Consider the following 144,179-nt stretch of genomic DNA (forward strand, 5'->3'; position numbering starts at 1 on the left):
CCTCTCCTCCTCCTGCTGACCCTTTGCTCCAACACTGCTAGTTGGTCTCTAGGAAGACAAGCTTGAATAGGTCCCCATCCTGGTTCCAGCACCGTCAGCTGGTTCCGGGCAGAGCCTTTGGCTTAGGTGCCTCCTTCTGGGTATCCGAGTTCCACCAACGTCAGGTGGTCCTTGGTAGTGCTTTCAGCACGGGTACCTCCTGCTTAGTAACCGGGTTCCAGTAACGTCAGCTGGTCCTCGGTAGTTCCATTGGCTCTTGGACCTTCGGCTACCCATCCGGGTTCCAGTACCGTCAGCTGGTTCTCGGCAGTGTCTTTTGCTCTTGTACCTTCTGCTCCCCATCCTGGTTCCAGTACCGTCAGCTGGTTCCGGGCAGAGCCCTTGGCTTAGGTGCCTCCCTCTGGGTATCCGAGTTCCACCAACGTCAGGTGGTCCTTGGTAGTGCTTTCAGGCACGGGTACCTCCTGCTTAGTACCCGGGTTCCAGTAACGTCAGCTGGTCCTCGGTAGTTCCATTGGCTCTTGGACCTTCGGCTACCCATCCGGGTTCCAGCACCGTCAGCTGGTTCTCGGCAGTGTCTTTTGCTCTTGTACCTTCTGCTCCCCATCCTGGTTCCAGTACCGTCAGCTGGTTCCGGGCAGAGCCTTTGGCTTAGGTGCCTCCCTCTGGGTATCCGAGTTCCACCAACGTCAGGTGGTCCTTGGTAGTGCTTTCAGGCACGGGTACCTCCTGCTTAGTAACCGGGTTCCAGTAACGTCAGCTGGTCCTCGGTAGTTCCATTGGCTCTTGGACCTTCGGGTAGCCATCCGAGTTCCAGTTCCATCAGCTGGTTCTCGGCATTTTCTCAGCCTTCTTGTACCTTCTGCTACATTTCCAAGTTCAAGAGACTAAACACGATGACCCGGAAGACCACCCCTAAGATGACGACGACACCAGAGACGACAACCACCGTGATGACGACGACCCTGGAGACGATGACCCTGAAGACCACCCCGATGATGACGACCCCGGAGACAACGACCCTGAAGACCACCCCGATGACGACGACCCCGGAGACGATGACCCTGGAGACGACGACGACCTGGAAGACCGAGAAGCAGAAGAACAAGAGGCTGCAGAACAAAGAGCAGAAGAACATTAAGCATAAGACTAAATATCAGAGCAAAAGATATTATCTAAATTATAAGCAGAAGAAGACTTAGCAGTGTATGGGGGTGAGTCCGTTCCTCCTCGTGGTGCCCCTGGATAAAGCCTGATGCTGCAGGCCAAACTGAACGCGGACAAATGTAACTGTTTTGTGACAGGCAGAACGGAAGGTGTAATCTTCAAAGTTTTATAGATAACAACTACGGGAATGCCTGTCACAAATAAGAATATGATGAAGAAGTAGAATATGATGAAGATAATAGTAAAATAAAAAGAATATGAACAATGTAACCAAAAAAATAATAGGTAGAAGATGAAGAAGAAGATGAATAAGGTGAAGAAGTTGATGTCAAAGAAGCTGATGATGAGGATAATGAAGAAGAAAGTGTGGGAGAAGTAAAAAAGAAGGTGAAGGGCGTGGAAGTAGTGAAATATCTATATCTGACAAAATAAAAAAATAATTAACATAGAAAGATTTTGACTAACGCCGAACGTCATAAAAACAAAACAAAATCCTGCTATTCTATTACATTGGGCTAAACCTCTGTGCCTTTAATGTCTCTGCCACGTCCCCCAATACATCCTACATTATTCTTAGTTGTTTTCCTTCATGTAGAATGAACCTACAAGTTAAGAAAGGGTTTATTTTAATTCCGATATTTTCGTCCCATTGACTTGCATTGGGATTGGGGATCGGTATCGGATTAGATCCGATACTTTGACGGTATCGGCCGATACTTTCCGATACCGATACTTTCCGATATCGGAAGGTATCGCTCAACACTACTCAACACTAAATATAAACACTTTAGAGGTAAAGCAATATGGCTTCATGTGATCAAACAATTCCCTCCGCTCTTTCCTAGTCTGCGGAGCATAAATGTTTATTGTTCTATAATACATAGAATCCAATGTAAAGTCCAGCAACAGACAGCGGCCCGGACAAATCTCCAGGACTCTGTCCACCTGGACATCCATGGTATTAAAGAGGATCCCCACACCATCATTTCTCTCTAGCCTGAAGGACCAGAATGACGGACCCAGCCTCCAGTCTCTCTTGGCTGCATACACCTGGGCATTACACTTCAGATACATCTCCTGCAAGAAGAAGACATCTGATCTCTCATCAGACAAACGCTGGTAAATCGCCTGCCGCCGGCTACCAGTCCTCACACTGTTCACATTAATGGAGCTTATTCTCAGCCGCATCCTGATTACTTAGACTTTGAGGTCTTCTTCCTCCTTCCACTGCCGTCACCTGCAGTGCCCCATCTCTTTGTGGACACGGGAGGATCAGGATCCATCTCATCAGAGGCATTGTCTATGACGTATGAAGAACCTTGCTCCATTTGTGCCTCTTCTTCTTTGTCTTCTCCCAGTACATTGTAACGTCCAGGACTTATCGCCAACAATGGAGGCTCAGAGGTTTTCTGGACTGTTGTGAATTTTCTGGAAGAATCAACAATGGCATTTTTTCTTTTTATAGTCACAAAACCGTCCTCATCCACAGTGGACACTGCAGACAATTTATCTGCTTCTACAGATGTGCTGGGCTGAAGCTTGGGCAGTTTGGCAACAGGTTTCCTGGACGCCTTAAGTCTCTCTTTAGTAACTGGCATTTTATGCCTTACTTTAGTGGCTGACCAGTGCTTAGATCTTACTTTAATGGCTGATGGTGGTTTCGCTCTGGCTGGTGGTACTTTAGGTATTTCTTCAGTGGCTGGTGGTACTTTAGGTATTTCTTCAGTGGCTGGTGGTCTTAGTAGTGCAGCATTCGTTAGTAATATCTCAGTCTTTGGAGCATGTTGGCTGCTACTATGGCTTGTCACCTCATCAGTGCCAACTTCTTTGCCAACATCTGCACCTCTGGTGACATCTTTTTCTGTCATTTCCAAGGAGGTCGGGCCATAATATTTGTTATGTTCTGCATATGGGCAATCACGGAACGTATGTCCGGGTCCTGAGCACAAGTTACAGATAACGGGTCCTGTGCATGTATCCCTTGTATGCCCGGACTGTCCACACAATGAGCACGTGATACGAGAGCAGTTCATGGCGAGGTGCCTGCCCCCACATCTATGGCACAGACGTGGCTGACCGGGGTAGTAGCATATCCCCCGCTCTGAGCCCAGGTAGAAGGAGTGGGGCAGATGTCTGGTTACACCATTCTCTTGTAGAAGCTGGATTTTCACAGAATATCCTCCATTCCATATATGCTCCTCATCATAGATCTTCTCGGGATGACTTCTCACCATGCATTGCCGGCTCAGGCAGTGCTGCAGATCCGCCAGCGCCACGACCTCAGACTGGAACAGAACAGTGGCCGTTATTTCCTGCGGCTTAGACAGCTGGATTCACTGAAGATGATCCCAGATCTCATCTCCTCTGGTGTCATTATAGATGTTCCAGAACATATCTAGATCACACTGGAGCTTAAAGCTGATGTCATAGATCCTGCTGGATGGGACATGGATCAGAGCATAGACCTCAGACGCCTTAAACTTCATAAACTCTTTCAGGAGAACTTTTCCAATATAGATTCTGGATGGGATCTTCTCCTCTGGTCCTGTGTACTTTATCCTGACTGCGTTCCTCCTCTGAGGTGGAGGGTTCACTGGTCTTGTGACATTGGAGAACAGTCTCCTGAACTGATGTTGGTCAGCAGAAGGGTCAGTGCTGGAGCTTTCCCCAGCCACAGGTGGATCAGTGCTGGAGCCTTCCCCACCAACAGGTGGATCAGTGCTGGAGTCTTCCCCACCAACAGGTGGATCAGTGCTGGAGTCTTCCCCACCAACAGGTGGATCAGTGCTGGAGCTTTCCCCAGCCACACAGGTGGATCAGTGCTGGAGCCTTCCCCAGGTACAGGTGGATCAGTGCTGGAGCTTTCCCCACCAACAGGTGGATCAGTGCCGGAGCTTTCCCCAGCCACAGGTGGATCAGTGCTGGAGCTTTCCCCAGCCACAGGTGGATCAGTGCTGGAGTTTTCCCCACCAACAGGTGGATCAGTGCTGGAGCTTTCTCCAGGTACAGGTGGATCAGTGCTGGAGCTTTCTCCAGGTACAGGTGGATCAGTGCTGGAGCTTTCTCCAGGTACAGGTGGATCAGTGCTGGAGCTTTCTCCAGGTACAGGTGGATCAGTGCCGGAGCTTTCCCCAGGTACAGGTGGATCAGTGCCGGAGCTTTCCCCAGGTACAGGTGGATCAGTGCCGGAGCTTTCCCCAGGTACAGGTGGATCAGTGACGGAGCTTTCCCCAGGTACAGGTGGGTCAGTGCTGGAGCTTTCCCCACGAACAGGTGGGTCAGTGCTGGAGCTTTCCCCAGGTACAGGTGGATCAGTGCTGGAGCTTTCCCCAGGTACAGGTGGATCAGTGCTGGAGCTTTCCCCAGCCGCAGGTGGATCAGTGCTGGAGCTTTCCCCAGGTACAGGTGGATCAGTGCTGGAGCTTTCCCCAGGTACAGGTGGATCAGTGCTGGAGCTTTCCCCAGGTACAGGTGGATCAGTGCTGGAGCTTTCCCCAGGTACAGGTGGATCAGTGCTGGAGCTTTCCCCAGGTACAGGTGGATCAGTGCTGGAGCTTTCCCCAGCCGCAGGTGGATCAGTGCTGGAGCTTTCCCCAGGTACAGTTGGATCAGTGCTGGAGCTTTCCCCAGGTACAGGTGGATCAGTGCCGGAGCTTTCCCCAGGTACAGTTGGATCAGTGCTGGAGCTTTCCCCAGGTACAGTTGGATCAGTGCTGGAGCTTTCCCCAGCCACAGGTGGATCAGTGCCGGAGCTTTCCCCAGCCACAGGTGGATCAGTGCCGGAGCTTTCCCCAGGTACAGTTGGATCAGTGCTGGAGCTTTCCCCACCAACAGGTGGATCAGTGCTGGAGCTTTCCCCACCAACAGGTGGATCAGTGCTGGAGCTTTCCCCAGCCACAGGTGGATCAGTGCCGGAGCTTTCCCCAGGTACAGTTGGATCAGTGCTGGAGCTTTCCCCACCAACAGGTGGATCAGTGCTGGAGCTTTCCCCAGCCACAGGTGGATCAGTGCCGGAGCTTTCCCCAGGTACAGGTGGATCAGTGCTGGAGCTTTCCCCAGGTACAGGTGGATCAGTGCTGGAGCTTTCCCCAGGTACAGGTGGATCAGTGCTGGAGCTTTCCCCAGGTACAGGTGGATCAGTGCTGGAGCTTTCCCCAGCCGCAGGTGGATCAGTGCTGGAGCTTTCCCCAGGTACAGTTGGATCAGTGCTGGAGCTTTCCCCAGGTACAGGTGGATCAGTGCCGGAGCTTTCCCCAGGTACAGTTGGATCAGTGCTGGAGCTTTCCCCAGGTACAGTTGGATCAGTGCTGGAGCTTTCCCCAGCCACAGGTGGATCAGTGCCGGAGCTTTCCCCAGCCACAGGTGGATCAGTGCCGGAGCTTTCCCCAGGTACAGTTGGATCAGTGCTGGAGCTTTCCCCACCAACAGGTGGATCAGTGCTGGAGCTTTCCCCACCAACAGGTGGATCAGTGCTGGAGCTTTCCCCAGCCACAGGTGGATCAGTGCCGGAGCTTTCCCCAGGTACAGTTGGATCAGTGCTGGAGCTTTCCCCACCAACAGGTGGATCAGTGCTGGAGCTTTCCCCAGCCACAGGTGGATCAGTGCTGGAGCTTTCCCCAGCCACAGGTGGATCAGTGCCGGAGCTTTCCCCAGGTACAGTTGGATCAGTGCTGGAGCTTTCCCCACCAACAGGTGGATCAGTGCTGGAGCTTTCCCCAGCCACAGGTGGATCAGTGCTGGAGCTTTCCCCAGCCGCAGGTGGGTCAGTGCTGGAGCTTTCCCCAGACACAGGTGGATCAGTGCCGGAGCTTTCCCCAGGTACAGTTGGATCAGTGCTGGAGCTTTCCCCGGCCCCATGAACACTGACACCTGTTTGTGCTGCAAAACCATCCAGATCCACTACTGATTGTTGTACAATGCAGTCTCCATTCACTGACATGGAGGGTTTAGAGTCCATTACTACTGACGGCTCACAATCCATTATTACTGCAGTGTGGTCTCCATTCACTGACATGCATGACATAGACTCCATTACCGCTGACTGATGTACAACATTTTCTCCATTCACTGACATGGAGGGTTCAGACTCCATTATAATGTTTGTATCTGTTGCAGGCAGGCAAGCACCAATGAGCGGGGTCTCACACACAGCACTGAGCGGGGTCTCACACAGCACTGAGCGGGGTCTCACACACAGCACTGAGCGGGGTCTCACACAGCACTGAGCGGGGTCTCACACACAGCACTGAGCGGGGTCTCACACACAGCACTTAGCGGGGTCTCACACACAGCACTGAGCGGGGTCTCACACAGCACTGAGCGGGGTCTCACACACAGCACTGAGCGGGGTCTCACACACAGCACTGAGCGGGGTCTCACACACAGCACTGAGCGGGGTCTCACACACAGCACTGAGCGGGGTCTCACACACAGCACTGAGCGGGGTCTCACACACAGCACTGAGCGGGGTCTCACACACAGCACTGAGCGGGGTCTCACACACAGCACTGAGCGGGGTCTCACACACAGCACTGAGCGGGGTCTCACACACAGCACTGAGCGGGGTCTCACACACAGCACTGAGCGGGGTCTCACACACAGCACTTAGCGGGGTCTCACACACAGCACTGAGCGGGGTCTCACACACAGCACTGAGCGGGGTCTCACACACAGCACTGAGCGGGGTCTCACACACAGCACTGAGCGGGGTCTCACACACAGCACTGAGCGGGGTCTCACACACAGCACTGAGCGGGGTCTCACACACAGCACTGAGCGGGGTCTCACACACAGCACTGAGCGGGGTCTCACACACAGCACTGAGCGGGGTCTCACACACAGCACTGAGCGGGGTCTCACACACAGCACTGAGCGGGGTCTCACACACAGCACTGAGCGGGGTCTCACACACAGCACTGAGCGGGGTCTCACACACAGCACTGAGCGGGGTCTCACACACAGCACTGAGCGGGGTCTCACACACAGCACTGAGCGGGGTCTCACACACAGCACTGAGCGGGGTCTCACACACAGCACTGAGCGGGGTCTCACACACAGCACTGAGCGGGGTCTCACACAGAGCACTTAGCGGGGTCTCACACACAGCACTGAGCGGGGTCTCACACACAGCACTGAGCGGGGTCTCACACACAGCACTGAGCGGGGTCTCACACACAGCACTGAGCGGGGTCTCACACACAGCACTGAGCGGGGTCTCACACACAGCACTGAGCGGGGTCTCACACACAGCACTGAGCGGGGTCTCACACACAGCACTGAGCGGGGTCTCACACACAGCACTGAGCGGGGTCTCACACACAGCACTGAGCGGGGTCTCACACACAGCACTTAGCGGGGTCTCACACACAGCACTGAGCGGGGTCTCACACACAGCACTGAGCGGGGTCTCACACACAGCACTTAGCGGGGTCTCACACACAGGACTGAGCGGGGTCTCACACACAGCACTGAGCGGGGTCTCACACACAGCACTGAGCGGGGTCTCACACAGAGCACTTAGCGGGGTCTCACACACAGCACTGAGCGGGGTCTCACACACAGCACTGAGCGGGGTCTCACACACAGCACTGAGCGGGGTCTCACACACAGCACTGAGCGGGGTCTCACACACAGCACTTAGCGGGGTCTCACACACAGCACTTAGCGGGGTCTCACACACAGCACTTAGCGGGGTCTCACACACAGCACTGAGCGGGGTCTCACACACAGCACTGAGCGGGGTCTCACACACAGCACTGAGCGGGGTCTCACACACAGCACTGAGCGGGGTCTCACACACAGCACTGAGCGGGGTCTCACACAGCACTGAGCGGGGTCTCACACACAGCACTGAGCGGGGTCTCACACACAGCACTGAGCGGGGTCTCACACACAGCACTGAGCGGGGTCTCACACACAGCACTGAGCGGGGTCTCACACACAGCACTGAGCGGGGTCTCACACACAGCACTGAGCGGGGTCTCACACACAGCACTGAGCGGGGTCTCACACACAGCACTGAGCGGGGTCTCACACACAGCACTGAGCGGGGTCTCACACACAGCACTGAGCGGGGTCTCACACACAGCACTGAGCGGGGTCTCACACACAGCACTGAGCGGGGTCTCACACACAGCACTGAGCGGGGTCTCACACACAGCACTGAGCGGGGTCTCACACACAGCACTGAGCGGGGTCTCACACACAGCACTTAGCGGGGTCTCACACACAGCACTGAGCGGGGTCTCACACACAGTCAGTACAGGGGGCACTTTCTTTATCACACACAGGAGCTGTGCTCACTTCATTGCTGCATATAGAGGGCACTGCAGTTAACCCCTCGTTTGCTGACACACTTTCCTCCGCAGCGATCCCTGCACTATCTGCTGCCTCAGACCCCTCACATTGTGCGGCTGATATGGGGGCTGCATTTCTTTCTGGACTTCCTTGCTCCACACTCTGCACAGTTTTATTTTTAATGTCCTTTTTACCAATTAAACTTTTACTTTTTCTACTCTCCTTCTCAGCTCTGGATCCCCTTTTTTTCTCCTTAGCCCAAGTTACCTTTCTGGGCACAGAGTTTACATCTTTGTCCAGGTTTTCTTTCCGAATGGCCCGCTCTCGTCTGCAGTCATCCAGGCTCTCACTTTTCATCAGTTTTATCTTTGGATCAGTCTCATTGTGAATTTCATCTTTTAATTTGCAGATTTGCAATTCCAGCTTAATAATGCTTTGCCTTGTAACTTTAGCACTCATTCGGGCAACATAACGAGCAGGTTTAGAAGACTCACCAGCCACCATCTCCAGGTTTCCATTACCATCAGGTCCATGCTGCAGGCCACACTCCAGGCTGGGAGCTTCCCCTGGATCATCAGCCCAGCTTCCCTCCCCTCCACCTGGGTCAGAAGCCGAGACCTCCGCCCTGCTGGGAGCTCACAAACACACGTCTATCCTCTCCTATGTACAAGAATATGACTACTATAATACTGCCCCCTATGTACAAGAATATAACTACTATAATACTGCTCCTATGTACAAGAATATAACTATAATACTGCCCCCTATGTACAAGAATATAACTATAATACTGCCCCTATGTACAAGAATATAACTATAATACTGCCCCTATGTACAAGAATATAACTACTATAATACTGCCCCTATGTACAAGAATATAACTACTATAATACTGCTCCTATGTACAAGAATATAACTACTATAATACTGACCCCTATGTACAAGAATATAACTACTATAATACTGCTCCTATGTACACAAATATAACTACTGTAATACTGCTCCTATGTACAAGAATATAACTACTATAATACTGCTCCTATGTACAAGAATATAACTACTATAATACTGCCCCTATGTACAAGAATATAACTACTATAATACTGCCCCCTATGTACAAGAATATAACTACTATAATACTGCCCCTATGTACAAGAATATAACTACTATAATACTGCCCCTATGTACAAGAATATAACTACTATAATACTGCCCCTATGTACAAGAATATAACTACTATAATACTGCCCCTATGTACAAGAATATAACTACTATAATACTGCTCCTATATACAAGAATATAATTACTATAATACTGCTCCTATGTACAAGAATATAACTACTATAATACTGCTCCTATGTACAAGGCTATAACTACTATAATACTGCCCCTATGTACAAGACTATAACTACTATAATACTGCTCCTATGTACAAGAATATAACTACTATAATACTGCCCCTATGTACAAGAATATAACTACTATAATGCTGCTCCTATGTACAAGAATATAACTTCTATAATACTGCCCCTATGTACAAGAATATAACTACTATAATACTGCTCCTATGTACAAGAATATAACTACTATAATACTGCCCCCTATGTACAAGAATATAACTACTATAATACTGCTCCTATGTACACAAATATAACTACTGTAATACTGCTCCTATGTACAAGAATATAACTACTATAATACTGCTCCTATGTACAAGAATATAACTACTATAATACTGCTCCTATGTACAAGAATATAACTACTATAATACTGCTCCTATGTACAAGGCTATAACTACTATAATACTGCCCCTATGTACAAGACTATAACTACTATAATACTGCTCCTATGTACAAGAATATAACTACTATAATACTGCCCCTATGTACAAGAATATAACTACTATAATACTGCCTCCTATGTACAAGAATATAACTACTATAATACTGCTGCTATGTACAAGAATATAACTACTATAATACTGCCCCTATGTACAAGAATATAACTACTATAATACTGCCTCTATGTACAAGAATATAACTACTATAATACTGCTCCTATGTACAAGAATATAACTACTATAATACTGCTCCTATGTACAAGAATATAACTACTATAATACTGACCCCTATGTACAAGAATATAACTACTATAATACTGCCCCTATGTACAAGAATATAACTACTATAATACTGCTCCTATGTACAAGAATATAACTACTATAATACTGACCCCTATGTACAAGAATATAACTACTATAATACTGCCCCTATGTACAAGAATATAACTACTATAATACTGCCTCCTATGTACAAGAATATAACTACTATAATACTGCTCCTATGTACAAGAATATAACTACTATAATACTGACCCCTATGTACAAGAATATAACTACTATAATACTGCCCCTATGTACAAGAATATAACTACTATAATACTGCTCCTATGTACAAGAATATAACTACTATAATACTGCCCCTATGTACAGGAATATAACCACTATAATACTGCTCCTATGTACAAGAAAATAACCACTATAATACTGCCCCTATGTACAAGAATATAACTACTATAATACTGCCCCTATGTACAAGAATATAACTACTATAATACTGCTCCTATGTACACGAATATAACTACTATAATACTGCTCCTATGTACAAGAATATAACTACTATAATACTGCCCCTATGTAAAAAAATATAACTACTATAATACTGCCCCTATGTACAAGAATATAACTACTATAATACTGCTCCTATGGACAAGAATATAACTACTATAATACTGCTCCTATGTACAAGAATATAATTACTATAATACTGCCCCATATACAAGAATATAACTACTATATTACTGCCCCTATGTACAAGAATATAACTACTATAATACTGCCCCTATGTACAGGAATATAACCACTATAATACTGCTCCTCTGTACAAGAATATAACTACTATAATACTGCCTCTATGTACACGAATATAACTACTATAATACTGCTCCTATGTACAAGAATATAACTACTATAATACTGCTCCTATGTACACGAATATAACTACTGTAATACTGCTCCTATGTACAAGAATATAACTACTGTAATACTGCTCTATTGTACAAGAATATAACTACTATAATACTGCCCCTATGTACAAGAATATAACTACTATAATACTGCCGCTATGTACAAGAATATAACTACTATAATACTGCCCCTAAGTACAAGAATATAACTACTATAATACTGCCTCCTATGTACAAGAATATAACTACTATAATACTGCTCCTATGTACAAGAATGTAACTACTATAATACTGACCCCTATGTACAAGAATATAACTACTATAATACTGCCCCTATGTACAAGAATATAACTACTATAATACTGCCCCTATGTACAAAAATATAACTACTATAATACTGCCCATATGTACAAGAATATAACTACTATAATACTGCTCCTATGGACAAGAATATAACTACTATAATACTGCTCCTATGTACAAGAATATATTTACTATAATACTGCCCCATATACAAGAATATAACTACTATATTACTGCCCCTATGTACAAGAATATAACTACTATAATACTGCCCCTATGTACAGGAATATAACCACTATAATACTGCTCCTCTGTACAAGAATATAACTACTATAATACTGCCTCTATGTACACGAATATAACTACTATAATACTGCTCCTATGTACAAGAATATAACTACTATAATACTGCTCCTATGTACACGAATATAACTACTGTAATACTGCTCCTATGTACAAGAATATAACTACTGTAATACTGCTCTATTGTACAAGAATATAACTACTATAATACTGCCCCTATGTACAAGAATATAACTACTATAATACTGCCGCTATGTACAAGAATATAACTACTATAATACTGCCCCTATGTACAAGAATAAAACTACTATAATACTGCCTCCTATGTACAAGAATATAACTACTATAATACTGCTCCTATGTACAAGAATGTAACTACTATAATACTGACCCCTATGTACAAGAATATAACTACTATAATACTGCCCCTATGTACAAGAATATAACTACTATAATACTGCCCCTATGTACAAAAATATAACTACTATAATACTGCCCATATGTACAAGAATATAACTACTATAATACTGCTCCTATGGACAAGAATATAACTACTATAATACTGCTCCTATGTACAAGAATATAATTACTATAATACTGCCCCATATACAAGAATATAACTACTATATTACTGCCCCTATGTACAAGAATATAACTACTATAATACTGCCCCTATGTACAGGAATATAACCACTATAATACTGCTCCTCTGTACAAGAATATAACTACTATAATACTGCCTCTATGTACACGAATATAACTACTATAATACTGCTCCTATGTACAAGAATATAACTACTATAATACTGCTCCTATGTACACGAATATAACTACTGTAATACTGCTCCTATGTACAAGAATATAACTACTGTAATACTGCTCTATTGTACAAGAATATAACTACTATAATACTGCCCCTATGTACAAGAATATAACTACTATAATACTGCCGCTATGTACAAGAATATAACTACTATAATACTGCCCCTATGTACAAGAATATAACTACTATAATACTGCCTCCTATGTACAAGAATATAACTACTATAATACTGCTCCTATGTACAAGAATGTAACTACTATAATACTGACCCTATGTACAAGAATATAACTACTATAATACTGCCCCTATGTAATGTACAGGAATATAACCACTATAATACTGCTCCTATGTACAAGAATATAACCACTATAATACTGCCCCTATGTACAAGAATACAACTACTATAATACTGCCCCTATGTACAAGAATATAACTACTATAATACTGCTCCTATGTACACGAATATAACTACTATAATACTGCTCCTATGTACAAGAATATAACTACTATAATACTGCCCCTATGTACAAAAATATAACTACTATAATACTGCCCCTATGTACAAGAATATAACTACTATAATACTGCTCCTATGGACAAGAATATAACTACTATAATACTGCTCCTAAGTACAAGAATATAACTACTATAATACTGCTCCTATGTACAAGAATATAATTACTATAATACTGCCCCATATACAAGAATATAACTACTATATTACTGCCCCTATGTACAAGAATATAACTACTGTAATACTGCCCCTATGTACAGGAATATATCCACTATAATACTGCTCCTCTGTACAAGAATATAACTACTATAATACTGCCTCTATGTACACGAATATAACTACTATAATACTGCTCCTATGTACAAGAATATAACTACTATAATACTGCCCCTATGTACAGGAATATAACTACTATAATACTGCTCCTATGTACACGAATATAACTACTGTAATACTGCTCCTATGTACAAGAATATAACTACTATAATACTGCTCCTATGTACAAGAATATAACTATTATAATACTGCTCCTATGTACAAGAATATAACTATCATAATACTGCCCCTATGTACAAGAATATAACTACTATAATACTGCCCCTATGTACAGGAATATAACCACTATAATACTGCTCCTCTGTACAAGAATATAACTACTATAATACTGCTCCTATGTACACGAATATAACTACTATAATACTGCTCCTATGTACAAGCATATAACTACTATAATACTGCCCCTATGTACAAGAATATAACTACTATAATACTGCTCCTATGTACATGAATATATCTACTGTAATACTGCTCCTATGTATAAGAATATAACTACTATAATACTGATCCTATGTACAAGAATATAACTACTATAATACTGCCCCTATGTACAAGAATATAACTACTATAATACTGCTGCTATGTACAAGAATATAACTACTATAATACTGCTCCTATGTACAAGAATCTAACTACTATAATACTGCCCCTATGTACAAGAATATAACTACTATAATACTGCCCCTATATACAAGAATATAACTATTATAATACTGCACCTATGTACAAGAATGTAACTACTATAATACTGCCTCCTATGTACAAGAATATGACTACTATAATACTGCCCCCTATATACAAGAATATAACTACTATAATACTGCTCCTATGTACAAGATTACATCTATTATAATACTGCTCACTATGTACAAGAATATAACTACTATAATACTGCCCCTATGTACACGAATATAACTACTATAATACTGCTCCTATGTACAAGCATATAACTACTATAATACTGCCCCTATGTACAAGAATATAACTACTATAATACTGCTCCTATGTACACGAATATATCTACTGTAATACTGCTCCTATGTACAAGAATATAACTACTGTAATACTGCTCCTATGTACAAGAATATAACTACTATAATACTGCCCCTATGTACAAGAATATAACTATTATAATACTGCTGCTATGTACAAGATTCTAACTACTATAATACTGCCCCTATGTACAAGAATATAACTACTATAATACTGCCCCTATATACAAGAATATAACTACTATAATACTGCCCCTATGTACAAGAATATAACTATTATAATACTGCACCTATGTACAAGAATGTAACTACTATAATACTGCCTCCTATGTACAAGAATATAACTACTATAATGCTGCCCCTATGCACAAGAATACATCTATTATAATACTGCCTCCTATGTACAAGAATATAAGTACTATAATACTGCCTCTATATACAAGAATATAACTACTATAATACTGCTACTATGTACAAGAATACATCTACTATAATACTGCCTCCTATGTACAAGAATATAACTACTATAATACTGCCATGTACAAGAATATAACTACTATAATACTGCTCCTATGTACAAGAATATAACTACTATAATACTGCTACTATGTACAAGAATATAACTACTATAATACTGCTCCTATGTACAAGAATATAACTACTATAATACTGCCCCTTATATACAAGAATATAACTACTATAATACTGCTCCTATGCACAAGAATATAAATACTATAATACTGCCCCCTATGTACCAGAATATAACTACTATAATACTGCCCCTATGTGCAAGAATATAACTACTATAATACTGCTCCTATGTACAAGAATATAACTACTACAATACTGCTCCTATGTACAAGAATATAACTACCATAATACTGCCCCTATGTACAAGAATATAACTACTATAATACTGCCCCTATGTACAAGAATATAACTACTATAATACTACCCCTATGTACAGGAATATAACTACTATAATACTGCCCCTATGTACAAGAATATAACTACTATAATACTGCTCCTCTGTACAATAATATAACTACTATAATACTGCTCCTATGTACACGAATATAACTACTATAATACTGCTCCTATGTACAAGAATATAACTACTATAATACTGCCCCTATGTACAAGAATATAGCTACTATAATACTGCTCCTATGTACACGAATATAACTACTGTAATACTGCTCCTATGTACAAGAATATAACTACTATAATACTGCTCCTATGTACAAGAATATAACTACTATAATACTGCCCCTATGTACAAGAATATAACTACTATAATACTGCTGCTATGTTCAAGAATATAACTACTATAATACTGCCCCTATATACAAGAATATAACTACTGTAATACTGCCCCTATGTACAAGAATATAACTACTATAATACTGCCCCTATGTACAAGAATATAACTACTATAATACTGCTCCTATGTACAAGAATATAACTACTATAATACTGCCCTCTATGTACAAGAATATAACTACTATAATACTGCTACTATGTACAAGAATATAACTACTATAATACTGCCCTATGTACAAGAATATAACTACTATAATACTGCTCCTATGTACAAGAATATAAATACTATAATACTGCCCCCTATGTACCAGAATATAACTACTATAATACTGCCCCTATGTACAAGAATATAACTACTATAATACTGCTGCCCCTATGTACAAGAATATAACTACTATAATACTGCTCCTATGTACAAGAATATAACTACCATAATACTGCTCCTATGTACAAGAATATAACTACTATAATACTGCTCCTATGTACAAGAGTATAACTACTATAATACTGCCCCTATGTACAAGAATATAACTACTATAATACTGCCTCCTAGCTGTGAGGTTGTGTGTTTGTAGCTCTCCTGATGTCTGGAGCAAGCCCAGGGAGGGGCCACCCTGGGCGGGGAAACTCCCCAAGCAAGGTCCAGGCTTCCAGGCCTACTCTTGGAAGAAACTCCAAAGCTGTTTCTAATGAGGATACAGATTCGAAAGTGATTTCTGAGGGAAAGAAAGCTCAGAATGAAAGTAATAACAGCAGCAAGAAAGTGAGTAAAGTAATGGAACAAGGAAAAGCCATGGTTGTAGGCAAGAAAGTTCCAGTTAGGCTACGTTCACATTTGCGTTGTGCGCCGCAGCGTCGGCGCCGCAACGCACAACGCAAACAAAAACGCGGCAAAACGCATGCACAACGCTGCGTTTTGCGCCGCATGCGTCCTTTTTTCTATTGATTTTGGACGCAGCAAAAATGCAACTGGCTGCGTCCTCTGCGCCCGGACGCGTGCGCCACAGTGACGCATGCGGCGCAAAACGCAAGTGCACCGCATGTCCATGCGCCCCCATGTTAAATATAGGGGCGCATGACGCATGTGGCGCCGCTGCGGCGCCCGACGCTTCGGCGCTGACCGCAAATGTGAATGTGGCCTTAAGCAGTCGTCCACCCAAGGCAAGCAGAGTGAAGTGCGATTAGGAGAAATCCAAAAGAAATCTACTGGTGAGAAGCTGAATGGAGGAAAGCAGCCTGAAGCTCAGGAGATGCCATCACCGGCCTCAGGTGTGCAGCTCACTCCCAACAAGCAGTGGAGAACTTCACTGGAGAGACAGATACTCCAGGAGAAACATGTGGTGACCAGCATGGCGAGCTCTGGACACACAAGGTCGCAGTCGGGTGGCAGCAGTAAAAGTGCTGTGGAACCTGGAGCCAAGAAATCAGCGGTGGTAAAAATCAAGGAGACATCTGGTCCCATGAAGCTGGAGACATTGCTGATAGCAGGATCTCAGAAGAAGACACCATGTGCACCTGAGCTGCAGCTTGCAGAGGAGATCCCAGGACTGGTCCAGAAGCTCTGTGAGTTACACCAGCAGAAAAGCCTCCTGCAGAAGCAGATAGACGCTCTCCATACCTCCCAACCGTCCCGGATCCCGCGGGACTGTCCTGATTTTGACAGTCAGCCCCGGGATCCCGGGCGGGACACTAATGTCCCGCACTACGTGCCTAGGGCGGGGTCAATGCAGGGGGCGGCACCTGAGTAGCTTAGGTTTGTGGCTGTTTTTTTTTTCTTATACATGCTGGGTCTCCTCCCGACCGATACCGCCATTCCCCCTAACCCCCCCCCGCCCCCGCCCCCTGTGTGTGCAGCGCTGCCACGCTGAGGCAGAGAGCCAGCAGCGATCAAGATGAGAGGTCAGCGACTCACTACCTCCTGTGTGTGCACGGGGCTCCGGCTTCTGCTCTTAGCTGCTATCCCGGCAGAGAAGGAGAGACGGGGGAGGTGCCGGGACAGTGCAGAGCTGTGAGCAGCCGGAGAAACTGAAGAGCTGCACATGGCCAGATCAGCCGCCCCTGCAACACAGAGGAGATTGTGTGTGTGTGTGATGTGTGTGTGTGTGATGTGTGTGTGTGATGTGTGTGTGTGATATGTGTGTGTGTGTCTGATGCTGCATGTGTGTGTCATTGTGTGTGATGCTGCATTTGTGTGTGTGTCATGTGTGTATGAGGTATCTGGTGTGTGTGATGGCTGGGTGTGTGTGTGTGATGGCTGGGTGTGTGTGTGTGATGGCTGGGTGTGTGTGTGTGTGATGGCTGTGTGTGTGATGGCTGTGTGTGTGTGTGATGGCTGTGTGTGTGTGTGTGTGATGGCTGTGTGTGTGTGATGGCTGTGTGTGTGTGATGGCTGCGTGTGTGTGTGTGATGGCTGGGTGTGTGTGTGTGTGTGATGGCTGCGTGTGTGTGTGATGGCTGCGTGTGTGTGTGTGTGATGGCTGCGTGTGTGTGTGTGTGATGGCTGCGTGTGTGTGTGTGATGGCTGCGTGTGTGTGTGATGGCTGCATGTGTGTGTGTGTGTGTGATGGCTGCGTGTGTGTGATGGCTGCGTGTGTGTGTGTGTGATGGCTGCGTGTGTGTGTGTGGCTGCGTGTGTGTGTGTGTGATGGCTGCGAGTGTGTGTGTGTGATGGCTGCATGTGTGTGTGTGATGGCTGCGTGTGTGTATGTGATGGCTGCGTGTGTGTGTGTGATGGCTGCGTGTGTGTGTGTGTGATGACTGTGTGTGTGTGTGTGATGACTGCGTGTGTGTGTGATGGCTGTGTGTGTGTGTGTGATGGCTGCGTATGTGATGCATTTGTGTCAAAGCTGCATGTGTTTGTGAGCTGCGTTTGTGATGCTGCGTGTGTATGTGTGATACTGTGTGTGTGATGCTGCATGTGTGTGAGCTGCGTGCGTGTGTGAGCTGTGTGTGTGCTGCGTGTGTGTGAGCTGTGTGTGTGAGCATGTGTGTGAGCTGCGTGCCTGTATGTCATTATACAGTATGGAGAACTGTGGCCATTATACAGTATGGAGCATCATGTGCGGTCATTATACAGTATGCAGCATCATGTGCGGTCATTATACAGTATGAAGCATCATGTGCAGCCAGCATACAGTATGGAGCATCATGTGTGGTCATCATACAGTATGGAGCATCATGTGCGGTCATTATACAGTATGGAGCATCATGTGCAGTCATACAGTATGGAGCGTCATGTGCGGCCATTATACGGTATGGAGCATCATGTGCAGTCATTATACAGTATGGAGCATCATGTGCGGCCATTATACGGTATGCATGCCGTCATTATACAGTATGGAGCGTCATGTGTGTTCATTATACAGTATGGAGCGTCATGTGTGGCCATTATACAGTATGGGGCATCATGTGCGGTCATTATACAGTATGGAGCATCATGTGCGGTCATTATACAGTATGGAGCATCATGTGCAGTCATTATACAATATGGAGCATCATGTGCAGCCAGTATACAGTATGGAGCATCATGTGCGGTCATTATACAATATGGAGCATCATGTGCGGTCATTATACAGTATGGAGCATCATGTGTGGCCATTATACAGTATGGAGCATCATGTGCGGTCATTATACAGTATGGGCATCATGTGCGGTCATTATACAGTATGGAGCATCATGTGCGGTCATTATACAGTATGGAGCATCATGTGCAGTCATTATACAATATGGAGCATCATGTGCAGCCAGTATACAGAATGGAGCATCATGTGCGGTCATTATACAATATGGAGCATCATGTGTGGTCATTATACAGTATGGAGCATCATGTGCGGTCATTATACAGTATGGAGCATCATGTGCAGCCAGTATACAGTATGGAGCATCATGTGCGGTCATTATAAAATATGGAGCATCATGTGCGGTCATTATACAATATGGAGCATCATGTGCGGTCATTATACAGTATGGAGCATCATGTGCAGTCATTATACAATATGGAGCATCATGTGCAGCCAGTATACAGTATGGAGCATCATGTGCGGTCATTATACAATATGGAGCATCATGTGCGGTCATTATACAATATGGAGCATCATGTGCAGCCAGTATACAGTATGGAGCATCATGTGCGGTCATTATACAATATGGAGCATCATGTGCAGTCATTATACAATATGGAGCATCATGTGCGGTCATTGTACAGTATGGAGCATCATGTGCGGTCATTATACAGTATGGAGCATCATGTGTGGCCATTATACAGTATGGAGCATCATGTGTGGCCATTATACAGTATGGAGCATCATGTGTGGCCATTATACAGTATGGAGCATCATGTGCGGTCATTATACAATATGGAGCATCATGTGCGGTCATTATACAGTATGGAGCATCATGTGCAGTCATTATACAATATGGAGCATCATGTGCAGCCAGTATACAGTATGGAGCATCATGTGTGGTCATTATACAATATGGAGCATCATGTGTGGCCATTATACAGTATGGAGCATCATGTGTGGTCATTATACAGTATGGAGCATCATGTGTGGCCATTATACAGTATGGAGCATCATGTGTGGCCATTATACAGTATGGGGCATCGTGTGTGGTCATTATACGGTATGGAGCACTGTGTGGCCATATTTTTTTGTTTATAACTTTTGTATATGAAACAGTGTGATCAGCAGTGCTAAATGGGTGTGGTTGGGACGTGGATATGGGTGTGACTAATTATGAATGGGTGTGGTCAGAGGCGTGGCCTAAAATTTGCCGCGGCGCACTTCGCGCGCCGCAAACTTTGTCCCTCTTTCCCATCTTCAAGAGTTGGGAGGTATGCGCTCTCTATGAGGTAAAGGCTGCTAACACCGGGGATCACACCATGTGTGACCAGAGCCTGAACTCACTGGGTGTATGGCTGGCAAGAGTGGTGGGGTACATAGACTGCATCCCAAAGAGGATGGGGCCCCTGGCGGAGACTTATAGGAACCAGGAACTGTTTATGTAGCGCCCCCACTGCCGCAGGGCCGAGGGGTACCCGGTACCGGGCCTGTGAGTCTCTGCTCTGGGGTTGTCATGGTGGCTAGGCCCGGTCCGTGACCCTGCCGAGGGGCGCACAGTAAATGATGTGACGGGTGACGGCGGTGATGCTGTAGTAGTGCGGTGCAGTAAATAACGAGGACACCAGTTTGCAGTCTCTTTACCTCTTTACTGAAGATCTCTGGGTCCTCAGTCCAGAACACGGTTCACCAGGCTGCGCAAGTCCGGCCGGTCCAATGGCACCTCCAGAGTTCTCTTCACAGGTGGAAATCGGTGCCTTCCTTCTAGCGCTATGTGTTGTGGTCCTTCCCTGCTGTGCTTACGGAAAGTCCCCACAACTGTTGTGTCTGTTTCTTAAGTTCCCTCACAACTCGATTAGATGATGTTCTGCTAATCCTCCGTCCCTCCCTGATGTTCTGGTTGGAACGGCACCCGTTTGACGGGTAGGCTCGGAGCTCTTCCGGGACCCTAGAGTCGCCCCTCTCCACAAGTTGCCCCCCAAGACTGCATAGGTGATTTAAGTTAGACAGCCCGCCTTAAACTGACTGTCCTGCCGCTGTTTGGAGTATTGCTTGAAGCTGAATGTTATGATACTCCCTCGGCGTTCCGGCCACCGGTAATGCGCCTCAGTAGGGTGTTGCTTCGGTCTTACAGCACGACTCCTACTGGTATTTATCCTTTTGCGTGATCTCGTTTCTCACTCAGCACAATCTATCTCTCTTCTAATCCTTCCTTGGGCACCGCCGCTACCCGGAGCAGGCACGGTCCCGTTACGTTCGTTCAAGTTGCCAAGCCTCTGTCAGGATCCCACCCCTGACAGAGACCCTACTGTATCTTCCCCTACAACACCCTCTGCCACAAGGTGTTGCTTCGTTCAATCCAGTCAGCTTTCTTATCTAACTTCCTGCCTGACCCCCAGTTTACCCACTATGGTGGGGAGTGGCCTAGTGAATAGAACCCTTAGCTCCCCCCGGAGGCCCGACTGTGAAATGTATTGGTGTCTGTGATACCTGATCAGATGAACTCCTTCAGTGCCATCAGACGCACCATGGCTCCCCTTAGTGGCGGAGCCACAGTACTGCAATGACCAGGACTCTGGGGCGCTGCATTTATGTCACACAAGCAGAACTCTGCAGATTCCAGGTCAGACATTGTCCCAGGTGGACCCCAGAAGCAGGTACGGCCAGTGCTGCAGCCCGCAAGCTTCTGTTTCCAGAAGGGTCAAATATTGCACCAGCAGCCTGTGGCAGATACCAAGCAGCCGCCTATAGAGCAGATTCCAGCAGAGGTACCACAAGTCTCAGGATGCCCAGCGCAGCAGCCTGCTGCAGATTCAGTGCACATTTCAGCAGAGGGACTACAAGTCTCAGAATGCCAAGCACAACAGTTCGGCAGTGGACATGTGCCGATAGTTATTGATGGTGCCCAGCAGGGTTCTGATGCTGGGGATAACCGCGCTGTATCTGAGGGGTCGGGGGCTTGGGGGAGCACAGTATCTTTGGATGCCGTACAATCTGATAATGACATTAATGTTGATGATATCAGTGTGCATGATAATGTCTGTGATTTCCCCCCATTCAGTCCGAGCACACAAGGTGTGGCAGCCCCCCCTGCTGCAGAACCTCACCCTAGTGTGACCCCGCAGGTTCCCCCCAGTAATGCCTGGAGCCGTGGTGCTCCGTCCTTCACCTCTGGTGCCAACTATACCGGCCAGGCGTTTAAACGGAGAAACGTGGTGCGTTTCCGGCACAGAGGTGCCAAGGAGGACCTGCCGGACAGGAGGTTTGTGGTCAGGGAGCTCCTGTGCCGCCAGATGGGGTTCGCGCCAGTCAGCATCTTGGCAGTGATTAATCTTCCAGACAGGCAGGGCTATGACGTCAGCTTTAAGCTCATGACTGACCTGGACAGATTCTGGTCTAACTTCCCCAAGTTTAGAGACACTGAGGGCTGGAGTAAGTTCACCTTTATTCCCATCTCTAAGCCAGACACGGTTACCGTAAATGTGATCTTCTGGAATGAGTCTGTTCCCCCGCAGGACATTGTGGTGTGGCTCCGGAGGCATTGTGACCTGGTGTCTGACCTCACCAAGAGCAGAGACAGCGATGGTATCTGGATGGGAGGGTGGAGGGTCTTGGTTAAACTGCGCCAGTGTAATAATATCACTGCCCACTTACCCAACTCCTTCTTTATTGGGAGGGAGAGGGGTGTGTGTTTCTACCCCGGGCAGCCCCGTAAGTGCTTTAAATGTGGTGGGAAGGGTCACCTGGCAAATACCTGTACTGTGGTGAAGTGCAGCCTGTGCGGGGAAGTCGGCCATGTAGCTGCAGACTGCCAGAACATCAGGTGCAACCTCTGTGGGAAGATCGGCCACCCTCACAGGGACTGTCCAGACGCCTGGCATAATATCTGTAAGGACTTTCCTGATGAGGATTTGGTGGCAGGGGCAGAGATTCTGGAGGAGGCAGATTTACTGTCAGGGGAAATACTGACCGGACCAGAGGTCCACCAGGGGTCTGATCAGCTCACACCAGAGCAGCAGGGTTCAGGGGGTGCACAGGGGAGCATGGAGGTTGTGCCTCAGGAGCAGCAGTCACAGGAAGATATTACTTCAGAACTACCATCTGTGTCTGAGGGAAATAGCAATAATAAGACTAAAAGGAAGAAAAAGGACAAGACCTCTCGTAAACCTGAGAAGTATGATACTGGCCTAGAAGCCAGGAGGAGAGTCCAGAGTTCTGCAGGGGTAATGGTCGTATCCAATAGGTTTGATGTTCTGTCTGAGTCTGATGGTGATTTTGAAGATGACCTTAAAAGAATTGACACAGAGTGTGATAGGGACGTAGAGGATTGTCCTCCGCCTAAGCGGAAGCCCTTACCTGAGGGCACTCGGGAAGAGTCTGAAATGGAGACTGGTGGTGAGCGGAATAACTCCGACTCAGATCTATGATGCTGTCAACCAGATAATGTGTGAACTCAGATAGATAAAATCATTAGGAAATGGAAAGTTTTGGAAGGATGTGTTGCTGGGTTCAAATATGATGTGTTAATTTTGCAATGTTTTTTTTTTTTTCCCTCAAACCAGGAGTATGGACTCTAAGTTAATTTTACATGTGTAATCTGGAAATGTAATGAATGTTTGTACAATCCAAGTGATTTGAGTATTGTATTACTGAAGAATTTTGTTAAATTCAACTGTATTTGTTTGTTTTTACAATAAAAATTGCCCCCTATGTACAAGAATGTAACTACTATAATACTGCTCCTATGTACAAGAATATAACTACTATAATACTGCTCCTATGTACAAGAATATAACTACTATAATACTGCCCCCTATGTACAAGAATATAACTACTATAATACTGCTCTTATGTACAAGAATATAACTACTATAATACTGCCCCCTATGTACAAGAATATAACTACTATAATACTGCCCCTATGTACAAGAATATAACTACTATAATACTGCTCCTATGTACAAGAATATAACTACTATAATACTGCTCCTATGTACACGAATGTAACTACTATAATACTGCTCCTACGTACAAGAATATAACTATTATACTACTGCTCCTATGTACAAGAATGTAACTACTATAATACTGCTATGTACAAGAATATAACTACTATACTACTGCCCCTATGTACAAGAATATAACTACTATAATACTGCTCCCTATGTACAAGAATATAACTACTATAATACTGCCCCTATGTACAAGAATATAACTACTATAATACTGCTCCTATGTACAAGAATATAACTACTATACTACTGCCCCTATGTACAAGAATATAACTACTATAATACTGCTCCCTATGTACAAGAATATAACTACTATAATACTGCCCCCTATGTACAAGAATATAACTACTATAATACTGCTCCTATGAACAAGACTATAACTACTATAATACTGCCCCTATGTACAAGAATGTAACTACTATAATACTGCTCCTATGTACAAGAATATAACTACTATAATACTGCCCCTATGTACAGAATATAACTACTATAATACTGCTCCTATGTACAAGAATATACCTACTATAATACCGCTCCTATGTACAAGAATATAACTACTATAATACTGCCCCTATGTACAGAATATAACTACTATAATACTGCTCCTATGTACAAGAAGCTTTATTTAATAGTGAGTTGAGAAGTGTGATTTGAAATTTTAGTTTTTAGGTTAAAAAGATTTATTTTTCCGTAAGTTATGGTGCACCAATGTAAAATTCTTCCCACGCTTTGTTATAAAGTATCCCGCGCTGTAAAATGTTTAAGTAAGATGCTGGAGAAGCACATTATGACGGATCTTTTCATGAATCGTTCACCATCTTGCCATATTGTTTTCTTCTCTTTTCCGTTTCCCGCCTTATGTTCGTCACAATGTATAATTTCTATAATTTGGCGTTTGTCATCAGCAGCTTTCTCAGGTAATCCGCTCTTCAGCGAGTCGTGTGTGCATATAAATAGCTGCCTGAGTCCAGAACACGTCATCGAGAAAGATCTTAATGGTAACGTGCCCCACCATGAAGAAACTGGTTTACCTCTCATTAACCTGTCACATCTCGTGAGGATTCCCGTTGACTCCCTCACAATTGTCACCGAGTTTCCCAGGGAAGGAGCGCAATTCAGTTTTGTGGTGTTTGTTGTCATTCCTGGTGCCAGAGATCTGTTTCCGAGCTGCCATGTCCAGCGGCTGCCTGCTTTGCGCCCTCCTGGTGGTCCTCTTCTCTGGAGGTCAGTATCTTTGCCCTGTAGAACTATCAAAAATGCACTCAAGGTTTCTATCTAATGACATATCAGTTCAGATAGTGAAACATTTTTGGGATCTTCTCTGTCTTTTTGTAGCAGATGTATAGGAGTCTTTGGTGGTGAGTGACCACAGAGTTGAGGTTTCCTCATTTATTGCCATCTTAGAAGAAGGTGGCCATTTACAGAAGAACAAACAAAAGTAACTAACTTTTTGAGTTTTGTTATTCTTATTATTGTTTGGTTTATTTAGATTATTTCTACATGTCAAGGATGGAAGCTAAGACTAGTGGAGTCTTAGTTCTTCGAGGCTTAGGGTCTGGGTCATCTTTCCGGGGAAGAGACTCATACCAGATTCCTAGAGCTCAATTATTATTCTTCAGGTTATGTTTTAATCTTCTTGGTGGGAACATTGGTGTAACTGCAGGAGCCTCACCTTATATGCAGATGATTGCACCAAGATCACCGAAAGCCAAAACTAGTCATGTGCTGTGAGACGTAAGCTTAGTTTTTGGAGTACCTTTGTGTGGTATTATGTAAATATTCTATCCTCTGCTACACTGGAGATATATCACTCTAAGGCTGCCCACACATTAGCAGTATTTGTAAGCCAAATCCAGGAGTGGAACAATTAGAGGAAAAGTATAATAGAAACATCTGCACCACTTCTGTATTTATCACCCACTCCTGGTTTTGGCTACAAATACTGATGTAAAATTCTGACCAAATACTGCTAGTGTGATGGCAGCCTAAGGCTGCGTGCACCCCAAGTAAAGGAAAAATCTAAACTCATCAAAAAAAAAATGTTTGAAATTAATTTTTTTTCCAATGTTAATAAGATCATTTTTTGAATTTTTTTTCCACTTTTGGTTTTAAAAGCGAATTGAATTGAAGCAATTTCTGCTTGATAAACACATCATTTTCGAATGCCTCAAAAAATGCAGTTAGCCCAAAGGAAGTGAGGAGATCCCACAACAATCCTCACTGGACACCTTGACTATGAAAAACTTTTAAGTCTAGGGTTCACACTCCACCCTGTGTAACTGCATTATACAATATTTCATAAATGATACACGTGTCTCATTATGTCACCATGTGTCCAGTGATGTCCCAGTGTTTTTGGCGAAACCTCCAGTGGCAATGATGTTGCACTGTGTCCAGTGATGTTCCAATGTGTGGTGAAGCCTAAAGTGATGATGATGTTGCATTGTGTCCAGTGATGTCCCAATGTGTGGTGAAGCCTCCAGTGATGATGATGTTGCATTGTGTCCAGTGATGTCCCAGTGTTTTTGGTGAAGCCTCCAGTGATGATGATGTTGCATTGTGTCCAGTGATGTCCCAGTGTTTTTGGTGAAGCCTCCAGTGATGATGATGTTGCATTGTGTCCAGTGATGTCCCAGTGTTTTTGGTGAAGCCTTCAGTGATGTTGATATTGTATTGTGCCCAGTGAGGTCCCAATGTGTGTGATGAAGCCTCCATGTGTCAAGTGATAGTAACTTCCCCATGTGTGTGACGAAGTTTCCTTATATCAAGTGATGGTGATGTTACCTTGTGTCCAGCCTTGCCATGAAATGCTCTGCTTACATAATTTCAGCTATTTTCTGGTTAGCTCAGGAGAAAATGTTAATGAGGACAAAACAGCAGATATCAATGTGTCATGATGATGGAAGTATAAGAGCAGACTGGTGCTGTCATCATTTTGCATCAAAAGTGCTTTACAGGAAATTGCTGCTTGTCAGATTGCCCCTACATGAACCATTTATCAGCTCATCACAAAATTTATTTGATAAAGGTTCATGACACCCAAGAAAGTCCAATTACCATAGTTCCAGAAACATCTCCGAAAGAAGATTCATCTATGGGATCACTTGCTCATGAACAGTAGCAGGCAGGCATCCATGCATCTAAACACACATTTAGGCAAAGGCTTTTGGAGATGTGGCTTACTGTCAAGTAGGACAGTAAAAAAGCCACTTCTCTCGAAGAAAAACATCAAGGACAGAGCGACATTCTGCAGAAAGTCCAGGGAATAGACAGCAGGGGACAGAGGTAAAGTTTTTTCTCTGAAGCCCCTGCAGACTGCTTTGGACATCTAGAAAAATGATTGTTCAGAGAAGAGAAGGTGACATGCCATGAGTCCTGTGTCTGCCAGCAGTAAAGCCTCCTGAGACCACTCGCATGGGGTCTTCTCATCCAAGGAGGGGGTCAATCACAATGTATGGGGGGCTTCTTATCCATGGAGGGAGTCACTAACAATCTGTGGAGTCTTCACATCCATGGAGGGGATCACTCACAGTGTGTGGGGGCTTTTCATCCATGGAGGGGATCACTCACAATGTGTGGGGGCTTCTCATCCATGGAGGGGATCACTCACAATGTGTGGAGGCTTCTCATTCATGGAGGGGATCACTCACAATTAGTGTTGAGCATTCCGATACCGCAAGTATCGGGTATCGGCCGATACTTGCCGTATCGGAATTCCGATACCGAGATCCGATACTTTTGTTGTATCGGGAATCGGTATTGGGACCATATTAATGTGTAAAATAAAGAAATAAAATTAAAAATATTGATATACTCACCTCTCCGACGCAGACTGGACATCACCGCTGGTAACCGGCAGCCTGCTTTGTTTAAAATGAGCGCGTTCAGTACCTTCCATGACGTCACAGCTTCTGATTGGTCGCGTGCCGCTCATGTGACCGCCACGCGACCAATCACAAGCCGCAACGTCATCCCTCAGGTCCTAAATTCCCTTCTGGGAATTTAGGACCTGAGGGATGACGTCACGGCTTCTGATTGGCCGCGTGGCGGTCACATGAGCGGCACGCGACCAATCAGAAGCCGTGACGTCATGGAAGGTACTGCACGTGCTCATTTTAAACAGAGCAGGCTGCCGGTTACCAGCGGTGATGTCCAGGCTGCGTCGGAGAGGTGAGTATATCAATATTTTTTTATTTTAATTCTTTATTTTACACATTAATATGTTTCCCAGGGCCTGAAGGAGAGTTTCCTCTCCTTCAGACCCTGGGAACCATCAGGGATACCTTCCAATACTTGAGTCCCATTGACTTGTATTGGTATCGGGTATCGGTATCGGATTAGATCCGATACTTTGCCGGTATCGGCCGATACTTTCCGATACCGATACTTTCAAGTATCGGTCGGTATCGCTCAACACTACTCACAATGTGTGGGGGGTTCTCATCCATGGAGGGGATCACTCACAATCTGTGGAGTCTTCTCATCCATGGAGGGGATCACTCACAATGTGTGGGGGCTTCTCATCCATGAAGGGGATCACTCACAATGTGTGGGGGCTTCTCATCCATGGAGGGGGTCGCTCACAATGTGTGGAGGCTTCTCATCCATGGATGGGATCGCTCACAATGTGTGGGGGCTTCTCATCCATGGAGGGGGTCGCTCACAATGTGTGGAGGCTTCTCATCCATGGATGGGATCGCTCACAATGTGTGGGGGCTTCTCATCCATGGAGGGGATCACTCACAATGTGTGGGGGCTTCTCATCCATGAAGGGGATCACTCACAATGTGTGGGGGCTTCTCATCCATGGAGGGGGTCGCTCACAATGTGTGGAGGCTTCTCATCCATGGATGGGATCGCTCACAATGTGTGGGGGCTTCTCATCCATGGAGGGGATCACTCACAATGTGTGGGGGCTTCTCATCCATGGAGGGGGTCGCTCACAATGTGTGGGGGCTTCTCATCCATGGATGGGATCGCTCACAATGTGTGGGGGCTTCTCATCCATGGAGGGGATCGCTCACAATGTGTGGGGGCTTCGCATCCATGGAGGGGGCACTCACAATGTGTGGGGTTCTCATCCAAAGAGAGGATCACTCACAATGTGTGGGGGATTCTCATCCATAGAGGGGGTCACTCACAATGTGTGGGGGCTTCTCATCCATGGAGGGGCTCACTCACAATGTGTAGGGGCTTCTCATCCATGGAGGGGATCACTCACAATGTGTGGGGGCTTCTCATCCATGGAGGGAGTCACTCACAATGTGTGGGGGCTTCTCATCCATGGAGGGGGTCACTCACAATGTGTGGGGGCTTCTCATCCATGGAGGGGGTCACTCACAATGTGTGGGGGCTTCGCATCCATGGAGGGGGTCACTCACAATGTGTGGGGGCTTCTCATCCATGGAGGGAGTCACTCACAATGTGTGGGGGCTTCTCATCCATGGAGGGAGTCACTCACAATGTGTGGGGGCTTCTCATCCATGGAGGGGGTCACTCACAATGTGTGGAGGCTTCTCATCCATGGAGGGGATCACTCACAATGTGCGGGGGCTTCTCATCCATGGAGTGTTCTCACTCAATTACAACTATACCTAAGACCATTGTCATGATTAAAGAACGGAATATAAACTTCCTCCAAGATAAACTCCCATCAACCAGGAAAATGTGGTGATGATGTTTTATTCCCACAGGAGACCAGGTCACAAAATAAAAGTGATAAACAAGGGGCTTGGTGAATGAAACTTTGATATTTTGGGTTCACGGTCAGAAATTCCCCAGATCTTAGTCCCAGCGAGCTCATGTCGTCAATCTGCAACGAGCAACAAAACCCATAACGTGGGATAACTCTGAGCTCTAATGAGGCAAAACTGGGAGGCCATCTGTCAGGATCTGCCCTGAAGCCAATATCCAGCTGCTGGGGGAAAGGCACAAGTCTGGAGAATAAGGGGCAGTGCTGCCGGGAATATTGAGGAGTAATAGAAACTTCATGGATTTGTCAAAAGAGTAAAAAGCCCCCTGTTCTTCGCAATTCACATGAGTCTCCATATCTACAGCTATAGCTTTGTATGTATACACATACTGTATATAGATACATGTACATGTATGTAGTTACAGTTTATATCTCCAGGTCTGTGTAACCTTCTCTTCCTTCTTCCCAGGTGACTCCTTACGTTGCGTCGTCTGTAGAAACTACACTGGAGCCGATTGCACCGGGGAACCTGTGACCTGTCCACCTGACTTTGATGTTTGTTTGTCCACCTTGGTCCAGTATGATATAAGTAAGCATTCTCCATAACGAAGTACATAGAAAAAGATCAAAAATGCCTCTCAGAACAGGAGGACCTGGAGTTTGTGACTCTCAGGCCGGTTCCTCTCCCTAACTTTGCAAAAATACAGTTCTTCTTTAGAGAGAAGTCAAGCTCTGGTTCTCTTCACTCAATAGTGAAAGGGACGGGATCAACCAGGTCTGGGACCATCTCACCAGGGCTCCATTACAGCTGTATGGCCGTAATCTGTATAATGTTCTCCCTACATATGAGGGTGCAAGTGGTTCCTTCAACCCTAAGATCCCCAAAATCAGAGATGTACACTAAGCACAGATATAACTGATGATGTCCAAAGCAAATGTCTCCGACTCCTTCATGTCCAGATGTTTACTGTGCCGTGGCGTGAACCCCCAGGATTTGAATATCTTAGTGCGTGGTGTTTTGTAGTTTTGCTGATGATACTTGCTAAGTTTTCTTGTAACAAGTGCAAAATTCCTGTTGTTCCCTATACTCGATTACCAAGGGTAAAGCATAGGGTGGAATGTCCCCATCCCAGGGCACACGTCCCCCCATGTCATCTCTCAACCTGGCCTTGTCTATTTGTGCATATATTGCTGTGTTATATATCAATGCTACCATTCTGGTGCTGCCCAGTGCCTGTAGTTGTCTTCTTGCTGCTGCAGTGATGTGACCACTGCAGACAATTGCAACACCCGCTAGGGCTGTGGGGAATTTGGAACCGGGTCGCATGAGACTCTTAAAGGGGTGGTCACAGAAGCAGTGACTCGTCCTTGGCCCTGGGCGTGCAATTAAAAGGGATGAGTGATGGAAAGGAATAAAGTTTATATAGGGAAAGGGGATTATTCATGACGCCACCTGTGGTACTCGACTATAGATGGCCAACGCTGCTAAGGACTCCACTTGGGCTGATGATAGTGCAGCTGAGATGGTTCTGCTCCCCACAGGAGGAGCGGAACCAAAGAGTGTTAAATAAAGTTCTGATGGTGGTAGTGGTGGTGCAGGGCAGGTGTCGCAGGAAAGAATTGGAAGGACACAGCAAGATGAAGTATTCACGTTTTACTCACAGTTCAGGTCCTGTGCCCCAGCCAGGGTGCTCCAGGTGAGTGGTCCAGGAAGCTCTCCGGTAACTTAGGGCTTCTGTCCAGAACCCCCTTTTAATAAGCCTTTCCTGGCCTTCTCTCGACGCTGGTTTCCACTTCTCCTGCCCAGCGTCTCACCCACAATGTCCTAAGCCAGCAACCACGAACCTGGTCGGGCGACGTCCTCTCAGTCCCCTAAATTCTATACGGCTGCCTTTTTAGCCAGTTATGGGTGGTTGTAGCTGTGACTATTACAGACGCCACAGCCTCCGGGTTTCTAGTTGAGACCTGTAGTTCTTCCACTAGATCAGGGGCCGGATCCCCTTTCTGTGACCTGGCCTTGTCCCTCCACCTGACGTTGGTCAGCCTGGATGCGGGCACCACAGGTGTCTTCTGCACTTCCCGTGCCCCTGAGACCATTTCTTTCTTCTGGAAGCTTCTTTATTTTCTTTCTCCCTCCTCACTGTCAGGAGCTGCAGACCCACACGTCTGCTCAGCTCTACCTCTCCTCACAGACTCGCCAAACTCCTTCACCCTGTCTCCCCTGACAATTCCTCACTCTCCACCCACACCTTCTACCTAATCCCTCCCTGGCCTGGGGAGTTCTGGTGTTGGGTGCTAGTGGTAGGGTCCTGTATAGTGTCCCCTCCTTACCAGAGTATTCAGCCACCGATATACGTGGATGAGATGTGTCTGAGGGATGTGATCACAAATCGCTATATAAACAATGACGGACAGCGTTACTCACTAACTGTGCTCCTAGTCCTTATCAGCTATGCGTGGTGATCCGGAAGGATGATGCAGTGATTCATTTAACAGATTTATTAACAGTACCTTGGTGAGATGAGGTGAGAGCGAGGACTGTAGGTTACAGCTGTTAAAGAATCACCAGATAGAGATAACAGAAGCTCCAGGTTAGAGGTAACAAGAGAATCCTTTCTCCAGCTCTGCAGCACATGTGAGATCTAAGATGGCACAGAGTACAAAACAGGAAAAGAAGGAAGAAGATAGGAGGAGCTAAAGACAGAAAGGGTGTTGTGGGAAGGTACATAACAGATATTACAGTGTAATAGAGCAATGGCCAGTAGATGGCAGCAATGTACAACAAATACAATAAATGGTAGAACTGAGTATATTACCATTACATAAATGTCCATGTATGGCTGAAAGTCTATCTAAATAAACTGAACAGCACACTCCCCGTCTGAAATCCTTGGATTTCACTATACCATAAGTCTCGAATTGGGAGTGTTAACCAGAAGTGCATGGAGGGATACCTCAACCTGTAAGATAAAAACAATGCATGCAATGCAACAATAACATATTGTATGACAAGATAGACAAATGTCTATAACGAGTTCCTGAAGTAATCCAACGGATAACCCATCTTCGGATTGGAGAAGCCGCGCTAGGCCAAACTGTCTCCAACCCATTTGTAATCCAAAGGTTGAAGTTCCTTGAAAGAGTTCCTACTGATTGGATGGATAATCAATCCTCAACCGGTATGAGTAAGATAATCTCTGATATAGGCCTAATGAAAGATTTAGGGTCACCTTGCTTAGTAACTGTCACTTCTACCTTACGTACCTTGCCATCATCACTTGGAAAGGTTTTAGGCTACGTTCACATTTGCGGTGTGCGCCGCAGCGTCGTCGCCGCAACGCACAACGCAAACAAAAACGCAGCAAAACGCATGCACAACGCTGCGTTTTGCGCCGCATGCTTTCAACGCATGCGGCGCAAAACGCAGCGTTTTTTGTAAACGCAGTTGCGTTTTCAACAAAAAACGCAGCGTTTTGCGCCGCATGCGTTTTTTGTGCAGTGAGTCATTCTTCATCCCACCCACAAAAAAAAGTGTCTACACAATAGATAAGGACCACCAATGGCTAGAAGAGGGTTGGTGTTTATGTAATTGTGTATATATACCATGGCAGACATGAATTCCTCCCATTTTGCTGGTATTCATGATGGAGCGTCCCATGGACAGTATCGTCATGGATATGGAGATGGAATTTGCCTTGGCTCATGCCTATGCTGTCGCCTGTGCTCATCAAAGAGAAAGAGAAAAACGGAGATGGATTCATCGCCGATTTTGGATACACCCTATCTTGGAAGTCCGGGAGAGCCGTGGAGCATACCATAGCTTGTTTGGCGAACTGAATGAGAACCTGGAGAAATATTTCGAGTACACCAGGATGTCTCAGGAGAGCTTCCGGTATCTTCTGCGTCGGGTGGAAGGAGCCATTAGCAGGCAGGACACGCAGCTCCGGAGAGCTATTTCCGCAGAGGAGCGGCTTCTGGTGACTCTACGGTACGTAGCTGTTTGAATGACTGAGATATGTTCGGCTACGTTCACATCTTCCCTTTTTTTTTTTTTTTTCTTAATTTTTTTTGGGGGTGGTATGGTCAATGTACTTTTATAAATTGCAATGTACTAATGTAATTTCTTTATCTTCTTGGCAGTTTCCTGGCTACCGGAGAGACCTTGCGATCCCTTCAATTTCAGTTCCGGATTGGAGTCTCCACTCTCTCCGGAATTATTGCTGAGACCTGCCGTGCTTTGTGGGATAATCTCCGGGAAGAATTTTTACCCGTCCCTACAAGCGATATCTGGTTGGCCAACGCCGAGAAATTTGAGGAAGTGTGTTCGTTTCCAAACTGTATTGGCGCGGTGGATGGCAAGCACATTCGGATTACCAAGCCAGGGAAAAGTGGATCCCTTTTCTACAACTACAAAAAATATTTTTCCACTGTGCTGATGGCAATTGCCGGTGCGGACTGCCGTTTTCTCGCAGTCGACATTGGTGCTTTTGGCCGTTCAAATGACTCGCGCACATTCAAAGAGTCGGATATGGGCCAAAAATTATATGGCAACAATTTCAATTTCCCCCAGCCACGACCTCTTCCCCACACCGAAGGCCCTGCGATGCCATTTGTTGTGGTTGGGGATGAGGCATTCCAAATGTCTAACAACCTACTGAAACCCTACTCCAGTCGGGGCTTGGACCATACGAAAAGGGTGTTCAATTACAGACTGTCCAGGGCCAGAAGGACTGTGGAGTGCGCCTTTGGCATCCTTGTCTCCAAATGGCGGATATTAGGATCCGCCATTAATCTGAAAACTGAGACAGTGGATGAGGTGGTGAAGGCGTGTGTGGTTCTCCACAATTTTATTCTGGCCAAAGAGAGACTGAACGTTGATCTCTATGAAACCATAGCCAACCCATTGCCCAATTTCCATGATCATCCTCTGAGGACAAGTGTGGAAATTGCGCAGATGAGGGATCGTTTTGCGGCCTATTTTGTGTCAGATGTTGGCCGTCTGTCATGGCAAGATACAATGGTGTAGTAAACTGTTGGACTGTATTCTGGTGTGACTATGCTAAAAATAGTTCACCAATGTAATGTGCCTTATCTAAAAAACTTGGAACCCTTTGTTTTTAAAATGTTGTGTTTTAATAAAAAAATTTTCTTAAGTTTTCTACCCTGCTTCAAAGACAAAATTTATACCATACCATATAACATATTTATTTGTTTGTCAGATCGCCGTGTATCGTTGTGTTTGACAGCAAAATCAACGATACCAGCGATGTTTTACAATGGTAATCAGGGTAAATATCGGGTTACTAAGCGTAGGGCGGCGCATAGTAAACTGATATTTACCCTGTTTCCCAGTGTGAAAGTTTACAAAAAAAACAGTACATATACTCATCTTCGCGTTCCCCGGCGTCTGCTTCCTGCACTGACTGAGCGCCGGCCGGAAAGTGAATGCACAGCACAGCGGTGATGTGACCGATCTGCTGTTAGGGCCGTCACTCAGTCAGTGCAGGGAAGCGGACGCCGGGGGACGCAATTCTGAGTGTATGTACTGTTGTTTGATTTACAAAACACTGGTAACCAGGGTAATCATCGGAAGCGCGGCGGCCTGCGCTTAGCAACCTGATGTTTACCCTGGTTACACGGGGATCTCGGCATCGTTGGTCGCTGGAGAGCTGTCACACAGACAGCTCTCCAGCGACCAAATAGCGATGCTGCAGTGATCTGCATCATTGTATGTTTCGCTGCAGCATTGTTAAGTGTGAAGGTACCTTTACGGTATGTGTCCAGCTGATGGTACTGGAACCAGGATGGGGAGCAGAAGGTACAAGAGCAAGTGTCTGCGTGGCTTTTGCAGGACACGATGCCGGCTGCACAGCAGGGGAACAGCTGGCGGTGCTGAACCCCACTGACACATTGGCTGGTGTTTTTCTCTGTGCAGCTAGCAGTACCGGGCCCCAACTGGCGGTGTTGGAGCCCAGGGCTCTGCAGGGGGAGCAGAGTGTAGGCCGAAGCCTAATTGAACCAATTTCAAAGGTAACCTTTAACCCCCCCTCAGGGGTTACAAAGTAGAAGAGCCACAGCTTATGCAGCAGTAGTGCTGCACAAGTCAAAGGTTGCTCTTTTAATTTCGCTCCTTGCACACGCTGAAAGGAACACGTATAACATTTAGCCCTTTATACAGTCAAACTGTGTTGGAGGCGCGAGTTCCCTTTGTAATGAGACGCAGCACAGATGTCAAGAATCCCACCTTGGTGCTGGGTGCAGCCTCCTGAGCGTTGTTATTTGCTGTACAGGAGTCTGCGCTGTCGTGTTATCCCCTGGCCTAGCGCTGTTAGCGCTGCCCATGTTCTGGCATCATTTAATGTCGGCCGGTGCGTTTCGCGATGACCATGAATCCCAGCCCCGCAGTGTCTTAACATTGTTAAAACACTGCGGGGCTGGGATTCAGGGCCTGGCGCAGCACATATGTTCGCCTCTCACACTCGGGTCCTTACACCCGCTTCAGACTGTGTGGCGTCATCTGATCCCTTATCGCATGCCACGGCCATGAAGCCGCACAGTCCGAAGAAGGCGGAAGGAGAGGAGGGACAGGCGAACTGATGCACTGATCCTGCCCATCAATCACACCCTCGCAGTCCCAATAACTAAGACAACGAGGGGCGTTGTGTGGGTCAGGGCGGCCGCAGAGGCGCAGGCAGCCAAACCATGATGCCAGAAGACGGGCAGCGCTACCAAGGGGGTTGCAGCGTGTCATTACAAAGGAAAGTCACAGCACCGGGACGGTTAAATGGTCACACAGAGGACACATTTTAGACGTGTTTTCAGTTCCACATGTGCGAGGAGAATACGTTTATGAGCCACCTTGCACACATGCAGCATTACCGCTGTACAAGGTGGCCTTTAAAACGTACAAACGCCTGGGGGAGGGGGGACAGTTTCCCTTCAATTTCAGTTCTTGTGTCTGCGTGGCTTTTGCAGGACACGATGCCGGCTGCACAGCAGGGGAACAGCTGGCGGTGCTGAACCCCACTGACACATTGGCTGGTGTTTTTCTCTGTGCAGCTAGCAGTACCGGGCCCCAACTGGCGGTGTTGGAGCCCGGGGTCAGCAGGAGGAGGAGATGGAGCAGAGTGTAGGCCGAAGCCTGCACTGGCGGCAGCTTTTGGGTCTGTTGTGCCTGCGTGGCAGTTGCAGGACACGTTGCCGGCTGCACAGCAGGGGAACAGCTGGCGGTGCTGAACCCCACTGACACATTGGCTGGTGTTTTTCTCTGTGCAGCTAGCAGTACCGGGCCCCAACTGGCGGTGTTGGAGCCCAGGGTCAGCAGGAGGAGGAGAGGGAGCAGAGTGTAGGCCGAAGCCTGCACTGGAGCAAGTTGAAAGGGAAACTTTAACCCCCCCCCCCAGGCGTTTGTAGCTGAAAGAGCCATCGTGTACAGCACTAATGCTGGAAAAGGTAAACTTAGCTCTTTTAATTATGGTCCTTGCACATGCTGAACCTAACACTTATGAAAAGTGTCCCCTCCTACCGTGATACCGTTCGGTAGGTGGAACTTTCCTTTGTGATGTGACGCAGCACAGCCGTCATTCTTACCCCCTTGGCGCCATGCGCCGCCTCCTCAGCGTTGTTTGAATCAGTCCCGGAGCCTGCGCTGTTAGGTTAGCCCTTGGCCATGCACACATTTTGCGCTGCCCGTCTTCTGACATCATTTGGTGTCAGGCTGGCTGCGCCTGTGCGGCCGCGCTGGCCGAGATCCCGCCTCGTACTGTCTTCTGATTTCATCCCACTGGGGGCCTGAGATACGTGGCCATGCGCAGTGCATATCCTCGCCTCTCACTCCCCTCCCTACGGCTTCTTCAGACTGTGCGGTGTCACGGCCGTGGCATGCTATTAGGGACCAGCTGACACCGAACAGTCTGAAGAAGCCATAGGGAGATGAGTGAGAGGTGGAGGTTCAGATATGCACTGCGCATGTCCATGGATCTCAGGCCCCCAGTGGGATGAAATCAGAAGACAGTACGAGGCGGGATCTCGGCCAGCGCGGCCGCACAGGCGCAGCCAGCCTGACACCAAATGATGTCAGAAGACGGGCAGCGCAAAATGTGTGCATGGCCAAGGGCTAACCTAACAGCGCAGGCTCCGGGACTGATTCAAACAACGCTGAGGAGGCGGCGCACGGCGCCAAGGGGGTAAGAATGACGGCTGTGCTGCGTCACATCACAAAGGAAAGTTCCACCAACCGTACGGTATCACGGTAGGAGGGGGCACTTTTCATAAGTGTTAGGATCAGCATGTGCAAGGAGCACCACGAAAAGAGGCACTTTTTCCCTTTGCATCATTACTGCTGCACAAGGTGGCTCCTTCAGTAACAAACGCCTGGGGGGGGGGGCAGGTTCCCTTAAATTTAACTTGTTGTGCCTGCGTGGCGGTCGCAGTACACGTTGCCGTATACACAGCAGGGGAACAGCTGGCGGTGCTGAACCCCACTAACACATTTGCGAGGTGTTTGGCTCTGTGCGGACAGCACTTCTGGACGGCAACTGGCGGTGTTGGAGCCCAGGGACAGGTGGAGGAGGAGGAGGTTGGAGGAGGTTGGAGGAGGTAGGAGGGATTGCCACACACACAGCAGGGGAACAGCTGACGTTACTGAACCCCAATAACAGAGGAGGGACTGTCGGGACTGTGCGGACAGCACTTCTGGACGGCAACTGGCGGTGTTGGAGCCCAGGGACAGGTGGAGGAGGAGGAGGTTGGAGGAGGTAGGAGGAGGTAGGAGGGATTGCCACACACACAGCAGGGGAACAGCTGACGTTACTGAACCCCAATAACAGAGGAGGGACTGTCGGGACTGTGCGGACAGCACTTCTGGACGGCAACTGGCGGTGTTGGAGCCCAGGGACAGGTGGAGGAGGAGGAGGTTGGAGGAGGTTGGAGGAGGTAGGAGGGATTGCCACACACACAGCAGGGGAACAGCTGACGTTACTGAACCCCAATAACAGAGGAGGGACTGTCGGGACTGTGCGGACAGCACTTCTGGACGGCAACTGGCGGTGTTGGAGCCCAGGGACAGGTGGAGGAGGAGGAGGTTGGAGGAGGTTGGAGGAGGTAGGAGGGATTGCCACACACACAGCAGGGGAACAGCTGACGTTACTGAACCCCAATAACAGAGGAGGGACTGTCGGGACTGTGCGGACAGCACTTCTGGACGGCAACTGGCGGTGTTGGAGCCCAGGGACAGGTGGAGGAGGAGGAGGTTGGAGGAGGTAGGAGGAGGTAGGAGGGATTGCCACACACACAGCAGGGGAACAGCTGACGTTACTGAACCCCAATAACAGAGGAGCGACTGTTGACTGTGCGGACAGCACTTCTGGACGGCAACTGGCGGTGTTGGAGCCCAGGGACAGGTGGAGGAGGAGGAGGTTGGAGGAGGTTGGAGGAGGTAGGAGGGATTGCCACACACACAGCAGGGGAACAGCTGACGTTACTGAACCCCAATAACAGAGGAGGGACTGTCGGGACTGTGCGGACAGCACTTCTGGACGGCAACTGGCGGTGTTGGAGCCCAGGGACAGGTGGAGGAGGAGGAGGTTGGAGGAGGTTGGAGGAGGTAGGAGGGATTGCCACACACACAGCAGGGGAACAGCTGACGTTACTGAACCCCAATAACAGAGGAGGGACTGTCGGGACTGTGCGGACAGCACTTCTGGACGGCAACTGGCGGTGTTGGAGCCCAGGGACAGGTGGAGGAGGAGGAGGTTGGAGGAGGTAGGAGGAGGTAGGAGGGATTGCCACACACACAGCAGGGGAACAGCTGACGTTACTGAACCCCAATAACAGAGGAGCGACTGTTGACTGTGCGTACAGCACTTCTGGACGGCAACTGGCGGTGTTGGAGCCCAGGGACAGGTGGAAAAGCAGAGGAACACAATGTAGGCCGAAGCCTGAGAAAGTCGAAAGGGAACCTTTAACCCCCCCCCCAAGGTGTTTGTAGCTGAAAGAGCCAGCTTGTGCAGCACAAAAGATGCAAAAGGAAAAGGTGGCTCTTTTCATCATGCTCCTTGCAAACACAGAACTAAACACTTATAAAATGTGTCCCCTGCAACCGTAAAACCGTCCTGGAGGTGGGACTTTCCTTCGTAATGTGACGCAGCACAGCCGTCATTCCTACCCCCCCGGCGCCGCGCACCGGCTCCTCAGCGTTGTTTGATTCCGTCCCGGAGCCTGCGCTGTCATGTTATCCCGTGGCCAGGCACACTTAGCGCTGCCCGTCTTCTGGCATCATTTGGTGTCAGGATGGCTGCGCCTGTGCGGCCGCGCTGGCTGAGAGCCCGCCTCGCAGTGTCTTCTGATTTAATCCCACTGGGGGCCTGGGATCCATGGACATGCGCAGTGCATATCCTCGCCTCTCACTCCCCTCCCTACGGCTTCTTAAGACTGTGCGGTGTCACGGCCGTGGCATGCTATTAGGGACCAGCTGACACCGCACAGTCTGAAGAAGCCATAGGGAGATGAGTGAGAGGTGGAGGTTCAGATATGCACTGCGCATGTCCATGGATCCCAGGCCCCCAGTGGGATTAAATCAGAAGACACTGCGAGGCGGGCTCTCTGCCAGCGCGGCCGCACAGGCGCAGCCATCCTGACACCAAATGATGCCAGAAGACGGGCAGCGCTAAGTGTGCCTGGCCACGGGATAACATAACAGCGCAGGCTCCGGGACGGAATCAAACAACGCTGAGGAGCCGGTGCGCGGCGCCGGGGGGGTAGGAATGACGGCTGTGCTGCATCACATTACGAAGGAAAGTCCCACCTCCGGGACGGTGTTACGGTATCAGTGGACACATTTTATAAGTGTTAAGTTCTGCGTGTGCAAGGTGCTAAACAAAAATAGCTACCTTTTCCTTGTGCAGCATCACTGCTGCACAAGGAGGCTCTTTCAGTAACAAACGCCTTGGGGGGGGGGGGGACAGATTCCCTTACATTTCAGTTGTTGTGTCAGCGTGGCGGTCGCATGACACATTGCCGGCTACACAGCTGGGGATCAGCTGACGTTACTGAAACCCAATAACACTGGGTCGTATGTTTTGACTGTGCAGACGGCACTTCTGAGCCTCAACTGGCGGTGTTGGAGCCCAGGAATTTAAATTCAGGTGGTAGAAAGATGAACACAACAGGAGACCTGGATAACGTATACAGTGACCTAATTATTTAATCAGGAGGAGGAGTGGCAAATTCCTGCGAGATCCAGGCCTTGTTCATTTTCAGGAAAGTAAGCCGGTCAACGTTATCGGAGGATAGTCGCATGCGACGGTCAGTTAGTACACCACCTGCAGCACTAAAGACACGTTCCGATAATACACTGGCCGCAGGGCAAGACAGCACCTCCAATGCATACTGGCTTAGCTCTGGCCATGTATCCAGCTTTGAGACCCAAAACTTGAAAGGGGAAGAGCCGTCTGGGAGTACAGCAAGAGGGCAAGACATGTAGTCTGTCACCATCTGACGGAACCGTTGCCTCCTGCTGACTGGAGCCGTCTGTGATGGTGTAGACTTTTGTGGGGGGCACAGAAAACTGTGCCACAGTTGGGCCATACTGGTCTTGCCTTGGGCAGAGGCACTGCTTCTGCTCCCTCTTTGTGCAGAGCCTCCACCACTGCCTGGACGCACTGAGCTGCTTTGGAATGCACTAGCAGCACTTCTCTCAGTTGGAATGGAGAAGATGATGGAATTGACCAGTGTGTCTTGGTACTCCCGCATTTTTCGCTCCCGGTTCAACGGTGTGATGAGGCTTTCTACGTTGTCCCGGTAGCGAGGATCGAGGAGGGTGAACACCCAATAATCAGACATGTTGAGAATGTGGGCGATGCGGCGGTCGTTTCTCAGGCACTGCAGCATGTAATCCACCATGTGCTGCAGACTGCCAACTGCCCAAGAAACGCTGTCCCCTGCTGGAGGCGTGATCTCTGCCCGCTCGTCATCACCCCACCCTCGCTGTACACACTGAGTACTGGACAATTGTGTAACTCCCTCCTCTGGACGGATGTCTTCCTCCTCCATTGACTCCTCCTCATCCTCCTCACAAACTGTCCCCTGCCTACGCGTTTGTGAGGAACCACGTGGCGCTGACTGTCCAGAAGATGATGGAAATGGTGAATCCTCATCCTCCACCTCTTCCACAACATCATCCCTTAGCGCTTGCAGTGATTTTTCAAGCAGGCAGATAAGGGGGACAGTCATGCTGACTAGTGCATCATCTGCACTCGCCATCCGCGTGGAATAATCAAAGGGACGCAAAACCTGGCAGACGTCATTCATAGTGGCCCACTCTGTGGTTGTGAAGTCTGTACGGCGCTGACTGCGACTTTTTTGCGCCTGAAGCAGCTGGTACTCCATTACAGCTTGCTGCTGCTCACACAACCGCTCCAACATATGTAACGTGGAATTCCACCTGGTAGGTAGGTCACATATGATGCGATGTTCCGGCAGGCGGTGTCGGCGCTGCAGAGCCGCAATGCGCGCTTTTGCCGTGCTGGAACGCCGCAAGTGAGCACACTCTAGGCGGACCTTGTGCAGCAGTGCATCAAGATCCGGATAGTCCCTCAAAAAGCTCTGCACGACCAAATTGAGCACATGTGCCAGACATGGGATGTGAGTGAGGTTGCCGAGGCCCAGAGCTGCCACCAGATTTCGGCCATTATCACACACTACCATGCCTGGCTGGAGATTCGCTGGCACAAACCACACATCGCTCTCCTGCTTGATGGCATTCCAGAGCTCCTGCGCTGTGTGGCTACGATTCCCCAAAAAAATTAATTTCAACACGGCCTGTTGACGTTTGGCCACGGCTGTGCTCATGTCGGTCGTAACAGGTACACGTTCATCACGGGTCCATGTGGAGGTGGACTGTGACGGCTCCTGCAGCGATGATTCTGAGGAACTGGTGTAAGAGGAGGAGTCAATGCGTACAGAATGGATTCCTGCAATCCTTGGAGTGGGCAGGACACGTCCTGCGCCACTCGCACGGTCTGTACCCGGCTCAACGACATTAACCCAATGGGCAGTGAGGGAAAGGTATCGCCCCTGTCCATGTTGACTGGTCCACGCATCGGTGGTGAGGTGGACCTTGCTACTGACGGCGTTCAGTAGCGCGTGTTTTATGTGTCCCTCCACATGCTTGTGCAGGGCAGGGACGGCTTGCCTGCTGAAGTAAAAGCGGCTAGGCACATTGTACTGTGGGACTGCCAATGACATCAAGTCACGGAAGCTGTCAGTCTCCACCAGCCTGAATGACAGCATTTCCAGTGACAGAAGTTTGGCAATGCCTGCAGTCAGAGCCTGTGCTCGTGGGTGGTTTGACGAGAAAGGCCACCTTTTCTCCCATGCCTGTACTACCGATGGCTGTAGACTGGGCTGGGAGTGTGTGGATGACTGGGAAAGTGGCGCTGCGGGTGGAATTACAGCGGGTCTCTGGACAACAGGGCCAGAGGTTCTTCCACGGCGATCCTGGGAGGAAGCCGAACCAGCTGCGTGTGAGCTAGAGGAAGAGGCAACACGAGCTGAAGAGGTGGTAGCTGCCGCTGTTGGTTGGCCTACCTCTTCAGTGTGTTTTTCTAACTCCGCCGGGTGCCTGTTGCGCACATGTTTCCACATGTTGGAGGTATTGAGGTTGCTGACATTTCGACCTCTTTTGACTTTTTGATGACACACGTTGCATCTGACATAGCAAATGTCATCTGCAACTGTGTCAAAAAAGGACCAGGCACTGCAAGTCTTGGGAGCGCCCTTTTTGGCTTTTGGAAGAGACATGCTCCTAACGGGTGCCAAAGCGGAGGCTGCAGGATCCGCAGTCTTCCCCCTCCCTCTCCCTCTTTGGGCCATACGGGGAATCTCTTCCTCAGAGCTGCTCCCACCACCTTCCTGTCCCTCACGCCAAGATGGGTCGAGGACCTCATCATCTACACTACCCTCTGCCCCCAACTGCTCCTCCTGGGTAGTCTCAGCAGCAGAGCACGCACCAGTAAGTGCCACCTGAGTGTCATCATCAGCTGATGCGGCCTGCGATGTGGTGACCGGAGCCACTGGCCCACCCGCCTCTTCAGAGGAAGACAGAAAAAGCGGTTGGGCATCACTGCACCCTGCCTCTTCTTCCATTTCTCCAATGCTGCTTGGCTGGCCCCCTGTTTCCAAGCCAAGAGATTCAGAGAACAGAAGTAGAGACGGCTCCTGTCCTGGGCTCTCTGTCTGCCTGGGCAATTTGGCAGGTGGTGAAGAGACAGATGGCTGCTCTCCAGTGCTCTGTGTCTGAGAGGATGTGGCACTAATGGAAGTTGATGCATTAGCTGCCATCCATCCGACAACAGCTTCAATTTGGTCTTGACGCAGCAGCGGTGTACGGCGCTCTGACACAAAGCTGCGCATGAACGACTGTTGCCTGGTGAAAGTGGGTGCTGATGAGTCACCGGTGCCCGCAGCGGGCACAGAATCCCCACGTCCCCTCCCTGCTCCGCGCCCACGCCCACGTGCCTTACTCACTGCCTTCTTCATCTTGGTTGACTGATAAAGATAAGCAGAAAAGTACTAACGGATTTGTGTGCTTATTCCTGAGCAACTCCTCCTAACAGGTATAAGAAACACTAATTTTCTAAAGTGTGGACTAGACTTTAATATGAGCTAATGTGGCCTACACAAATGTAAAGTGGTGTAACTGGTGTGTTTGGTGAACTTTATTATTTATTTCTTTTTGGGGGGCTGAACTGACAACAGATAGAGCTGCAGTCACACGGAGACCGTGCAGACAGACGTAAACGGCGCTGCAAGGCCCAAAAACCCTCCTCTACGTTATCCTATGTAGTGTTTTTCCACAAATTAGCTGGAGACGGGTGGAAAGACACTAATAGGATTTTTTTAAATAAATTAGCAGCAGACTACACTACTTGAAAAAAAATTAAAATTGATTTGGCGGTATTACGCAGTGAACAACCCTGAGCTGGAGACAACCAGGCTACGGCTGCTCACAGACTACAGGGCGAGCTGCAGTCACACGGAGACCGTGCAGACAGCCGTAAACGGCGCTGCAAGGCCCAAAAACCCTCCTCTACTTTATCCTATGTAGTGTTTTTCCACAAATTAGCTGGAGACGGGTGGAAAGACACTAATAGGATTTTTTTAAATAAATTAGCAGCAGACTACACTACTTGAAAAAAAATTAAAATTGATTTGGCGGTATGACGCAGTGAACAACCCTGAGCTGGAGACAACCAGGCTACGGCTGCTCACAGACTACAGGGCGAGCTGCAGTCACACGGAGACCGTGCAGACAGCCGTAAACGGCGCTGCAAGGCCCAAAAACCCTCCTCTACGTTATCCTATGTAGTGTTTTTCCACAAATTAGCTGGAGACGGGTGGAAAGACACTAATAGGATTTTTTGTTAAAAATTAGCAGCAGACTACACTACTTGGAAAAAAAAAAAAAAAAGAACAGTATGAGGCAATGAACCACCCTCCCTGAACTGAATACAACCAGCTATGGATGGCCTATGTGGCTGCACTCAGACTAGAGAGTGGGCTGCACTCACACACACACACACACAGACCTTGCAGATCGCTGTGAAAACAGCGCTACCAGGCAAAAGCAAGGTGAATAGTAGGTGAACACAGCGGTTGCTAAATTAGCCTTTGGAAAGCACAAAGAAGCAAATCGCTATCTCTAAACTGGCCCTCAGTCAGCAAACAGCGTCCTGTCACTAACTGAATTCACAGCAGAGTGATCGCAAAATGGCGCCAGCGACTTTTAAACTGCAGCATGACATCATTTCAGCAGCCAATCACAGCCTTGCCAGTACTTTCATGCCCTCCATGCTAAACAGGATGTGCCCACACTTGGAATCATTCTCATTGGCTGAATTTCTGCATTTTGAATCTTGGAACTTCCGATTCCGGTATCCGATACGCGGCAAGTATCGGAATCCCGGTATCGGAATTCCGATACCGCAAGTATCGGCCGATACCCGATACTTGCGGTATCGGAATGCTCAACACTAATCATGACCAAATCCTCATGCAATCCTGAGCGTGGACACATACCCTTAGTGATTGAAAACACCTCATACACTTTATTGTTTGTGAACACCTCATACAGCAATGAGAGACACACCAAAAAAGGCAAAATAAAAATGGTAAAAATAGTGTCTGACATTGCATATATGAGTTGTTTGAAGCACAAAATATGTGTAGACGGCGCACGGTGTGACTTGCTGAGAAGTATACAGGAAAATAAGAGCAAATATTGTATTAAAACCAAAATTTTTTATTGGGGGGAAACAGAAAAAAAAAAGGGGAAATAAACTTAGGGGGTATCAACCTGTGCCACCATGGGGGAATGATAGGTTTCTTTTTCGGAATGGGGAGCGGAAAATGAGGATGACGAGGAGGAGGAGGAGGATGTTGACCTATTATAGTCCAGGAGGCTGGATGGCAGGTCTAAACCCTCCGCAGGGTCTAATGGGGAGGAAACCGCCACCCCTGTAGGGGAGGGAGGAGGCAACACGAGCCTTTGTGAGGTTCTTGGTTGGCTCTGGCTGCTCCTACTGCGGCTAGAGCCCCGACGTCTACTTGTTGTTTGTACTGGAGCAGCCAGAGCCTCAGTGCGTGTCCTCTTGCTTTTGTGTTTTCTTTTCTTTCCACGATCTCCCCTAGAATGATGGCTGCGGGAGGATGAGGGCCTGGCAGGAGCAGGAGTCGGCGGCACACTGCTATGGTGCCTGTGGTGGCGTCGCTCGGCACTTGGACCAGGGTGGGGTGGCTGGAGTGGCTTTGCAGCAGTAGTCGGAGTCATGCTAGCCAGCGACGGTACTACTGGCAGTGTCGCTGACTGCATGCGCCGAGATTGCTGCAGAGCCCTCACGTAGGAATTGTTGCAGTCCTGCATCACCGAAATCTGGAGTTCCGGCGTAAGGTTTTCCACCATGCCTTTAGCAATTGTGCTTAAAAAATGCTTTGCCGGATTTGAGAGCTCGGCTTCCAGGATTTCAAGGCGCCGTTCCATACTGGACATTTTATCGCTCAACGCCTTGAAACCGTTCTGGAACACCGTGCCCAAGTGCAAAAATTCGGGCATGACTGACCTGTCCGAGGCCCGCTGGCGCTGTCGGGAATTCCCGAACGAAGGTGCGCCAGAGGCCTCGGGCAGGGGAAAACCTGATGTACCGGCAGCCGGTTCTCCAGATGATGGTGGTGCAAGCCTGCTGCCGCTGTGGGAGGGCTGTGACGGGTCAGATGGCGATCCATGAAGTTCCGCTTCACAGGGGGGAGCTCGCTCGAGGGTGCTGCTGTGTGTCCTGTGAAAAGATAAGGAAAAAATTAGTCTTCAATTAATAACCTATCACATACGCCAACTCCTGTCAAAAAAATTACATGACACATCAAAACATTACAATCCCCTGTCTCTCAGTCTGTGTTGCCTATAATAAATTGCTGATTGTTACCGCCAGCTGACCATTAGGGCTGACGATAACAATCATGGACATACCTACGGTAGAAAATGACTGGTCATTCCCGCTGCAAAAGTCAATGCATACCTCTGTCATCGTTTTAAAACATTTTTAAAAAAAAAATCTTTCTTGATGCTGCCTATGCCGCCAAATTAGTAAAAAATTTAAAGTAAAAAAAAACATTTAAAAAAAACTTTAAAAAAAAAACACTTTGCTGATCTGATCGCAGGAACGGCCATGACGTTAGGATCATGTGATCCAGACGTCATCATTATTCATGCGATCAGAACTACCCTGACTCAGAACGTAACCTGTCATGGACTACAATGACTCACGCCTAACCAAAAAATTACTAATGGGCTATATACCATTCCACTAGGGTAAAAGGATGGCCAAAATGCTACAATGACTACATGGATGGCCAATACACTATGTTCCTTTGGAAATATACTATGTGTATATGTAGCTAGAACGTGTACTATGTGGCTGCTATATAGTGGCCTGGCAATCTACTATGTGGATGCACAATGTACGTGGCTGGGCAATGTACTATGTGGCTGTGCAATATGCTATGTGTCTGGGCAATGTACAATGTGGCTGTGCAATATGTTATGTGGCCAAAATACTTACTGTCGGCGGGTAAGGACCGGTCTTAAGAACTGGAGGGCCCTGTTATATTTATAGGGCACCGACTTGGACGCAGCAGCACCACTCCGAGCTTGCTCCTCCGCAGCACGGATCCCCTTATTGAAACGGTCCTTCATGGATCGCCATCTGGTCCTCAACTTTTTCACTGTGAATGTAAAGACAAAAAAATGGTTACATATTTAGCATTTTAAAAGGATAAAACAACCGTGTGCGATGCAAAGTTTAGGCGTTGATCGCATCACACACGGTTGTGTTTATCCTGGCAAGATGGGTCATAGCAGCGTATCTGCAATACTCACTAAAGTTGCCTTTGGCCTTCGCTGAGGCACTGTCAAAGCCATCCCACAGCGAGTTTGCCACCTCTGCCCACAAACGCCTCGACACCACCTGGTCCATGTGCCGAGGGTCACGGCTGTCCCACAACGGGCCACGCTCCTGGATGCTGGAGATCAGGAGGTCCACATCTATTCCACTGTCTCCTTGGTCCCGTTGTGAAACCTAGAAAAATTAGAAAACAAATAGGTTAAAAATATGCAAATAATAACAACCACCAGTACCTGGAATGATAGGTACCTTTGCCCTATCCTTTGCCATTTGATGTATGTATATTGATGTTTTCTACACCTGTGTTTTGGAATGTTTGTGTGCAGGGAGTTCAACTTTATTTTACCTTCCCCCAATACTTGCTGCCCTGAAAATCTATAATGTACAAAGGCCCCGTCTCACATAGCGATTTACCAACGATCACGAATAGCGATACTGCCTGGCCGTGATCGTTGGTAAGTCGTTGTGTGGTTGCTGGGGAGCTGTCACACAGACCGCTCTCTCCAGCGACCAACGATCAGGGGACCGAATTCAGCATCGTTGAAACTGTCTTCAACGATGCCGAAGTCCCCCTGCAGCATCCGGGTAACCAGGGTAAACATCGGGTTACTAAGCGCGGCCCTGCGCTTAGTAACCCGATGTTTACCCTGGTTACCAGTGAAAACATCGCTGGATCGGTGTCACACACACCGATTCACCGATGTCAGCGGGACCTCAACGACCAAAAAACGGCCCAGGCCATTCCAACACGGCCAGCGATCTCACAGCAGGGGCCTGATCGCTGGTACGGGTCACACATAGCGAGATCGCTACTGAGGTCGCTGTTGCGTCACAAAACTAGTGACTCAGCAGCGATCTCGCTAGCGATCTCGCTATGTGTGACGGGGGCCTAAGCTTAGTAAACATCCCTAGTGAAAGCAGGATGCTCCTCAAATGTAATGTTCCTCACAGCAGGATGCTACTGAAAAAAAAAAAATAAAGAAAAAAAATACTCACTCGCCGGCCTGACGCCACATCTTGGCCCCGATCTCTCTGCTCCCGCTGACCGTCTTCCCCCTCACTTGAAGAAGCCTGGAAAAATTGTATACAAAAATTATTGTCAATGCTACAAATGGCAGCGAATTGTAAGCAACTAGACATAATTACTCACCGCACTCCCCCGCGCCGATTGGCTATGCTCCGAAGAACTTGGCATTCTTGCAAGTTTGTTCTGCAATGAAAAAAATGAGCAAAAAATCACATCCAATGCCACATACAATAAAATAGGCCCAAAACATTAAAACAACCACAATTGACTGTTGACTGATAGGACAATGCAAACTCAAAAAGCGACACCACAACGCCATACATTGCAAGAGAACACAATCGAAGAAACAATACAAGAATAGAACCAAATAAAATTCAGAAAAAATAGACACCTATGTAAAAATTTCTACAGGAAAAAAAAAAGGCACAATGAAATAAGCAAACTAATGAACGCCATAATTTACAATTACAACAAGACATAATCCAAAACAACACCATCTGGTGACATCCACCAAAATACATCAGAAAAAGGCGCTAAATAACATTCTAGATAATAAGCAATAAACATTACGGGACAACCGCTGTTACAATATACAGCAACCCAAAAGATAAAACATAGTCCAAATGAAAAGAAAACACAATAAATTTAAAAAAAAAGGCCCCCAACTAAAAAAAAAAAAAAAAAAAAAAAAAAAGGCCATACTACACACTTGTCAATGGAAACATTCAAGAAAGGAGATACATACGGAAGCCATGGGGAAAACGACATAAAACCATCAGTTTAAAAAAAAAAAAAAAAAAAAGGGAAAATACAATTGAAAATAGAATGGCATAGCAGCACAGAACAATACAATACAAATGAAACATCATAAATGTAGCCCCCCCACCAGCAAGAAAAGACACTCAAGGAAAGAAAAAAAAATGCCAACAGCATAAAACACAGCAAGACATGAGCCAAGAAAATGCCATACGGTTACCCCCAACAATAGAAACCAGGAAAACATGCACCAGAAATTTAACATAAAAATCTGCCAAATTTAAAGACATTGAACAACCGCATGACACCAGAACAACCCCAAATCCATAAAACCAATCCAAAACCAAGCAAGGCCGGTGACAATAAACGCCAGCATATAACGCCAGAAGTACATCAAAACAAGATTAAAAAACACAATTTTTCACTAACAACCCACAGTGCCATAACCGTACAATAGCACAGACCAAACATTGCACAAATTAAATCCAAATCAAAAAATAACACACAGAATAAAAAATATGCAAAGAGAAATATATACTTACAGGTTTGGAAAGCAGATTCCCTTCAGTCAGTCTTCTCTGTAGATAGCCTTGTGAAAGACAATGCCAAACCCCTTTTTTTATCTCTATATATAGTGGGTTTTTTTTGTCTAGACAAAAGTCTAGACAATGTTTTGAATTTTTTATTGGAAAACGCATGCGTCGTACAACACACCACGACGCAAGTACCTGCGTCGTCTGCGTTGTCAATACAAGTCAATGGGAAAAAAGCCGCATCGACGACGCAAACACGACGCAAACACGACGCATGCGTTTTTTCCAAAGTCTGCGCCGCCCAAAAAATGCAACATGTTGCGTTTGCCGCGCCCTGACAGGTGCGCCCTAACGCCGCATGCGGCGTACAACGCACCAAAACGCATGACAACGCATGTACATGCGGCGCCATGCGGCCCCAATGTTAAAGATAGGGCCGCACGCCGCATGCGTTTTGGTGCGGCGACGACGCTGCGGCGCACACCGCAAATGTGAACGTAGCCTTAGATATAAGTCCCATAGGCCATGCGTTTCTTTCCTCCTTCTGGTCTTTCATGAGGATAATATCTCCTACTTGTAAATTTGGCTTTACTTGTTGCCATTTTCTTCGTTTTTGGAGAAGTGTCAGGTACTCCCTCTTCCATCTATTCCAGAAACAATCAGCCAGATGTTGCACATATTTCCACCATCTCTGATATTTGTTACCGGACACAGAGTCTTCAGGTGGGTTAGGAACAGTTCCAAGTTTCTGGGTGAGGAGAGTTGCCGGAGTGAGAATTGTAGGAGATTCTGGATCCGTAGATATGGGTACAAGAGGTCTTGAGTTTACTATAGCAGAGACTTCTGCTAAGAAAGTGGTCAAGATCTCATGAGTGAGTCTTGAAAGATTTGAGTTCATCAGCATAGATTCCTATATCCGACGAGTAATGCCTATCATTCTTTCCCATGATCCGCCCATATGGGAAACATGAGGAGGATTGAAGACCCAGGAACAGCCATTGGTTGTCAAAAAGTTCTGGACTGGTGTTGAATTCAGTTGTAGTTCTCGACAGGCACCTACAAATTTTGTTGCACAATCAGATCTTAATTGTTTTACTGGTCCTCTGATGGAGAAGAATCGTCTTAAGGCATTGATGAAACTGGAGGAATCCATGGACTCTATCACTTCTATGTGTATTGCTCGTATACTCATGCACGTGAACAACACTGCCCAACGTTTACTTTCCGCATGCCCGCCTCTGGTCTGACGTGCAGCGACTGCCCATGGGCCAAAAACGTCCAAGCCAACATAGGTAAATGGAGGCTCTGTGCTTGTCCTATCAGCAGGCAAATCAGACATCTGTTGTTGTTGCAGTTTTCCTCTTGTCTTACGACACTGAACACAATTATGAATTAAATGGGAAACTGGTCTCTTTGCTCCCACAATCCAGAAGCCTGCAGCTCTTAAGGCTCCTTCAGTGAAGTGTCTGCCTTGATGTTTGATTTTTTCATGGTAATGTCGTATTAGTAGAGTGGTGATATGATGATGACCAGGAATAATTAGAGGATTCTTTTCTGCCTCATCCAATTTAGCTTTGTTTAAACGACCACCAACTCTCAATAAACACCTCTCGTCTATTACTGGGTTTAGGTTGACAATGGGGCTGTTTTTAGGAACGTCTTGTTTTTTATGTATACAATCCAGTTCCTTGTGAAAAACATACTGCTGCACATTGCGTATCACAATGAGTTCACTCAGAGCAATGTCTTCTGCAGAGAGAGGCTTATGGCAGATATGCCAACCGTGACAATCAGTGTTACTGTCCTTACTGTGATAGCATTGTACAATGTGTACTAACCTTGAAATGGCACGAACCAGTCTCGTCCATCTTGAGAAGCGATCAAAATGCCGACAGTCCAAGCCAACCTTCTCCTTGAATTTGGTGATGAAGGTGCTGACATCAGGATGGATCTCTGGGTCGACATCTGGATCCTGAAGGCTGAAGCTGTCTTCAACGGCAGTCTCTTCGCACTGTTCGTGAAGGAACTCTGGTCCTGTCAACCAAGAAGAGCTTGCGAAGGCACCAATAGACACTGGTCTAGTAGCAAGGTCCGCAGGGTTAAGATGGGATGGGACGTGCTGCCATTGCTGGGGTTTGGAGGATTTCCTGATTCTTTCCACTCGGTTACTGACATAGACGTAGAAGCATTTCGTCTGGTTGTATATGTAGCCCAGAACTACCTTACTGTCTGTGTAGAATTTTGTGTCATCCACGTGAATAGCTAGTTCACTCTGTATGAAGTCTGCAATCTCTATGGCTAGTACAGCCCCACAGAGCTCGAGTCTGGGTATGGTGTGCTCGGGTTTAGGAGCCAGTTTAGCCTTTCCAAAGAGAAATCCAACATGGGCTTCATTGTTAGAGTCTACAACCTTCAAGTAAGCGACAGCGGCAACAGCTTCAGTGGAGGCATCAGCGAATACATGAATCTCTTTCCTTTGACTCGTAGTTAGGGATGCCGGAGTGTAACAACGTGGTATGTGGATCTTATCCAAGGCGCAAAGAGATTCTCTCCACGACTTCCACTTTAGTTGTTTGTCCGCAGGGAGTGGTATATCCCAGTCCTTAATGCACTCTGAGAGTTGTCTCAGCAGGAGCTTGCCTTGTATAGTCAGGGGTGCGACAAACCCAAGTGGATCATATAGACTGTTCACCACTGACAGAACCCCACGCTTAAGGCCCCGTCTCACTAAGCGATTTACCAACGATCACGACCAGCGATATGACCTGGCCGTGATCGTTGGTAAGTCGCTGTGTGGTCGCTGGGGAGCTGTCACACAGACCGCTCTCCCCAGCGACCAACGATCAGGGGAACGACTTCGGCATCGTTGAAACTGTCTTCAACGATGCCGAAGTCCCCCTGCAGCACCCGGGTAACCAGGGTAAACATCGGGTTACTAAGCGCAGGGCCGCGCTTAGTAACCCGATGTTTACCCTGGTTACCAAAAAAAACAAACACTACATACTCGCCTTTCGGTGTCCAGGTCCCTTGCAGTCTGCTTCCTGCTCTGACTGAGCCGCCGTACACTGAGAGCAGAGCGCAGCGGTGACGTCACTGCTGTGCTCTCACTTCTCACTGTACGGCCGGCAGTCAGTGAGAGCAGGAAGCAGACGGCAAGGGACCTGACGGACATCAGAAGGCGAGTATGTACTGTTTGTTTTTTTTTACATTTACGCTGGTAACCAGGGTAAACATCGGGTTACTAAGCGCGGCCCTGCGCTTAGTAACCCGATGTTTACCCTGGTTACCAGTGAAGACATCGCTGGATCGGTGTCACACACACCGATTCAGCAATGTCAGCGGGGCCTCAACGACCAAAAAAAGGTCCAGGCCATTCCGACACGACCAGCGATCTCGCAGCAGGGGCCTGATCGCTGGTACGTGTCACACATAGCGAGATCGCTATGGAGGTCGCTGTTGCGTCACAAAACTTGTGACTCAGCAGCGATCTCGCTAGCGATCTCGCTATGTGAGACGGGGCCTTTAGTAAATGGTTTTTCTGCACCATTAACCTGAAAGCTGAAGGAGTCCTTTAGCAAATTCCCCCTCAGGCCTAGGCTTCTCTGTACTGGTGGATTGTCTGAGCCTAGGTTCAAGTCCCTAAATTCTGCGGTATGATCATTAGGGTGAAAGGCCTTCATGACAACAGCACTATTGGAGGCAATTTTATGCAATCTTAAATGAGCCTTAGAAAGCATACCTTGTGTCCGTTTGAGCAGATCTATCGTTTTCTCCGCGGTAGGCAGGGATTTAAGACCGTCGTCCACATAGAAGTCCTTTTCAACGAACTGTTGGGCATCGTTCCCGAACTCTGCGGTGCCATAGGAGGCGGTCCTACGTAGGCCGTGTGTAGCGACTGCAGGAGGACTGTTTCCGAAAACGTGCACCTTCATGCGGTATTCGATCATTTCCTTGTTGGTGTCGTTGTCTCGGTGCCATAGAAAACGGAGATAATTTCTGTGATCTTGTTGCACGATGAAACAATGGAACATTTGTTCGATGTCAGCGGTAATGGCGACAAGTTCCTTTCTGAATCTCATGAGCACTCCCACCAGGTTATTAGTCACGTTCGGACCAGTGAGGAGAATGTCATTCAGAGATACGCCGTCATGTTTGGCGCTTGAATCGAACACCACTCTGATTTGTTTTGGCTTTCTTGGATGATACACTCGAAAGGAAGGTAGATACCAGCATTCTTCATCAGCTTGCAATGGTGGAGCTGGCTCTGCGTGATCATTGCGAAATATCTTGTCCATAAAAGCTATGAAATGTTCCTTCATTTCAGGCTTGTTCTTTAATGTTCTCTGCAGTGAGATGAATCTAGATAAGGCCTGTTCTCTGTTGTTAGGAAGCCTGGTCCTTGAAGCCTTGAAGGGTAAGGGAGCAACCCAGCGGTCAGATTCATTTTTGAAGAATCCACTGTCCATGATTTTAAGAAACTCCTTGTCTTCTATGGATAAGGCGACTTTGTTATCATCTTTTGTTGTGTGAAACACTGTTCTCCCTAAGTCATTACCGTAGGGAGTGGGAATGATGTCAGGCTCCTGGATGCAATCAGAGAACCTTTCTTTCACTTCGTAGTGATGAAGGCATGGCTTAAAGTGAGTTGCACGACCATTTTGGAGCACATACGTTTTACAGGCGTTGACTTCGGATGCCGTGTGACTCCTATCCAGACATACATCGCCCACGATTACCCAGCCTAGGTCGAGTCTTTGGGCGTATGGAGCATCATCTGGGCCGTTGCATTGTTGACGCACCTTGTGGACCTTCAGAATGTCCCTTCCGAGTAGGATTAGAATATCAGAATTCGTGTCCAGAGGAGGAATTTCATTAGTCAGGTGCCTCAAGTGGCGATGATGAAGTGCGGCTTCCAGAGTGGGAATCTCCTCCCTGTTATCAGGTATCTGGTCACATTCAATTATGGTTGGAAAGGGTATATGCACGTTTCCCTTGATTGAAGAGACTATGTACCCAGAGGCTCTCCTGCCAGAAGTCTCAATACTACCAGAGCAGGTGTTGAGGGTGTATGGAGTCGTTTGTCCCTTTATGTTGAAGATCTCAAAGAATTTGGGCCTTGCTAGAGATCGGTTACTTTGCTCATCTATTATGGCATACATTTTAGAGGCCTTGTCGGGTTGTCCTTCTGGATAGACCTTAACCAGACATACCTTGGCACAGCATTTAGGAACAATCCCATCTCCACATACCTCAGTACATGAGGAAGAAACAGCAGTTGCAGTTGGGTCAGGGACCTGTGGCTCCACGCCATGCTTTGGAGCAGGATTGGATGCTGCAGAATGTTGTGAATTGTGTGGAGCTGGCGTGGGATGCATGGCTGTGATGTGTTTATCACTGCTGCATTCAGTGCACTTAATGACGGCCTTACAGTCCTTAGCGAGGTGGTCTGAGGAGGCGCAACACTTATAACATATCCCTAGCTCCTTGAGGGTGTCTTTACGCTCCTGCAGAGTTCTTGCTCTGAATCCACGGCATTCTTTAAGTGAGTGAGGCCTTTTGTGGATAGGGCACATACGGTTACTGTCCATGACTTTAGGAGCAACATTATTTGTTTTAGTGAAGGCAGGTGTAGTAAGTGGAACGTCAGTCTTTCTCACAGATACTGTGTTCCTTGAATCTCTACGTTTGGCAATGTTATCATACCTTGTAGATGATGATGATGCTGGTGGAGTAGGCTCAGTGAAGTCGAAGCTGGGATCATTCTTCTTCCGAGCTTGGTCACTGATGAACCTGGAAAAATATGAAAAGGGGGGAAATGACACATCATACTGCCTTTTATACCGTGAGCCGTGGTCTGCCCATTTATCCTGCATGCCGTGTGGCAACTTGGACACTATTGGATTAACGCCATGAGCAGTATCTAGGTAGCTCAGTCCTGAAAGACGTGGGTCTAATTTTGCCAATTCTATTTCCTTTAGCAGGTCGCTCAGATCTTGAAGTTTTCTATTGTCTTTGTTAGTTATCTTTGGGAAGGTTTGCAGTCTTTTAAATAAGGCACTTTCTATTGCTTCTGAGCTGCCGTATGTTTGTTCCAGTCTCTCCCAGGCTGCAATAAGACCTGCATCTGAATAGTCCACATGCACTGCCCTTATTGTCTTTATGCGCTCTGCCGATTCAGGGCCTAACTAGTTAACAAGCAAATCCAGTTGTTCCTTGCCAGTGAGATTAAGGTCTTGGATCACTGCTTGAAAGGTGGATTTCCAGGCTCTATAATTCTCAGCACGATCATCAAACTTTGAGAGACTAATGTTTATTAACTCCCGGCGAATCATGTATCTGGCGAAGTCAGACATGTCCGATCTCCCGGTCATTGTTGCAGGATGAACTTGTGGTATCCATAGGGAAGGTAAGTTCTCTGGCTTATATGACTGTGACAAATCAGGACGAAATGATGCGGCATAAGGGTTAAACTGCGGTTTAGTCTCTAAAGGTTCTATTGGCTGTTGCCTAAATTGTGGGTTAGTGCTGGAAGTTACCTTGTCGGCAGTAGGTGGCGACATTTCTTGACTTGCGGGCACATCCGTGTTAGAAACTGGAGGTGGAGCTGGTGCAGATGTTGAATGTCTTAGCACGTAGTCAGAAGTGCGATCAGCTGAGTCCTCCATTTCTTCTGGAATAAGACAGTCCGAATTATCATCTTGTCCCAGTGCTTGTTCAAGGACCTTCAGTTTAGCAAGGGCTGTTGCTTCTTCCCTTTCTGCTTGGAGTATTTTTAATTTCCTTTGAGCTTCCACTTCCACTTCAGCCTCCCTCTTAGCAAAGGAGCTTTTTACTCTAGCTTCTTCTGCAGCCGCACGGATCTCCAGTAGCTTGTTGGACAATGTTGACTTCCTGGAGTGAGATGATCTGGAAGACCGAGCTGTGATTTTGGTCGATGTTGTGCGATGTGACCTAACCTCTTGGAGGTGAGCAATGCGGAGTTCTGCTTTATCCTGAGCATCTCGGACTAATGAGGTCTTTTCTTGGAGAAGAGTTTCCCTTTCAGTTAGTTCTGCTGGGGCATCTTCCATGTCACAGTTACTCAGGAATGTGATGTACTTTGCAGACAGTCTCTGGTAGCGATCATAGGCGGCAGATAAACTCTTCAATGTGGCGGTTAAACCTGCGGCGTCACTGTGATAGCATGGAAGAGCTGCTAAATAGTGATCAACTCTGCCCCATAAATGTTCTAGGTTATCATGGAACTCGTCTCTAGTAGTCTCAAAGTTCTCTCTGGCCTTTTGTGTCGGCTTGGTTACACGTCTGGGTCGTACGTCCTGCTCTGCAGTAAGTGTGGACTCTGCTCCTGCAGCATCTATGGTGTCGGGAACCTGATGTGCTTCACTTGCAGATGGGTCCACGGTGCCCTTTGTGGACATGTTTTAGCTAAGATGGCGGACGGTTAAGACTTGCTAGCAGACAATGCATATGCACACAGACACTGTAGACTTAGGTCTCTTGTTACTATTCTGCCACCGATATATGTGGATGATGTATCTGAGGGATGTGATCACAAATCGCTATATAAACAATGGCGGACAGCGTTACTCACTAACTGTGCTCCTAGTCCTTATCAGCTGTGCGTGGTGATCCAGAAGGATGATGCAGTGATTCATTTAACAGATTTATTTACAGTACCTTGGTGAGATGAGATGAGAGTGAGGACTGTAGGTTACAGCTGTTAAAGAATCACCAGATAGAGATAGTAGAAGCTCCAGGTTAGAGGTAACAAGAGAATCCTTTCTCCAGCTCTGCAGCACATGTGAGATTTAAGATGGCACAGAGTACAAAACAGGAAAAGAAGGAAGAAGATAGGAGGAGCTAAAGACAGAAAGGCATTGTGGGAAAGTTCCATAACATATTACAGTGTGATACAACAATGGCCAGTAGATGGCAGCAAAGTACAACAAATACAATAAATGGTAAAACTGAGTACATTACCATTACATAAATGTCCATGTATGACAACGGGTATCCGTGACTCCTGTGAGCTTCTAGTATTAAAACCTTCACCTTACCTCATATTACCCCTGACAAAAACAGCCGCCACCCCCATTGTCTAATAAGAAACAGAAAACGCCATTAAACACAAACAATTGGGTTGGATTAATTGGCCACAGCAGCCGTTTATTAACATTTAAACATACAAAATCATGAAACAATAAACCCCGGAAGTGGGTGACCCTCGAAGCCCGAAACATATGTCCAACATTTTTCCGCCAAACGTCCCGCCTATTTTGGCCTTATATCCGCCTTACCCCCAGCCGCTATGCACCAGCTCAGGGGCAAACTCCACCCGCCAGGCCAAACCCGTACACCTGTTTTTGTTCCCCTACTAATCCCTTCCTGGGATTATCTGTCCCCCTTTGACCAATTTAAAATCACCCCGGGGAGTCCAGGACCTATTGAGATCCCCCCCCCATCCATCCGCCATTTTCCACTTCCACCAACTTCGAGGATCACCACCCCATGCCATGCTGCCGCGACAGATCATTTACCATACTTAGTCATAATTAAATATCTTCGTAAACTATAAGCCTATTTTTAGCCCAAAGTTACTAACATCCGATCAATAATCTTAGGCTAATAACAATAAAAGGGAGGGTGGGTGGGAGCTTTCGTCTGTGGCCGGTGAGTACCCAAAATGGTTGCCCCACTCACGTGGCCGCCCCTTTTTATAAGGTCCCCCCCCCCTGACCATAACCCCTCCTCCATTTTCAAATTCAAAAAACTCTTCCCCTCCCCTCAGATCCTTTAACCTTGTCACCCCCAGCAGTCCTAAGAAGCTCACTTACGTTGCACGTTCCCCTGTCATGGTGGCCTCCCCTAATTGCCAGGGGCCCAGTACGGCCTTTCTTGACAACGGGTATCCGTGACTCCTGTGAGCTTCTAGTATTAAAACCTTCACCTTACCTCATATTACCCCTGACAAAAACAGCCGCCACCCCCATTGTCTAATAAGAAACAGAAAACGCCATTAAACACAAACAATTGGGTTGGATTAATTGGCCACAGCAGCCGTTTATTAACATTTAAACATACAAAATCATGAAACAATAAACCCCGGAAGTGGGTGACCCTCGAAGCCCGAAACATATGTCCAACATTTTTCCGCCAAACGTCCCGCCTATTTTGGCCTTATATCCGCCTTACCCCCAGCCGCTATGCACCAGCTCAGGGGCAAACTCCACCCGCCAGGCCAAACCCGTACACCTGTTTTTGTTCCCTTACTAATCCCTTCCTGGGATTATCTGTCCCCCTTTGACCAATTTAAAATCACCCCGGGGAGTCCAGGACCTATTGAGATCCCCCCCCCCATCCATCCGCCATTTTCCACTTCCACCAACTTCGAGGATCACCACCCCATGCCACAAACATAAATGCCCTAAAACCTTAGACATTTATGTCCCGCCAAACCTTCAAAGCTGTTTCGATGCCCTCCTGGATCGCCAAACACCACATATCGGTACCAACAGCGTTCAGATGCACCCCATCCAATCTCCAATAACCTCCCGTACCGGACTCCAAGTTGACGTGCCGCACCACTACTGCTCCGTTCCTTGCCATGAAACGCAAAACAGCTTTGTTCACCTTAATCCGTGCTTTGTTTATCCCCTCCAATGACCTAGCACCCCGCCAAACCTTCCTCGGGACGATGTCGGACCACACTACCAAAACCTTAGGAAACATTGCCCACAACCTTAACAAATCGAACTTAATGTCTTTTATAAGTTCTCTACAAGGCCTCTTCCCCAAGTCATTTCCTCCCAAATGAATAACCAAAATTTGCGGAAACTGATCCCAGCGCACAAAACGGTGAAACTCAGGTAAAAATTGGCTCCACGTCATTCCCCTTTTTCCAATCCATCGTAATGTTGCCACGTCCCGTGAAAAACCCAACTGCCGACCATCAGGACGAACCGCTGCCCTCTCTGCCGCCCAGAACACGAATGAATGTCCCATAATCCAAACTAGCCTTGTGCCGTGTTCTGTAAGAGAATAAAGGAGAACATCTATCAAACTCAATACAAAAAAAAGACCCCGAAACATTGGAACCATGCGGTTATATCAAACTCGGGCGAACATAAGATCGGAATCTCTCCGATTCCCACCGCCCGATTCGTTTAACCACCTCATCCCCCAAACCTCTCCTGGCCGCCTCCGTCGCAGCCCCAATACGAAATGAATGCCCGCTGTATTTCGCCGGTGAAATTCCCCCCAACTCCAAACACTTCCGAAATATTGAAACAAACTGGAAACGAGATAAGAAAGAACCATCCGCATGAACCAACAATGGGTCAGATAGAACCCCTTCTCTTCTCAGTAAGTTACTCACACAGATTACCGGGCACAACGGACAACTCGGAACTTCAAATAACACTATTTTACAACCTTTACCGGTAACGTCCGTTTTTGATGACCGAATAAACACAACCACCCTATCTGACGAAACATCCACGTCTTCTCTCCTCAAACCCCCTCCCCTGTATCTGGAAGGGCTAACCAACTCCCCCAAACGAAATGCTCCGAAAAAGGCTAACGAAAAAGCCGCATGGAACAACGATACTTCCCATTCTGAGAAACAAACAGAACTCAGGTGCCTACCAATTATTAACAACACTTCAAAGGAAACAGGTCGTCTGTCGTCCAACGACTTCTGCCCTTTCTTCCAACCTCTTACTAACTGCGCAACCAAAAAGGATTTCGTCTCATCCCGCAAACCTCTGGCCTTGAAGCCAAATGCTAGACCGGCTAGGAACTTACTCATCTTGGACACCGACCAACCCGACTCCCATACATGCCCTACCAACAACAACAGCTTATACTCATCGTCCATACCAGCCCCACATGACCCCTTCCAATTCTCCCAAGTGCTCCAAGCTTGATTGTATTGCAACCAAGACCTATCCGAAAGTGATCTAGCAAATAACTCCCCTACAGCCCGAAGGGCAGGTTCCACAGTTCCGCTGGACAATCCTGGCCCGCCGAATCCAAGCAAGGTCTCAGCCCTTGAGACTGATGCCACTGTGGATGGAAAAATACATTATCAGCGTTAGTAGGCATGGTTGCCTTGCCATCTGCTACTATCCACAAATTAAACTTGAGGCCCAGGAACACCAGATGCTGCAGTACCCTGACCACTTCCGTAGATGCTGCCGATAGTGTATTGATGGCTTCCACAACGCCCACATGTTCGCAAGAAAAACGGATTTTTTTGTTCATCACCATTCTGCCCCAAACTGACAATGCCACTACTCGAGGAAACAATTGTAGCAAAACCCGATTTTGCAACAAGCCGTGCTCACGCCACCTAGGTGGCCACTCCGCTACTACGCTCTGACCGCAATATTGCACATTGAAGCCACACATTTCACTCACGTTAATGCAAAAACCTAAATCCACCGCATTCTCAAATGTTTGAATCCAGATGGATCTGCCATTATAGTCCTCCAAGAACAGGGCCCATATCTTCAAGTCCTGCTTCAAATCTCTCGTCAATCTGATGAAGTGCAGAGGAGATTTCACTCCCACCGTAGCCAAAGACAAACGTCGACAAAATGGACGGCCCATCGGCATAATCCTGCAAGCAAAGTTCAGCTTGCCCAGCAAAGATTGTAAATCATGCAGCATTATCTTACGCCGTGTACACGCTTTCTGAACTTCTTCCCGAAACGCAACTACCTTGTCCTCAGGCAATCTGCATTCCATCGCTATGGTGTCAATTTCTATGCCTAGAAAACTCAGCGTGGTCATTGGCCCAACAGTCTTGTCCGCCGCCAAAGGAACTCCGAATCCCCGAGCTACTCTCTCCATTGTGTGTAGTAAAATCGAGCAAATTGCAGACTGCGGTGGGCCCACAAACATGAAATCATCAAGGTAATGTAAGCAATAGCTCAAACCAGATACATCCTTAACGACCCATTCTAAGAATGTACTAAAAGCCTCAAAGTAAGCACATGATAGTGAACATCCCATGGGGAGACACCGATCAATGAAGAAACCTCCGTCCCAAAAACACCCCAACAAATGCATACTCTCCGGGTGTACTGGCAACAGGCGGAAAGCCGCTTCAATATCCGTCTTCGCCATCAGAGCCCCCCTACCGCATAGCCGCACCAAATTCATTGCTGCGTCGAACGACATGTAAGAAACCGCACACAGTTGAGGGTCAATCCCATCATTCACCGACAGACCTTTCGGGAATGACAAATGATGAATAAGCCTGAATTTGTTAGGTTCCTTTTTTGGAACCACTCCAAGCGGTGACACTCTCAGATTGCTGATCGGAGCCACTGAAAAAGGTCCTGCCATCCATCCTAAATCAACCTCTTTTTTTAACTTCTCCGAAACTACATTAGGAAACTGCAATGCCGACTTTAAATTCTTTTTTGACAAACAAACAACTTGCTCGATAAACGGAATTTTGAAGCCGTAACCAAAACCCTCCCTCAACAGTGACGCTGCCGCTCTATCAGGGTATCTATTTAGATACGCCTCCATCGCGTCCAGTCGCACCGGCGTCTCCCCTTTTTACAGCAACCTCCCCGCCTCTTGTTTTCCCACCTCTGAAACATCTGGTTGCCCCATGTGTGCCCCCACAAGTTGAACATTCGTGCTTGAACTTACACTTGCTCCCAAACCTACAGGTCCCCTCATTGAAGGAAAAACACAGTCCCTTCTGCATTGCGACCGAGTGTCACGACTGCCCTGAACTCCCGGCGCCCCCATGAAATGGCTGATTTCCCTGGCTTGTTCTAGCCGGTGCCATAACCCTCATCCATAACGCAATGTCCTTATGGTCCCAACGTATGCTCGAGCGGACTGCTTTACGCTGCCTAAATTGCTCATCATATCGCAGCCAGCCTTGCCCTCCATACACCCTGTAAGCCTCACCAATTGCATCCATGTAGCAAAAGAGACCGGAACAATTTTCCGGTGCCTTTTCCCCTATGACGCTCGCCAATATAGCAAAAGCTTGTAACCAATTCGAAAAAGAACGAGGGATCAGACGATACCTTTTCTTTTCCTCGTCCTCTTTTTTTGAATCATCTCTCCGTAACCTATCAAGATTGAATCTCTCTAACGGTAGCAATGAAAAGATATCCACATAGTCCCCTTTCCAAATCTTTTCTTTCACCTCCCCCTTTAAATGTGACCCCAGAGGCCCCTCAAAGCACACGTATACCTCGCTCCTTGCTGAATCGTCCAAACGCACTGCCTCCTCGTTTTCCTTCTCTTTGCTAGCCCCTGCGCTCTGAGCCCCGCTTCCCAAATCAGCTGACCCAGACCCCCTTTCCGCATCATTGCTGCCTCCCCCCGACGCAGCTGAGCCTGTCGTACCCCGGCCTCCACCCTGTGAAAGCGCTTCAGTGTCCGATAGCAGACCCACACCCGTCGCCCTTTCTGCGCTCCCTAGCCAAGCCGCTGTAGGTGACCCCACCCCAATAGGACACCCGTACCAAATTCTAGCCAAATCTCTAAGGCCATGTAAAATTAAATTCATCCCCCCACTAGCCCCCCCCATAAATGCCTCCCGGTCCCTAACCTCATTAGGAGCTAAGCAGGGGTTAAATAAAGAAAATTGCTGGCTCTCACCTGGCTGCCTGGGTGCTGTGAACCCAGCAGCCGCAGATCCTGGATCCTGATGAATGAGTGCTGGCTCCATGCTGGGTCTGGATACCGCTGGCTCCGCAGCTCCCGGGTCAACCTGCCTCACCAGCTGCCCACCGCCAGAAGCAGGCAAACCGGCGATAGTGGCAGGGCCCCTCGGAGCTGCCGCCGCTGTCCACAGGGCGCCGCCATCTTGGGGAGGTCCTGAGTCCTGGATTATAGATGCAGAGCTCCAGGATGCGGCGCCATCTTGGTGAAGATCCTGGTCACGTGACGCCGAGCTCCCTGCTGCGGCGCCATCTTGCCTGAGACTCCGGCCGTGTAACGATGCTGGAGCACCGCTGACAGAGGCAGCCGGCTGCTGCCCGCCTCTCACCGGAGCCGCTGCCGCTGTGTCCGGTCCCTGGTGTCCGTCCTGCGCCACTCTCCTCTGCGCAGCTGAAGACAAGCCGACCGATTGCCGGCCGCTGGATCTCCTCCGCATGGGGGCCCGTCCCCTGGCTCCTCGCGCTCCTCCACGCCGAGCAGGGCCAGCCGGGCTGCTCGCACCTGCCGCTCCCGGTCCTGAATCCCGACGCCTCTGTGCTGCGGGGGGGGAGGAACCCGGCCCCTGTTGTGGGTCCCGCCTGGAGGAAGGATTCCTCCCAGCCTGTGGGCGCGGGGCAGGGGGAGTGCGCCCGCCGGCCCTGGCTGGAGGGTCCCTGGAGGGGCTCCTAACGCGGCGCCGGACCCGGGGGGTAGCCTCAGGGCTTAAGCGCGCCGGAGGACGGGACCTCCGCGGCCGGCGTCCTGCTGGAGGAGCGATGGAGGCTCCGGCTACCGTCCCCTGGAGCAGGCTGGAAACCGAAGCCTGCAGCCAATCAGCGCCCTGAGTGCCCGCTGCGTCCCTCAACTGCTGCAGTAAGGCCTCCACATCCATCGTGGTGAGTACTCTGGAGCTTTCGTCTGTGGCCGGTGAGTACCCAAAATGGTTGCCCCACTCACGTGGCCGCCCCTTTTTATAAGGTCCCCCCCCCCCCTGACCATAACCCCTCCTCCATTTTCAAATTCAAAAAACTCTTCCCCTCCCCTCAGATCCTTTAACCTTGTCACCCCCAGCAGTCCTAAGAAGCTCACTTACGTCGCACGTTCCCCTGTCATGGCGGCCTCCCCTAATTGCCAGGGGCCCAGTACGGCCTTTCTTGACTGAAAGTCTATCTAAATAAACTGAACAGCACACAGAGAGTTGGGGTACCACACCTCTGGATGAGATGCAGTACCTCTGTGGCAACTGGACCTTCAGGAGCACCACACAATCACTAGTTTAGCAATAATCTCTTGTGTGTCAAGAGGGATCTGGAATTCGGAATGAGTGTTTTTTTCTTGAGGATCAAATGTTGGCAGGAATAGGATCTGAGAAATACAATGTGTCTCATGCTTTATGGCTGCTGCTGACTTCTTGTTGTTACTTTTTACAGACTCCACAGATACCCAAATCCAAAATATTCTACAGTCAATAGGAGGCGGTGAGTAGACCAGGCATGAAAGCGTTAACAATCATTAATCATGAGACTCCTCTAAACTTTCCACAGCTGCACTAAATTCTCCTCCACCAGCACCCACTACAGCCTCTGTCCCCAGCTCCACTCCTAGCGTTGCCTATCTCAGTCTATCTGACTCTACATACAGCTCTGGCTAAAATTAAGAGACCACCACATCAAATCCCTGTCATGGCCACCCAATCTCCAGACCTGAACCCCATTGAAAACCTCTGGAATGTAATCAAGAGGAAGATGGATAGTCACAAGCCATCAAACAAAGAAGAACGGCTGACATTATTGTACCAGGAGTGGTATAAGGTCACCCAGGAGCAGTGTGAAAGACTGGTGGAAAGCTGCCAAGACGCATGAAAGCTGTGATTAACAATCATGGTTATTCCACCAAATATTGATTTCTGAACTCTTCCTGAGTTAAAACATTAGTATTGTTGCTTCTAAATGATTATGAACTTGTTTTTTGCCTTATTTGAGGTCTCAAAAAAATACCTATTATATTCCTCTCCCCCTGTCACTACCCAAGGACATGTTCACACGGTGAGTATTCAGTCAGTATTTCATATCAGTATTTGTAACCAGGAGTGGTGGGAAATACAGGAGTGGTGACGAGTTTCTATTATATTTTTTGTTGTGAATTCTGCTCTTGGGTTCCCTCCGGTGGTTGTTGGTGGTAATGCAGTTGTCCCTGGGTTGTAATCCTGCTCAGGTGTTCCTGCTTATTGCTGTTCTCACTAGGGTATTTAGGTGTGCAGGATTCATCAGTCCTTGCCAGTTGCCCATTGTTCTTGGAGGTTTTGCATCTCTGTCTGGTTCCTCCTGCCCTGCTGCCATATCAGCAAAGATAAGTGTCTGGTTTTTGTTTCAGCAGCACACATGCTGTGTGCTTTACAATTCAGTACTATTCAATGTTTTTTCTTGTCCTGCTTAGACTGTGTAAGGATTTATTCAGTCAAGTTGGATTCTCAGGAGATGCAGATATACATTCCATGTCTTTAGTTAGATGGTGGAATTTTTGTATTATCTGCTGTGGATATTTTTTAGGGTTTTAATACTGACTGCTTAGTATTCTGTCCTATCCTTTCCTATTTAGCTAGAGTGGCCTCCTTTGCTTAATCCTGTTTTCAGTCTGCGTGTGTCTTCCCTCTCCTACTCACAGTCAATATTTGTGGGGGGCTGTCTATCCTTTGGGGTTCTGCTCTGAGGCAAGATAGTATTCCCATTTCTATCTATAGGGGTATTTAGTCCTCCGGCTGTGTCGAGGTGTCTAAGATGTGTTAGGTACACCCCACGGCTACTTCTAGTTGCGGTGTCAGTTTAGGGTTTGCGGTCAGTACAGGTTCCACCTACTCCAGAGAAAGTCTCATGCTGCTCCAAGGTCACCGGATCATAACAATTTTTACTCTGATTGTTCCTCTCCTGGTTTTGGCTACAAATACTGATGTAAAATACTAAATGTGTGACCGTGGCCTCATCACTGACTCTTCTGCTCATCCCCTTTACCTTCTTCCTGTGCCTTCTATTCCATTTGTCTCTTCTTTGTTCCCTTGCATTTTTCCCTGTTCCCAGTCTCTTCCATTCTTTCCATGTTTCCTCCTCTATTTACCTGTCCCTTTATTTTGGACCTTTCCACTCTACTTCCAACTCTTCTATTCTTCTGACATCTTCTATCATTACTTCTCTCTCCTTGTCTCTTCTCTGACATTTCCTCTCTTTCCTTCTTTCTCTTCTATCATTACTTCTCTCTCCTTGTCTCTTCTCTGACATTTCCTCTCTCCCTTTCTCTCTCTTCTGGCATTACTTCTCTCTCCTTGTCTCTTCCTCTGACCTTTCCTCTCTTCCCTCCTTTCTCTTCTGGCATTACTCCTCTCCTTGTCTCTTCCTCTGACATTTCCTCTCTTCCCTTCTCTCTCTTCTGGCATTACTTCTATCTCCTTGTCTCTTTCTCTGAGATTTCCTCTCTCATTTCCTCTCTTCCCTCTCTTCCCTTCTTTCTCTTCCGACATTACTTTCCTCTCCTTGTCTTTTTCTCTGACATTTCCTCTTCTTTCTCTTCTGGCATTACTTCTGTCTCCTTGTCTCTTCTCTGACATTTCCTCTCTTTCCTTCTTTCTCTTCTGACATTACTTCTCTCTTCTTGTCTCTTCTCTGACTTTTCCTCTCTTCCCTTCTCTCTCTTCTGGCATTACTTCTCTCTCCTTGTCTCTTCTCTGGCATTTCCTCTCTTCCCTTCTTTCTCTCTTCTGGCTTTACTTCTCTCTCCTTGTCTCTTTCTCTGACATTTCCCCTCTTCCCTCCTTTCTCTTTTGGCATTACTTTTCTCTCCTTGTCTTATTCTCTGACATTTCCTCTCTTTCCTTCTTTCTCTTCTGGCATTACTTCTCTCTCCTTGTCTCTTCTCTGGCATTTCCTCTCTTTCCTTCTTTCTCTTCTGGCATTACTTCTCTCTCCTTGTCTCTTCTCTGGCATTTCCTCTCTTTCCTTCTTTCTCTTCTGGCATTACTTCTCTCTCCTTGTCTCTTCTCTGACATTTCCTCTCTTTCCTTCTTTCTCTTCTGGCATTACTTCTCTCTCCTTGTCTCTTCTCTGGCATTTCCTCTCTTTCCTTCTTTCTCTTCTGGCATTACTTCTCTCTCCTTGTCTCTTCTCTGGCATTTCCCCTCTTCCCTCCTTTCTCTTCTGGCATTACTTCTCTCTCCTTGTCTCTTCTCTGGAATTTCCTCTCTTTCCTTCTTTCTCTTCTGGCATTACTTCTCTCTCCTTGTCTCTTCTCTGACATTTCCTCTCTTTCCTTCTTTCTCTTCTGGCATTACTTCTCTCTCCTTGTCTCTTCTCTGGCATTTCCTCTCTTTCCTTCTTTCTCTTCTGGCATTACTTCTCTCTCCTTGTCTCTTCTCTGACATTTCCTCTCTTTCCTTCTTTCTCTTCTGGCATTACTTCTCTCTCCTTGTCTCTTCTCTGACATTTCCTCTCTCCCTTTCTCTCTCTTCTGGCATTACTTCTCTCTCCTTGTCTCTTCTCTGACATTTCCTCTCTCCCTTTCTCTCTCTTCTGGCATTACTTCTCTCTCCTTGTCTCTTCTCTGGCATTTCCCCTCTTCCCTCCTTTCTCTTCTGGCATTACTTCTCTCTCCTTGTCTCTTCTCTGGCATTTCCTCTCTTTCCTTCTTTCTCTTCTGGCATTACTTCTCTCTCCTTGTCTCTTCTCTGGCATTTCCTCTCTTTCCTTCTTTCTCTTCTGGCATTACTTCTCTCTCCTTGTCTCTTCTCTGGCATTTCCTCTCTTTCCTTCTTTCTCTTCTGGCATTACTTCTCTCTCCTTGTCTCTTCTCTGGCATTTCCTATCTTCCCTTCTTTCTCTTCTGGCATTACTTCTCTCTCCTTGTCTCTTCTCTGGCATTTCCTATCTTTCCTTCTTTCTCTTCTGGCATTACTTCTCTCTCCTTGTCTCTTCTCTGGCATTTCCTCTCTTTCCTTCTTTCTCTTCTGGCATTACTTCTCTCTCCTTGTCTCTTCTCTGGCATTTCCTCTCTTTCCTTCTTTCTCTTCTGGCATTACTTCTCTCTCCTTGTCTCTTCTCTGACATTTCCTCTCTTTCCTTCTTTCTCTTCTGGCATTACTTCTCTCTCCTTGTCTCTTCTCTGGCATTTCCTCTCTTTCCTTCTTTCTCTTCTGGCATTACTTCTCTCTCCTTGTCTCTTCTCTGACATTTCCTCTCTTTCCTTCTTTCTCTTCTGGCATTACTTCTCTCTCCTTGTCTCTTCTCTGACATTTCCTCTCTTTCCTTCTTTCTCTTCTGGCATTACTTCTCTCTCCTTGTCTCTTCTCTGGCATTTCCTATCTTCCCTTCTTTCTCTTCTGGCATTACTTCTCTCTCCTTGTCTCTTCTCTGGCATTTCCTATCTTTCCTTCTTTCTCTTCTGGCATTACTTCTCTCTCCTTGTCTCTTCTCTGGCATTTCCTCTCTTTCCTTCTTTCTCTTCTGGCATTACTTCTCTCTCCTTGTCTCTTCTCTGGCATTTCCTCTCTTTCCTTCTTTCTCTTCTGGCATTACTTCTCTCTCCTTGTCTCTTCTCTGACATTTCCTCTCTTTCCTTCTTTCTCTTCTGGCATTACTTCTCTCTCCTTGTCTCTTCTCTGGCATTTCCTCTCTTTCCTTCTTTCTCTTCTGGCATTACTTCTCTCTCCTTGTCTCTTCTCTGACATTTCCTCTCTTTCCTTCTTTCTCTTCTGGCATTACTTCTCTCTCCTTGTCTCTTCTCTGACATTTCCTCTCTTTCCTTCTTTCTCTTCTGGCATTACTTCTCTCTCCTTGTCTCTTCTCTGGCATTTCCTATCTTCCCTTCTTTCTCTTCTGGCATTACTTCTCTCTCCTTGTCTCTTCTCTGGCATTTCCTATCTTCCCTTCTTTCTCTTCTGGCATTACTTCTCTCTCCTTGTCTCTTCTCTGACATTTCCTATCTTCCCTTCTTTCTCTTCTGACATTACTTCTCTCTCCTTGTCTCTTCTCTGGCATTTCCCCTCTTCCCTCCTTTCTCTTCCGGCATTACTTCTCTCTCCTTGTCTCTTCTCTGACATTTTCTCTCTGCCCTCCTTTCTCTTCCGGCATTACTTTTCTCTCCTTGTCTTTTTCTCTGACATTTCCTCTTCTTTCTCTTCTGGCATTACTTTTCTCTCCTTGTCTCTTCTCTGACATTTCCTCTCTTCCCTTGTCTCTTTCTCTGAACTTTCTTCCGTTTAACAGACTCTTCCTTCTTAAATTCACCAGGTTCCTGGCATTAATGATGGCAGGAATATGAATAATTTCATTTTCTGCAGGTTTGTTGTAGAAATCCATGTTCTACCTACAGAGAGATATTTTCAGTCACAGTAATGTCTACAACACATTTGCGGCCTGTGAATGTTCCCTGGTGCTGCGACTGTAATTCTGGTGATTAGAAGAGCACATCCATTACCACAGTTGTGCGTGCAGCGTTTTTCGTTGTGAATATTTGTTTCATCTTCTTTATATTTGCAGTTTCCCCGTTGACTTATGTGAGGGACTGTGGGTTTTTGGAGAAATGTACAGAGGTGGTCGTACTCCGGACCCCGTACAGCAGATCAGTATCCATCAACAGTTGCTGTAAAACAAATCTGTGCACACCGGAGACCCCGACAGGTGAGTGCTGGTGACTACAAGCTTCTCACCTCCCCTTCGTGCAGAATGATGTGCACTCCTATAAATATGACAAACAGATAACTGGATTGGTCATTATAAAGTGCTCTTCTCGACACTATGATGTCAGCTCCCCAATGTGTACCTTCCAATATACGAGGCACATCCAGCAGCTATGATGTGTAGCAGCGGTCAGAAAAGAGATCTGCAGAATATATGATCAGCCGAGATGACCATATTGGCAGTATTGGCATTGGTTGAAGAATAATGGGCAGGTAGTGGAGCTTGTGATGTCATGCCATGCAAAAATCTGACTTCCAAGATGGCGATAGCCATGGAAAGAAAGCCCAGGAGGGCAGTTGACCCAACTTGGCATTTTTCATGTTTTGCTACCTCACAACCTAGAATTTCATTTATATTTTTTTGAGGTTTTGCATCAGTTCATGTAAAGAACTTGCCAACTGTGAACATTTGCTTTTCTTTTTATTGCGAAGCAAACAACAAATAGGGCAAATAACTGAAAACTTAAGCATGCATAACTATTCACCCCCCTAAAGTCAGTACTTTGTAGAGCCTCCTTTTGCAGCAATTGCAGCTGCACGTCACTTTGGATAAGTCTCTACGAGCTTTCCACATCTGGCCACTGGCCATTCCTCAAGGCAAAAAGGCAAAGCTGCTCCAGCTCCTTCAAGTTAAATGTTTCCTCTGAAATCTTCACACCTGATCACAGATTCTCAGTTGAATTAAGGTCTGGGCTGTGACTTGGCCACTCCAGAACATGTACATGTTTCCCATTACACCCCTCGAGAGTTGCTTTATCAGTTTTCTGTGGGTTATTGTCTTGTTGGAAGGTGAACCTTTGTCTCAGTCTCAGATCACTGACAGACTGAGACAGGTTTTGTTCAAAAATATCCCTGAATTTTGCACCATCCATCTCCCTTTTGAAATTGGCCCATTTTGCCAGTCCCTGCTGCTGAAAAACATCCCACAGCATGATGCTGCTACCACTATGTTTCACGGTGAGGATGGTGTTCTTGGGGTGATGAGCTGTGTTGGTTTGATGCCAAACATAGCGTTTAGCTTTGTCTCCCAAAATTTAAATTTTGGTCTCATCTGACAACAGCACTTTCCTCCATATATTTGGGGAGTCTCCCACATTTTTGGCAAACTCAAAACCAGTCCTACAATTTTTGTGAGTAAGTAAATGCTTTTTTTCTGCCCACTCTTCCATAAAGGCCACCTCTATGGAGTGTATGACTTATTGTGGTCGTATGGACTAATACTCCAGTCTCTGCTTGGGAACTCTGCAGCTCCTTCAGGGTTACCTTTGATCTCTGTGCTACCTCCCTGATTAATCGCCTCCTTGCCTGGGCTGAGATTTTTGTTGGGTGTCTTGTCTTGCTGGGTTTGTTGTGGAAACATGTTCTTTCCTTTTGATTATAATGGATTTGATGGTGCTTCGGGAGATCATCAGAGATTAGGATATTTTTTATAACCCAACCCTAATTTGTACTTCTTCACAATTTTGTCCCTGACTTGTTTGGAGATCTCCTTGGTCTCCATGGTGGTGTTTGGAGATCTCCTTGGTCTTCATGGTGGTATCTGGAGATCTCCTTGGTCTTCATGGTGGTGTCTGGAGATCTCCTTGGCCTTCATGATGGTGTTTGGAGATCTCCTTCGTCTTCATGGTAGTGTTTGGTTAGTGGTGCAGGTTGCAACCTCTGTCCTTCCAGAAAAAGTAAAGTGTATATACTGACAGACACGTGACACTTACATTGCACACAGGGGGATGTCCTGTCACTAAGCATTTGACTTATGAAGGGAATTACTTGCTCCAGAAATTTATAAAGGTTTCATAGCAAATGTGGTAAATACAAAGCACATTACAATTTTTAGTCATTTAATCTCATAAATTTAATTTACGCTTCACTATTTTTCTCAGTTCACTTTGCTGACTTAGAATATTTATTGCTGAGGGATCACACAGAAAACGGATTACAAAAATATTTACACACAGGCTGTAATGTAACAAAATAGGTAAAAGCCAAGGGGGTGAATATTTTCACAAGCCACTGTATAAGGCAAAATTAAAAACAGAAAAAAAAGCCTCTTTCATCTCTTAATAACCGTATTTCCTCATCGCCTATGACTACAGTAGATGACATAGTGCAGGGGGAAATAACACTACACCCACAGAGAGTCACTGACAGTGACATGGTCGGTCACATCCTGCTTAAATTATGAAGGACGGACTCATAAAGCCTGTGCAGACAAAGAAAGAACTGCCAGAAATGAGGAGGAAGAGGGAATCTGATACACCCTGTATTAGACATAAAGGAGGCCTCATACACATTCTGTTTACATTTGGAAGAAGAGCATCATATATACCCTGAAAAAATTAAGAGGGAGGGTCACATGATGACTCCATAAATATTTTGAGTGTGGACCTCCTGATGACCTTGCCTTTACATTGGCTTTATGTTATGCTGCTATCATTCGGGGGTGTACAGAAGTCTGGGCCAATCCAGCCCTTGTTCATTTTGATAAGAGTCAGCCTGTCGGCATTTTCAACTGACAGGAGGATGCGCTTATCAGTTATAATACCCCCAGCAGCACTAAAAACCCACTCTGACAAAACACTAGAGACAGGACAGCACCTCCAAGGCATAGAGAGCCAGTTCATGCCACGTCTCTAGCTTGGATAACTAATACATGTACGGCACAGAGGAATCCCGGAGGACACTGGTACGGTCGGCTAGGTACTCCTTCACCATCTTCCAAAACTTTTCCCTTCTTTTTAGAGTACTCTTTGCATCGGGGCCTTGGCACTGGGAAGGTCTAATGAAACTGTCCCAGACCTTTGATAGTGTTCCTCTGTCTCTGTTGGACGTGGTGTGTGTCTCCCTCGTGTGTCTTCCTTGGTTACCCAAGGATCTACAGTTAGGTCCATATATATTTGGACACAGACAACATTTTTCTTATTTTGGTTATAGACATTACCACAATGAATTTTAAACAAAACAATTCCGATGCAGTTGAAGTTCAGACTTTCAGCTTTCATTTGAGGGTATCCACATTAAAATTGGATGAAGGGTTTAAGAGTTTCAGCTCCTTAACATGTGCCTCCCTGTTTTTAAAGGTACCAAAAGTAATTGGACAGATTCAATAATTTTAAATAAAATGTTCATTTCTAGTACTTGGTTGAAAACCCTTTGTTGGCAATGACGGCCTGAAGTCTTGAACTCATGGACATCACCAGACGCTGAGTTTCCTCCTTTTTGATGCTCGGCCAGGCCTTCACTGCAGTGGTTTTCAGTTGCTGTTTGTTTATGGGCCAAGTGAAATGCTGCTCAATTGGGTTGAGATCAGGTGACTGACTTGGCCATTCAGGAATATTCTACTTCTTTGCTTTAATAGACTCCTGGGTTGCTTTGGCTTTATGTTTTCAGTCGTTGTCCATCTGTAGTATGAAACGACGACCAATCAGTTTGGCTGCATTTGGCTGGATCTGAGCACACAGTATGGCGGCTCTGAATACCTCAGAATTCATTCGGCTGCTTCTGTCCTGTGTCACATCATCAATAAACACTAGTGACCCAGTGCCACTGGCAGCCATGCATGCCCAAGCCATCACACTGCCTCCGCCGTGGTTACAGATGATGTGGTATGCTTTGGATCATGAGCTGGACCACGCCGTCACCATACTTTTCTCTTTCCATCATTCTGGTAGAGGTTGATCTTGGTTTCATCTGTCCAAAGAATGTTCTTCCAGAACTGTGCTGGCTTTTTTAGATGTTCTTTAGCAAAGTCCAGTCTAGCCTTTTCATTCTTGATGCTTATGAGTGGCTGCACCGTGCAGTGAACCCTCTGTAGTTACTTTCATGCCGTCTTCTCTTTATGGTAGATTTGGATATTGATACGCCGACCTCCTGGAGAATGTTGGTCACTTGGTTGGCTGTTGTGAAGGGGTTTCTCTTCACCATGGAGATTATTCTGCGATCACCCACCACTGTTGTCTTCCGTGGGCGCTCAGGTCTTTTTGCATTGATGAGTTCACCAGTGCTTTCTTTCTTTCTCAGGATGGACCAAACTGTACATTTTGCCACTCCTAATATTGTAGCAATTTCTCGGATGGTTTTTCCTGTTTTCGCACCTTAAGGATGGCTTGTTTCACCTGCATGGAGATCTCCTTTACTGCATGTTTACTTCACAGCAAAACCTTCCAAATGCAAGCACCACACCTCAAATCAACTCCAGGCCTTTTATCTGCTTAATTTAGAATTACATAACAAAGGGATTGCCCACACCTGTCCATGAAATAGCCTTGGAGTCAATTGTCCAATTACTTTTGGTCCCTTTAAAAACAGGGTGGCACATGTTAAGGAGCTGAAACTCCTAAACCCTTCATCCAATTTTAATGTGGATACCCTCAAATGAAAGCTGAAAGTCTGAACTTCAACTGCATCTGAATTGTTTTGCTTAAAATTCATTGTGGTAATGTCTGTAACCAAAATTAGAAAAATGTCGTCTCTGTCCAAATATATATGGACCTAACTGTATAACGTCTGCCATAAGTGTTTTCAGATGGGAATTTTTGTACTAATTGTTCGACTAGGGCCTGCTGGTATTGCACCATTTTACTAGCCCTCTCCACCTCAGGAAGGAGAGATGGAAAGTTCTCCTTATAGCAATGGTCAAAAAGGGTGAACAACCCCAGTAATTGTTGGCCCCAAAGTGTATAAAGCAAGGGTCAAGGGAAAGGCAGTGTGACATAAAGCCAGCCATGTGTGCCAGACTCCCAAGAGGCAAAACTTCCCTGTCCCCACCGGGAGGACCACTTTCCATCTCTTCCTCCTTCTCTTCAGCCCATCCACACTGAACAGATGGGATTAAACTTGTGTTGGTAGTACCCTCTTTAGTGCAGGCAGCCATCTCCTGTTCCTCCTCCTCAGCCTCCTCCTCCTCCTCATTATCACCCAATCCGTGCTGAGAAGATGAGATGAGGCTGGGTAGATTCCTCTTTAACCCCTTTCTGACATTGGGCGTAGTAGTACGCTGATATCAGACTCCCCCTGTTTGGTGTGCACACCTTTCCGGGCACATGATATATAGAGTTGACATGCCCGCAACACCCGTGGGTGGAATCACGATCCACACGTGGCTGTTAAATAGTTAAATGCCGCTGTCATTCTCTGACAGCGGCATTTAACTTGCGCTTATGGCAAGCGCACGATAAATCCCGCCCCTCGGTGACCCCGTGCCGTGATCGCGGGTTACTGATGGGTTGGTATGACAACCAGAGGTCTCCAGCTTAACACTATGGTTGTCATAGCCAGATTGCTATGAGCGCTGACTGGTGGTTGGCGCTCATAGCAAGTGAGAATTTCTGCTACATGCAGGCGATCTGATCATTGCCTGTATGTAGCAGAGCCAATCAGGTGAAGCATGCAAAAAGTAAAAAAAAAAAAGTTTTTAAAAATATTACAAAATAAAAAAATCTAAAAGTTCAAATCACCCCCTTTCGCTTCATTTAAAATAAAACAATATATAAAAAAAAAATCAAACATACACATATTTGGTATCGCCGAGTTCAGAATCGCCCGATCTATCAATAAAAAATACAGAATTAACCCTATGGCTAAACGGCATAATGAGAAAAAAAGTAAAAATGCCAGAGTTATGTTTTTTTGGTCGCCGCAACATTGCATTAACGGGCGATCATAAGAACATATTTGCACCAAAAACGTCAGCTCGCCACGCGAAATAAGCCCTCACCCGACCCAAGATCGTGAAAAAAATGTCGGTAGACACAGAAGCAGGATGTTCCGCTTATTATGGCATCAGCGCTGCTCACCATCTTAGGCTACTTTCACACTAGCGTCGGGCTCGGTCCGTCGCAGTGTGTCGGGCCGAGGTCCCCGACGCTACCGTTCTCTGCGCCGCACAACGGGGGCAGCGGATGCATTTTTCCAGCGCATCCGCTGCCCCATTGTGAGGTGCGGGGAAGTGTGGGGAGGTGGGGGTGGAGTTCCGGCTGCGCATGCGCGGTCGGAAAAAGCAGACCGTCGGGAGCAAAAAACGTTACATGTAATGTTTTTTGCTCCCGACGGTCCGCCACTGCACGACGCATCCGTCTCACGAAGGTTGCGACGTGTGGCAATCCGTCGCAATGCGTCGCTAATGTTAGTCAATGGTAAAAAAACGCATCCTGCAAGCACTTTTGCAGGATGCGTTTTTTCTGCAAAACGACGCATTGTGACGGATTGCAGTTAACGCTAGTGTGAAAGTAGCCTTAGTTGATCCCTCAAAGTTTTGGAGAAGTTCACAGGTGGGTGTGACTGTAAGGGAATGTGCACACAACACAAAAACACAAAAACGTCTTGTAAAATTCTTCCATCTTTTTTCACTAATTTAAACTACTTCACTAAAGCTGTGAAACGCCTAAAACACAGGAGCGGACGGCTCTTCAGACGCCTTCCATAGATAAGATAAAAAATAAAGTCGTCAGTTGATTGAAGCAAAGGACATCAAAGTCAACACTTTAGTAAAACGTCAGGTGCACATGCCCCGAGGCGAGACACGGCGGCGAGGAGGAAGTGACTGCCTGGACTTGTTCAGATGACAGCAGATCCCGTGGAGGAGCCGTGATGGGCCGGATGCGCCTCTTCTTTACATCCAGACTGACCTCGCTCTATATACCTGGGATATTGTGCTCAAATACTCAGGGGGACAAAGTAAAAAACACAGACAAAGTCGCAGCCAACCTCGATATTTATTAAAAAAAAGTCTGCAAAATATATCAATGAACCTTTTCCTAAGGAAACACACTTGAGGGGAATGTCCCACAAACAAAGTATATCTTAATTAATAGATCTCAAGAGTCAGACCACCTGACCGGAGACAGGGGTATTTCCTTGTGGGCAGGGGCGTACGGAGAAATCATGGGGCCCCATAGCAGAACTTCTGATTGGGCCCCCAACCTCTCTAAAAAGAAAAACCTTTAATATTGATAATATTTAGAGGTTTACAGAAAAACATATCTCACAACTTCACAGCTCTTACAAAGTAAGTTTCTCCTATTGAAGCCCCTAGATTGCCCTTTCATTGCCCACATAAGTATGATGCCAACAAAAGTACCCCCAAACACAGTATCACAACCCCACATAGAATTCCTCCACCACACAGTATGATGATCCTACTGTACCCCCTCACCTCAATCCCACCGGCAATGTATGGTAACCCCAACACAGATGATGCTCCAACTGTTATCCCTACCCAGCCCTCCACACAGGATAATGACCCCACATAGTTCACAATACAGAATAGCTGGTCCCACATAGTCTTCCACACAGTATAGTGTGCCCCACATCGCCCTACATAAAGTAAAATAGGCCCCACATAGTCATCTACACACTATAACGAACCCCCATAGTCCTCCAAACAGTATAATGGGCCCACGTAGTTCACCATAAAGAATAATTGGCCCCACATAGTCATCCACACAGTATACAGGGCCCCCACATATCCCTCCATATAGTAAAAGAGGTCCCACAAATTCATCCATACAGTATAACGGGCCACACATATTCCTCTATACAGAAGTGTGGGCTCAACATAGTCCTCCATATAGACTAATGGGCCGCACATAACTCTCCAAACAGAATAATTGGCCCCACATAGTCCTTCATTTACAATATAATGACCCCACATAGTCTTGCATAGAGTATAAAGGGCCTTGCATTTTACTCCATACAGTATAAAAAGCCCCACATACATACCCCATACAGAATAATGTCCCTACATAGTGCTCTATATAGAATAATGGGCCATACAGAATAAAGGGACATACATAGTCCACCATATATTGTAATGGGCCCCACCTGATATAGTCCTCCACAGAGAATAACGGCCCCGGTAGTGCTCCATACAGAATAATGGGCCCTACATAGTCCTTCGTACAGCGTAAGGTGACCCATATTATACTGCACAGAATAAGGGAACTCACATAGTCCTCCATACACAATGATGGGCCTCAAATATTCCTCTATATAATATAATGGGCCCCACATAGCCCTCCAAACAGAATAATTGGCCCCACATATTCCTCCTCATAGAATTTTAGCCCCACATAGCCCTCCATAAAGAATAATGACCCTATATAATGCTTCATACAGAATAATGGGCCACACATAGTCCTCCAAACAATCATTGGCTCTACATAGTCTCCATACAGTATAATGGGCTCAACATAGTCCTCCGTTCACAATATAATGGTACCACATAGTCCTTCATACAGTAAAAGGACCATACATTTTACTTTATACAGTATAAAAGGTCCCACATAGTCCTGCATACAGAATAATGGCTCCACATAGTCCTTGATACAGAATAATTGGCCCCACATAGCCCTGGATATAGTATTATGGGCCTCACATAGTCCTCCATACAGTATAATGGGCTCAACATAGTTCTCAATTCACAATATTATGGCCCCAGACAGTCCTTCATACCATATAAAAGGCCTCACTTATTCCTCCATACGGAATAATGACCCCACATAATTCTCCATACAGAATAATGGCACCACATAGTGCTCCATACAGAATAATAGGGCATACATAGTCCACCATACAATCTAATGGGCCCCGCCCCACATAGTCCTCCATACAGAATAATGGCCCTATATGGTGCTCCACACAGAGTAATGAGCTGTACATAGTCCTCCACACAGAATAAGGGACCCCAGATAGTCCTTCATACAGAATAATGGGCCCCACATAGTGCTCCATACAGAATAATGGGCCCCTAAGAGTTCTCCATAAAGATTAATGGGACACACAGTCCTTCATACAGAATTAGAGGCCCCTCATAGTACACCATACAGTATATTTGGCCCCACAAAGCCCTTCATACAGTGTAATGGCCCCACAGAGTCCTCCATACAGAATAATGAGCCCCACATAGTGCTCCATACAGAATGGGCTAAACATAGTCCTATATACAGTATAATGGACCCCACATATCCTCCATACAGAACAATGAGCACCACATAGTCCTCCATACAGAATACTGGGCCCAACATAGTCCTCTATACAGTATAATGCACCTCGCATAGTTCTTCATACAGAATACCAGGTTCCATAAAATGCTTCATACAGTATTATCGGCCCCACATAGCTCTCCATACAATATAGTGGAGACCACAAAGTACTTCATATAGAATGAGCCCCACATAGTCCTCCATAGAGAATAATGAGCCCCACATAGTCCTTCATACAGAATAGCGGGTCCCACAAAATGCTCCATACAGTATTATGGGCCCCATATACCTCTCCATACAATATAATGGAGATCACAAAGTACTCCATACAGAATAATGAGCCCCACATAGTCCTCTATACAGTATAATTGGCCCAACATAGTCCTATATACACTACCTTGAAAAAGGCTATCACGCCGAAACGCGCGTCGGGGTGTGTGCACCCGGCGGGTGTTTGATCTTCCAGCCTGCTCAGGTAATTATGTATACAACTAGATTGTGGCCCGATTCTATTGCATCGGGTATTCTAGAATATGCATGTCCCCGTAGTATATGGACAATGATGATTCCAGAATTCGCAGCAGACTGTGCCCGTGGCTGATTGGTCGAGGCAACTTTTGTGACATCATCGTCGCCATGGCAACCATTATGACATCTACGTCGATACTGTGCCCGTCGCTGATTGGTTGAGGCCCAGGTTGGCCTCGACCAATCAGAGATGCGGGATTTCCAGGACAGACAGAAAAACCCTTAGACAATCTATATATATAATTAAGGGTTTTTCTGTCTGTCTGTCTGTCCTGGAAATCCCGCATCTCTAATTGGTCGAGGCCGCCAGGCCTCGACCATTCAGCGACGGGCACAGCATGGCGACGATGATGATGTCATAAAGGTTGCCTCGACCAATCAGCGACGGGCACAGTCTGCCGCGAATTCGCCTCGACCAATCAGCGACGGGCACAGTATCGACGTAGATGTCATAATGGTTGCCATGGTGACGATGATGTCATAAAGGTTGCCTCGGCCAATCAGCCACGGGCACAGTCTGCCGCGAATTCTGGAATCATTATTGTCCATATACTACGGGGACATGCATATTCTAGAATACCCGATGCGTTAGAATCGGGCCACAGTCTAGTTATATTTATAGATATTATGATCTCCTATATGGTATCTATAGATTTGTGATTATTTACCTGCTGCTATATGTACTCAGGCTGGATTTGATATTGCATATCTTGATTTATATAATTAGCAGCACATTGGCTGTGATATACTTTTAACATATATATATATATATATATATATATATATATATATATATATATATATATATATATATATATATAATATATTGTTGTCTATACCTTTACCCATAGTTGTGCACCCCTGCGTTTCCCACATGCACATTGTGGCGTGAGTCCATGTCCCCTGGCTTTGTCAAATGTCCTTTAATATTTAATAAAGTTTTTTGTAATTTTCCAAAGAACGCTATCTTGGGTGTTTTCTGATCGTAGTTTTTCTGTGGTTTTGAGTAATAGTGAGCTTGAGATTACCCCATTATTATTTCCATAATAGCACATAATAAACATGTGATTATTATTGATCATTTTTGAAGGATTTATTGGTATGTTTTCCATGAAGTTGTTATTTTCATAGTCCTATATACAGTATAGTATATATAGTATAATGGACAACACATAGCTCTCCATACAATATAATAGAGACCACAAAGTACTGCATACAGAATGAGCCCCACATAGTCCTCCATATAGAATAATGAGCCCCACATAGTCGTTCATACAGAATAGTTGGTCCCACAAAATGCTCCATATAGTATTATGGGCCCCACTTAGCTCTCCTTACAATATAATGGAGACTACAAAGTACTCCATAAAGAATGAGCCCCACATAGTCCTCTATACAGAATAATGAGCCCCACATTAGAAAAAAATAAATAAAAACTCACTTCTCCTCATTCCTCACTGCTCCGGTCATGGCAGCAAGCGATGTAAAGCTCTGCACTGTTCATTACAATGGCAGTGAAATACCAATGATACCGTTGAAAGTGATTCTAGGCGAGGTAAGGTGGGCCATTACCGCATCGTGGGCCATATATAATCACCCTGCTTCGCAGATTTGTTCCTCAGACCAGGACTGAACATGCTGTATAGAGCATATTATCTATAGTGTACATTTTTGTGTCAAGATGAATCACAGCGCTCACGCCGTTTACCGCATACTGTGAGGGATAGTTTTAATGGAAAGTTTTTCTTAAAGGAAACATGTCATGTTGAACCTAGCATCTGATCTGTGAGCTCCATGTTATAGAGCAGGAGGAGCTGAGCGGACTGATATATAGAGGAATACTCTACATATACAAAAGTCTTAGAAAACATTCCTACTTTTGCAGCATTTTTCCACGTGCCTAAGTAGAAGTGTTAACGATAAACTATTAACAATTAACAAAATGCTAATTGACTGAAGAAAGGAGAAAATACCAACCAATGTCACTGCTCCCTTCGTCCTCCCTGCAGAAAGCAGATGAAGGCTGAGCTTTACATATGGCATGTTGTCCTCTGCCTACATGACCACTAAAGACCACCATCCCTACCCGAAGTATGTATGTAACGTTGCAGAGAAAAGTGTGAAGAGTATCAATGTCACTATAAGATTAGTCCTGGAGGTGATGACCCAGCCCCGGAGCTCTGGAGGTGATGATCTGGCCCCGGAGCCCTGATCTCACATCATCCCGTCTGTCTGGGATCACATGAAGCCTCATACACAGAAGATCTGGGGCAGTAATGTCTTGCTGATTTCCTACTTAGCATACAGGTGACGAGAAGAAGGGATGCAGGCGACGGGCGGTCACCAGATACTGATGATGGAGATGGACGGTCACCAGATACTTTTAATGGAGGCTACGGATGGTCACCAGATACTGATGATGGAGGGGATGGACGGTCACCAGATGCTGAAGATGGAGGCGATGGGTGGTCACCAGATACTGAAGATGGGAGCGATGGGCGTTCACCAGATACTGAAGATGGAGGCGATGGGTGGCTGGTCACCAGATAATGATGATAGAGGCGATGGGCGTTCACCAGAAATTGATGATGGAGTCAATGGGCGGTCAACATATACTAATGATTGAGGTGACGGACAATCACGAGATACCGATGATGGAGGTGACAGGCGGTGACCAGATACTAATGATTGAGGTGATGGACAGTCACCAGATAATGGTTGATGATGAAGGAGACGGGAGGCCATCAGATACTGAGGATGGAGGGGAAAGGAGGTCACCAGATACTGATGATGGTGTCGATGGGCGGTCACCAGATACTGATGATGCAGGTGACGGCGGTCACCAGATACTGATGATGCAGATGACAGCAGTCACCAGATACTGATGATGGTGGCGACGGGCTGTCACTAGATACTGATGATGGAGGCGACAGGCGGTCACCAGATACTGATGATGCAGGTAAGGGCGGTCACCAGATACTGACGATGGTGGCGACAGGTATTCACTAGATACTGATGATGGAGGCGACGGGCGGTCATCAGATATGGACGATGGCGGCGACGGACGTCAACAGATACTCACGATGGAGGCGACAGATGGTCACCAGATAATGACTATGGAAGCAATGGGCGGTCACCAGATTCTGATGATGGAGGCAATGTGCCGTCAACAGATACTGATGATGGAGGCAAAGGCGGTCAACAGATACAATGGTGGCAATGGACGGTCACCAGATACTGACGAGGGTGGTGACGGACGTCACCAGATACTCATGATGGAGGCGACGGATGGTCACCAGATACTGACAATGGAGGCGATGGGCAGTCACTAGATACTGATGGGATTTTGGCACTGGGTGGTAACCAGATACTGATGGGATTTAGGCACTGGGTGGTAAACAGATACTGATGGGATTTAGGCGCAGGGCTGTCACCAGATACTGATGGGATTTAGGCGCAGGGCTGTCACCAGATATTGATGGGATTTAGGCGACAGGCTGTCACCAGATACTGATGGGGTTTAGGCTCTGGGCTGTCATCAGATATTGATGGGATTTAGGCGCCTGGTTGTCACCAGATACTGATGGGATTTAGTCACTGCACTCTTGCCAGATTCTGATGGGATTTAGGCGCCGGGCTGTCACCAGATACTTATGGGATTTAGGCACTGAGTGAACACCAGATATTGATGGGATTTAGGCACTGGGCTGTCACCAGATACTGATGGGATTTAGGCACTGGGCTGTCACCAGATACTGATGGGATTTAGGCACTGGGCTGTCACCAGATACTGATGGGATTTAGGTGCCGGGCTGTCACCAGATACTGATGGGATTTAGGCTCCGGGCTGTCACCAGATACTGATGGGATTTATTTACAAACAACCGCACTCAGAGAATGCATTCAAATTGCGTCATAAGCGTGAAATATTTATTGAGGAACACCACAGTGATCAATAAAGTATTGAGGTAACGTTTCGACCCCTTGATGGGTCTTTATCAAACCTCACTTTAGGAAAAAGGAGAGGATGCTGTCCAATGGACAGACACAGAGGCTCCATACACATACCAAAAGGTATCAAAGATAGCTGGGGAGTGCCGGGGTCTGGTATGGCATGGACAGGGAGCTTATGATGCAATTTGAATACATTCTCTGAGTGCGGTTGTTTGTCCGAATTTATGAGTCTACTGGATCCAGTCCAGGTTCATTCTGCAACCGGCTTCAAGCTTCCAGAGTGCACGCCTTTCTTCTCAGAACTGATGGGATTTAGGCGCTGGGCTGTCACCAGATACTGATGGGATTTAGGCACTGGGCAGTCACCAGATAGTGATGGGATTTTAGGCACTGGGCTGTCACCAGATACTGATGGGATTTAAGTGCCAGCCAGTCATCAGTAACTGATGGGATTTATGCGCCGGCTGGTCACCAGATACTAATAGGATTTAGGTGCCAGCCGGTCATCCGATACTGAAGAAATTTAGGAATCAGACAGTGATCAGTTACTGATGGGATTTAGACGCTGGTCACCAATACTGATGCGATTTAGGCACTGGGCGGTCATCAGATACTGATGGGATTTAGTCACTGGGCGGTCATAAGATACTGATGGGATTTAGATGCTGGACTGTCATCAGGTACTGATGGGATTTAGGCACTGGGCGGTCATCACATACTGATGGGATTTAGGCATCAGACGGTCATCAGATACTGATGGAATTTAGATGCTGGGCTGTCATGAGATCCTGATGGGATTTAGGTGCCAGTCGGTCATCTAAGGGTACTGTCACACAGTGCCATTTTGATCGCTACGACGGTACGATTCGTGACGTTCTAGCGATATCGTTACGATATCATTGTGTCTGACACGCTACTGCGATCAGACATCACGCTGAGAATCGTACGTCGTAGCAGATCGTTTGGAACTTTCTTTCGTCGCTGGATCTCCCGCTGTCATCGCTGGATCGTTGTGTGTGACAGCGATCCAGCGATGTGTTCGCTTGTAACCAGGGTAAACATTGGGTAACTAAGCGCAGGGCCACACTTAGTAACCCGATGTTTACCGTGGTTACCAGTGTAAACGTAAAAAAAACAAACAGTACATACTCACATTCCGGTGTCTGTCCTCCGGCGTCTCAGCTTCTCTGCACTGTGAGCGCCGGCCAGCCAGAAAGCGAGCACAGCGGTGACGTCAGACGTCACCGCTCTGCTTTCCGGCCGCTGTGCTTACACAGTGGAGAGAAGCAGAACGCCGGGGACAGACACCGGAATGTAAGTATGTACTGTTTGTTTTTTTTTACGTTTACGCTGGTAACCAGGGTAAACATCGGGTTACTAAGCGCGGCCCTGCGCTTAGTAACCCAATGTTTACCCTGGTTACCCGGGGACTTCGGCATCGCTCCAGCGCCGTGATTGCAACGTGTGACCGCAGTCTACGACGCTGGAGCGATAATCATACGACGCTGCGACGTCACGGATCGTGCCATCGTAGCGATCAAAATGGCACTGTGTGACAGTACCCTTATACTGATGGGATTCAGATACTTGGCTGTCACCAGATGATGATGGGATTTAGGCGCCGGCCGGTCATCAGATACTGATGGGATTTAAGCGCCGGCCAGTAATTAGATAAGGATGAGATTTAGGCGCCGGGCTGTCACCAGATACTGATGGGATTTAGGAACCAGCTGGTGATCAGACACTGATGGGATTTAGACACTGGGCTGTCATCATATACCGATGGGATTCAGGCGTTGACTGGTCATCAGATACTGATGGGATTTAGACCGTGGGCGGTCATCAGATACTGATGGGATTTAAGCGCCGGCCAGTAATTAGATAAGGATGAGATTTAGGCGCCGGGCTGTCACCAGATACTGATGGGATTTAGGAACCAGCTGGTGATCAGACACTGATGGGATTTAGACACTGGGCTGTCATCATATACCGATGGGATTCAGGCGTTGACTGGTCATCAGATACTGATGGGATTTAGACCGTGGGCGGTCATCAGATACTGATGGGATTTAAGCGCCGGCCAGTCATCAGATACTGATGGGATTTAGGCGTCGGGCTGTCACCAGATACTGATGGGATTTAGGCACCGGCCGGTGATCAGATACTGATTAGTTTTAGACACTGGGCTGTCATCAGATACCGATGGGATTCAGGTGCTGACTGGTCATCGGATACTGATGGGATTTGTATTTTGTTACTCAATATAAAAAAAGTCAATAAAAATTGTAATTTATTAATTTATTTCTCTTCTAACAATAGGAGTCCAGTAGGCGGTTCTAGTCGATGATTGACAACTATCAGAACAGTATAATAATAGAACAATACGGCACTCGTAGTAGTGTATAGAGTAGGTGCTCAAGTAGGGTATCCGGCCCAACAAATCCAAATCCGAAAAAACTTGGCATTCTAGATGAATAATTATCATATGAAAAAGGTTTATTGATGTGCATCCATAAAGGCAAGTTGAAAGTTTTCGATCCACATCCGGACCTTCATCAGAACAAATATAAGAGATCTGGTGCAGGGAGAAACGTTAATCCTGTCTCTATAAATTCCAATATTGGAAGGGTAGCCTGGATGCATATCGCCATTTACCCAGCGACTCCAGTCCCATTACACGTGCGCCTATGTGGGCAGGACTTCTTGCTGCATCCAGGCAACAAACCTTTTGCATATGATAATTATTCATCTAGAGTGCCAAGTATTTCGGATTTGAACTATCAGAACAGTGTCAGCCACTCAATAGGACCGCCCACTGGAGTTTTACTCTCTAATAAGTGGAAACATATATTCAAATTACACTGAATCATTTCCCACAGATGTCGTTTCATGGTCTAGGAAAGGTATTAGATAAAAACCTGTCAATCACTGCTGAGAAATAAGAGTACATGCAGCGCCCCAGAGTCCTGGTCGTTGCAGTACTGTGGCTCCGCCGCTAAGGGGGGCTATGGTACGTCTGATGGCACTGAAGGAGTTCATCTGACCAGGTATCACATACACCAATACATTTCACAGCCGGGCCTCCAGGGAGAGCTAAGGGTTCTATTCACTAGGCCACTCCCCACCATAGTGGGTAAACTGGGGGTCAGGCAGGAAGTTAGATCAGAAAGCTGACTGGGTTGGAACCAGACAACACCTGGTGGCAGAGGGTGTTGTGGGGGAAGATTTGGTAGGGTCCCTGTCAGGTTTGGGACCCTGACAGAGGCCTGGCAACAGGAAAGAACGTCACGGGACCGTGCCTGCTCAGCATAGCGGCGGTGCCCTAAGAAAGGATCAGAAGCGAGATATATTGTGCTGAGTGAGAAACGAGATCAAAGTAAGAAGGAGAATACCAGTAGGAGTCGTGCTGTAAGACCGAGGCAACATCCTACTGAGGCGCACAACCGGCGGCCGGAACGCCGAGGAAGTATTTATATAGCTAGCTCCAAGCAATACTTCAAACCAACGGCAGGACAGTCACAGGCGGGCTGTCTCACCTAAATCACCTATGCAGACATAGGGGGCAACCTGTGGAGAGGGGTGACTCTAGGGTCCCGGAAGAGCTCCGAGCCTACCCGTCATACGGGTGCGTCCCAACTATAACACCGGGAGGGACGGAGGATTAGCAGAACATCATCTAATCGAGTTGTTGTGAGGGAACACGAGAAACAGACACAACAGTTGTGGGGACTATCCCGTAAGCACAGCAGGGGAGGACCACAACACAGCGCTAGCAGGAAGGCACAGATTTCCACCTGCAAAGGGAACTCTGGAGGTGCCATCGGACCGGCCGGACTTGCGCAGCCTGGTGAACCGTATTCCGGACTGAGGATTTAGAGACCTTCAGTAAAGAGGTAAAGAGACTGCAACCTGGTGTCCTCGTTATTTACTGCACCGCACCACCATCACCATCCACATCTATAATTGTATGCCCCTCAGCAGGGTCACGGACCGGGTCTAGCCACCGTGACAACCCCAGAGCAGAGACTCACAGGCCCGGTACCGGGTACCCCTCGGCCCTGCGGCAGTGGGGGCGCTACATACACACTAGAGATGGGCAGATCCTTCAGGCAGGTCAGTAGTCTCTGGCCGCTGCCCAGGGGATATCGGCTCACAACTATGTTTCTTTCTGTGGAGGGGCATGGCTTTTGATTGGCCAGGTTGGTGCCAAGTCATGATGATGTCACACAGGCCCTGGTTAATTTAAAGACGCTTCAGGGATTCTACAAGGTAAGACACTCGTGAGCCTCCCGTCCAGTGGCTGGAGACTACTGACCAGCGATGATGGCCTGAAGTCCCATGAATTGATCCGCCCAACTCTAATACACATAGCTCGGAGAGTGGTGTGAATTTCTCAGACTGCGTCCTTTTTTTCTCTGTTCTTGAGTTTTAATCCTCTTCCACAATCTCTTTATCCTCAGTACTTCCGGATTCTCCTAATAATGGCCTCACATGTGCCGGATGTTTCCAGATCACCCCGGACTCTTGTCACAGCTATGAACCTGTGCAATGCCATGGAAATGAGGTCCAGTGCTTCTCCTACACCCACCTGCCCCTAAATATTGATGGTGAGTGGAGCGTCCTGCGAAAAAAAATGTTATTGCTATAATTCAAGAGGGTAACTTATTGTTAGTCAGAAATGGGCGAGACAAACCTTCCCTGAACCTCCCTCTTGATGGGGCAATGACCCTATGGCTCTTGGATAACACCAGAAAACTCGACCAAATGGCTCCAAGGGCAATTAGTGTCTCTCCAAATATTGACTCTGTTCTTGGACACTGGAACTGTAACGTGTCACTAAGCAGTAGCCATGGGCAAGATACTCATCTCTTACACCCAGGCACATTACATGAAGGTGGGGGTCTTAGCACAGTTTGTGGACTCCTGCTATGGTGGCACTACGCTCTTGCAGGCCACATTACCAATGACTTGGGTTGGCCAGGACCAGATGTTGAGGACTTTAATGAGGGAGACCACCAGTCAAAAATAAACTTTTTACTGAACGATGACTGGGTGGGGATAAGCGGGTACACAGCTTGATAAACATTTCCTTCACAATACGCAGCATTTTTACACACAGTCTCGGGTCCTTTCTCCTAATGCACTTGGTCTCTGCCTTCACTGTGTCACCTTCCTTCCCCACAACCCAGCTCAGTACTACAGTCCAGTTATGGAGAGTCCTATTGTCAACCCGCGGTTCTGTCTTCTTTCCCCTCATTGAAATTATTTTGCCAGTATGGTCGGATTTTAGCATCTCTACTACTGACACCTTGGACCTCCCACTTTGGGCACACTCTTACATAGTTACATAGATATTAAGGTTGAAGGCAGGGGCGTAACTACCGCGGTCGCAGGGTTCGCAATTGCGACGGGGCCCGCAGTGCTTAGGGGCCCGCCCAGTCCAGCAGACTGGGCGGGCCCCTAAGAACTCTGAGCTACAAAATGGGCCGCCGGCCCTTTAAATAAATCTTCTTTCCAGGCCCTGGTGCGCGTGCACTCTCTCAGTGCATGCGCGATCACGGGTGGGACTGCACTTGTCCCGCAGCAGAGCCCCTCCACCGCAGAGAGCCGCACACCACAACTATGGCTGCAGCTGCTCTGTGCGCACAGGACCTGTGATGAGGTCACAGGAGGGGAGGAGTTGGAGTCACATGATCAAGGGCTTCCGTGTAGTGCAGGACAGTAGTGCAGTGCTGGTTGTCATCGTGCTGGAGGAGGGTAAGCTTTTGTGTGAGGTCAGGAGGGGTTTGTGTGGATGTAGCAGAGCTGTGTGTGTATGAGGTGTACGGAGCGGAGCTGTGTGTGTATGAGGTATATGGAGCGGAGCCGTGTGTGTATGAGGTGTACAAGGCGGAGCTGGGTGTGTATGAGGTGTACAGAGCGGAGCCGTGTGTGTATGAGGCGTACGGAGCGGAGCCGTGTGTATGAGGTGTACGGAGCAGAGCCGTGTGTGTATGAGGTGTACGGAGCGGAGCCGGGTGTGTACGAGGTGTACGGAGCGGAGCCGTGTATGTATGAGGTGTACAGAGCGGAGCCGTGTGTGTATGAGGTGTACAGAGCGGAGCCATGTGTGTACGAGGTGTACAGAGCGTAGCCGTGTGTTTACGAGGTGTATGGAGCGGTGCCGTGTGTGTACGAGGTATATGTAGCGGAGCCATGTGTGTACAGGTGTACGGAGCGGAGCCGGATGTGTACGAGGTGTACGGAGCGGAGCTAGGTGTGTATGAGGTGAGCGAAGAAGTGTGTGTACGAGGTGTACGGAGCGGAGCCGTGTGTGTACGAGGTGTACGGAGCGGAGCCGGGTGTGTACGAGGTGTACGGAGCGGAGCCAGGTGTGTATGAGGTGAGCGGAGCCGTGTGTGTATGAGGTATATGGAGTGGAGCCGGATGTGTACGATGTGTACGGACCGGAGCCGCGTGTGTATGAGGTGTACGGAGCGGAGCCGTGTGTGCAAGGTGTACAGAGCGTAGCCGTGTGTGTACGAGGTGTACAGAGCGTAGCCGTGTGTGTATGAGGTGTACGGAGCAGAGCCGTGTGTGTATGAGGTGTACGGAGCGGAGCCGTGTGTGTATGAGGTGTACGGAGCGGAGCCGTGTGTGTATGAGGTGTACGGAGCAGAGCCGTGTGTGTATGAGGTGTACGGAGCGGAGCCGGGTGTGTACGAGGTGTACGGAGCGGAGCCATGTATGTATGAGGTGTACAGAGCGGAGCCGTGTGTGTATGAGGTGTACAGAGCGGAGCCGTGTGTGTATGAGGTGTACAGAGCGGAGCCATGTGTGTACGAGGTGTACAGAGCGTAGCCGTGTGTTTACGAGGTGTACGGAGCGGTGCCGTGTGTGTACGAGGTATATGTAGCGGAGCCATGTGTGTACAGGTGTACGGAGCGGAGCCGGATGTGTACGAGGTGTACGGAGCGGAGCTAGGTGTGTATGAGGTGAGCGAAGAAGTGTGTGTACGAGGTGTACGGAGCGGAGCCGTGTGTGTACGAGGTGTACGGAGCGGAGCCGGGTGTGTACGAGGTGTACGGAGCGGAGCTAGGTGTGTATGAGGTGAGCGGAGCCGTGTGTGTATGAGGTATATGGAGTGGAGCCGGATGTGTACGGACCGGAGCCGCGTGTGTATGAGGTGTACGGAGCGGAGCCGTGTGTGCAAGGTGTACAGAGCGTAGCCGTGTGTGTACGAGGTGTACAGAGCGTAGCCGTGTGTACGAGGTGTACGGAGCATAGCCGTGTGTGTACGAGGTGTACAGAGAGGAGCCATGTGTGTACGAGGTATACGGAGCGGAGCCGGGTGTGTACGAGGTGAGCGGAGCCGTGTGTGTATGAGGTATATGGAGTGGAGCCGGATGTGTACGATGTGTACGGACCGGAGCCGCGTGTGTATGAGGTGTACGGAGCGGAGCCGTGTGTGCAAGGTGTACAGAGCGTAGCCGTGTGTGTACGAGGTGTACAGAGAGGAGCCATGTGTGTACGAGGTATACGGAGCGGAGCCGGGTGTGTACGAGGTGTACGGAGGGGAGCCGCATGTGTAGGAGTAACTGTGTGGCCATTGTACAGTATGGAGCACCATGTGTGGCCGTTGTACAGTATGGACAGGGGCGTAACTACCGCGGTTGCAACGGTCGCCATTGCAACCGGGGCTGGCAGGTCAGAGCAGGACCGGAAGAGCCATTGCCAGTCATGGGCCGCTCGATCCGCCTCCCCCCGCCTCTGCCGACTCACCCCCCCTGCCGTCGCATTCAACTATACCGGCGTCTATGACGCCGGTACAGTTGAGTGCAATGACGGAGGAGAGAGCGTCTACAGACGCTCCATCTCCCATCATTCCCCGCTCTGCCTCTGACACTGCGGGTGCGCGATGACGTCATATCATCGCGCACCTGCTGTGTCCCGGGCAGACTGCAGCCGCTGAGACAGGAGCAGGGAGCAACGCGGGCAGGAGGAAAGGTGAGGAGAGTGTTTTTGTTTTTTTTTACTGGACTGTGGGGGCATTCTCGGGGGAGGGGGGGAGGCGAGAGATGCGGGCTGTGCTGGATAGACCACTGTGCGGGCTGTGCTGGATATACCACTGTGCGGGCTGTGCTGGATATACCACTGTGCGGGCTGTGCTGGATATACCACTGTGCGGGCTGTGCTGGATATACCACTGTGCGGGCTGTGCTGGATATACCACTGTGCTGGCTGTGCTGGATATACCACTGTGCGGGCTGTGCTGGATATACCACTGTGCGGGCTGTGCTGGATATACCACTGTGCGGGCTGTGCTGTATATACCACTGTGCGGGCTGTGCTGGATATACCACTGTGCGGGCTGTGCTGGATATACCACTGTGCGGGCTGTGCTGTGCGGGCTGTGCTGGATATACCACTGTGCGGGCTGTGCTGGATATACCACTGTGCAGGCTGTGCTGGATATACCACTGTGCGGGCTGTGCTGGATATACCACTGTGCGGGCTGTGCTGGATATACCACTGTGCGGGCTGTGCTGGATAGACCACTGTGCGGGCTGTGCTGGATAGACCACTGTGCGGGCTGTGCTGGATATACCACTGTGCGGGCTGTGCTGGATATACCACTGTGCGGGCTGTGCTGGATATACCACTGTGCGGGCTGTGCTGGATATACCACTGTGCGGGCTGTGCTGGATAGACCACTGTGCGGGCTGTGCTGGATAGACCACTGTGCGGGCTGTGCTGGATATACCACTGTGCGGGCTGTGCTGGATAGACCACTGTGCGGGCTGTGCTGGATAGACCACTGTGCGGGCTGTGCTGGATATACCACTGTGCGGGCTGTGCTGGATAGACCACTGTGCGGGCTGTGCTGGATATACCACTGTGCGGGCTGTGCTGGATATACCACTGTGCGGGCTGTGCTGGATAGACCACTGTGCGAGGCTGTGCTGGATAGACCACTGTGCGGGCTGTGCTGGATAGACCACTGTGCGGGCTGTGCTGGATAGACCACTGTGCGAGGCTGTGCTGGATAGACCACTGTGCGGGCTGTTCTGGATAGACCACTGTGCGGGCTGTGCTGGATAGACCACTGTGCGGGCTGTGCTGGATATACCACTGTGCGGGCTGTGCTGGATAGACCACTGTGCGAGGCTGTGCTGGATAGACCACTGTGCGGGCTGTGCTGGATAGACCACTGTGCGGGCTGTGCTGGCACCCAACACCATGTTGCAGTGCAGGAGATTCCTCCTGCACGGCAACAGTCCAAGGCGTATCTAGGGGAAGGGGGCAGCCGGGGCACGTGAGAGACAGGAAGCAGCTCCAGTCATCACGATGGGACAGCTTCTCAGTCTGTATTTTTCCCCCCTCATACATCTCATGTACGTCTGAATGAGATCGTATTTAAGAGAAAGCCAAAATAACCCCGAAGGCCAGATAGGCCAAGGCTGGGTAACCCGGGACAAAGGCAGAAAGGCAGAAAGCCTCTATGTGTCTGAAGAGGTTGTGCTGGGTGAAGGCGCAAATCCGCCGCTATGGATGGCGCTTAAGACGCCAGCTATGTGGCGTGAAGACTGAAGTTAGCCTTGGCCTATCTGGCCTTGATACATCCACGTGCATTATTTTTCCAGTTTGATAAAAAGGAATTTCTGATGAAGGTCTGATGTATGGACTATGGACCGAAAACGTTTATTCTTTAACTGGATGCACAAATAAATGGAATAATCATCTTGCAAAAAATAATCTTCTGAGTGCCAAGTGATTTTTGAGTATTATTAACACCTAGTGACATACAGTTAAAACGTGTATGTAGCGCCCCCACTGCCGCAGGGCCGAGGGGTACCCGGTACCGGGCCTCTGAGTCTCTGTTCTGGGGTTGTCACGGTGGCTAGACCCGGTCCGTGACCCTGCTGAGGGGCGTACAGTGAATGGTGGAGGTATGGGATGATGTTATGGTGCGGTGCAGTGCCGGTCGCAGTAAATAACGAGGACACCAGGTTGCAGTCTCTTTACCTCTTTCTTTACTGAAGGCTTCAGGATCCTCAATCCGGAATACGGTTAACCGGGCCTGGCCGGTCCGATGGCACCTCCAGAGTTCACTTTGCAGGTGGAAATCTGTGCCTACCTTCTAGCGCTTGTGTGTTGTGGTCCTCCCCTGCTGTGCTTACGGGATAGTCCCCACAACTGTTGTGTCTGTTTCTCGTGTTCCCTCACAACTCGATTCTGATGTTCTTCCACGTCCCCCAGATGTTACGGTTAGGACGCACCCGTATGACGGGGAGGCTCGGAGCTCTTCCGGGACTCTAGCGTCGCCCCACTCCTGTTGTCCCTTTCCGCCCGGGCCTTCTGCCTTTCTGCGACTATACACAGTATAGAACATATCATCCATCTTTCAGTTCAGGATTACTGAGCCATCTCTGTATGGCTCCTAGGAGGACTCACTGACTAACCCCGTACGGGTTGTAGCAGCAGACGGAAAACAAACAGTTAACTATTTACATTTTATAAAGCGTTCTTGCTTACTCAGTTTCTGGCAGCGCAGGGGGCGGTCTCCTTCCAGGCCTCACCCGGCCAACGGGTCGCGTTGGTGCAACAAGGACCGGTCCCGGCTCCAGCAACGACAGGATCCCTCGTCGGGATGCCCTCCTTACTCGTAAGCAAGCGCGACCCAGGGGCACGCGGTGAGCCTGGACTTCCGGAGGTTCCACGGAGACAGGTTCCATCGCCTTCTCTGCAGGGGGCTCGTCCTCAGATGTCCCGGTAGCGGCCTGGAGTGCGACACACCGCTGGACGCCCCGAGCCATCCAGCCGACCTCCCTCCTCCACCGGGTGTAGGTCACTGCGTCGCCAGGCTCTAGGTCGGAATCGTACCTTCCCCCGCAGGGCTCCACTTCTTCTCGGTCAACACGGACCTGTAGTGGCTCCCCGATCTCCTGAATAACTTCCCTTCCTTTCCGGGAGTTGAAGGACACCACAACACCCCAGTGTGACGGTGGAGTCTCCGCGACGCTCGTCAGATCGACCTGGGCCGCAGGTTGGGGTCTGTTCCGCCAGGCTGTCATCAAGCGCCGCAGGTGTTCTGCCTCCGGCAGGATCCTCAAGCCCTGTGCCTGCAGCTCACACTCCGCCGCGGTCGGGATGAAAGAAGCAGGGGACACCGGAGACAGGCGAACCTCCGTAGGTTGGCCCAGCCGAGCGGTCACATGGGCGTCGGCCTCCAGGCGGTAGGCTATCTGCCGGGCCTCAGCTGCAGCCACACCTCAGATGGCGGCCAGTGGGGTCGGCCCATCGGTAGCTCCGCAAGGGTCAGTTCCCGCAACGATGGCGTAGCTGGGGCTGTGTCGGGTTGTGCAGCCTCACGCTGAGTCAGGTCATTCCCACGCGGTGCTCCCGGCGTCGCCATCTTTGCTTCCTCTCCAGTGTCCTCTTCCCGCGGTCTCTTTCGTGGGCGGCCCCGTCTCCATGGTCTCCACCCTCCAAAGAGAATGAGGAGGCGGACCTCGGCTGCTGACGGACACGTCCTCAGGACGCAGAAATATTTAGACTGGGCAGCCATTGTCCTTCGCGCTCTCCAGCTTGTCTACGCCCACTCCACGCCCTTCTTCTTCTTCTGCGCTCTCCTCAGGGCGCTGTAATGGCGGATTTTGGCGGTAAATGGCAATACACAGTCCTTGCAATAAAGCACAGTCCAAGCACAGTAAATCACAGTTCCGAGGCACACATGACCTGATTCTTCAGGCTTAAGTAGATCCTGTTCGTGATGCCAAGTTGTAGCGCCCCCACTGCCGCAAAGCTGAGGGGTACCCGGTACCGGGCCTCTGAGTCTCTGTTCTGGGGTTGTCACGGTGGCTAGACCCGGTCCGTGACCCTGCTGAGGGGCGTCCAATAAAGGTGGAGGTATGGGATGATGTTATGGTGCGGTGCAGTGCCGGTCGCAGTAAATAACGAGGACACCAGGTTGCAGTCTCTTTACTGAAGGCTTCAGGATCCTCAATCCGGAATACGGTTAACCGGGCCGCGCAAGCCTGGCCGGTCCGATGGCACCTCCAGATTTCCCTTTGCAGGTGGAAATCTGTGCCTACCTTCTAGCGCTAGTGTGTTGTGGTCCTCCCCTGCTGTGCTTACGGGATAGTCCCCACAACTGTGTGTCTGTTTCTCGTGTTCCCTCACAACTCGATTCTGATGTTCTTCCACGTCCCCCAGATGTTACGGTTAGGACGCACCCGTATGACGGGGAGGCTCGGAGCTCTTCCGGGACTCTAGCGTCGCCCCACTCCTGTTGTTACCCCCCTGTGTCTTCCTAGGTCAATTGGGTGAGACAGCCCGCCTGTAACTGACTGTCCTGCCATAGGTTTGAAGTATTGCTTAGAGCTTAGTACTTCCTCGGCGTTCCGGCCACTGGCTACGCGCCTCAGTAGGATGTTGCCTCGTCTTACAGCACGACTCCTACTGGTATTCTCCTTGTTGCGTTGATCTCGTTTCTCACTCAGCACAATAAACCTCGCTTCTTGTCCTTTCTTGGGGTACAGCCGCTATATCGTGCAGGCGCGGTCCCGTAACGTTCTCTCTGGTTGCTAGGCCTCTGTCAGGATCCCACCCCTGACAGGGACCCCTCTGAATCTTCCCCTACAACACCCTCTGCCACAAGGTGTTGCCTGGTTCCAACCCAGTCAGCTTTCTGATCTAACTTCCTATCTAACCCCCAGTTTTACCAGACTGTGAGGAGTGGCCTAATACATAGTACCCTTAGCTCCCCCTGGAGGCCAGACTGTGAAATGTATTGGTGTATGTGATACCTGGTCAGATGAACTCCTTCAGTGCCATCAGACGTACCATAGTCCCCCTTAGTGGCAGAGCAACAGTACTGCAACGACCAGGACTCTGGGGCGCTGCATGTACAAATATAAAAAGTGATCTACATAACACCCCTGGATCTATAATACAATCAAGATAATATGGTTATAAACATGAACTCCTGTTGGGTCAAGTAGCGGCAAACAATCATAAGAAAACCATAAGATCCTTACCGACAAGATCTAGGTAAGAGCTAGTGATGAGCGAATATACTCGTTACTCGAGATTTCTCCAGCACGCTCGGGGGTCCTCCGAGTATTTTTTAGTGCTTGGAAATTTAGTTTTTCTTGCCGCAGCTGAATGATTTACATCTGTTAACCAGCATAAGTACGTGTGGGGGTTGCCTGGTTGCTAGGGAATCCCCACATGTACTTATGCTGGCTAACAGATGTAAATCATTCAGCTGCGGCAAGAAAAACTAAATCTCTGAGCACTAAAATACTCGCAGGACACCTGTGAATGCTCTAGAAATCTCGAGTAACGAGTATATTCGCTCATCACTAGTAAGAGCCCATGTAAGGTGCCCTAATGCAAGATCGCTGAAAAACGGCTCCCGTGCATGTTTTCCATAACAAGCCCCACGTGTATCGCTGCTCACGCAGCTTCATCAGGGAAGTGACGTGTTTTTACTTGTATGTCACTAGGTGTTAATAAAGCTGTTCTTGTCACAATATACCTTCGGTGTGCACATCGTATATGCATGTATCTCTTCTCCCCTTTCCTACATGTATATATTTCATGCATGATGCAGCACCCTACATCCAGCCTATGAGCCCATCAGTAAGTAGTGCACCCCACTTTTTCTTCATTCCCTGTAGAATACATTTATATAATTCCTGCCCATGATACAGGCCCACAGTCCCTTAGGTATATGGTTCAGTCCTTGACTGAGGGTGTAAGATCTTCCTGTGACTGCAACGTCTTTCAGTCTAGCAGGATGAAGTGCAACAAAGGAAACATATCGGGGTGGGGGACACTTTGGCCATCCATGGCCAACAACACGGGGGAGTCCCGGCACATGTGGGTCCTAGACCAGCTGGTTCGTGACTCACAGGAGCCTTGAACTGCTCCATTTACTGGGTGCAATGAGCACAACATGGCCTTTTCCAAGTTCTGACTTCTCATTGGTCTTCCTCTTTCTCCAGTGACCATGTGGACGACCTCTGCCCTTACCCTATACCGTGTCCTCCTTGCGCCTGCTCCAGATATAGTGCTGCTTCTAAGGCATCAGGAGTCCCAGACTTGTGGATATGAGCCAATGTTCTGGCCACAACCTGTACAATGACTAACCATTGCGGCAGCGAGGACACCATCCTATACTCCATCGCCGGAATAGATGTGGTAGTCCTCATGCACCACACTCACCGTGCACCATCCGCAGGGGCCATCCATCTTGAGGAAGGTTACTTGCGTACCTGGTGTGAGATTGTGCATCCTCCAGGAGAAGTGATTAATTTCCACCATTTTCTTCTCCAAGTAGATTTGATGGCTGGTCCCAAATTCATAGACGAACCTGTGCTCGCATTGCAGATCGTAAGTCGCTGCAAGTCCTCAACTTTGTCTCTCACGCTGCTCTGCATCCTATGTCACTGCTCCATCTTTCACCGAGTTGGGATTTTCTTTGGCTCGCAACCCATTTCTCTTTCTCCTCTGCCCATTTCCCTGAGTCACACATTACTGAGCAGGCCTTTTATTCCACTGTACTTTATGGAAGCGAACGCTACCCTCTGTAGGCTGGAACCTCCAGTTCCACCACTCCCTCTTCTAGGCATAAAGCCTGGAGGGCTGGACAGCTCTTCACGCCATTTTGTACCTTCTAAGCCTATGATGAGCGGGACCTTCTCGTTGTTCTGTGTTACTATTCACTAATTTAACATTCATGTTAGTTGCCACTGCATTGGACTGCGTAACGGTCTCCATCCTCCACATAACTCGAATCTTCCCCGCATCATTTTGCTCTCCCGGCTGCAAGACTTAATCCTTTCGACAATCCTGCTGTATGAAATTATGATGCATGGCATGGCGAGAACCGGCGATAATCGTCGCTTACACGCCAGCCCGTTACATGAAGGTGGGGGTCCTGGCTGTACATATGGACTTGTGCTATGGGGGCACTACGTCATTTCAGGTCACATGGTAAAAATGACTTGGGTTGGCCAGGACCAGATGATGAGGACTTCAATGAGGGAGACCACAAGTCAAAAATAAACTTCTTACTGAGCGATGACTTGGTGAGGATTATGTACAGTAGATAGCGGGTACACAGCTTGATAAACTGCAAAAACCCTAGTCCATGCCCTCATCATCTCTCGCCTTGACTACTGCAACCTCCTGCTCTGTGGCCTCCCCTCAAACACTCTCGCACCCCTCCAATCTATTCTAAACTCTGCTGCCCGACTAATCCACCTGTCCCCCCGCTATTCTCCGGCCTCTCCCCTCTGTCAATCCCTTCACTGGCTCCCCATTGCCCAGAGACTCCAGTACAAAACCCTAACCATGACGTACAAAGCCATCCACAACCTGTCTCCTCCTTACATCTGTGACCTCATCTCCCGGTACTTACCTACACGCAACCTCCGATCCTCACGAGATCTCCTTCTCTACTCCCCTCTTATCTCCTCTTCCCACAATCGTATACAAGATTTCTCTCGCGTATCACCCCTACTCTGGAACCCTCTACCACAACACATCAGACTCTCGCCTACCACCGAAACCTTCAAAAAGAACCTGAAGACCCACCTCTTCCGACAAGCCTACAACCTGCAGTAACCACCGATCGACCAAACCGCGGCATGACCAGCTCTACCCTCACCTACTGTATCCTCACCCATCCCTTGTAGATTGTGAGCCTTCGCGGGCAGGGTCCTCTCTCCTACTGTACCTATTATGACTTGTATTGTTCAAGATTATTGTACTTGTTTTTATTATGTATACCCCTCCTCACTTGTAAAGCGCCATGGAATAAATGGCGCTATAACAATAAATAATAATAATAAACATTTCCTTCACAATACAAAGCATTTCTACACACAGTCTCAGGTCCTTCCTCCTAGCACACTTGTTTTCTGCCTTCACTGTGTCACCTTCCTTCCCCACGACCCAGCTCAGTACTACCGTCCAGTTATTGAGAGTCCTAACCTCAACTAGTGATTCCACGTCTTCTTTCCCCTCAAGGGAATTATTTTGCCAGTATGGCCGGTACTTAGCTTCTCTACTACTGACGCCTTGGAACTCCCACCTGGTGCACTCTCTTCATCTCACGATTTGTCTTGTCCTGACCCTTAATCCTTCTGAGATATAAACTCCGGGCCCGTAATTCAAGTCGTCCTATCCCAGAACCCGTCTCTGGTGCATCACTTGGGCCTTCATTAACTTATCTCTTTTCCTCTTTCTTACTCAGGATCACGGTATCCATGGTATTGGTTCCCTCTCACTTCGGAACACCCACGTCATTTGGCACTGCTTATTGACCAGACCTACGGTCAGCTTTTTATGTACACTGGGCCCTATCTAACGTCTTCACCTTAGCCCCTCTCACTCTGGGCAATTCCCAATCAATAACTAACTATCCCTACTGTTAGGCCGAACACAATACCAACACTACTGATGAATATCACAGTTCACATTATACAATGCAACAATACGCGTGTTCTTCAAGAGGCAATGTAGACAGTAGGTCCATATCCTTACATTTCTATCCTTACATATGGGGGATATGACACACTGTTATGGGGATCTGTGGATGATGCTCTGTTATGGGGATCTGTGGATGATGCACTGTTATGGGGATCTTTGGATGATGCTCTGTTATGGGGATCTGTGGATGATACACTGTTATGGGGGATCTGTGGATGATACACTGTTATGGGGGAGTCTGTGGATGATGCTCTGTTATGGGGGAGTCTGTGGATGATACACTGTTATGGGGATCTGTGGATGATGCTCTGTTATGGGGATCTGTGGATGATGCTCTGTTATGGGGGATCTGTGGATGATACACTGTTATGGGGGATCTGTGGATGATACACTGTTATGGGGGAGTCTGGATGATGCTCTGTTATGGGGGAGTCTGTGGATGATGCACTGTTATGGGGGAGTCTGTGGATGATGCACTGTTACGGGGATCTGTGGATGACGCACTGTTATGGGGATATGTGGATGTCACACTGTTATGGGGGATCTATGAATGACGGACTGTTATGGGGATCTGTGGATGTCACACTGTTATGGGGGATCTATGAATGACGGACTGTTATGGGGATCTGTGGATGATGCACTGTTATGGGGATCTTTGGATGATGCTCTGTTATGGGGATCTGTGGATGATACACTGTTATGGGGGATCTGTGGATGATACACTGTTATGGGGGAGTCTGTGGATGATGCTCTGTTATGGGGGAGTCTGTGGATGATACACTGTTATGGGGATCTGTGGATGATGCTCTGTTATGGGGATCTGTGGATGATGCTCTGTTATGGGGGATCTGTGGATGATACACTGTTATGGGGGATCTGTGGATGATACACTGTTATGGGGGAGTCTGGATGATGCTCTGTTATGGGGGAGTCTGTGGATGATGCACTGTTATGGGGGAGTCTGTGGATGATGCACTGTTACGGGGATCTGTGGATGACGCACTGTTATGGGGATATGTGGATGTCACACTGTTATGGGGGATCTATGAATGACGGACTGTTATGGGGATCTGTGGATGTCACACTGTTATGGGGGATCTATGAATGACGGACTGTTATGGGGATCTGTGGATGATACACTGTTATGGGGGAGTCTATGGATGACGCACTGTTATGGGGATCTGTGGGTGACGCACTATTATGGGAGTTTTGTGGATGACGCGCTGTTATGAGGATCTGTGGATGATGCTCTGTTATGGGGGAATCTGTGAATGATGCACTGTTATGGGGATCTGTGGATGATGCACTGTTATGGGAGTTTTGTGGATGATGCACTGTTATGGGGGATCTGTGGATGACGCACTGTTATGGGGATCTGTGGATGATGCTCTGTTATGGGGGAGTCTGTGGATGATACACTGTTATGGGAGTTCTGTGGATGATGCTCTGTTATGGAGATCTGTGGATGATGCTCTGTTATGGGAGTTCTGTGGATGATGCTCTGTTATGGAGATCTGTGGATGATGCTCTGTTATGGGAGTTTTGTGGATGATGCTCTGTTATGGGGATCTGTGGATGATGCTCTGTTATGGGGATCTGTGGATGATGCTCTGTTATGAGGATCTGTGGATGATGCACTGTTATGGGGGAGTCTGTGGATGATGCACTGTTATGGGGGAGTCTGTGGATGACGCACTGTTATGGGGATCTGTGGATGATGAATTGTTTAGCACTGTCATGTGACACTATTACTGTTGGACCTGACAGGATCTTCCATCTGGAGCCTCTAAATCTTTTCTTTCTTGTCTTACCTCCGCAGCGACCCTCGCCATGTCAGGATGTGCCACAAATACGGCCTGCAACCTCGAACTAGAGGAGGAGAAGAAGACGACCCTGTGTACTGGGGGGATTATCAGTGGGGCAGAAAATGTCCATCACTCCGTCCTTCTCCTCACAGCTGCCATAATTATTAAGTTCATATAATGACCTGTTACATCATGTATTAACTCATAGAAATACTCTATAATGTCTGTAAAATGATAACAATATGAAGTGATAGAAATATCTCACACAATGAGCTCAGTGTGACCTCATATAACGACACCAGACACCTGAAGAATTATAGGTCCTCTTCTCCATGCTAATAGTTCAACAGTTATGGCTGAAGAAAGTGAAATACTGACAACTTCTCCAGAGTAATCCTCAACTGCAGAATAAAACAATAAAGAGACAAATGCTGAAAGCCCTATGTGCCTGTGGTTGTAGATAAAGATGTGCGGACCAATACAAAATACTATAATACTGCTCCTATGTACGAGAATATAACTACTATAATACTGCTCCTATGTACAAGACTATAACTACTATAATACTGCTCCTATGTACAAGAATATAACTACTATAATACTGCTCCTATGTACAAGAATATAACTACTATAATACTGCTCATATGTACAAGAATATAACTACTATAATACTGCTCCTATGTACAAGAATATAACTACTATAATACTGCCCCTATGTACAAGAATATAACTACTATAATACTGCCCCTATGTACAAGAATATAACTACTATAATACTGCTCCTATGTACAGAATATAACTACTATAATACTGCCACCTATGTACAAGAATATAACTACTATAATACTGCCTCTATGTACAAGAATATAACTACTATAATACTGCCCCTATGTACAAGAATATAACTACTATAATACTGCCCCTATGTACAAGAATGTAACTACTATAATACTGCTCCTATGTACAAGAATATAACTACTATAAAACTGCCCCTATGTACAAGAATATAACTACTATAATACTGCTCATATGTACAAGAATATAACTACTATAATATTGCCTCTATGTACAAGAATATAACTACTATAATACTGCTCCTATGTACAAGAATATAACTACTATAATACTGCCCCTATGTACAAGAATATAACTACTATAATACTGCTCCTATGTACAAGAATATAACTACTATAAAACTGCCCCTATGTACAAGAATATAACTACTATAATACTGCTCATATGTACAAGAATATAACTACTATAATACTGCTCCTATGTACAAGAATATAACTACTATAATACTGCCCCTATGTACAAGAATATAACTACTATAATACTGCCCCTATGTACAAGAATATAACTACTATAATACTGCCCCTATGTACAAGAATATAACTACTATAATACTGCTCCTATGTACAAGAATATAACTACTATAATACTGCTCCTATGTACAAGAATATAACTACTATAATACTGCCCCTATGTACAAGAATATAACTACTATAATACTGCCCCTATGTACAAGAATATAACTACTATAATACTGCCCCTATGTACAAGAATATAACTACTATAATACTGCCCCTATGTACAAGAATATAACTACTATAATACTGCTCCTATGTACAAGAATATAACTACTATAATACTACTCCTATGTACAAGAATATAACTATAATACTGCCCCTATATACAAGAATATAATTACTATAATACTGCCCCTATGTGCAAGAATATAACTACTATAATACTGCCCGTATGTACAAGAATATCACTACTATAATACTGCCCCTATATACAAGAATATAACTACTATAATACTGCCCCTATGTACAAAAATATAACTATAATACTGCCCCTATATACAAGAATATAATTACTATAATACTGCCCCTATGTACAAGAATATAATTACTATAATACTGCTCCTATGTACAAGAATATAACTACTATAATACTGCCCCTATATACAAGAATATAATTACTATAATACTGCCCCTATGTGCAAGAATATAACTACTATAATACTGCCCGTATGTACAAGAATATCACTACTATAATACTGCCCCTATATACAAGAATATAACTACTATAATACTGCCCCTATGTACAAAAATATAACTATAATACTGCCCCTATATACAAGAATATAATTACTATAATACTGCCCCTATGTACAAGAATATAATTACTATAATACTGCTCCTATGTACAAGAATATAACTACTATAATACTGCCCCTATGTACAAGAATATCACTACTATAATACTGCCCCTATATACAAGAATATAACTACTATAATACTGCTCCTACGTACAAGAATATAACTACTATAATACTGCTCCTATGTACAAGAATATAACTACTATAATACTGCTCCTATGTACAAGAATATAACTACTACAGTTAGGTCCATATATATTTGGACAGGGACAACATTTTTCTAGTTTTGGTTATAGACAGTACCACAATGAATTTTAAACAAAACAATTCAGATGCAGTTGAAGTTCAGACTTTCAGCTTTCATTTGAGGGTATCCACATTAAAATTGGATGAAGGGTTTAGGAGTTTCAGCTCCTTAACATGTGCCACCCTGTTTTTAAAAGGACCAAAAGTAATTGGACAGATTCAATAATTTTAAATAAAATGTTCATTTTTAGTACTTGGTTGAAAACCCTTTGTTGGCAATGACGGCCTGAAGTCTTGAACTCATGGACATCACCAGACGCTGTGTTTCCTCCTTTTTGATGCTCGGCCAGGCCTTCACTGCGGTGGTTTTCAGTTGCGGTTTGTTTGTGGCCTTTCTGTCTGAAGTTTAGTCTTTAACAAGTGAAATGCTGCTCAATTGGGCTGAGATCAGGTGACTGACTTGGCCATTCAGGAATATTCCACTTCTTTGCTTTAATAAACTCCTGGGTTGCTTTGGCTTTATGTTTTGGGTCATTGTCCATCTGTAGTATGAAACGACGACCAATCAGTTTGGCTGCATTTGGCTGGATCTGAGCACACAGTATGGCGGCTCTGAATACCTCAGAATTCATTCCTGTGTCACATCATCCATAAACACTAGTGACCCAGTGCCACTGGCAGCCATGCATGCCCAAGCCATCACACTGCCTCCGCCGTGGTTACAGATGGTGTGGTATGCTTTGGATCATGAGCTGTACCACGCCTTCGCCATACTTTTCTCTTTCCATCATTCTGGTAGAGGTTGATCTTGGTTTCATCTGTCCAAAGAATGTTCTTCCAGAACTGTGCCGGCTTTTTTAGATGTTTTTAGCCTTTTTCTTCTTGATGCTTATGAGTGGCTGCACCGTGCAGTGAACCCTCTGTAGTTACTGTCATGCAGTCTTCTCTTTATGGTAGATTTGGATATTGATACGCCGACCTCCTGGAGAGTGTTGTTCACTTGGTTGGCTGTTGTGAAGGGGTTTCTCTTCACCATGGAGATTATTCTGCGATCATCCACCACTGTTGTCTTCCGTGGGCGCCCAGGTCTTTTTGCATTGATGAGATCACCAGTGCTTTCTTTCTTTCTCAGGATGCACCAAACTGTAGATTTTGCCACTCCTAATATTGTAGCAATTTCTCGGATGGGTTTTTTCTCTGTTTTCGCACCTTAAGGATGGCTTGTTTCACCTGCATGGAGATCTCCTTTACTGCATGTTTACTTCACAGCAAAACCTTCCAAATGCAAGCACCACACCTCAAATCACCTCCAGGCCTTTTATCTGCTTAATTGAGAATGGAATCCAAAATTGAATCACAAATTGCCTCAACGCAACAAGACTCAAAACACAATTTCCACTGAATTTAAATATTGTGATGTTTATTCATAATTATAACATATATTAAATCATAATTTTAGCAGTAAAAAATCTCCAATGTAGAAAAGGAACGGATACATACACATAACATCAATTTAGATACCTATATGTGAGCAAAAATTTCCAATATGTACATATATAAATAAATCACCCCTATCTCTGAGAGACAACAACAGTCTCACAATAAATAGCAGCCTATTATTAGTATGCCCATGAATCCTTATATATATACAAAATGCATCTGGAAGCTTAAAACGAGACTTAAACTTAATTTTACTGCCATCCAGCATGTATATCAAAAGTGCTCGGTGCTTCCTTAATCTTTAGCCAGAGCACTATAAATCAAATAATCGGGCAATCAAAAAGAAGGGGATCATTACTCACATAAGGTATGATGTCCGTGCCACCGTTCCTGAACCCCGACGCGCGTTTCGTAACACTTCCTCAGGGGGCGTGTCGGGGTACAGGGACGCCGGACATTTAAATGATATCCCCACCAATCAAAAACATTCCTAATCAAGGTGCCGATCAGCTGCGTGGTTCCGGAATTGTTGTGGCGCTGATGCCGTTCACCGCGCGCCGGAAATGACTCAACTAGTTCCGGAGTATGGACCGCAAGCAGGCAGGCGCTCAATGATGAGCGCTATGCGTGTCAGCAAGTCCTGTGTACCGGAACCTGAAGAGTCTGCGCGAGGCAAAACAGACGCAGCAGCGCACATTCCGGAATCAAGAAGAAATAAATACCGCACTCAAGGAAAGGTGGCGGACATAACTAATTCACATAATTTATCCTATACCATTTAATACTTTAATATTATTGCAAAAAACACTTAAATACAACCTCTATGAAATAATCTATATAGATTCATCACAATATAATAAATACACCCCATAAAATACATACTATTAAGACAAAAACATACATACAATAAGGACTAAAGTGCAAAAAGTGATATAGTTCCAGATGTATAATCTGGTAATAAACTAACAAAAAAGACTACATAATCTATATATTAATTCCTATTAAATATCATATATATTAAAAATTCTAGTGAATTATTATAATAAATTTAATAATATAGTGCATTTAAAGTGAATAAGTGATATAAAGGAACATTAAATATTTATGTTTATAAATTTAAAATTCTCAATCAACAAATAAAGCATAATAAATATAATTTAAACGTGATTTACATAAAGTGTCATAAAAAGTGCAATATTATCTATTTTAAAATCTTCAATTATTCTTCCCAAAACAATATCATATTTTTTCATATTTATTCTCTTATTTTTTCTTCTTCTTCTTTATTCTTCTGTGTGGATCCCAGATGGAAACGGATAAGCATACATAGTCCACAAATAGATATAACAATCGAAATCTATAATATGAAAATAACAGGTTAAAATCAATAAAAACCGAAAAACATCCCACATACCCCTAAAAAGACACAATACGACGCCATTACCTAGGATTAGTCTAAAAATGCTGAAAAACCGAAATTTTCATTAAGTCCTATGGGGGCTACACTCCCAAGCCTGTAAATCCACTTGCTTTCAAGCTTTGCTAAACATTTTGCCATATTACCTCCTCTAGATCCCATTTTGACTACATCAATCCCTTTAACTTTCAATAAACTAGAATCGCTCTGATGATACCTATGAAAATGTCTGGGTATGGTTTTTAACAGGGATGGATCCTCCACATTTTTACTCTTCTCAATGTCCCTGACATGTTCCCTAGTACGAATACGCAATTCTCTAGTAGTCAATCCAATATAGATTTTGCCACACGGGCACTGGGCGCAATACACCACGCCTTTTGTGGCACAGGAGATAAGATGTCTAATTACATATGTTCTCTCCCCTCTAGCATCTGTGAAGGTTTTACTTTTAACCATATTGTCACACGCTTTACAGTGCCCGCATGGATAGAAACCTATGGTGTCCAGCCAAGTTTCTCTTTTCGTAGGTTCATAATGGCTATGAACCAACATGTCCTTTAAGTTTTTGGATCTCCTAGCTGTGATAAGAGGAGAGGGAGGTAAACATTTTTTTAGGATTGGATCTGTCAATAAAATTTGCCAATGTCTACGGACTATTTGGCAAAACTCCGGCCATTTGTTGTTATAAGTTGCAATAAGACGTGGGCAAGAGGATTCTTCCTGGCTATCTCCATTTCTACAGTTATTTTTATATAGCAGTTCATTCCTTAATTTATGTTTAGCGTTTTGGTACCCCTTTTTGATACTTGCATGACTATACCCCCTGTTCTTAAACCGCATATTTAATTCTCTTGCTTGTCTATTTATAAAAATAAAAATAACTGTAGAAATGGAGATAGCCAGGAAGAATCCTCTTGCCCACGTCTTATTGCAACTTATAACAACAAATGGCCGGAGTTTTGCCAAATAGTCCGTAGACATTGGCAAATTTTATTGACAGATCCAATCCTAAAAAAATGTTTACCTCCCTCTCCTCTTATCACAGCTAGGAGATCCAAAAACTTAAAGGACATGTTGGTTCATAGCCATTATGAACCTACGAAAAGAGAAACTTGGCTGGACACCATAGGTTTCTATCCATGCGGGCACTGTAAAGCGTGTGACAATATGGTTAAAAGTAAAACCTTCACAGATGCTAGAGGGGAGAGAACATATGTAATTAGACATCTTATCTCCTGTGCCACAAAAGGCGTGGTGTATTGCGCCCAGTGCCCGTGTGGCAAAATCTATATTGGTTTGACTACTAGAGAATTGCGTATTCGTACTAGGGAACATGTCAGGGACATTGAGAAGAGTAAAAATGTGGAGGATCCATCCCTGTTAAAAACCATACCCAGACATTTTCATAGGTATCATCAGAGCGATTCTAGTTTATTGAAAGTTAAAGGGATTGATGTAGTCAAAATGGGATCTAGAGGAGGTAATATGGCAAAATGTTTAGCAAAGCTTGAAAGCAAGTGGATTTACAGGCTTGGGAGTGTAGCCCCCATAGGACTTAATGAAAATTTCGGTTTTTCAGCATTTTTAGACTAATCCTAGGTAATGGCGTCGTATTGTGTCTTTTTAGGGGTATGTGGGATGTTTTTCGGTTTTTATTGATTTTAACCTGTTATTTTCATATTATAGATTTCGATTGTTATATCTATTTGTGGACTATGTATGCTTATCCGTTTCCATCTGGGATCCACACAGAAGAATAAAGAAGAAGAAGAAAAAATAAGAGAATAAATATGAAAAAATATGATATTGTTTTGGGAAGAATAATTGAAGATTTTAAAATAGATAATATTGCACTTTTTATGACACTTTATGTAAATCACGTTTAAATTATATTTATTATGCTTTATTTGTTGATTGAGAATTTTAAATTTATAAACATAAATATTTAATGTTCCTTTATATCACTTATTCACTTTAAATGCACTATATTATTAAATTTATTATAATAATTCACTAGAATTTTTAATATATATGATATTTAATAGGAATTAATATATAGATTATGTAGTCTTTTTTGTTAGTTTATTACCAGATTATACATCTGGAACTATATCACTTTTTGCACTTTAGTCCTTATTGTATGTATGTTTTTGTCTTAATAGTATGTATTTTATGGGGTGTATTTATTATATTGTGATGAATCTATATAGATTATTTCATAGAGGTTGTATTTAAGTGTTTTTTGCAATAATATTAAAGTATTAAATGGTATAGGATAAATTATGTGAATTAGTTATGTCCGCCACCTTTCCTTGAGTGCGGTATTTATTTCTTCTTGATTCCGGAATGTGCGCTGCTGCGTTTGTTTTGCCTCGCGCAGACTCTTCAGGTTCCGGTACACAGGACTTGCTGACACGCATAGCGCTCATCATTGAGCGCCTGCCTGCTTGCGGTCCATACTCCGGAACTAGTTGAGTCATTTCCGGCGCGCGGTGAACGGCATCAGCGCCACAACAATTCCGGAACCACGCAGCTGATCGGCACCTTGATTAGGAATGTTTTTGATTGGTGGGGATATCATTTAAATGTCCGGCGTCCCTGTACCCCGACACGCCCCCTGAGGAAGTGTTACGAAACGCGCGTCGGGGTTCAGGAACGGTGGCACGGACATCATACCTTATGTGAGTAATGATCCCCTTCTTTTTGATTGCCCGATTATTTGATTTATAGTGCTCTGGCTAAAGATTAAGGAAGCACCGAGCACTTTTGATATACATGCTGGATGGCAGTAAAATTAAGTTTAAGTCTCGTTTTAAGCTTCCAGATGCATTTTGTATATATATAAGGATTCATGGGCATACTAATAATAGGCTGCTATTTATTGTGAGACTGTTGTTGTCTCTCAGAGATAGGGGTGATTTATTTATATATGTACATATTGGAAATTTTTGCTCACATATAGGTATCTAAATTGATGTTATGTGTATGTATCCGTTCCTTTTCTACATTGGAGATTTTTTACTGCTAAAATTATGATTTAATATATGTTATAATTATGAATAAACATCACAATATTTAAATTCAGTGGAAATTGTGTTTTGAGTCTTGTTGCGTTGAGGCAATTTGTGATTCAATTTTGGATTCTAAGTGTAGTATAACACAATAAATTAATAGGACCGTTCTTTTCGGGTGATTTAATTGAGAATGACATAATGAAGGGATTGCCCACACCTGTTCATGAAATAGCCTTGGAGTCAATTGTCCAATTACTTTTGGTCCCTTTAAAAACAGGGTCGCACATGTTAAGGAGCTGAAACTCCTAAACCCTTCATCCAATTTTATTGTGGATACCCTCAAATGAAAGCTGAAAGTCTGAACTTCAACTGCATCTGAATTGTTTTGTTTAAAATTCATTGTGGTAATGTCTATAACCAAAATGAGAAAAATGTTGTCTCTGTCCAAATATATATGGACCTAACTGTATAATACTGCTCCTATGTACAAGAATATAACTACTATAATACTGCCCCTATGTACAAGAATATAACTACTATAATACTGCTCCTATGTACAAGAATATATCTACTATAATACTGCTCCTATGTACAAGAATATAACTACTATAATACTGCCCCTATGTACAAGAATATAACTACTATAATACTGCCCCTATGTACAAGAATATAACTACTATAATACTGCCCCTATGTACAAGAATATAACTACTATAATACTGCCCCTATGTACAAGAATATAACTACTATAATACTGCCCCTATGTACAAGAATATATCTACTATAATACTGCCCCTATGTACAAGAATATAACTACTATAGTACTGCCCCTATGTACAAGAATATATCTACTATAATACTGCCCCTATGTACAAGAATATAACTACTATAATACTGCCCCTATGTACAAGAATATAACTACTATAATACTGCTCCTATGTACAAGAATATAACTACTATAATACTGCCCCTATGTACAAGAATATAACTACTATAATACTGCTCCTATGTACAAGAATATAACTTCTATAATACTGCTCCTATGTACAAGAATATAACCACTATAATACTGCTCCTATGTACAAGAATATAACTACTATAATACTGCCCCCTATGTACAAGAATATAACTACTATAATACTGCTCCTATGTACAAGAATATAACTACTATAATACTGCTCCTATGTACAAGAATATATCTACTATAATACTGCTCCTATGTACAAGAATATAACTACTATAATACTGCTCCTATATACAAGAATATAACTACTATAATACTGCCCCTATGTACAAGAATATAACTACTATAATACTGCCCCTATGTACAAGAATATAACTACTATAATACTGCCCCTATGTACAAGAATATAACTACTATAGTACTGCCCCTATGTACAAGAATATATCTATTATAATACTGCCCCTATGTACAAGAATATAACTACTATAATACTGCTCCTATGTACAAGAATATAACTACTATAATACTGCTCCTATGTACAAGAATATAACCACTATAATACTGCTCCTATGTACAAGAATATAACTACTATAATACTGCTCCTATGTACAAGAATATAACTACTATAATACTGCTCCTATGTACAAGAATATAACCACTATAATACTGCTCCTATGTACAAGAGGGGGGGGGGGGAGAACAAACTCCAAAAGATAGCCAAAGTCTATAAAAATGCTTTATTGTGCAGGGCATGAAGGTGGTGACAGCAACAAGCAGCCACCAAACAAGGTAAAAGCAGGGGCACTGGGAACCCAATAAGCCTTTTAAAGTATCAAATACACGTGATAGTTATAAACGGGCGACATATGTACAGATATCATCCCAGCTCAAGAAGGGATCTGGATATATTAGAGCATACAGTCAGCATAAAATACAATACGGCAAAAGTAAGTAATACATCACCCAAGTAAAGTCAGCAAGTGCAGGCAGACAGGGGGTCCCAGCGCCCGCCCCAACGCGCGTTTCGGGAAACCTTCGTCAGGGGGCACACAGAGCTATGATCAGGCAAGGGTTTAAAAAGGCCTCGCACCGGAAGTGCTGGGACAGGAAGCGCCGGAAGTAGTAAGGCACTCCCTAGCAACCACAAAGGGAACGGCGTCATCCAGGATGCGTGTGCGGTAATCACATGGGACCCCAAGTGACCCGCACACAACAAACCACAGACAGCGCCATCCCCCAGGGCCAGTAGGTGAGTGCCTGCGCTTCAATATGAATGAAGACGGAGTACCGGAAGTGCTGCATATGCAGGCGCCGAGGGTAGTCAAGCGCTCCTTAGCAACCACACACAGAGAGGGCAGCGTCATCCAGGATGTGTGCGCGGAAATCATGTGGGGCCCCACGTGACCCGCACACAACAAAACCACAGACAGCGCCATCCTCTAAGGCTGGTAAGTGTGTGCCTGCGCCTGCGCACTAATCTGAATGGAGGCATAATCCGCCATAGATTCTAGGGGCAGCGATATGGTGAAACACCGGCAACTCCAGCATGTAGGGGCAGCACTAAATCTTAAAATAACAGCGAATCCTGCCCACAATAACTTATAACAGGGACACAAAAATGCATATAGCAAGGAACAAAACGTATTAATATATGCATGGATATGGAGACAGACCAACTTTATGTGTTGCCACAGCTTGAAGCATAATGATCCAAACACATCCTATGACAGATCCAAGACAATTAATAGAGATATAAATACAGTACAGTAGTAGGATAAATACAAATGTGTCATATGTATCTAGTAATACATCATAGATCAATCTTACTCCATAGTATAAAGTCCAGGCTGGTAACAAATACACCGATCTCCATATTCCATAGTCCGGAGGAAAAGTAGAACTCCATATGTACGGCCAAAAACGAGGATGAAAAATCTAAAAGTATAAAAGGTGAATTAAAACATGTCGGGCGGCAACCTGCGACTGAAGGAGCCACAAGGTCAGAGGATCACAAGAAGGGGGCAAAACTAAGGTTCTCATTTAACCCAAGGGGGTGCACAGTCCGCAGCGTCCATATCCACCTTGACTCAAGGCGGGCCAATTTGGAGGATAATTTACCACCCCGTATACCCACATTCAATGCATCTATCCCACGAAACCGAATAAGTCTCCCATTACTCCCATGGAAAGACTTAAAGTGTCTTGGGAGAGTTTTCAGAGTAGAGGGATCAGTACACGTTGCTGCAGATTCAATTCCCAATACGTGTTCACGTATACGCACTTTAAATTGGCGGGTAGTAAGACCCACATAAATAAAGCCACAAGGACATGTGGCGTAATAAATTACAAAGCGTGTATTACAAGTAATTTCTTTTTTGATTTTAAAGGTCTTACACCCGCCAGAGTCAGAGAATGTATCTATGCGATCCACGTTGGGGCACGCCACACAGTGGCCACACGGAAAAGAGCCACACCGAGGAGGGAACCTATCTAGAAAAGTGGTTCTCGGTCTTCCCTCATAGTGGCTTTGCGTCAAATGATCCTTCAAATTTCTCACCCTTCTAAAGGACATAAGGGGATGTTCCGGTAGCATTTTAGCAATGGTCTTATCAACTCTCAGAATGGGCCAAGATTTTCGTAATGCCTCACGAATTCTGGCAGACTGGGAGTTGAAGTCGGTAACAAACCGCAGTTGCTGATTCGAGTGTGAATTTCTACTGTCTGGGTGTTTATACAGTAGAGATGCACGTGTAGTGGTCCTGGCCCTGTTATAGGCCTTTTTAATAGACCGCCTACTATAACCACGGTTAAGAAAACGTATCTGCAACTTCTTTGCCTGTCGTTCGAAATCTAATTCTGAGGAACATATCCTACGTAAGCGGAGAAATTGACCTGTTGGTACTGCTCTGATGATGTGGGGGGGGGGGGGGTGGCAGGAGGATGCATGTAAAAGGGTATTTGTAGAGGTGGGTTTACGGAATAGGTCAGTCTGAATGAACCCAGAAGGGTCCTTCCTCACCATAACATCCAAAAACTCAACTTTTTCACAATCCCATTTAAAAGTTAAATGGATGTTAAGGCTGTTATTGTTTAAAGCTGCCATGAATGTAACAAGCTCCTCCGGGGGACCCTGCCAAATCAAAAATATGTCGTCAATGTACCGGGTCCAGAGAGGGACCCGGTCCATTGACGTCCAATGATCTGACAGGAAGAGGTCCCTTTCCCACAGCCCCAGGAACAGGTTAGCATAGGAGGGCGCAAAGGCCGCCCCCATGGCTGTTCCTTGGAGCTGCAGGAAAAAGCACCCCTTAAAAACAAAAAAATTATGCGTTAAAGCAAATTCCAACAGAGTGAGTACCAAACCCCCAAATTCAGGGGAGGAACCGGACATGCCGAGGAAGAACCGTACTGCATTCAAGCCATCCTGGTGTCTAATATTAGTATACAGTGATTCCACATCAGCTGTAGTCAGGATGGTCTCTCTATCCAAATGGACAGAGTCAACCTTCTTGAGGAGCTCTCCAGTGTCCCTCAAAAATGAGGGCAGAACCTCAACAAGAGGTTGCAAATGGAAATCTATCCACTGATTAACGTTCTCAAGGAAGTTTCCCTTCCCAGAAATAATAGGTCTGCCAGGTGGCACCCTGGCATCTTTATGTATTTTGGGAAGGAGATAGAAGGTCGAGGCTGCAGGCTCAGTCACCCGGAGGGCCAAGGCAAGTTCCTTGGAGATAACACCACCCTCAACGGCAGAGTCAAGAATGTTGTCCAATTCGGAACTGAAAGCCAACAAGGGGTTAAAGGTCAATTTTTTTATAACACACGGCGTTGTTTAATTGCCGGTAGGCCTCTTTCTCATACATTACTTTGGGCCAAATGACCACATTACCCCCCTTGTCGGCTGGTTTCAGAACAATGTCTTGAATGCTCTTAAGATACTGGAGCCTCAACCTCTCCTCGCGACTGAGGTTATCCCTCCCAAAATGTTGTGGTATCTTAAGAAGGTCCTGGGTGACCACCTGGACAAACAGGTCAATATTAGTACTGGTAGAGAGAGAAGGAAACTTTCTTGAGCGTGGTCTGAGTGAAGGTGGAATCTTACCTCCATCAGGGATATTTTCACTGGAGAGCTCCTCAAGGATCCTCAGCGCATCTTGCTCCTCCTCTGTAGGAAACAATTGATAGAGGTTGTCGTAAAAGAAATGACGTTTAAACAATAGGGATCGTGCGAACAGATGTAAATCCTTGATTACTGAGAAGGCATCAAATCCCACCATAGGGGAAAATGACAAACCTCTACTTAAAAGGGAAATATCTGCAGAAGAAAGAGCATGATTACTTAAATTAATCACCTTATTATCTTTCCCTGGATGGTCAGGTGAACGAGAAGGGCACCTCCTATATGGATGGTAACCACGTGTTCTATTGAGGGTTGCACCAGATCTAGTTGTCATTGATAGAGATGAGACGTCGGATTGTCCGCTCAGGGAAGAAACAGATGTCACCGATTCTGCATGTTTAAGGGATTGATGTATCGGCCTCCTCTTCCTCCAATGATACACCATGCACTGTTGCAGTGGCGTAGGAAGGTGGGGGCGGGGGGGGGCGGTCCGCCCCGGGCGGCACAATGCGGGGGGCGGCACAATGCGGGGGTGAGTCAGTGCAGCGGCTGCATCCGGCAGGGGGGCGCAGTCGGGCCGCCTAAAGCGGCGGTCCGCAGTGTCTCCCCCGGCGGCTGCATTCTGCCGCCCCCCGCACTGGGAGTCGGCTGTTCTCTGTGCCGACTGTCAAGCTGACAGCCGGCACAGAGAAGCTGCGGCGCGCCGGCTCCCAGTGTTCAATTGTACTCGTATCTGTGATGCGAGTACGATTGAAGCTCTGACTGCCGGGTCAGAGCGACGGCAGCAGCGTGATCAGGTCATGTGATCACGCTGCAGACGTCACTATCCGGCGCGGCAGAGCAGGAGACACAGAGCGGTGGTAAGTGCTCCAGTGGAGCTGAAGACACCGAAGCATACATTGTGGGGGGGGGGATTTACTGTGAGTGGGGATGGGAGGCATACATTGTGGGGGGTGGGGGGGGATTTACTGTGAGTGGGGGGGGGATTTACTGTGAGTGGGGATGGGGGCATACATTGTGGGGGGGATTTACTGTGAGTGGGGATGGGGGATATATTGTGGGGGATATATTATTGGATGGGGGATATTTAATATGAGTGGAGATGGGTGGATTTATTGTGGGGGGAGATTTAATGTGAGTAGGGAGGGGGGATTTATTGTGGGGGGGGAGATTTAATATGAGTGGAGATGGGGGGATTTATTGTGTGTGGGGAGAATTGGAGTGGAGATGGGGGATTTAATGTGTGGGGGGAGATTTGTCATGGGGATGGGGGGATTTAATGTGTGGGGAGATCTAAGGACTAGTATTGAGCATTCCGATACCGCAAGTATCGGGTATCGTCCGATACTTGCGGGTATCGGAATTCCGATACCCGATACTTTTGTGGTATCGGGTATCGGTATCGAAACAACATTAATGTAATAATGTGTAAAAGAGAGAATTAAAATAAAAAATATTGCTATACTCACCTCTCCGACGCAGCCTGGACTTCAGCGAGGGAACCGGCAGCGTTGTTTGCTTAAAATGCGCGCTTTTCCTTCCTCCCGTGACGTCCCGGCTTGTGATTGGTCGCGTGCCGCCCATGTGGCCGCGACGCGACCAATCACAAAGCCGGAACGTAATTTTAAAATAGTGAATGCCTAGAAGGACCTGAAAATTACATCACGGCTTGCTGTGATTGGTCGCGTCGCGGCCACATGGGCGGCACGCGACCAATCACAAGCCGGGACTTCACGTAAGGAAGTAAACGCGCGAATTTGAAGCAAACAACGCTGCCGGTTCCCTCGGTGAGGTCCAGGCTGCGTCTGAGAAGTGAGTATAGCAATATTTTTTATTTTAATTCTTTATTTTACACATTAATATGGATCCCAGGGCCTGAAGGAGAGTTTCCTCTCCTTCAGACCCTGGGAACCATCAGGGATACCGTCCGATACTTGAGTCCCATTGACTTGTATTGGTATCGGGTATCGGTATCGGATTAGATCCGATACTTTGCCGGTATCGGCCGATACTTTCCGATACCGATACTTTCAAGTATCGGATGGTATCGCTCAACACTACTAAGGACACAAAATGAAGAGCAAAGGGGGAGATGGGGGGCATATATGAGGAAACAGTATGGGGGATGGGTGCAGACAGTTTGGGGTCAAACAGGGGATTGTATGCGGACACAGTATGAGTAGCGATGTGAAAAACGTATGTGGACAGAGTACGGGGAGTGAGGGTGTTGGGATGTGTGCATGCGTAGCATGGGGGGCAGTGTAAGGGCACAGCCAGGAGAGGACAGTATACCAAGGAGGGGCAGTGTGATGAGAGAGTACAGTAGAAATACTGGGCCCTATAGGGGAGACTCAGTGTGAGAGGACAGTGTGAAGAGGGGGCTGGTATGGAAAGGAGAGGTCAGTGTGAAGAGCATGTACCATAAGAGGGACAGTGTGGGGGTCATATTTTGTACAGACAATATAGTGAGGGGCAATGTTTTATTCAGGAGCATTATAATGACACTTGTATCTTTAAGGACATCATGTGGAGATTTTCTGCAAAAGAGCGGAGAAGATGGAAGTCTGCAGAGACGGCTGTGGATGAGAAAACTCCTCATGGGATCTGGACAAGATGAAGAAATGAAGGAGAACAACTCCAGAGACGACGTCATCTATAAGGTACCTGGATGTAAATGTTATGTGTGATACTGACTAACTCTCATGCTTTTATTTATGTTAGGAGCATTAAAGGGGATGTCCTGGTTTGTGATGAGTCTGCAGTCATTCTTTGTGACTGCAGACTTCTGAATTCTCCCAGTGCGCCCTGCACACTGTCAGGATTCTCTCGTGCTGGCGATTTTACATATGTGCGGTCATGTGCTGACTAGACATGTGTGGCCTCACTCAATGAAAATGAACTGAGTGAGGTCGGGCACGTCTAGTCGGAATGTGGTCAGAAGTATACAAATCGCATACTTGTGCTGACATGACCGTTGTGTTGTGAGATTTCAGAAGCTGCGATGTCAGGATTCAGCTCTGCAGGTTCCAGTCGTCGACACATGGACACTTCACTCATATGCGACTTTCATACTCATGGTCCTGTGACATCGAGCTTCTCTTCTGCTTCTCTCAGTTTTTCACTGAACATTGGGAGCTTAAGGGAGAGGAGCTCGTGGGTACATGACTAAGTGTGAAAATCGCATACGTTCTGGGGGGGGGGGGGGGGGGCGCGCCAAACTCGGGAACAGCCCCGGGCGGCAAAAGCTCTAGCTACGCCCCTGCACTGTTGGTAATCCCTCTGATCCCTATTGATTTTACTGGTTTGTGATTCATGAATTTTCTTAACTAGGGAGTCAAGCACTCTCTCTAAATTTGAATCAAATGTCTGTATCTTTTCAGGAGGGCAGTTCGACCGTAGCTCATTTTGAGCTTTGTCAATCAGTACATCCAGTTCACTGATACTAGCAGTGTTAAAGCCAATCAATAGTTTCATCATAGCAACTGAACAAGTGTTACAGACTTCCTCCCAGTTTGAAATAAATTGGGTATCCTCGATAGGGAAGGTGGGGACTACACGGACTCTCAACCCCCTTGGGATCATACTACATGATACGTATATTTCTAGGAACACTCTGTTCCACCATAGCTTAGTTCGCTTAACCAGTAAATCCTGTATGGAAGAGCAAAGCTCATCCCACTTGTCACGTGGGGCCCCACATGATTTCCGCGCACACATCCTGGATGACGCTGCCCTCTCTGTGTGTGGTTGCTAAGGAGCGCTTGACTACCCTCGGCGCCTGCATATGCAGCACTTCCGGTACTCCGTCTTCATTCATATTGAAGCGCAGGCACTCACCTACTGGCCCTGGGGGATGGCGCTGTCTGTGGTTTGTTGTGTGCGGGTCACGTGGGGTCCCATGTGATTACCGCACACGCATCCTGGATGACGCCGTTCCCTTTGTGGTTGCTAGGGAGTGCCTTACTACTTCCGGCGCTTCCTGTCCCAGCACTTCCGGTGCGCGGCCTTTTTAAACCCTTGCCTGATCATAGCTCTGTGTGCCCCCTGACGAAGGTTTCCCGAAACGCGCGTTGGGGCGGGCGCTGGGACCCCCTGTCTGCCTGCACTTGCTGACTTTACTTGGGTGATGTATTACTTACTTTTGCCGTATTGTATTTTATGCTGACTGTATGCTCTAATATATCCAGATCCCTTCTTGAGCTGGGATGATATCTGTACATATGTCGCCCGTTTATAACTATCACGTGTATTTGATACTTTAAAAGGCTTATTGGGTTCCCAGTGCCCCTGCTTTTAGCTTGTTTGGTGGCTGCTTGTTGCTGTCACCACCTTCATGCCCTGCACAATAAAGCATTTTTATAGACTTTGGCTATCTTTTGGAGTTTGTTCTCCCCCCCCCCGCTGTATGTTCATACTTTGATAGCTAGTCTATCACTTTTTGATATCCATGGAAAGAATTTTCTCTGGACAATTAATTATTAATTTATACGTTACATTTTCTATAATTGTCCTCAATCATGTTTAACATCTTGTTGCCTTATGTCACCTTCCTAGTTAGTCCTATGTACAAGACTATACCTACTATAATACTGCCCCTATACACAAGAATATAACTACTATAATACTGCTATGTACAAGAATATAACTGCTATAATACTGCTCCTATGTACAAGAATATAACTACTATAATACTGCTCCTATGTACAAGAATATAACTACTATAATACTGCCCCCTATGTACAAGAATATAACTACTATAATACTGCCCCTATACACAAGAATATAACTACTATAATACTGCTCCTATGTACAAGAATATAACTACTATAATACTGCTCCTATGTACAAGAATATAACTACTATAATACTGCTCCTATGTACAAGAATATAACTACTATAATACTGCCCCTATGTACAATATAACTACTATAATACTGCTCCTATGTACAAGAATATAACTACTATAATACTGCTCCTATGTACAAGAATATAACTACTATAATACTGCCCCTATGTACAAGAATATAACTACTATAATACTGCTCCTATGTACAAGAGTATAACTACTATAATACTGCTCCTATGTACAAGAATATAACTACTATAATACTGCTCCTATGTACAAGAATATAACTACTATAATACTGCTCCTATGTACAAGAGTATAACTACTATAATACTGCTCCTATGTACAAGAATATAACTACTATAATACTGCTCCTATGTACAAGAGTATAACTGCTATAATACTGCTCCTATGTACAAGAATATAACTACTATAATACTGCCCCCTATGTACAAGAATATAACTACTATAATACTGCTCCTATGTACAAGAATATAACTACTATAATACTGCTCCTATGGACAAGAATATAACTACTATAACACTGCTCCTATGTACAAGAATATAACTACTATAATACTGCTCCTATGTACAAGAATATAACTACTATAATACTGCCCCTATTGTCATGTTCCCAATGGCAGGGAATTAAACACATAACACGGGCAAAAACAGGACGAGCTCTAGGGTGATGGAACCTGAGCTGACCGCGATCCTGAACCTCAACACTCAACTAACAGTAGCCGGGGAACGTTCCTGGGGGGACTCTAGACGTCTCGCGCCAGCCGGAGATCTAGCTACCCCTATCAGAAGAATCACAGACCTATCTTGCCTCCAGAGAAATATTCCCACAGAAATAGCAGCCCCCCACATATAATGACGGTGAAATGAGAGGAAGGCACAAACGTAGTTATGAAAACAGATTCAGCAAAATGAGGCCCGCTTAAGCTAGATAGCAGAGGATACAAAAGGTGAACTGCGCGGTCAGCTTAAAACCCTTCAAAATACCATCCTAAAATTACTTGAACTCATTTGCCAACTCATGGTACATGAGTGGTAATTTCAGCCCACTAGAGCAACCAGCAGCAGAGAATTACATATCTGCAAGCTGGACTAAAAACATGAAAGCAAACATGAAACAGGGAAATCCAGACTTAGCTTGTCTTGAAGGCCTAGGAGCAGGTAGCAAAGGTAACAGAGACACACTGATACATTGATAGCCGGCAAGGGAATGACAGGAAAGCCAGGTTAAATAGGAAACACCCAGCCTCTGATGGACAGGTGGAAACCAGAGACCGCAACCCACCAAAGTCACTCAGTACCAGCTGTAACCACCAGAGGGAGCCCAAAAACAGAATCCACAACACCCTATGTACAAGAATATAATTACTATAATACCGCTCCTGTGTACAGGAATATAACTACTATAATACTGCCCCTGTGTGTAAGAATATAACTACTATAATACTGCCCCTGTGTGTAAGAATATAACTACTATAATACTGCCCCCTATGTACAGGAATATAACTACTATAATACCGCTCCTATGTACAAGAATATAACTACTATAATACTGCCCCTGTGTACAAGAATATAACTACTATAATACCGCTCCTATGTACAAGGATATAACAACTATAATACTGCCCCTGTGTACAAGAATATAACTACTATAATACTGCTCCTATATACAATAATATAACTACTATAATACTGCCCCTATGTAGAAAAATATAAATAATATAATACCGCTCCTATGTACAAAAATATAACTACTATAATAACGCTCCTATGTACAAGAATATAACTACTATAATACTGCTCCTATGTACAAGAATATAACTACTATATTACTGCTCCTACGTACAAGAATATAACTACTATAATACTGCTCCCTATGTACAAGAATATAACTACTATAATACTGACCCTTATGTACAAGAATATAACTACTATAATACTGCCCCCTATGTACAAGAATATAACTATAATACTGCCCACTATGTACAAGAATATAACTACTATAATACTGCTCCTATGTACAAGAGTATAACTACTATAATACTGCTCCTATGTACAAGAGTATGACTGCTACAATACTGCCTCTATGTACAAGAATATATCTACTATAATACTGCCCCTATGTACAAGAATATATCTACTATAATACTGCCCCTATGTACAAGAATATAACTACTATAATACTGCTCCTATGTACAAGAATATAACTACTATAATACTGCTCCTATGTACAAGAATATAACTACTATAATACTGCTCCTATGTACAAGAATATAACCACTATAATACTGCTCCTATTTACAAGACTATAGCTACTATAATACTGCTCCTATGTACAAGAATATAACAACTATAATACTGCTCCTATGTACAAGAATATAACTACTATAATACTGCCCCTATGTACAAGAATATAACCACTATAATACTGCTCCTATTTACAAGACTATAGCTACTATAATACTGCTCCTATGTACAAGAATATAACAACTATAATACTGCTCCTATTTAGAAGACTATAGCTACTATAATACTGCTCCTATGTACAAGAATATAACAACTATAATACTGCTCCTATTTACAAGACTATAGCTACTATAATACTGCTCCTATGTACAAGAATATAACAACTATAATACTGCTCCTATGTACAAGAATATAACTACTATAATACTGCCCCTATGTACAAGAATATAACTACTATAATACTGCCCCTATGTACAAGAATATAACAACTATAATACTGCTCCTATGTACAAGAATATAACTACTATAATACTGCCCCTATGTACAAGAATATAACAACTATAATACTGCTCCTATGTACAAGAATATAACTACTATAATACTGCCCCTATGTACAAGAATATAACAACTATAATACTGCTCCTATGTACAAGAATATAACCACTATAATACTGCTCCTATTTACAAGACTATAGCTACTATAATACTGCCCCTATGTACAAGAATATAACTACTATAATACTGCTCCTATGTACAAGAATATAACTACTATAATATTGCTCCTATGTACAAGAATATAACTACTATAATACTGGTCCTATGTACAAGAATATAACTACTATAATACTGTAATACTGCCCCCTATGTACAAGAATATAACTACTATAATACTGCTCCTATGTACAAGAATATAACTACTATAATACTGCCCCTATGTACAAGAATATAACTACTATAATACTGCCCCTATGTACAAGAATATAACTACTATAATACTGCCCTTATGTACAAGAATATAACTACTATAATACTGCCCCCTATGTACAAGAATATAACTACTGTAATACTGCTCCTATGTACAAGACTATAACTACTATAATACTGCTCCTATGTACAAGAATATAACAATTATAATACTGCCCCTATATACAAGAATATAACTGCTATAATACTGCTCCTATGTATAATAATATAACTACTATAATACTGCTCCTATGTACAAGAATATAACTACTATAATACTGCCCCCTATGTACAAGAATATAACTACTATAATACTGCCCCTATGTACAAGAATATAACTACTAAAATACTGCCCCTATGTACAAGAATATAACTACTATAATACTGCCCCATGTACAAGAATATAACTACTATAATACTGCCCCTATGTACAAGAATATAACTACTATAATACTGCCTCCTAGCTGTGAGGTTGTGTGTTTGTAGCTCTCCTGATGTCTGGAGCAAGCCCAGGGAGGGGCCACCCTGGGCGGGGAAACTCCCCAAGAAAGGTCCAGGCTTCCAGGCCTACTCTTGGAAGAAACTCCAAAGCTGTTTCTAATGAGGATACAGATTCGAAAGTGATTTCTGAGGGAAAGAAAGCTCAGAATGAAAGTAATAACAGCAGCAAGAAAGTGAGTAAAGTAATGGAACAAGGAAAAGCCATGGTTGTAGGCAAGAAAGTTCCAGTTAAGCAGTCGTCCAGCCAAGGCAAGCAGAGTGAAGTGCGATTAGGAGAAATCCAAAAGAAATCTACTGGTGAGAAGCTGAATGGAGGAAAGCAGCCTGCAGCTCAGGAGATGCCATCACCGGCCTCAGGTGTGCAGCTCACTCCCAACAAGCAGTGGAGAACTTCACTGGAGAGACAGATACTCCAGGAGAAACATGTGGTGACCGGCATGGCGAGCTCTGGACACACAAGGTCGCAGTCGGGTGGCAGCAGTAAAAGTGCTGTGGAGCCTGGAGCTACGAAATCAGCGGTGGTAAAAATCAAGGAGACATCTGGTCCCATGAAGCTGGAGACATTGCTGATAGCAGGATCCCAGAAGGAGACGCCATGTGCACCTGAGCTGCAGCTTGCAGAGGAGATCCCAGGACTGGTCCAGAAGCTCTGTGAGTTACACCAGCAGAAAAGCCTCCTGCAGAAACAGACGCTCTCTATGAGATAAAGGCTGCTAACACCGGGGATCACACCATGTGTGACCAGAGTCTGAACTCACTGGGTGTATGGCTGGCAAGAGTGGTGGGGGACATAGACTGTGTCCTAGAGAGGATGGGGCCCCTGGCGGAGACTTATAGGAACCAGGAACTGTTTATGTCACACAAGCAGAACTCTGCAGGTTCCAGGTCAGACATTGTCCCAGGTGGACCCCAGAAGCAGGTACGGCTAGTGCTGCAGCCTGCAAGCTTCTGCTTCCAGAAGGGTCAAATATTGCACCAGCAGCCTGTGGCAGATACCAAGCAGCCACCTGTAGAGCAGATTCCAGCAGAGGTACCACAAGTCTCAGGATGCCCAGCGCAGCAGCCTGCTGCAGGTTCATTGCACATTTCAGCAGAGGGACTACAAGTCTCAGAATGCCAAGCACAGCAGTTGGGCAGTGGACATGTGCCTACTATAATACTGCCCCCTATGTACAAGAATATAACTACTATAATACTGCCCCTATGTACAAGAATATAACTACTATAATACTGCCCCTATGTACAAGAATATAACTACTATAATACTGCCCCTATGTACAAGAATATAACTACTATAATACTGCCCCTATATACAAGAATATAACTACTATAATACTACTCCTATGTACAAGAATATAACTACTATAATACTGTCGCTATGTACAAGAATATAACTACTATAATACTGCCCCTATATACAAGAATATAACTACTATAATACTGTCCCTTTGTACAAGAATATAACTACTATAATACTGCCCCTATGTACAAGAATATAACTGCTATAATACTGCTCCTATGTACAAGAATATAACTACTATAATACTGCTCCTATGTACAAGAATATAACTACTATAATACTGTCGCTATGTACAAGAATATAACTACTATAATACTGCCCCTATATACAAGAATATAACTACTATAATACTGTCCCTTTGTACAAGAATATAACTACTATAATACTGCCCCTATGTACAAGAATATAACTGCTATAATACTGCTCCTATGTACAAGAATATAACTACTATAATACTTCCCCTATGTATAAGAATATAACTACTATAATACTGCCCCTATGTACAAGAATATAACTATAATACTGCCCACTATGTACAAGAATATAACTACTATAATACTGCCCCTATGTACAAGGATATAACTACTATAATACTGCTCCTATGTACAAGAATATAACTACTATAATACTGCCCCTATGTACAAGAATATAACTACTATAATACTGCCCCTATGTACAAGAATATAACTACTATAATACTGCTCCTATATACAAGAATATATCTACTATAATACTGCCCTGTGTACAAGAATATATCTACTATAATACTGCCCATATGTACAAGAATATAACTACTATAATACTGCTCCCTATGTACAAGAATATAACTACTACTAGATGGCAGCCCGATTCTAAAGAATCGGGAGTCTAGAATCCATATATACTTTATTTATTCAAATGTAAGAATAATACAATTAATAAATAATAGTAAGAAAGAACAAAAAATGGCTGCACTCATCAGCTCTTGACAATTCTTGACAGTACGGCACATTTCTGATTGGTCGCTCGCGGCAGGCGGCAACCAATCAGAAAAGTGCCGCACACCACGAAGGCATATATCTTTGTCCACCCTGAGCGGGTGTAGGACGCTGGTGACGTCACTTATCTCCGGACATTATCTCCGGACAAAGCCACGGAAGTTGGCACAAATTGCCGGAAGTAGTATTCTAGGCAATTATATATTAGATTTTTCTATACAACACCAGAAGCAATCACTGACCCATGTAGGTATAACAACTCATATAACTATCATTTATCCGGAGAACAATGAGTGGAATAATATACCAAACCATCAAATTTAGATTAAATAGCTATTTTTATTTATTTCATGCCATCAAACTTAAAACATAAATACCAATAAATACAAAGGTCATATATGTAAATTCTTGTGAATCACACTAAAGTGCAAGTTTATGACACAGGGTAGATTAGGTCAAGCTGCAATTGCTAGGGCAAACTAATGGGGGACCATCAGATTTCATACATTGTATACTGATTTAATCCCACAGAATTCATGTATTGATACCGAAACTGATTCATTCCCCCTTATATTACCATATTGACACCATTCACAATGAATGGTTAATGAAACAAAGTGCCAATTGGAAAAAGCCCATTATCCACATAGTGTACTGCAAATAACTTAGTTCCTCATTTATCTATTCAAAAAGTAATATCATTTACCCATGGTGGGATGAGGCGTCCTGTTTCCAGCCTGTGTCAGAGTCCCCAACGCTGCGTTTCGCGTGCAACGTGTGCCGCTTCCTCAGGGGGCGTGGCTTAAGTGATAATTTACTTGAGTTTAAATAGTGCGCCGTTCCGGTCACAAGACCAGGCGGCAGCCTATCAATGATCGCGGTTAATGCGCGTGCGCACTCGCACCGCGTCCCGTCGTCATATCAACCAGGCAGCAGCCTATCAGTGACCGCGTGTAGTGCGCGTGCGCGTGCGCACCGCGTCCCGTCGTCATATCAACAGGACCCAGAGCGGACGTCATCCCGGAATCACGTGGGCGGGCCGGCGCCAGGCCTCGCACCACGCTCATACAGGACGAACAGCCGCATAGGGGCCAGAAGAATGACTACCTGGGACGTCAGGTGCGCCATTGGTAACAAAATGTGCCGCAATTAATTACAATAGAGTGTTCATATTAAATATAGAAAAATAATTAATTAAAGTGCTCAGTGCATGTAAACTTCTTTTGGAGGCATATATCGCCTATTCTAATAATGTGCAATGTGTACAATTAAAGTGTACTGTGCATAAATATTAATAATATGGACCTTTTTACATCAATTTATCACAAGACTATATCTAAACGTACCCAATAGCAAATACATAAAAATGGCAAAATACAGAAGTACACCAAAACAAAAACAATAACAATAATGGAAAAAGGGATCAGTTGATGAACAATTAATTACCAAAAGCTGCTGACATAACATACCCCTAAGAATTAATTATATGGGGGCCACTAGAGCATACAATATTTCATATATATATTCATCTCTCAATTTCCACAGTCCACTAAAAGGTTCCATACACGATATACTCAGGAGGATTAATTCAAAATTGCCATTTCGTTAGTAGTAATCCTTTACCACAGTATTAATCTCTTTTTTCTTTTTATCTCTTTTTCTCTCCTCTCCTTTTGTCTCCCCTCCTTTTCTTAGTGTTTTAAATATCGTTGCATGACTTGAGATATTCCTTCTGGACCACAGATGTATCCATCAGCTGTTCGCTCATTCTCCATTAATTTATTATGAACACAGGTAAGTACTCTATAAATTAAACAACGCAAAAAAATGAAATTAAAAACATATTAAACCACACATTAAAATCTGGAAGGTTCTGACCTAGATAGTGGGGGAGGATACAAGGGCCTACATCTATCATTGCCCTGAGGAAGATTTCAAAGAAAGGATGAAAACCCCTGGTTTTCATTTAAACCCATAGGGGTCATAGTTTTAAGGAGGGTTATCCAACGACACTCCTTTTGTGCCAGGAGGCGTTGGATATTGCCTCCCCTAATGCCACATTGTATATGTTCAATACCTCTTACCAAAAAGAATTTGGGGTTGCATTTATGATATTCCTTAAAATGGCGCGGGATGGTTTTTAATTGGGAGGAGTCCTCCTCCTTTTCTGCTGCCATAATGTCACGGACATGTTCTCTTGTCCTCGTTCCTAAACGTCTAGAGGTTAAACCTATATACACCTTGGGGCAGCTGCATTTCGCGTAATATATGACCTGGGTTGTATTGCACGTAATGTGCTGTCTTATTGTGAAATTCCTTATCCCATCAGTGGATTGAAAATCCACTGCCCGGCATATATTTTTACAAGAGATGCATCTGCCACATGGAAAGCATCCTACAGGACAGCCACTTGAACCAAATACATTTTTGGTAATTGAAGGTATATAGTGGCTGGATACCAATATATCTTTCAGATTTTTACTTTTTTTGGGGGTCATCATTGGATGTTGAGACAAAATTTTAGACAATGTTGGATCAGTTCTCAACACATCCCAATGCCTTTTAAGGCAGTCTCTCATAGATGTCCACTCCCCATTAAAAGTCGATATAAACCGGACAGTCTCGTCTTTATTATCCCTACTCTTTTGTCTCGGATATAGCAAAGCATCACGAGATTGTGATTTGGCTTTTAAATAACCCTTTTTGATGCATCTATTGCTATAACCACGTTCCCTGAATCTCTCATGGAGATCCAGGGCCTGATTCTCAAATTTGGACTCGGAGGAGCAGATCCGCCTCATCCTGAGGTGCTGCCCAACCGGGATGGCCCTAATAGTGCTGTATGGGTGACTCGAACTCGCATGTAGCAGTGAATTGACCGAGGTAGACTTCCTGTAGACATCCGTTTGTAAACATCTATGTTGATCCACTTCCACTTTGATGTCCAGGAAGTCCACCCCGGTCCTGCTCATGTTATAAGTCAATTTGATATTGAATCTGTTGTCATTCAGTTGTTGCATAAATCCATGCAAGTCCTTTTCAGGACCCTGCCAAATTATAAATAAATCATCTATATAGCGCAGCCAGCACTGCACATGGTTCGCGGCCCGGACACCCCCCTCACCAAACACCTCCCTCTCCCAAAATCCAAGGAAGAGGTTAGCGAAAGAGGGCGCACAGGCCGCGCCCATGGCAGTGCCACGCTGCTGCAAATAGAAAACATCTTTAAAAACAAAAAAATTTTTTGTAAGGATGAATGACAACAGTTCCATAACCAACTCGCACATAGGGCCATCGAGGTTGCCGGACCCCAGGAAAAAGCGGACCGCCTCCAATCCATCATCATGACAGATACAAGTGTATAAAGATTCTATGTCTGCAGTGACAAGAATCATATCCTCATCCAAATGAATCCCATTGATCCTGCTCAGGACGTCCGATGTGTCACGAGCATATGAGGGAAGTGACTCTACCAAAGGTTTTAAATAAAAATCCACAAATTTGCATATCGGGTCATTGAGTCCCCCCATGCCGGACACAATCGGACGCCCGGGGGGATCAGTGGGATTCTTGTGTATTTTGGGAATAAAATACAGAGTAGGTATTTTCGGACATTTGGTGAGTAACCCTTCATATATTTTCTTTGGGATAATTCCCTGCTGGAACGCATCTTCCAGGATGATCTCTAGTTCTGTAGTGAACCTATGTAATGGATTGCAATCCAACCTCTGATATGTCACTTTATCCCTGAGATGTTTCATTGCCTCCTTTTCATAAAGGGATTTAGGCCATAATACCATATTTCCCCCCTTGTCTGCCGGTTTAATTACTATGTCGTCATAGTTTCTTAATTCTTCCAGTGCCCTTCTTTGTCTAGACGTTAAGTTGTCATAATTACGTCTAGTTGATATTTTTTCGAAATCTTGTACCACCAATCTGGTGAATATCTCCACTGCTGGGCACACAGACAAGGGGGGAAAACTCGTTGACTTCGGATAGCAATTGTCAGGGAACATACCTGTAAGGCTGGACGTTTGCTCATTTAGAAGATCCTCCAGCGCCTGCTGCGCCTCTCTCTCCACCCTGTCATCAACGGACTCACACCCATCTCTCGCATACAGCTTTTTTAGAATTAGTTTCCTGGCAAAGAGGTAGACATCTTTGGTAGCTGTAAAAATATCGAAATTATTAGTCGGAGAGAATGTGAGTCCTTTTTGCAGGACTGTCACCTGGTCCTCAGTGAGAATATGACTAGACAAATTAATTACCTCAAGGCCTTTTTTATCTTTTTTAGTCTGTTGGTAATTGTTGGAATTCTTTGTTTTCTCGTTCTTTTTCTCTCGACTAAGGCCAGAGTTACGTAAGTCATAATATCTCTGCCTAGTTTTTGTTGACTCCTCACTAGAGGCCAGGGAAACAGTAGAGGCAGATCTGGCGCGGGAGGATCCTCGTGAGCGGTATGTTTTTCTATTCCATTTATAAATGGTATTGGATTGCAAATCCCCAATATCCCGCTGGAATTTTTTTGCTTTTATTTCACATATGTTCTTTTCCCATTTAATGAATTCTTGTTCCAACTCGGTATTAAATGTCGATAGTATCTCACTTGGTACATCCTGTTTTAATTTAATTTGAATTTCATCTATTTCCTTATCCATCTCCTCAATGGCTGCTTGATTCAACTGAGATAACAATCCCATGAAGCCCCTCGAACATGTGTCCGCCAGTTCCTCCCATCTCCTCCGAAAAGTGTCATCATCAATTTCGAAGGAGGGGAACACTTGGACCCTTAGTCCACGGGGAATCAATCCTCTTTCCAAATATTTATTTAAAAAGGCCCTATTCCACCAGGTTCGCATCCTCTTGTTGAGAATGTCCTTTAATTTCTTAAAAAGCTCTTGTCTATCTCTGTCATTTCCTACCAGAGACACTTTAGGATCATCACAAAATACATCATTCAATTGTGTCAGCCACGTCTGTTCACGGGCTCTGAAGTCCATATTTATACTGGTTTTAAATGCTGTGAAAAGAACACAGAATGAACAGATTACTCTATACAACACCAGAAGCAATCACTGACCCATGTAGGTATAACAACTCATATAACTATCATTTATCCGGAGAACAATGAGTGGAATAATATACCAAACCATCAAATTTAGATTAAATAGCTATTTTTATTTATTTCATGCCAGGCTGCTGCCTGGTTGATATGACGACGGGACGCGGTGCGAGTGCGCACGCGCATTAACCGCGATCATTGATAGGCTGCCGCCTGGTCTTGTGACCGGAACGGCGCACTATTTAAACTCAAGTAAATTATCACTTAAGCCACGCCCCCTGAGGAAGCGGCACACGTTGCACGCGAAACGCAGCGTTGGGGACTCTGACACAGGCTGGAAACAGGACGCCTCATCCCACCATGGGTAAATGATATTACTTTTTGAATAGATAAATGAGGAACTAAGTTATTTGCAGTACACTATGTGGATAATGGGCTTTTTCCAATTGGCACTTTGTTTCATTAACCATTCATTGTGAATGGTGTCAATATGGTAATATAAGGGGGAATGAATCAGTTTCGGTATCAATACATGAATTCTGTGGGATTAAATCAGTATACAATGTATGAAATCTGATGGTCCCCCATTAGTTTGCCCTAGCAATTGCAGCTTGACCTAATCTACCCTGTGTCATAAACTTGCACTTTAGTGTGATTCACAAGAATTTACATATATGACCTTTGTATTTATTGGTATTTATGTTTTAAGTTTGATGGCATGAAATAAATAAAAATAGCTATTTAATCTAAATTTGATGGTTTGGTATATTATTCCACTCATTGTTCTCCGGATAAATGATATATATTAGATTTTAATGTTATCAGTGTTTACCTTTGAACGTTTATATTGTATTGTCCTGTCACCAGCCATGTGTACGATTATCGGCCGAAAGCCTCTCTGGAACCAATAATCACCCCATGTAAAGGTATCTTTATAAGTTAAAGATTCAGAATACTATGACTTTTATCATATCCTGAACAGTCAAGTTTTTTTATGAACCGTTAAGGTTTTCTGGTTGAAGTAAAAAAAACTCTGAGTGTTTACAGTTTGAAACCATAAAATGTTGAAAAATTATGTCATTCTTGAGTATATCACTCAATGGTGCTCATAAACGTGTCAAATTTGATCTATAATATACTTTAATATACGTTACTTTAATCTTTAATATACTTAAGAACAGGGCCCCAGACATCACACAGGGGGTCTGAAACACCGCACAGTGGTCCAAAATATCGCTGTGCTCTGCCTGGGGCCCCATATGCTGCCTGGGGCCCCTGTGCGCTGCCTGGGGCCCCTGTGCTCTGCCTGGGGCCCCTGTGTTCTGCCTGGGGCCCCTGTGCTCTGCCTGGGGCCCCTGTGCTCTGCCTGGGGCCCCATGTTCTGCCTGGGGCCACTGTGCTCTGCCTGGGGCCCCATAGGCTGCCTGGGGCCCCTGTGCTCTGCCTGGGACCACTGTGCTCTGCCTGGGGCCCCATATGCTGCCTGGGGCCCCATATGCTGCCTGGGGCCCCTGTGCTCTGCCTGGGGCCACTGTGCTCTGCCTGGGGCCCCATATGCTGCCTGGGGCCCCTGTGCTCTGCCTGGGGCCCCATATGCTGCCTGGGGCCCCTGTGCTCTGCTTGGGGCCACTGTGCTCTGCCTGGTGTAGGACACTGGTGACGTCACTTATCTCCGGACATTAGCTCCGGACATTAGCTCCGGACATTAGCTCCGGACATTAGCTCCGGACAATAGCTCCGGACAAAGCCACGGAAGTTGGCACAAATTGCAGGAAGTAGTATTCTAGGCAATTATATATTAGATAATACTGCTCCCTATGTACAAGAATATAACTATTATAATACTGCCCCTTATGTACAAGAAGAAAACTACTATAATACTGCCCCCTATGTACAAGAATATAACTATAATACTGCCCACTATGTACAAGAATATAACTACTATAATACTGCTCCTATGTACAAGTGTATGACTGCTATAATACTGCCCCTTATGTACAAGAAGATAATTACTATAATACTGCCCCCTATGTACAAGAATATAACTATAATACTGCTCCTATGTACAAGAGTATAACTACTATAATACTGCTCCTATGTACAAGAGTATGACTGCTATAATACTGCCCCTACATACAAGAATATATCTACTATAATACTGCCCCTACATACAAGAATATATCTACTATAATACTGCCCCTATGTACAAGAATATATCTACTATAATACTGCCCCTATGTACAAGAATATATCTACTATAATACTGCCCCTATGTACAAGAATATAACTACTATAATACTGCTCCTATGTACAAGAATATAACTATAATACTGCCCCTACATACAAGAATATATCTACTATAATACTGCCCCTATGTACAAGAATATAACTATAATACTGCACCTACATACAAGAATATATCTACTATAATACTGCCCCTACATACAAGAATATAACTACTATAATACTGCTCCTATGTACAAGAATATAACTACTATAATACTGCCCCCTATGTACAAGGATATAACTACTATAATACTGCCCCCTATGTACAAGGATATAACTACTATAATACTGTCCCTATGTACAAGAATATAACTACTATAATACTGCCCCCTATGTACAAGAATATAACTACTATAATACTGCTCCTATGTACAAGAATATAACTACTATAATACTCCCCCTATGTACAGGAATATAACTACTATAATACTGCTCCTATGTACAAGAATATAACTACTATAATACTGCCCCTATGTACAAGAATATAACTACTATAATACTGCTCCTATGTACAAGGATATAACTACTATAATACTGCCCCTATGTACAAGAATATAACTACTATAATACTGCTCCTATGTACAAGAATATAACTACTATAATACTCCCCCTATGTACAGGAATATAACTACTATAATACTGCTCCTATGTACAAGAATATAACTACTATAATACTGCCCCTATGTACAAGAATATAACTACTATAATACTGCCCCCTATGTACAAGGATATAACTACTATAATACTGCCCCTATGTACAAGAATATAACTACTATAATACTGCTCCTATGTACAAGAATATAACTACTATAATACTCCCCCTATGTACAGGAATATAACTACTATAATACTGCTCCTATGTACAAGAATATAACTACTATAATACTGCCCCCTATGTACAAGGATATAACTACTATAATACTGCCCCTATGTACAAGAATATAACTACTATAATACTGCTCCTATGTACAAGAATATAACTACTATAATACTGCCCCCTATGTACAAGGATATAACTACTATAATACTGCTCCTATGTACAAGAATATAACAACTATAATACTGCTCCTATGTACAAGAATATAACTACTATAATACTGCTCCTATGTACAAGAATATAACTACTATAATACTGCTCCTATGTACAGGAATATAACTACTATAATACTGCTCCTATGTACAAGAATATAACTACTATAATACTGCTACTATGTACAAGAATATACTGTAACTACTATAATACTGCCCCTATGTACATGATTATTACTTATGTAGCAGTTCCCAAATACTATGTATAGTAGCTTTGATTATATGGATATATTTGCTTGACTCTTCATCCTCGTCTGTATTTCTTTGTGACATCATATATTTTAACCAATAAGCAACAAATGCTGTTCAATAGTCATCATAGGGTAAACACAATTATTAACAACTAGATGGTGGCCCGATTCTAACGCATCGGGTATTCTAGAATATATATGTATATAGCAGCCACATAGTATATAGCACAGGCCATGTAGTATATAGGAGCCATGTAGTGTACAGCAGACAAATAGTACGTGGCCTGTGCTATATAGTATGTGGCTGCTATATATATACATATTGTAGAATACCCGATGCATTAATACAGGCCACGCAATATATAACACAGCCCAAACAGTATATAACTCAGCCCACGTACTATATAACACAGTCCACGCAGTATATAGCAGCCACGTAGTATATAACACAGGCAACGTAGTATATAACACAGGCCACGCAATATATAGCACAGCCCACATAGTATGTAACACTGGCTACGTAGTATATAGCAGCCTTGTAGTATATAGTACTGCCCACGTAGTATATAGCAGCCATGTAGTATACAGTACTGCCCACGTAGTATATAGCAGCCATGTAGTACTGTATATAGTACTGTCCGCGTAGTATATAGCAGCCATGTAGTATATAGCAGCCATGTAGTAGATAATGCAGTATCTAACACTGCCCACGTAGTATATAGCAGCCATGTAGTATATAGTACTGTCCACGTAGTATATAGCAGCCATGTAGTATATAGTACTGTCCGCGTAGTATATAGCAGCCATGTAGTATATAGTACTGCCCACGTAGTATATAGCAGCCATGTAGTATATAGTACTGCCCACGTAGTATATAGCAGCCATGTAGTACTGTATATAGTACTGTCCGCGTAGTATATAGCAGCCATGTAGTATATAGTACTGCCCACATAGTATATAGCAGCCATGTAGTATATAGTACTGCCCACGTAGTATATAGCAGCCATGTAGTATGTGGTACTGCTCAAGTAGTATATAGCAGCTATGTAGTATATAGTACTGCCCACCTAGTACATAGCAGCCATGTAGTATATAGTACTGCCCACGTAGTATATAGCAGCCATGTAGTATATAGTACTGCCCACGTAGTATATAGCAACCATGTAGTATATAGTACTGCCCACGTAGTATATAGCAGCCATGTAGTATATAGTACTGCCCACGTAGTATATAGCAGCCATGTAGTATATAGTACTGCCCATGTAGTATATAGCAGCCATGTAGTATGTAGTACTGCCCACGTAGTATATAGCAGCCATGTAGTATATAGTACTGCCCACGTAGTATATAGCAGCCATGTAGTATATAGTACTGCCCACGTAGTATATAGCAGCTATGTATTATATAGTACTGTCCACATAGTATATAGCAGCCATGTAGTATATAGTACTGCCCACGTAGTATATAGCAGCCATGTAGTATGTACTACTGCCCACGTAGTATATAGCAGCCATGTAGTATATAGTACTGCCCACGTAGTATATAGCAGCTATGTAGTATGTAGTACTGCCCACGTAGTATATAGCAGTCATGTAGTATATAGTACTGCCCACGCAGTATATAGCAGCTATGTAGTATATAGTACTGCCCACGTAGTATATAGCAGCGATGTAGTATGTAGTACTGCCCACTTAGTATATAGCAGCCATGTAGTATATAGTACTCAAAAAAATAAATGTGGCTAAAAAGCAATGGCCAGCTCACCGATCACTGCAGGTGCACGGAGCTTCGTCTCGGATCCAGACGAGGAATGATTACAGCAGCAGAAAAGAAGGCGCTCCAGCTCCATAAAATGATGATTCTTTATTTATTCATTAAAATCTTCAAACAGTATAAATCCTTGCCTTTGTACAAATGTTGGGGTGCAGAGCACATGCAACGCGTTTCGATCGCTCCCGATCTTAATCAATGCATGGTCTTAAGGAAGTGCGGTAACTTTTTTTATAATGATGATGAACCAATGCTGTGAATGGTTCAGGTCACATGACTGATATCGCAGGTCCTGCGGATAAAATGACCCTACTCTAGAAATACAGGTGCCGAACAAACATTTAAAATAAATGAAAATAACAGAAAATTTCAATATAAAAATACATTTTAAAGGAAAACACAAAAGGCGCAATAGAAGGTTAGCAATAATGATACATAATTTCGATTTTTCTATTGAGGCCACCGGGGTATCTCGTTTGTAAATTATATACCCAGAAGGCCTCCCTAGTAAGCAGGCGTCTTCTGATGTCTCCCCCCGTTGTGGTAAACTAACCTTTTCTATGCCCTGAATAGTCATATTGGATACATTTCCAGAATGGTATGTAAGAAAATGTTTAGCAACAGCTGATATGTTTCTATTAGTGGCGTTATTGCTGGTAAGATCTCTTAACATGCGTTTTACTTTTAATGATTTCATTCTCAGACCCTATGAGAACCAGATCCAAGAAAGATATTTTGTTACGGTTCCATTTGTGGGTAAATTTTATCCCATAATCGTTGGCATTGATGTATTTAATGAAGCCTGGTACGGCAGACACATCACACCCCCCCCCCCCATATAATCAGGGTGTCATCTATGTATCTGCCGTACCAGACCAAAGACTCACAGAATGGGTTATCAGTACAGTAAATATATTTGTGCTCCCAATAAGCCATCGTTAGATTAGCCAATGAGGGGGAATATTTAGCCCCCATCGGAACACCGTTTTTTTGCTCATATATTACGTTTTCAAATGAAAAAATGTTATGTCTCAAAAGAAAAAAAGTAACCTGTAAGACAAAATTGATAAGATCCTGAGTACATGCACTATGGTGTTCTAAGTGGAACTGCAATGCTTCCATGGCTAAAGTGTGCGGTATGCAGGTGTAAAGTGACACCACATCGCAACATAGCCATGAATAGTCACTCCGCCATAATTTATTTGAGAAGGTTCTTAAAACCTCCCTTGAATCTTTTATATAACCCGGCAATTTAGTTACGAGTGGTTGAAGAATGGAGTCCACCCATTCGCATAAGTGTTCATTCATGGAGCCTATACCTGACACAATTGGCCTCATTGCAGGTAAACCCTCCCCCTTGTGCACTTTTGGTAATCCATATAGTATAGGCATTTTGGGACAAGGTACATATAGATATTCAGCCTGTTTTTTGTTGAGAACTCCCAAACTCAATCCTTCATTAATAATAATGTGAATTTCTTTATTGTAATCATTAGAGGGATTTCCCTTCAATTTTCCATATGTTTTATGATCCATTAAGAGTTCTAACATTTTTTCTCTATAATCCTTTTTATTCATGATCACTATCATACCCCCCTTATCACTTTTTTTGAAGATGATATCTTTCATATTTTTTAACTCTCTGAGGGCCTTTCTTTGTTTTGGTGTCAAATTGTTTTGATTTTCCTTCTCTCTAGTGCTTATTTTGTTATCCTTTAATATCTTTAGATCTTTTTCTATCATCTCTTGGAATTTATCCATACATTCCACCCTGGATTGTATAGGGTAGAAGTACGGATTTTTTGTAGTCAAAGTCATGGATTGATTTTCACATGCACCACCTGTCGCACCTTGTGCAGACAGATCTTGTAGACAGAGGAGCGCTAATTGCTCCTTGAAATCCATGTTGACAAATTCATTAATTGCTTGTCTTCTAAAGTCCACACTAGGTTCTTCTTCATTCTTTATGAAATGTTTTTTTATAGTGAGATTTCAAATGAATTTGTTCACATCCAAAATGGTCATGAATAAATTAAATTCTGTGTCGGGTACAAAGTTCAGTCCTAAGGATAGTTCATCCAGTTGATCATTTGTTAGTTCTCGTGATGAAAGATTGACCACATTACATTTAGTTACTTCTTCTGTTTGCCCTTGTATCTGGTTGACATTCTCGGGGTATTTTTTGTGTTTTCTCCCACCCCTTCTTTTCCGTTTTTTGGCAGTCTGTACGTCTTTCTCCTATTCTCCCACGTATTGCTCTCCACAGAAACATCCGACGCGCTGGCATTCACATCTGAGGACTCTGCATCTGATGAAAAAAATCCAACCTGCGGTTTTTTGATCGGTTTTTTATGAGCTGAGCCATTTTTTAGAATGGATCTCGGGGATTTATACACTTTGTCCCACTGGCCCCATTCATAAACTTTATCTGAGGCATAGTCTTTGAAATCCCTCTCAAACTTGCGTTTCTTTCGATCCATGATTTCTGTTTCCAATGAACCAACATTATCTTTAATTATTTTCATTGTTGATTCAAACTGGGGTGAATTTTTATGTTGGTCAACAGTGCTCATAATTTCCTCAATATTTTTTTGAGTTTCTTTTAGTTTTATTTCCTCATTTTTTATCAATAACTTCATCAGATTAAATGAGCAATTTGTTAGTATTTGGTTCCACTCTTTTGTGAAGTCTTCAGAATAAATCGTGGTGGAGATTTTCTTTATTCTTAGACCTCGTGGAATCATATCTTTAGTCAAATAATTTTCTAAAGTGGTATTATTCCACCAGATCTTCATTTCTTGTTTAGACAGTTTTTCTAATTCTGACATGTGCATAGAGAGATCTGGATTCTCAAATGCAGCACTGCTCGAGTTTCCAAAGACTTGCGCAGCTTTCGCTGATCTGTCACTAGTATCCATAATGACTATAAAAAGCTCAAAGCACCCTTAACATGAGTAACTTAATTTATCGGCAGGATATTTTTGGATCAGGAGATCACGGCAACAGTCCCAATGTATACACAAAAAAATAAATGTGGCTAAAAAGCAATGGCCAGCTCACTGATCACTGCAGGTGCACGGAGCTTCGTCTCGGATCCAGACGAGGAATGATTACAGCAGTAGAAAAGAAGGTGCTCCAGCTCCATAAAATGATGATTCTTTATTTATTCATTATGCCTAGAAGCCAGATTAAGAGAAAGAAAATATCCAAACTGGTCTTTAGAGAGAGCATGTAAAATAGTGGGCAACAAATCTAGGGATAGTCTGTTAATGTCTGATCTAGAAAATAAAAGAAAACAAAAGAGAAGGAAAAAAAAGCCATATGTTTGCTTTCAATTCAGTACCCAATTCAACGAAATTAAGAGGATAATACAAAACAGGTTACCCATTTTACGAGAAGATGATGTACTCTCGGAAATTTTAAAAGATGGACTAAATGTGGTAGCAAGAAGAGCGCCAACTATTGGCAGCTCTTTATCTCCTAGCTTTCTTCCGTCTCAAGCAGTCTCTAGAACCTGGCTTGAATGCAGGGGTTTCCACAAATGTGGCGTTACTGCTTGTAGTACCTGCCGCAATGCGCTAACAAAAAATATCTTTCAGAATAAAGAAAAAACTAAAACATACCAGATCAAAGATTTCATTAATTGTCACACAAATAATGTGGTTTACAAAGTCGATTGTACTGCCTGTAATGTGTCCTATATTGGATGCACTACAAGGAAGTTAAAAACAAGAATAGCAGAGCATTTAAGAGATCTTACCAGCAATAACGCCACTAATAGAAACATATCAGCTGTTGCTAAACATTTTCTTACATACCATTCTGGAAATGTATCCAATATGACTATTCAGGGCATAGAAAAGGTTAGTTTACCACAACGGGGGGAGACATCAGAAGACGCCTGCTTACTAGGGAGGCCTTCTGGGTATATAATTTACAAACGAGATACCCCGGTGGCCTCAATAGTAAAAACGAAATTATGTATCATTATTGCTAACCTTCTATTGCGCCTTTTGTGTTTTCCTTTAAAATGTATTTTTATATTGAAATTTTCTGTTATTTTCATTTATTTTAAATGTTTGTTCGGCACCAGTATTTCTAGAGTAGGGTCATTTTATTCGCAGGACCTGCGATAACAGTCATGTGACCTGAACCATTCACAGCATTGGTTCATCATCATTATAAAAAAAGTTACCGCACTTCCTTAAGACCATGCATTGATTAAGATCGGGAGCGATTGAAACGCGCACTGCATGTGCTCTGCACCCCAACATTTGTACAAAGGCAAGGATTTATACTGTTTGAAGATTTTAATATATAAATAAAGAATCATCATTTTATGGAGCTGGAGCGCCTTCTTTTCTGCTGTAGTATATATTACTGCCCACGTAGTATATAGCAGCCATGTAGTACTGTATATAGTACTGCCCACGTAGTATATAGCAGCCATGTAGTATATAGTACTGCCCACGTAGTATATAGCAGCCATGTAGTATATAGTACTGCCCACGTAGTATACAGCAGCCATGTAGTACTGTATATAGTACTGCCCACGTAGTATATAGCAGCCATGTATGTTGTGAATTCCGTCTGGGCTCCCTCTGGTGGCCTTTAGCGATACTGCGGGTCTGTAGCAGGGCTCAGCTGCCTCATTTCCTGCTATGCTGGTTCCTATTTAACTCCACCTGGACCTTTACTTGTTGCCTGCTGTCGTTGTATTCAGTACTGGTTCTGATCTCTCCTGGACTTCCCTTGTGACCTGCCTCCTCCTGGAGAAGCTAAGTCTTGCTTGTTCATTTTGCTCATTATTTCCTTGAAAACGTTTCTCAGTATATGATGAGTTCAGTCCAGCTTGCTTATATGTGATTTTTCGCTTGCTGGTAGCTCTGGGGTGCAGAGTGCGCCCCTCACATCGTGAGTCGGTGTGGGGGTTCTTGTATTTTCTGCGTGGATAGTTTTTGATAGTATTTTGTACTGACCGCACAGATCCCTCGCTATCTTCTGTCTATTTAGTGTTAGCGGGCCTCATTTGCTAAAACCTGTTTTCATTCCTACGTTTGTATTTTCCCCTTAACTCACCGTTATTATTTGTGGGGGGCTGTCTAAACTTTGGGGTTATTTCTCTGAGGCAAGTGAGGCTTTTGCTTTCTCTCTAGGGGTAGCTAGTTTCTCTGGCTGTGAAGAGGCGTCTAGGTTTTTAGGTAACGCTCCACGGCTGCCTTTAGTGTGTGTGGATAGGATCAGGGTTGCGGTCAGTATAGTTCCCACATCCCCAGAGCTTGTCCTAATATTCAGGTTTACCTGTCAGGTCAGTTGGTGATCCTAACCACCGGATCATAACAGTACAGCAGGCCCGTAAAGTGTTAATGCATCGCAAAAGAGGGATAAGAGAAATCCTGAGTTCATTTTTTTTTTCCTCTGCAGTGTGTCTAGCCCCTCTCCTCCCCTTAATCTCTGGGTGGTTCAGAATTCAGCTGCAGCTATGGACATTCAGAGTCTGTCTTCTAGTGTGGATCATTTCACTGCAAGGGTACAAAGCATTCAGGACTTTGTAGTTCACAGTCCTATGTCCGAGCCTAAAATACCAATTCCTGAGTTGTTCTCTGGAGATAGATCTAGGTTTTCGAACTTTAAAAATAATTGTAAATTATTTCTTTCTCTGAGACCTCATTCCTCTGGTGATCCTGTTCAGCAAGTTAAAATTATTATTTCTTTGTTACGTGGTGACCCTCAAGATTGGGCATTCTCGCTGGCGCCAGGAGATCCTGCATTGCTAAATGTGGATGCGTTTTTTCTGGCGCTTGGATTGCTTTATGAGGAACCAAATCTAGTAGACCAAGCAGAAAAGGTTTTGCTGGCTCTCTCTCAGGGTCAGGATGAGGCAGAGGTTTACTGTCAGAAGTTTAGGAAATGGTCTGTGCTCACTCAATGGAATGAGTGTGCCCTGGCAGCGATTTTCAGAAAGGGTCTTTCTGAAGCCCTTAAGGATGTTATGGTGGGGTTCCCCACGCCTGCGGGTCTGAATGAGTCAATGTCTTTGGCCATTCAGATTGATCGGCGTTTGCGGGAGCGCAAACCTGTGCACCATCTGGCGGTATTTTCTGAGCAGAAGCCTGAGTCTATGCAATGTGACAGGATTCTGACCAGAATTGAATGGCAAAATCACAGACGTCAGAATGGGTTGTGCTTTTACTGTGGTGATTCTGCTCATGTTATCTCAGATTGTTCTAAGCGCATAAAAAGCACCGCTAAGTCTGTCACCATTGGTATGGTACAGCCTAAATTCATTTTGTC

The 144,179-nt window shown here is 45.5% G+C and overlaps 1 protein-coding gene across 1 annotated transcript; it reads left to right on the plus strand.

Moving 5' to 3' along the window:
* Positions 1 to 25,548: 25,548 nt before the first annotated feature.
* On the plus strand, positions 25,549 to 103,695 carry LOC143781709 (uncharacterized). Its single transcript, XM_077268454.1, has 6 exons — positions 25,549 to 25,877; positions 30,815 to 30,934; positions 66,224 to 66,271; positions 71,315 to 71,455; positions 89,435 to 89,581; positions 103,276 to 103,695. The coding sequence occupies exons 1-6, from the start codon at positions 25,826 to 25,828 to the stop codon at positions 103,437 to 103,439; spliced, it is 672 nt and encodes a 223-aa protein (XP_077124569.1). The 5' UTR covers positions 25,549 to 25,825; the 3' UTR covers positions 103,440 to 103,695.
* Positions 103,696 to 144,179: the final 40,484 nt, after the last annotated feature.

This window comes from Ranitomeya variabilis, chromosome 6 (genome assembly GCF_051348905.1).
Source record: "Ranitomeya variabilis isolate aRanVar5 chromosome 6, aRanVar5.hap1, whole genome shotgun sequence".
NCBI lineage: Eukaryota > Metazoa > Chordata > Amphibia > Anura > Dendrobatidae > Ranitomeya > Ranitomeya variabilis.

Excerpts from the sequence above, each read along its gene's own strand:
- LOC143781709 (XM_077268454.1), top strand. The coding sequence starts at position 25,826 with ATGTCCAGCGGCTGCCTGCTTTGCGCCCTCCTGGTGGTCCTCTTCTCT. Across the intron at positions 30,935-66,223 it reads CTTGGTCCAGTATGATATAA|ACTCCACAGATACCCAAATC; the intron begins GTAAGCATTCTC and ends TACTTTTTACAG. Across the intron at positions 71,456-89,434 it reads CACACCGGAGACCCCGACAG|TACTTCCGGATTCTCCTAAT; the intron begins GTGAGTGCTGGT and ends CTTTATCCTCAG.